Raw genomic sequence first — 116,406 nt, 5'->3', positions numbered from 1 at the left:
AACGTCCTCAAAAATATGGCAGGACGCAGTGCGAACGTGTTCAACGTAGCCACAACGCAGTAGACACGGCTTTTCGCGTGGTACGGTCCTCATGGACGTGAAGGACGTGGGTGAATTTTGACCATGTTCAAAACTTACGTGGCGATGACGTTGTCAAATCAGGACGTGGTAAGAACTTGGTAAGGTCGTAGTAATGACGTAGCTTAAACCTAGTAAGAACCTCATTGACGCAATACACGCGTAGTGCAGACGTGGACGAGTGTGCGACGTTCGCATCACGTTGTCTCTAGATTGTCACTACGTTCTTGCTACGTCCATCGGGTTCTCACTTCGACCCTTCCACGCTAGTGTTGCGACAAATATACGTCCCTACTACGTTTCAAAAGACCGCATTAGGTTCTTAGTATGTTCTACCGGTGCTTATAACGTATAAGGTATGTTTGCATTAGGCTCTAGCCACGACCATGCCACGTTCTGGCGGTCGAGTATAAAAACTGGATTCATTTCCCTTTAACTTCCATTTTTATATAGAATGGACAACCAAGAACTTCTCCAGCATGTTGCTGTATTGGCTGGTCAACAGGCTTATCTCGATGGACAGGTCGCACTATTGCTTGTGAGAAGGAGAAGGCAGAGAAGAAATAGAAGACAGCCCAGGTCTTGCTGGGTGCGGCCTTGGCTCGCAGCAGAAAGAAGGCTGCAATTCGGCCATTATGACCAACATATGGCAGAATTAAGAATGGACGATCAGCAGTCATTCTTTAATTTTCTTATAATGCCTCCTGACATGTGTGATGAGCTTCTCAACAGAGTTGGTCCAAGATGTCAGAAGCCAGACTTGCGATTACGTTACGACACTTGGCATCTTTCGACAAGTACCCGTCCTTGCAGTACGCCTTAAGAGTTGCTAGGAACACACTATCTTTGTTTATTATTGAAGTGTGCCGGGCAATTGTTGACGAATATAAGGACGAAGTCATATCACGCCCAACATCACAAGTCGAATGGCGCACTATCGCGGAAGAGTTTCAGAATGTGGAATGTGTCACTCGCCTGTGGAGCAATTGATGGCAAACATGTGGCTATCAGATGCCCACATAACACTGGATCATTATTTCACAATTACAAAGTCTTCTTTGAGTGGTTCTGCTGGCTTTGGTGGACGCCGATTATTAGATTGTGTGGACATATATTGGTGGAAACGGGTCCATGTCTGACGCTCAGATATACAACGAGTCCGAATTGAAGGAGTGTTTAGAAAATGGAACAATCGGATTCCCAGATCCAGACCCAATACCCAATGATGATCAGGACATGCCATATTTTATCTTGGGTGATGACGTTTTTGGACTACGGATCCACCTGATGAAACCATATTCCCACCGAGGACTTTCGAAGCAAGAGTTGATAACCAACTATTGAATTTCAAGAGGGAGACGTGTAGTAGAGAACGCGTTTTGTATACTGGCACAGAGATGGCAGATAGTATTGACCACAATGATGCAAGGACCTGACAAAGAGAGAACTGTACTCAAGGCTTGCATATGCCTTCATAATCTAATGAGAAAACGGTATCCTGTTACGCAGAATGCCCAAATTGACGCGGAGGATGATCAACATAATGTAGTACCAGGCCTATGGAGAGCCAATGCAAACATGCATGAAGTTGAAGCAATCAACGGACCTAACAGGGATACTGTAGCAGGATAGAAGCAACGGGTGTATCTGAAGTTGTACTTAAACAGTCCAGCAGGATCGATGACATGGCAAGAACATATGGTATCAAAACAATAGAGTTGGATAAGCGTTTTGGACGTACTAAGACTGATAACTAAATGTGTTCCTGGTTTAACTAATGATTGCGTTTGACATTATGTGATGTGCATAATTTACTTTGTATTGGTAATTCGATTATGGTTTGTTTAATTGGTTATGTACTGGGTCGTTCCATGAGAAAAGCTGTTATAGTGATACCTACGTAAAATGCCGCCTCGGATCAGCCTGTGCAATTCGCAAAGGCTAATCCGGAACACCACTTTCCTCTTTCATTTAATTTTCGTCGAGTGCTCGGGTTTTTTTCGTAGCTGCTTTGCAGCCCCCCTTCCTTCTCGGCATATTTTCTGATGTAAAATACTTTACTTTTACTCAGAAGAAAGTCGCAGATTGAATGATCAGATCGAGCCGAATCGCAGTATTTATATACAGACGCGGTGAGAACGTGATGGCGCAGTGCTATCTTGGCGGTCGTAGTAGCAACTTAGCACGAGCGCAGTTACAGCATAGCAAGAACGTGTTGGACGTGGTACCCGCCTGAATACACGCGCAGTAAGAACATAGTGGGAACGTGTTGGACGCAGTATAAAAGAACTTAGTGGGAAAGTGGTATGAGCGTAGCAATAACTTGAGAGATGCATTTTGTACAATTTTTACCCCGTCCTCGCTACGTCCTACGACATTTTCAGGACGTAGCGTGGTCTTCATGAACGTGGTCTAGGGTGATGGGGCCTTTAACGAACAAACATGCCTAAGCTTATTGAATTAGAGAAAACAAACAATAATCAAAAGAGAAAAATTATATGTTCATGCACATGGGCATGTGAAATCACGTCCGTACACATAGCATCATTAACTTAGGAAAGGAAACAACGAAATATAAAGTTTGGTATGATATACATGTGAAATTAAAGAGCATGGTGTAATTAAAGAGCATGTCAAGTTTTGAATTTATATGCTGAAACATAATGTTATAACCCATAAACGTTTTACTGTACCAGAACGTTTTTTTAAGATAAGTGGTACAGAAAATACACGTCGAATATCTTTGTAAAGATATTTCTTGTTATATTTGATCGAGAATGTAACTCGCCGCCCAGTTTCGCTGAAGGTTACGCATGCGCAATTAATTTCCTTCTATATTACATATAAAATAGTTGAAGATCGATATCAATTTTAACCATGACCAAGCGTTTCAGCACTATATCATCATACATCATTGGAAAGATAAATGCATAATCTTTTGAAAAAATGTCATCAAATTTTATGTGTTGTAACTCAAAATATTAACCTTAGAATAGGCACACCAGTTTTGACAGATGTGGAGGCGACCATTTTGGGCTCAAATAGTATGACCTACTTTCAAAGCCGGGAACCATCAACAGAAAAAGTAGAGCACAAAAATGGCTATTTTTCTTATTGCTTACAAATATACCTTCAAATTGATACCAAAACGTACCATTTGCAATGTATTTTACAAATCCTAGGCAGCATGCACTGAACAATGTGTGCTAAGTATCAAGTTGACTGCAACCATGCAAACAGGAGTTCCGGTTTGGGGTTATGTGACCTGGATGGATCAAGTTCCCCACGGGTACTACTTCCCCGTACCCCCATTTTTTTTCGTGCCCTACATTTTTCGTACCCAATTTTTTTCGTACCCAATTTTTGTTCTCGTACCCAAAATTTTGTTCGTACCCAATTTTTTTTTCCTTCCCAATTTTTTTTTAACCCAATCTTTTTTCGTACCCATTTTTTTTTGGCATAATTTTTGTACCAAAAATGTTCGTACAATTTTTTTCCTACCCAAAATTTTCGTACCCACATACACAATTGTGGTGATGTAGATAAACTTAATTAGATGCTTTTATATCAATCTTCTTCAAAAGCATCGTCACACCAGTACTGTCAGTACTTTGTTTTAAAAGTTCACCATATATTTACACTTATAATTTGATATCATGATACGCTGTTAACTTCATTTTACCCATATGACCGTGATAGGATCGTGAATTGTCTTTTAATTTGTATATGCAGGTTACATGTATCTTAAACACTTACATTCTATGTGTACATGTTGTTTCAAAATGCTTTAAATACTAAACAATCGTACTCATTTTATACTTATACATAAATGTATTTTTCACAGTTATTATAACCCTACAAAACATGCAGATGTGTCACACCTTAGTAGTAATATTACTGCATTCAGAAAACATTTCTTCAATATTTAAGACGCAAAACTACCTAAGATGCGATATTATGAACACTTCCGTACCCCCTTAACTATTTGTTGTATCGCGTCTGGGCTGTACTATATGCATACGAGATGTATTTAAATTGATATCTCAGCATCTGTTTTTGCACCATACAAACGATCGCAGTTAAAGTAGCAGATCGCAATCATATCAAGACTACGTATAATGCAATCATTTAAACGGCCTTTTCACGTTTTTGCAAATTGACATAATTGAAAAAAGTTTTTTCAGATTCACAAATTTTCGATTTAGTTAGGATATTTGTGAGGAAACAGTAAAACTGAACATTAACCATGCTCTAATATATCCATTATATGCATCTTTTGAAGATTTAAAAACATGACAATTATAAAGCATTGCAACGCGAAACGATAAAATAATTTGGAGAGTTCTGTTGTTGTTTAATGTTGTGAAACTACGAATATTGCTTATATAAAGTCTGTTTTACATACTTGGCAAGATGGCCGAGCGGTCTAATTGGTTTTTACTCCAGGACTCCAGGGTCACTGGTTCGAGCCCTGCTGAGGTTTACTTTTTTCCTTTTTTTAAATTTTATTCTTGATTTTTTACTGGAGCTTCTTAGATCCAATGTTTTCATTTATCAATTTAAAGCATTTAATGACAAATTCAAATTATGACAAAATCTGTGAAAAGGCCCCTTTAAGAATGACAAACTTCATTAACAGAGTACTAGAGTCAAGTACGCTGGTATATGTCAGCTTTAATGAGAGTACTACTCACTATAGAATCTATGTCCTTCATCAGGAGTATGATCAATGGAGTTTACACACGGGCTGGACCGAATGTAAACACCCCGTTCGGAACTTTCTTTTTGAAAATATCTGAAGTTATTGAAATACATTTGCCAAACATTTTAGTGCACAAAAGATTGTTTTTCTTATTTTGTGCCGATATCTTAAGATTTTAGAATAAATCATTGAATACGTCTTAAATCGGTGCCAGAATTTAACATTGCGTGTAGCATAAACGTAAATATGAATGCATTACACAACGATTTTTTGGCCAAGTTCACAGGCTTCTTAAATAAAGTAATTCTGATGTATTTCACATTACCATAAGCAGCATAAAAACTGTCTTTTATGCACTAGTTGAAATTCTTAAAAAAAAATGTTTTAAAAGTAATTTGAAGAAAAGCACCACATACCAGTGTGTTAACATCCATTAACGTTCAATTGTGAACCCCACAAAGTCACGTGATCGCGCACCCTGATATTGTACTCAAACCTTTTGCAACTATCATACTTATGTGCGGGATGCATGTATGCGATAATGCTGCAAAACCCATGTCGTCTCTTATGGAAATACCATTTTTATATTTTACTATATGTACAAGAGTTACAGTAAACATGTATTTGACAATTGATATTTGTTCAATACCATCACGAATTTGGATGTGAACTATGGTTGTGTGATAATACAAATATATGCGTATTTAAATTATGACAACAAATATAACACATATGTACGCATGTATATAATATATAAATATTAATATAACAGGTATTATCATTTCTAATAAAATTAAAATGTTGCTTTTTAAATTAAAAGTTACACAATATAAAGGCAATGATTAAATTTTATAATAATTGTATGTACATTATACATAATACATGTAGGTTAAATACTTAAAAACATCATACTTCTATTCATCCTGTAATCGTATTTAGATTACTAGTATGTGAATGTAACACGATTTCGCTGAACAAATGAAGCGTTATAAAATTAATGGAAACTCTCTTGGACCGCAAAAATAACTCACATATGTAAATACACATACTCCGACGTCATCTTCTGGACACAACTAAGACATAGATGCTTACCGGTCCATTGTTAATGACATAACTAGTGGACAACAAATTGTATAGCAGCATATGATATAACACGATGTAAAGACTGGATGTATATGATATTGAACACGTCGCTTGAACTAATGCATCATATACAATTGGCTTCAAGCGCCATAATATGAATGCATTTAATTCCCATAGCAGTTTTCCATACAAAAAGCATAATTGAGCAGGGATAAAACTTTCCGCTTTTATGATATTATTCGTTAACAGAGAGTCTCTTCTTATCAAAAATCCAGTTAAGGCGGAAAGTTTTGTCCCTGATTAGCAGACTGCACATGCTCATCTGGGACAACACTTTACTTAATACATTAAACCCTCTTTTGACAGAGCAAGGCTCATTTTAGAGTGAACGCATGGTTTTAAGATTGTTACCTAGCACTCTTGAAGGGTTCAGGTGGACCAGGGACCCATTTGTTTGTATAGGTCCCTGGGTGGACGCATGACAATCACCAGGGTCACCAATCATACAGGGCTGAGCCATAACTACACACTTTTAACCTCACATACAAAACTTCAAAGATTAAAGGTCATGTTAACGGTACATTTTCTTATTTCCCTAACAGGCATGCGTTTATTCACCGATGTAGAGGAGCAAACTTGGGCAGAACTGAACAAGTCCAGGTTCCGAGTGGGAGTTGAACAGGAGATCATTCGATCCGGACTTCCACGACCGACCACCCGACCACAGCTCCCAAAACTAACACACATTAACTGTATCTGCTCAAATTTGCAATGATTCTTGATCAAACGTGTGAGATTCTTGATCAAAAATGGGAGGATTGGCTAGCAAAACTTTGTAATCATGAATAACTAATGAAACATCTAATTGATTCTGTACCAAAAGACACGGTTACATAAGTGCGGTCGTTTTTCATTATCTGGTCAATCAAATGTTCCTTTCCATACTTCTTTCAAAGAGGATTGAAATGAAACGTATGACATAATTTAGCAGTTTTAGCAGATGGTGCTTAATGTACATGAAACTGAACTTTTGACAACATATGGTATATAGCAGTGATTACAGCATATAAACCGTGTTTCAAATAATCCATAATTGAGGTTTGGGATAAAGTCTTCTTTACATTAATGTTACAAGTGAACAGTTATGTGTGAAAACTTATGTGTGAATGCAGTGTGATAAGTGATTCTTGCGTAGATTGCAATTTGAGCACATTTTACTATAATTCCTACCAAGAAACCCTGCTCCTCATATTCACTGGTTACATATGATTTAAGTCAATAGTTACTACAACAACGGCCTGAAAAGCAACCCAAACTTAAACTCAAATGAATATTCGACACCACAAGGTTACATTCAGAAATCACAATAACCAAATCACAAGTATTGGGTGCGTGACCAAGTCACTAAAACACTATCAATATGTCATAAACAACATTTTTCATCAGCAGTTCAATTAAAAAATACAAACAAGACTATTTCCAAGCAATACAAGTCCCCTACCGGTGAAACTCTACCATTTTCAGCAATATTTCTAGTCTATTTGTTGCCATAGCAACCAGAATTCTTGACGTAGGAACAAAATGAAATGACGTGCATAATCTCCATATTGCCATCCGTCCATGTTTCAAGTTTCATGAAAAAATATGAAGAACGTTTAATGTTATCGCAGGATCCACCATTTTATGCAATATTTCTAGTCTATTTGTTGCCATAGCAACCAGAATTCTTGACGTAGGAACGAAATGAAATGACGTGCATAATCTCCATATTGCCATCTGTCCATGTTTCAAGTTTCATGAAAAAATATGAAGAACTTTTAAAGTTATCGCAGGATCCAGAAAAGTGTGACAGACTGACAGACTGACTGACAGACAGAGCGCAAACCATAAGTCCCCTCTGGTTTCACCAATAGGGGACAATAAGCGTAACAGCTGATTTACAAATTATAAATATTGCTTTAATGGAAAAAATTATTTTCATAAACCTTTACAAATTTAACCATGCAAACTCTTGTTTTTCATTGTTATTCAAACATTTGAAACACTTAATAATCAATTCTAACAAACGGTTATACTTGCTAATTCTAAAATAATAATTTTATACTTATATTTCCTGCAGCATAAAAACTTGTGATTTTACCTCTGCATTATATATTGATAGGCTAAGAAAACTAAAGAAAAATACTGCAATCCGTATTAATCAATACAAAGACTTTTGACAATTCTAATCCTTATAAAACAAAAGATTTCTACTAAACAAATGGATAATAAATCACAATTATTTGTTAAAGATCAAACAAATAAATGCCAATACATATATAAACGCTCAATAAATGAGTGCCTTTATTATGTCAATGGTAGCGGCATGCCCATGTCTTTGCACACCTCCCGTACACATGCCAGCAGGTGTTTCATGTCCGCCGGGAACAGATGACCGATGTTGCCGATACGGAAACAGTCTGCGTTCAACACCTTACCTGGATAGATCACCTGGTCTGCAAGAGAAATGCAGTAAACCATAGGTGAAAGCAACAACAATAAAAAAGCACGTCGCCACATAAACATGCGTAAATTCTAAGTTACAATAAGTATAAAGGTATCAACATTAAAAAGTATTGCAATGAATACAAAAAATGTTTTATTTTGTCATGAGTTTCTAATGACGTTTCTGTGATGTACATGTTATACACGGTATTCACTTGAACAAATTTCGCTGACAGGTAATTTACAGTGACTGACAAAAGATTCATTTTGCCAATCTGTATAAGCAGGGACCAATGCAAACAATTGTATAGGTCCCTGGTATAAGCCTGTAATGGCAACCATGCATCATTTGTTCATCGCCATGGAGCAGTTTTTTCGTCTCTCTCACAGACTTAATTGTGCTAAATGAGTTAATTTTTATAATAATTTTATGATAACTATCATCCACAAAGTCTACCAATAGAAACTACTAGCATTAAACTGTTTGTTGAAATTTTCACAATATGAAATGAAAATAAGGAGGGCATTTGGGGCTAATAAAAACACACACTAAAATAGGGCTTGTGGTAAAAATAAAGTGAAAGCAGGAAAAGGATGGCAAACTTGACAGCCTGCTGGGCTCCGTAAATAGCATTTTTGGATGGACAGAAACTATTTTTGAAATTGGTTGAGATATCATAAGGACCAAAACTTTGATCAAGCAAATGTTGATTGGGCAAACATGTTGCTGTAAAGTGTAAAGGGTTTGCAAGCTTTTTCTACAGCCATATTAGGCAAATAGCCCAAATCATAGCGCCTTAAGTTATCAACAAGATTTGATGAGTTGAAAATCTTAGTCTACATTTATGTTTAGAACTTCTTAGTCTACATTTATGTTTAGAACTTGTTCAAACATTATAAATATTGCGAGATAACTCATTATCTAGCAATCTTTAGTAGTTTACCTTTCTCGTTCAGCTTAGTGTAGAATGTGTTGAAGTTGAAGTTGGGATGTTGAGGGAAACGGAATGATGTGATGATGTATCCTTTGTGTTTGGGCTCCAGAAATTCTTTAAAACCCATCTCCTTCATTCCAGCTTTCAGCAGTTCGCAATTCTCAGAATACCTATAGTAATAATAGTGTTGGATAAACATGCAAATTGTTACTTCAAATATAAACTATGTGACCATATAAAGACACAATTAACAGAATATTGATAGAAATGAATGCATAGCTATATCAGATCTGACAATATAATTAACCTATCAACAACAAGAGGGTCAAGATGTAACTAGATAGCTTACCTGTGTCATGGAATATGGATAGTTTTGAACCATTGCAAATGATCTGAGCAATTTTGGACCACATGCTATTATTGATTTATGATATTTTATTTAATATATAACACTACCCACAGCCACAAAAAGGCTAATTTTGACCTTAAGAGCATGATTTGAATAAACTTAGTAGAGGACCACTATATGTTGAAGCATGCCAAGTATCACACCTCTTGCTCTTGTAGTTTCAGAGAAGATTTGTTAAGTAATTTAATAAGAAAATAAGTAACCCAAGTAAAAACACAGGAGCATCATTTGAACAATTTGTCCACATTTGTCAGCATTTAATATTGTGCTGTTGTTTTTTTAATGAAATTTTTTGTGGAACATACCTTTTTGGATTTCAGATTTTGTACAAAAGACGTTTAGAATTTGCGTCTGTAAGACCATAGTTGTGTATAAGGTGTGTTCAAGGTATATCCTGTGGAGCAGTCACGATCAGAAGTGGGCCATGTTGATCACATTCCAATAAACTAGTCCATTATGACAAATCAATATCATAAAAATTAATATAGGCCATGCTCTGTGAAAAGGGGGTGTAATGCATGTGCGTAAAGTGTCTTCTCAGTTTAGCTTGGGCAGTCAACACAGGCTAATCATGTCAGAAACTTTTCGCCTACACTGGATTTTTGCTTACAAGAACCTTCTTTTAACGAAAAATATAATAAAAGTTGAAAGTTTCGTCCCTGATTAGCCTGTGCAAACAGCACAGGCTAATCTGGGATGACAATCTTCCCACATGCAAGCCCTTCTCTCAGAGCACGGCCCATAAGATTATATTTATATCTATTAAAAGCACAGAAACTCTTTCAATCAAGTGTTGCGGAGCAGCAAGCCATAACCCATACCAGTTGCTACCTATATCTAGATGTTACCTAGCAGAGCGGCCTGCAACACCCCCTTCACTGTCCAGCTCTCTCAGGGCCTGGGAGAATGCCAGCATGGCATGGGTGGGTGGGGTAAACCGGAACTGGCTTGTCTTCTCTAGGTTCTCATACTGGTCAAACACATCCAGACTCAGACTCCTCGAGTTGCCTGGGGAGACAGAACATAAACTTAACCCTTTACCACTTAGATATGTATTATTTTTACACACGTGTAGTCCCTTAGAAAGTTACATTTTATTAAAGACATTCCATATTAGATTCAAGTTTTAGAGACTTCATTTTAAAACCCTTAGATACTGATGAGCAGCAAAACAGCTTAAAACCTGAACAGACTGCAAGTTACTCGCAGGCTGTTCTGGTTTTATGCTGTTTGCACAGCCATTTTCACTTTGCTTCTTATGGGAGAAAGGGTAAATTTTTCACACTTGGATTTAAAAGAAATTACATGCTAGTACAATCAGAAGCATTTGTTTAATAATTGAGGAAATACATTATGCATCTTCAGGTTTATTAAAAACCTGTCTGTGCACAACTTGATGGACTTCTACAATATAATCATCACTTTGAATTTGCATTTTAAACCTTTAAACATTTTGAAACGTATTTTGACGAATTTGTAGTCCCTTAGAAAGTTACGTTTAATTAAAGACCTTTCTTCCGAGATTAAACATTTAAAGGCTTCATTTCTACCCCTTTGATACTGATAAGCAGCAAACAGCATAAAACCTGAACAGACTGCCACTTACTTGCAGGCTGTTCTGGTTTTATGCTGTTTGCTCATTGCCATTTTCACTTTGCTTCTGAGTGGGAAAGAGTTAAGCAAACCTAAATGTATTCATACTACTGTTCACACATATTACACATTAAATGTACTTAGGTATTTATGAAAGTGTTTGCGAACCAAAGTTCATTGAGAACTGCACAGTGGTTTTGCGAGCTAAGATTAGACGTATAAAACATGTATAATATATATATATCTGTTAGCATTTATGATACTGATAAACCAACGCTAACAAGCATTTAGTAGAACCTTTGCACTTGTTGAGTTCACTGATCCTGGCAATCACGTATGCAAATCCTGGAACACCCTCGAGGCACTTGTTGGCTGAGCTGACCAGGAAGTCTACGTGACCTCGCATCAGGTCAAGAGGCACCGCACCAAAACTGCTCATGGCATCCACAAAGAATACACTGCCTGCAGGGACAAAGAGGGACAAGGTAAATAATCTCATTGAATCAAAATAATCCTTCTGAAGTCCAGATCTGAACACATAATTGTCACCAATAAGTCGCAAGTTCTGAAAACTGTATCTTTAAACCATGAAGATAGCTCTAATTAACAATTGCTGTCCAATTAAAAAATAATATTTATGTAGCCAATGTTTTGGTGAATTTTTTGCAAATCAGCCCATGAAATATAAGGACTTATTTATTCTGCTAAAATTTAGCCTATTTTGAAATTTGGTCTTCCATTGGCTATTAAGAAAGGTCAAGACCTAGTAAGAAAAAGGCCAAACAGATCTGTATCTAGATTCGCTACCTGGTAATTCATGTTTAACCAGTTGTCCAACTTCCACCACAGGGTTGAATACACCCGAGCTGGTCTCACAGTGCACCATGGCAACCATTGTGATAGACCGGTCTCCTTTCAGTGCTTTCTGCACAGCCACAGGGTCAACAAACTCGTTCTCAGGGAAGGAAAGAACGCGATACTTCACTCCCATTACATCACAGATCTTGCCCAGGCGTTTACCGTAGGCGCCATTCTCAATGCACAGAACCTACAAAGATTCATGTTTCAACATTACTCTGCATGCTTCAATATGTACTTTGACCTCAGCCTTGTAAAAGTAAGTGATTGCAAGCCCAGAAATAATACATGATATTACTAGAAATAATAACAATGACTTGCGCTCTGTGAAAAGGATTAACTGCATGTGGGTAAAGTGTCGTTCCAGATTAGCCTGTGCAGTCAAAATATCATAAAAGCGGAAAGTATTGCCCCTGATTAGCGTGAGTGGACTGCAGAGGCTAATCTGGGACGACACTACGCACATGCATTAAACCCCTTTTTCACAAAGCATGGCCCAAATACAAGTCTGAAATGTGGAATATGTGTAAGTACACTTATACACAAGGAATAAGTGCTACATAGAGTTGATTGTTTATCATTAACAAAATATCTGATGTTTTAATACATTCAATGAAAGCATGCTATGGATGAGTGAGATGTTACGTTAGCGCCTTTCCGTGGGCAGGCAGTCTGGAAGACGGACTCCACTCCATACGTGCCACTGCCTTGCATGGGCACAGCAGTAAACTCAGACTGGGGTACACCTGTTGGGGGAGCAGCAATGGTTACAACATGTCCATATGACCTTTACAATACAAGCTTGAATTGTATTTAAATGATTATAGTCAATGGTTCAAATTCAAATTGACCTTGGCAAAAATAAAGACCAGTCAGCTCTTTAACCCTTTCCCACTCGGAAGCAAAGTGAAAATGGCTATGTGCAAACAGCATAAAACCTGAACAGACTGCAAGTTACTGCTCACCAGTAAAAGGGTTAGAAATGAAGCCTTTAAACTTGAATTTAGTAAGAAAGGTCTTTAATTAAATTTAACTTTCTAAGGGACAACAAATGCATAAAAATAGGTATCAAAGAGGTAAAGGGTTAAAGAAAACATGTGATATCTGATTCTAGGGGAAAGCAGTTAAAACAGTACATGCTTATAATAATGGAGTTCAGTAAGCAAAGATCACAAAAGTCACAGTGATGACAGTAAATTTTAAAACAGTAAGAGCCTACCTGCAATCTTGCAGAGCTTGGTGCGGATGTACTTGACCAGACTGATAAACTCTACATCCCTGGAGCCCAGGTCACGCAGCATGGCCTGCTTCACACTCATGGATGTGCCCAGGGGACCGGGTGTAAACAACTTCTTGTCTGCGATAGCAGGCAACATACACATGTATATACACAACGTATTATCGACATTGGATACTGTTAAAACAATTTTATCTGTCGAAAAAATATTTTTGTGGATTTTTGTGGGTCAGGCTAAATTACCACAAATTCAAATGATCAAATAACATTTATGTCTCAAGTCTTTTATAACACATTATTTAAAAAATCAAAGAATTTAATATCCAACGAAAATTAAACATTATTAATATAAGTATACATAACAGTATCCCAATTTTTTATAATTGCATTTTAAACAGCTTTCTAAAATGTATATTATAAAGTACTTGGAAATTAAATTGTTGTATAAAAACACAATAAACCAATTATTGAGTTTATTGGAAGAGTTTGGCTTATTTTTGAGTAATTTTGGTAAGATTTTTGGGTAAAATTGTTACTTTTTCCAATTGAGAAACCGCCTTTTTTACTTTTTGCAAATGGGAAACCACCCTCCCAAAACTTATAATAGATTTTAAATGGTTTAACTTTTTAAATTGTGTCAGAAAAGTATGATCCCAAATATTTTATTTATATCAGTGTCATAATATATCCAAAACATCATTGTTAAAAATTCAGATTGTGTTTAACCACAAATCAAAGTCTTCTTAAGAGATGTTTTTATGTTTATTTATGCTACTTAAAATTTTAAATGTAACTATCTTTTTTCATATTAAGAGCTCCTGTGAGCTTGACCTTTGACATGTTGACCTAAACATTGAAAGGCTTCTTCCTGTCCTCTGAAGAAAACTGCCAACCAATTAGAAACATGGTAGATCTATGGGTGCTCAAGATAACTTTTGGAAACTGAATGGTATACTATAGGGACCAACCATTTGACAATTGGACCGACCTCAGGACCGGAGCAATACAATATACCCCAATACTTCTAGGAGGGGAGTGTAATTAATCCACTAGCATAATATTTACTGCAAAAATTACCTGCCATTGTTGAAGGGGTCACATGCAAAGGTCTGAGTCCTTGCACAGCTGTCAGATTGGTCAATGCTTGCGGGATAACACCTCTGTGGCGAAATATTAGTCGAAGCCTCATTGTACCTGCACATCAAGTTATATATGGGCTCTGTGAAAAGGGGGTTTAATGCATGTGCGTAAAGTGTTGACCCAGATTAGCCCATGCAGTCTGCACAGGCTAATAAGGGACAACACTTTCCGCTTTTATGGTATTTTTGTTTAAAAAAAGTCTTCTTAGCAAAAATCAAGATTAGGCAGAAAGTGTGGTCCCTGATTAGCTTGTGCGGACTGCAAAGGCTAATCCAGGATAACATTTTATGCACATGCATTAAACCCCCTTTTAACAGAGTGCAGCCCATATTTGTAATTGTATCCAATATTTATGGGAATTAATAGTTACTATACAGTATATAAGATAAAATGAACCACTACACGGTTCTCTTTTTAAGCAAAGAAGTGCAACATTGATAGGCAGCATGGAAATCATATATATTTAAATACATAAAATATCATGAAATATATATGAATAAATATACTGTAAACAATTTGGTTATAAGTTTTCAGACACTTAAATATTTTCCTTTTAATTGTGTCCAAAAATTATGATCCCAAAAATATTCAAACAGAATTGTGTCCGAAAATTTAACGAAAAACTGACAATATATTGATGCATTTGATTTTCCTTTATTCCTGTTCATAACATCAACTATGAATAAATAGCTTGTGCTTGTACATAACACACCGTTATGTATCAATTACCAAATGATATGTTTGTAATGAATTAAACAAAATAATTGTGTTCGACTTTGTTGTACATGAAGATTTTCCAAGGTTGTACTTTGAACACAGGGTATGATTAATACTGGTTGATGATTATCATCTGATAAACTGTAGTAAGAATTTTTAATTTGCACCCAAACAAATTGTGGAAATTTTAATTTCGTTAAATGTATTACAAAAGGGGCGCAGTAAACATTGTGCCATTTGTAACACTTAAACAGAACAAATAGTAGTCGATAATTGATTGTGAATTGAAACTAATGAATGAATTACTAATTTGTATATTCAATAATTTATCCATAACACATCTTTAATCTTAATCGAAAAAACTACACAAATAGTATTAATAAATAATGGATACTACATGTATCATGTTAGTGGATGATGAGTAGTGATGTATTCTTAATTGTGTGTGCCTCATAATCTTGCAGACAGTTCATCATTATAAGTGCCGCTGACATCAATAATATTATATTGGAGTACACATATTGAGCAGGACCCTGACAAGACTTCAATACGTATAATCAGAAAACAGTTCAAATTGGTTTCAACACAATACATGTATGTGACAGTACTTTCCTTTTCAAACAAAGAATTGAATAAGTTCCATTTTCTCAAAAATGACTTAGTCCACTTTTACTCTTTGATTATAAAGCTATTTAGATCTAGTGTTCAGTGTACGCCTGTTTTTTTCTTCATTCCTAAGCATTGAACGGTAGGATTTTGTGTAGCAAATGGTTTCATGTTTGAATTAGACTTATTGCGATACATAAATTGGGGGCAGTTGTGGGATTGGTTACGTAAACCTATTGCCATTACTAACCTGTCAGATCAGGCCTCTAAATGGCTGAAAGTAGTGAGGCAATTCTTGTCAAATAATCCGAGGCTTTAAGGTGAGAAAATGAGGCCCTCATAGAAAAATGTGACAAAATTGCTTAGGAGAACGAACTGGAGTTATTAGAGACTGACAAAATGTGGACACCATTACAACTTATTCAGTAGAAAATGTCACATCGAGGAAAAGGACTTCATAGAAGCCATCGAGTATTTAACAGTCAATTATCATGGCTAGATTATTAACAGCACTTTGAAACGTGCGCTGAAGTAAATCAATGCTACTTCAACGACAATGGATTGCATTTGGCAGTGTCGTTGCTTGGCCAAGCTCAAGGGGTATTAGAAACCTCTCACAAAATACAAAAATAAGTCACTGTTGCAAGCCTTAAAATAGCGCTTTCCGCATCCTTACCTGACAGAACTGTACAGAATGCAGACAGAAAGCATCAGAGATGGTGGGAAGCTGGGACAATACGTTTGAAGATTAACAAACCTAGCATACCTCTTTGCACCAGTAGATCTGAAAGAAATATTGGCAAAAGAGCAGTTTCTTGATGCTCTTCATAGTGCAGACATGAGACTGTGCATCAAAAAGGCCCAATCAGTAACCCTAAATGATGCTATCAGACAAGCTGTAAAGCTTGAAGACTTTAATCAAGCAGAAAGAGCAAAGTCTGGCAGCATGTGGCTGCAGTAGCTACAGCTGCCAATAAACCAATGAAGCAGATTAATAAGCTTCAAAAGATTGCTGATATGCTTGAACGAAGGCTTAGTCCATTCATAAATTCAGCAGAAACCTATTTATCTAGATACTGATCAGGTTCATGCTACATGGAGCTAAAGCATTATACCTGCAGCCCAAACTTTCACCTGAGAAAGCAGTGTCCTGATTATTGACCTAGGCCATTCGATGAAGAAAAGACCACTTTCGGAAAGCCGAGTGTCTCTGACGCAAATTTCGATATGCGGAAATGCCTTCATTAAAGCCTTCAAGGACTGCTGGAGCCACAGTGTTCGGTGGTCGTGTTTTTAAAATTGTCTCATGCAGAAAGTGGTTGTTCCTTGTCAAAGCAGATTGAAAAGTTGGAGATGGTGGTCGAAAGATTGGAATGAAGTTGATAAGTAAAAGCCCTGCATATAGGCAAACAACAGGTTGAATAAAAAAAGATCAGCCATGATATATGTGTAGTTCAAAGAATCCTTCAGCATGCACGAAGCCAAGACTGAGCAAGTGACCTCGCATGTAGGTGAGGTTGGGCGCATTCGTGTTCTCAGTAAAAGCCAGATGGTGAAAAATCTGGGTGCATCAGCACAATAGACAGGGATCTGGGGGAGAAGTAAGCTTGAAAGAACCTTGTCAGAAGGCAGTTAAATCAAGTATAGGGGAAATTGCAAGGGAAAATGAAGAGACCTCTGAGGTCACAGCTGGCATATGAAATTGCTGATGTTGGTAAGACTTCATTGAAGTATGAAGGCAGTGTAGCGAAAAAGACAGCAGTTATCATTTTCAAATAACAAGCTGATTTTCGAAGGATTTTTTGTATGGAAGGTTACTAAACTCATATGATATTATTCCACAGCGTTTTTACACATAAAACGTATAAAATCACTGAAACAAGAACCTTTGGACCTGCAGTATGGGTTTCACAGCCAGCACTTGTTAATAGTGTAGTTCCAATAATCAAACTGCAAGCTACTGACGCTCCTGGTTTGAGGTGAACGCATGAATTCATAAATGCTCAACGCATTCAAGAATAACTAGTAAATAGTGGTGCGTAGCCCATGACGCCTGGTATTGAATTTACGCCTGAAGTCGTAAAATTACTCAATTGTAACACTTCGTCCATCTCCGGATTCTCCGTAAAGAGTAGAGTTTTTTAATGGGCAATATTTGGTTCAAAAGAAGACCTGTAAAAATAACCTAAATTCTTTGAATTTTTTTCATAAGAATAATTGAGATGCACTGAATTACAGCACCTTAACTAATTTACTTCCAGGTTAAACTAATCTGCTTGGACAGGGACATTAAATTTCAACTCTTGTGTTGTCCAGCTTGGCCATAGGGTTGTTTAAGAAGCTTACAAAACATAATTAATTGCCCACACAATTTTAAAATGTGTGTGTTTGATATTTTTGCTTTATGAAAATGTAATGAATACTTAAAAAAAAAAAGTTGAAACACATGATATATGTTAGTTTTACAACATACGATGACCACAGACTTGTACTTTTGACCAGACAATTAGAATACTTGAGATGGTTGAATGGCCAGTCTTGGAAACTGGCCATGAAAAGTTAATGTGCATCTAGCTGTGTTGACAAAAAGTATTAACAATATTGGATAAATGCTTACCACAAACTTGCTCCAAGAAACTTGACTTGAAGATGATTGTGTTTTATGTCTTAAGCACTATATCTATGAAACACAAATCTGTATTGTTAGTTTCATAGAAATACTGCTGACGACAATTCGAACCATGGTAAGAAGTTAAAAAACAAAGTTATAGCTATTACAGGGTGCCGCTACTACAGAACTTAGATATCCAAATTTTCCTTGTTCTTCTCCAATTCCCAGGACAGAGCGTTCATATCTTTGGTCTTAAATCGAGGCAATCTATAGCCTAACTGCACTGCATACTTTATGTATCGCGTTCCTTAGTATTGGGCATGATTTGCACTTTGTTTTCCTTCAATTGACAACAGTCGATGGGCGCGGCCATTTTGCTTGAAAGAAGTCCGAAAACAAAATGGCGCCCACGTTAAACCAGAGGCTTCCTTATGCAATAAAAAGCCGATTGGATCCAGAGTGAAAATTACTTTGTAAAAACACATACAACTTAAATCTCAGGGCTATGCTGACATACCTTATATGTAATATACTGTTTTACTTCGCCGAAATTAAGTTAAATACCAACCGACAATCCGATTGTTATGCTCTTGTCGTTGAAACTAAAAGTACTGATGTGTACATTGGTAGTCTAAAGGGTAACCTACAATCGGAAGTTGTGAAGTTTGATTTGTACTGTTTACTCCTCGTTTACTTGTTTTAGTCTCTTGTCTATGTTCAAAATGGACAGAGACCTCGACTACCTTGATTTCGATGATGACAGTGACAATGACCATGCAGAAAGGTAATATAATGAGAACAATGCAGTATTTAAAGATTTGTATTAGTGTAACTGATTTCGGATAGATCATGACTTTCAGATGACAAAAGTTTAATTGATACCATCATTCAATGTTGACTTTAAAGACTGTGAAATGTTTCAATTTAATAAAAAAGCTCAATAAAAACTCTAGGATTTCAAAGAGTTGCTGCTAAAAACGCTTGGGTAGAACACTGAACCAGACTAGTGACATTTTTGTATTATATAATTGAGTATGGGACATGTCAGATAGGTTAATACTCTGCTGTGGTTTTTGACACTTATCACTACACAACTGTAGAATATTATGCACTTATTGCAATGCTGTCTTAAGCTTGTTGATTGTATAGAATATGATTTACCATTTACCTGGAAAACAGATCCGACAATCAACGCACAAACGATAAGTTACAGTGATCAGTGCCTTCCCCAGGAATTTGTTCAGGCGCCCCGGGGCCGACCGGGGGTGGGACGTTGATTTTTTAATTTAACGTGTCAATTCACGTTCTGTGGTGCGTTATAACTCAAAGAAAAACACCGTCAAAAGACGTCATTTGGTGCGCTATTACTCTTCAAAAAAATCCCCCAGTCATTTAAAAATATTTTTTTTTATATTGTTTAATTGTTATAAAACTTTTCCGCACAGATAGTAAAATCCCGACTCGAACGATTCCCCCAATACATCCGTTTCAACCCGACTCTATAACTGTATACTTACTATTTTTCAAGTTTCTATTTATTACCCGATAATCCCGTTTATTTCGTTTTTATCAATCTCTTTCTGGTAAATATTTACGATAAAAGCTTTCAGTTATTTCTTTAACACAAACCTTGCCATTTTTTAAGTGACTATTTATTGATTTGATGAAATATTGCCTCTGAATATGCGTCAATCCCCTGACCTGTTGTGTGCTTGTTAAAACGCTCAATACACGCCATTTGTATGCAATAGACACGACGTTGTATATGCTGCATAATTTTCGCGCTCTTTTTGATTGAGAAAAAGATTCGACACAAAATAAATTTGCACTGATAATTTGAAGCAAAAATATTTAACGTTGCGGTAACATTTACATTCGGAAGTGTGTTTCGGATTAAAAACGCGTTAACATGGACTTACGGTAATGGGTTTTGGATTACAAATTTAATTATTCCCATTTGAGATGTCAACAAATATTAACCGTTGCGTTATAAATTCAACGATAATTTGTTTACACACTTTACGAGTCGAATAAATGTTTTGACGGAATTATGCATGAAATTCACGTTGTCCACGAGGATCACGACCGGTTGCCATCATCAGTCTTCTAACTATCGATTATCGGACGAAACATTTACAAGTGTGCGTAATTAATTCAACGAAAATTTGTTAAAGCGCATTACGTGTCGAATAAATGTCAGAAAAACGAGATGAATCAGTTCTATAAATGGACATGTTGAAATATACATGTACTGGAATTAAATAAATTGTTATCACATAATTGTAACCGGGAGTCATTTGCACAACTTACTCGCTATAATAATTAATTGTTTACCACTTGCAATTAATTTCTTGTATTAATTATGAGTCATAGGAAACACTTGTTTACAGTAAAAAGGTGTGATGATGATGCCCGAAACCATCTTTAATGTTCTGTACTGTACTAATTACCTGTTTTTAACCAGGTTTTCCGAAGGAAAAAACTGGTTATTAGATTGGCGAATGCGGGCGGGCTGGCTGGCTGGCGGGCTGGCTGGCTGGCGGGCTGGCGGAACAAGCTTGTCCGGGCCATAACTATGTCGTTCATTGTCAGATTTTAAAATCATTTGGCACATTTGTTCACCATCATTGGACGGTGTGTCGCGCGAAATAATTACGTCGATATCTCCAAGGTCAAGGTCACACTTTGAGTTCAAAGGTCAAAAATGGCCATAAATGTCCCTTGAGATATAACCTTCATATTTGGTATGCATGTGTATATGGACAAGGCCTTTCCATACGCACAACAATTTTGACCCCTGTGACCTTGACCTTGAAGTAGGGGTCTGCGTTTAGGTTTCAAAATCTGCGTTTAGGTTTCGAAAAATGCTCATAACTTCTATGTCCCTTGAGATATAACCTTCATATTTGGTATGCATGTGTATATGGACAACGCCTTTCCATACGCACACAAATTTTGACCGTCCGTCCGTCCGTGTGTCCGTCCGAAAACTTTAACGTTGCTCATAACTTTTGCAATATTGAAGATAGCAACTTGATATTTGCCATGCATGTGTATCTTATGAAGCTGCACATTTTTAGTGGTGAAAGGTCAAGGTCATCCTTCATGGTCCAAGGTCAAAAAAAATAAATTCATGTGCATCTCATGGAGCTGCACATTTTGAGTGGTGAAAGGTCAAGGTCATCCTTCAAGGTCAAAGGTAATTTTTTTTTTTTTTTTTTTCACCATCAAATTACCAGTCTGCCAAAGGCTACAACAAACCTCTACTTACAAAGTTCTCATTTTTAACCAGGTTTTCCGAAGGAAAAAACTGGTTATTTGATTGGCGAATGCGGGCGGGCTGGCGGGCGGGCGGAACAAGCTTGTCCGGGCCATAACTATGTCGTGCATTGTCAGATTTTAACATCATTTGGCACATTTGTTCACCATCATTTGACGGTGTGTCGCGCGAAATAATTACGTCGATATCTCCAAGGTCAAGGTCACACTTTGAGTTCAAAGGTCAAAAATGGCCATAAATGAGCTTGTCCTGGCCATAACTATGTCATTCATTGTGAGATTTTAAAATCATTTGGCACATTTGTTCACCATCATGGGACGATGTGTCGCACGAAAGAATCACGTCAATATCTCCAATGTCAAGGTCGCCAGGACTAAAAATATATTTTTTTTAAAAACAAACTTACAAAGGGGTTAATTTTGTTTGTTCATTTCAAAAGTTCAGTTTGAGTTTTCTCCCTTTATCAGATTTTTTTTTCACAATGAAAACCTGGTTTTGTGACAATTTCGTCCCTTGTATATTACTCAAATGGTACAACTTCTTGCTAATGAAGCTGCGATAAACTCTTACTTTATGCCCGACGTCAATCAAAAATAATGGTCGATAGTTAACCCCGCCCTCATAAGCATTCCCGTAACCGATCGGACGATGAACTTCACAGTTTGACGACTGGAAAGTTACCAGATACATCCTTGTCAGCATTTAAATGACCGTGTAATGTGGCTAGAATAATCGATACGCGTGTCATGCTATTCTCTTATCAGTGGATTATCCATTACCCCATGTGGTGTTTATGGCGATTACTTGTGAAAGTAGGTACCGAGTGCTCTTTTAAAACAGGGAATATTGATACACTGAAGGGAAACCTTGATTTTTTTGGACAATCTCCACTTTCTTTTACGGAAGAATACACTGATCGGAAAATTTCAAGCGCCCCGGGGACTCTGATTTCGAAATTCAAGCGCCCCAGCTAGGGGCGCTTAAATGGCCTGGGGAAGACCCTGGTGATGATTGTTTTTTATTATTATCTCAACTCGATTCCTTCCCGGGCCAGACGTCCGGTAAGTGAGACTTAAAATATATCCTAAGGCTGCCCGATGCTACAAAATGACCAGTTGTCCGTGCGATCATTGGCCAGGCGCCATTCCGATGACTGTAAAAATAAGTGGTCTGCTGATAGGACGGTGATAGGTCTCTATTTGTCATGCTCAGATATAATTTTAAAAGTGTTGGCTGCTATGGCATGCTCAGATATCATATTTACAAGTGGGTTTTTTGTTGTTTAAATTGTAGTCCTGTAGGGGGGGGGGCTATTTTATTTTTTTCCGAAATGGGGACTTGAAAATTCCCAATTGAAGATTTAAAAAAAAGTTTTGTTTCACTAAGTCTCTACATTTAATTAATCTCAAATCAATCTATAAGTAAAACCTTAGTTAATATAATATTAATATCACTTTAATACTCAATTTACTGTATTAGTGAAAAAATGAACAATACTAATTTCCCAAATTTAGTCAAAATGCATGACGCAAATGTTTCCAATGCAGATACCGGATATCATTTATAAGTGTTGGCTGCCATGGCATGCTCAGATATCATTTTAACAAACTTGTCTTCTCTTAGGTGAACAATGCTTTTACTATTGAGTTTGGGCTTTTTACCCTTACTTTGGGTTAAACTACATAGACACTAATTTTGGCATATTCTTAAAGATATATAGTTCTAGTTTTTCGTTATTACCACAGTAGTACTTAAAATATTCTGATTCAACTGTTGGCATTTTTCAAACTATTTCAGTTCAGACGATGAGATTGACATCCTGCTGCATGGAACGCCTGAGCAAAAGAGGAAGTTGACGAGACCCCAAACAGGTCAGAGAAGGGTCAAAGGTCAGGAAGAAGAGGATGATCTTGATGAGTTTGAAAAAGAAATGAATGAGGAGCTTAATGGCAGGGTGAAAGAGATGGAAAGAAGGCGAGGATCATTCTCAGGTACGAACTAATGGCCCTACATATCAGAATATTAATAACAGAATGGATTACACTGCTGCAAATATAAGAAATATGTGGGATTATACCATTGATTTGTTAATGAACATGTTGATTAACTTGTACGGGTAAAAGAATTAATGCACCACATTACATGCTAAAAATGAATAATCTTTCAGAGGCTGTGGGTTGTTCAAGCAAAACAGTTATGGATCTTGATGCAGAGGAACCAGTGAAGTTTTATGATGATGTCTACTTTGACTCTGATGAAGAAGACATGGTTAGCCAAGGTTTGCATCAGTTTAAGTTTTAAGCAACTTAAAGGTTTTGTTGGATCTTTGATGTTCACATACTAAAAAATCATTTACGCTGGTTTTCATGAAATTTTGTGGTACTTCAAAAAATTACATTTCCTTTTAAAGTAAATTTCAAACTTTAGCATAAATTGATGGAATTTGCATCTATTGTTTTCCAATGTGTTAGCAATTATTGTCTTTGATTAATCACATTGTTTGCTTGAAAACGCTACTGCTAATTAAAATTATATAAGTACATTTGTAAATACATGTAATGTGTCATTGAATTAAGGAATTTAAATGTATGCAATAAAACCTATTAACTAGTAAATCTAGGTAAACACAAACAAACAAATGCAAATAAATATCTTTTTATTTCTCTCTAATAAAAGTGCAGAAACTATTACAAATAGGTGTTAATCTCATGTTGTCATCTTTCTATTGCATAATTATCTTCCATCTGCCATGAGTTAACTGTTTAGAATACATCATTGAAAAACACAGTACAGACACTAGGAATGAAAGGTGTTAAACATTTGCTATAATCCTTACTTTTTTAACTAAACAAAGTAAACAAAATCAATGAGGCTTAACTGCATTTCCAATGTTCACGAAAAGTCAAGTGTTAGTTTATTACACAATGTAACATACTCCCCTTAGGCTTTGTGTATAAACTTGATTTATTATACCCCCATTACCATTGGTTATGAAGGGGATATATAGGTGTCGGTCGGTCTGTCCTGAAAATTTCATCTGATCTTTACCAAACTTGGTCAGAAGTTGTATCTAGATGATGTCTAGATCAAGTTTGAATATGGGTCATGCCGGGTCAAAAACTAGGTCACGGGGTCACTTAGTGTGTTTTAAACTGAAAGTTTGTCCGGACCTTAACTATGTAATTTATTGTGAGATTTTAAAATGACTTGGTTCATTTGTTCACCATCATGGGACTGTGTCATGCGAAAGTATTGACATCACGCCTGGACGATGATCGCTCATCGTTATCAAACCTAGACAAGCGAACACAAAAATGGCTTCTTTGCCTATAGACTGCATATAGATTTACACGATATTCCTGATGGTTTGTATGGACTTTTTCACACCATATAACACTTGTAAAAGGGGTTTGTGTCATTTAGTTATTCTGCAAATGCAAAAAATATACGTTTATAGAGAACATCAGCTATTTATAACGGGTAAATCGGTACATTAAACACGCTCTCAAACACTTGTGCGCTTACTGAAATCGAACCTGTTACTACGTGTAATGGTGGTATTAGCAATTAATTAACACTTCTTCATCGGTATTTTCCCATGTTATTTACGAAAATATTAACGAAACATTTTCCCCCTGTGTATTTGACACGAAATAGCGATTTATAACTGGGATTTCGGTGAAGTTTTACGCGCTTTCTGACGCCGAGTGGGTACCTAAATCCCACATGTTAATACGTATACAAGTGATATTAATCATATTAAACATGGCTTATGGGACATTTATCAATCGCTATAATTTAAAGTGCAAAGCAACACAATCAGTTTGGTCATTGTCTGATATAAATTAGCGTTGTATGAAGGGGAATTCAGTCAGGCTACTTAATAAAGCTACCAGTATCAGACGCTTGCGCAGGTACCGACTTCCACCAAGTTACCGCATTTATTGGTTACATCAGTAATAATAACTCTTATACAATGGTATTTATCGATACGCTTTCATTAAAATAGTAACATAACATGGTTTTCACTTGTTTCTGACACACACACACAAACTCGATTTTTAACGGGGATTTCGTTAAGTTACACGAAGTGGGTACCAATATTCTCTATTATTTTACATGCACAAGTGACATAATTCATACTTAATAATGCTGAGTTATTACTTATATGACATTTCCAGTTTTTGAAATAAATTAATGTTCTATAAGGGGAATCTCGGTAATTCTAGTGTTTTATCCAGGCCGTTTTAGCGTGGCGCGGCGCCACGCCGCTTTTTTGAAGCGCCTCGCTGCCCCTTTCAAAGCAAATCAGCGCCACGCTGCCCTTTTCAAAGGCCACCGCCCTGTTTTCCGCCGTGCGCGACCTTATTGATAACATCTTAATTGCCTCTTAACCAAGCTTCTAAGCCGAATATTATCAGCGAAGATTCGCGCGGTTGTGAATACGTCATGCGTGAATAACCATGTGTCAATATCAATCGATAATTTCAGTGGCTTTGTAACACTAATCGGTCCGGATACAATCGTGCACAGTTACTTAGGAGACTTGATGAAAACCTCGATGTTATTCACGTGAAAATTGTGCATTTCATGCATAATTCAGTTATATCAAAACATTTATTTTTACGCGTAATTAAATTTAAAAAACACCAGTTGTATCTGTACAATATTGATTTGATTTCAATTTAATGCAAAACAGTTTTAAGTTAATAAAAATTAATTTACAGGGCTTGCACTAAGCGGCGTACGGCCGTATATTACGCCCGATAATTGTTTCCATACGCCGATTACAAAACCCCATGACGTCCACTGTACTTCCTGAAAATTGGCCATTCGCCGAAAATAGCAACCCGTGACATTATTAAAGCTGTCGATTAAAATAACGCTCCGCCTCCTATCCAATACAATTGGCGCAGGCTCATATTAAAGCTGTCGATTAAAATAACGCTCCGCCTCCTATCCAATACAATTGGCGCAGGCTCACAGTAGATGTGTGTTGATGAATTGTAGCAGACGACAATCTTAACACGTTTGTTGTAACAGTAGTAGGCCTGCACCGTTGGTTCAATTAAGAACATTACGACCCGTTTGTAACTTGTCAAAATATGTTAATTGGCAAACACAGATATGAATTTTACAAAAATATTGAACTTGTACCACTTATCATTCGTGTTTAGAATGTCGCAACGTACGCTTTCCGATTTTGGCATTCCACTTTCGACGAAACGTAAATTAGAAATTGATGCAAATTGCTTTGTAAGCAAAACAAGTTTATATCGGAGACCAATTAACGTATATTGAATTAATTGACAATGAACAAAAGACAGTACGGCGCCGTTCCTAGTTACACTTTTTGCGAAATAAAATGTACACAATACAACACGTGGTCATGAAAACAATGTCATTACGCAGAACTTTCTGACTATTCAACAAAGTGTTAGTGTTTGTGAATCTCCATTTAAGATGCATATAAAGGACTTGTTTGTGCAATGTGTGTAACGTTTTAAATATAAATAATTGTTTAAGAGGGTAACTCATTTAACAGTATTCTAAGACTACTTTGAAAAGCTATAGTTTGTATAAGATATATATCCTATGGTGTTTAATCTTGTTTTTTGTTACTACATGAAAATATAAAACACACAATAAAATATACATTCTGGATTTTGTTGGTTTAATTATTCAACAATAAATCTCAAAACTATACATACAATGTTTGTGTGTAACAAAGCTTGTTATTAAGTCACTATACAAATATATTTGTGCCCTTTTTATGGATGTCGCGCGCTAAAGTGCCCTTTTTTGAAATTTTGCACCACGCCCTTTTTCCTTCCTGTATAATACACTAGTAATTCTACACATTGAAGCTTCCACTCGCTCTTGTCAAGACCGCATTTCCGCGTTGGAAATGGTATAAATTTAATTCATCTAACTTATCTTTCTGGATACCAAATGTCAGAGTTACATAAACCCTATTAACACCGTTTTTGTAATATTTCATTTCCGTTTTTTATCCGAACAAAATTAACGAAACTCGTTGAAAAACTGAGAACTAGGCATTCGAGCCCCAAGTGTGGATTAAAAGCGTTTATTTGTGACACCACATGTCTGCACATGTGTAGATACCGTTAATAAGATAAGATATCACGTGCCACCTTCTAATAACATGTATGATGATAATTAAGTGCATTACTATCAGAGTAATAAAACACAGCATGAATTAGGCTTCATGCTGGGTTTTATTTCTCGTGAGTAATGCAGATGAACATTGCTGCTATTAATCACCTAGTAACTGATAAAACTATTTAAAAAAACATGAACTATTATGTGATGATCAGATAGATAACATAAACTATTTAAATCTGCAAGTACATTCAATAAAAATATATTGTAATTGTCTTTGACAGTGTTGACGTTCAGTTGTTCGCTGGGACGACTGCATGCATTTATCCATCTCTTACACTTCTCAAGATCTCTTTTCGGCTTTGGAAACAATATTAATTCAATGCCACCAACTCATCTTTCAGGATATCGATTGTCCGAGTTACATAATTCCCATTGACACCGTTTAACCATTTTTAATCTACATTTTTTAAAGAGGGAAACAAAAGAAACTCGTTGAAATAAAAGTGAACCTAGACAAAGCTTGTCTTGGAATATGGCGGACAGTTCGTTGCTTACTTGCGCGCCAGATTAATTATCGCTGATTGGTAGATCAATTCTTAGTAAGGATTTGTTTGACAGTTGGCGTCATGTCAATTACATTGATATCTCCAAGGTCAAGGTCACACTTTGAGTTCAAAGGTAAAAAATGGCCATAAATGAGCTTGTCTAGGCCATAACTATGTCGTCCATTGTGAGATTTTAAAATCATCTGGCACATTTGTTCACCATCATCGGACAGTGTGTAATGCAAAAGAATTACGTCGATATCTGCAAGGTGAAGGTCACACTTTGAGTTCAAAGGTCAAAAATGGCCATAAATGAGCTTGTCCAGGCCATAACTATGTCATTCATAGTGGGATTTTAAAATTAATTGGTACATTTGTTAACAATCACTAGACGATGTGTCATGTGAAAGAATTATGTTGATATCTCCAAGGTCAAGGTTACATGTTGAGTTCAAAGGTCAAAAATGGCCATAAATTATCTGGTGCGGGCCATAACTATGTCAATTCATTGTGAGATTTAAAAATTACTCGGTACATTTGTTCACAATCATTGTATGGTGTGCCATGCAAAAGAATTACATCGATATCCCCAAGGTCAAGGTCACACTTGGAGTTCAAAAGTCAAAAATGGCCATAAATGAGCTTGTCCGGGCCATAACTACATGTATGTCATTCATTGTGAGATTTTAAAATTGCTCTGTAAATTAATTTTGTTCACAGTCATTGGATGGCATGCGAAAGAATTCAATAGTTCAAAGGTAAAAATGGCCATAAATGATAATGGCATAATAATTCTTAAAAATGGCCATAAATTAGCTGGTCTTGTTCTGTGAAGACAGCATGCAAAATATTCTGTGTCAATGCAGCATGTGGGGATAGACGTCACGTCTGTGACAAAGCTTTAGTTTGGATTGGGAAACAAACACTTGTGCATGGTTTTTGTTGTCTTTTATGCTTTTGGTAGCATCAAATATTTAAAAAAAGAACTTAACATATGGAATACTTATTAGTTGCAATGTTAAATAAGTGATTTGGTCCACACATAAAAACAATGAAAATTGATGTCCCACAAAAATAATAAGTTTGCAGTAGACACCAATATTATATTTGAGAGAATGATAGCATATTTTGCTTAAAGTTAAAAAAAGTACACTGAAATATAAAAATATGTTTAACAGGGGACGCCGCTAAGAATAAAAGAAAGCAACCAAGCAATGATGATCTTCTGTACAACCCTGAAGAAGATGACGACAATGAGAAGTGGATGGAGACCCAGCGGCGCTCATACTTGCCCCACCCCCAACCTGGTCGCTCTCGCAAGCAGAAACCCCTGCCTAACAGTGATGCTATTTTGGATTGTCCTGCCTGCATGACAACATTGTGTTTGGACTGTCAGAGGTAACATGTACTTATAGAATGAGGAGGGTTTCCCTCAAGCATTATGGCATTTTGAAAAATATCTCGCAAATGTTTACATACCATTCAATTTAGTTTTAGTCCTGAAGGGAATTTTCTCATTTACTGAAATATGTTCAATTTTAATTTATATGGTCAATTTTTATGCCCCCGGTAGGGTGGCATATAGCAGTTGAACTGTCCGTCAGTATGTCAGTCTGTCCGTCCGTCCGAAATAAAACTTTAACGTTGGCAATAACTTTTGCAATTTTGAAGATAGCAAATTGATATTTGGCACGCATGTGTATCTAATGAAGCTGCACATTTTGAGTGGTGGAAGTTCAAGGTCAAGGTCATCCTTCAAGGTCAAAGGTCAAAAAAAAAAAAAAATTTATTTCAGAGCGGCGTTCTCATGAAGCTGCACATTTTGAGTGGTGGAAGTTCAAGGTCAAGGTCATCCTTTAAGGTCAAATTTTTATTTATTTCAAAGCGGCGTACTCATGAAGCTGCACATTTTGAGTGGTGGAAGTTCAAGGTCAAGGTCATCCTTCAAGGTCAAAGGTCAACAAAAAAATAATTTCAAAGCGGCCCAATAGTGGGCATTGTGTTTCTGACGAACACATCTCTTGTTATTTATCAAGTGCAAAAGCCTGATTACAGTTTTTGGCCTGCAACCCTCAAATTTTTTATTTGTGTTACAGACATGATGTTTACAACAATCAGTACAGAGCCATGTTTGTGTCCCACTGTAAGGTTGACACCAGTGAACTGCTCAAGTTTCCCAAAGGCAGTAAGTTGTCCAAGAAGCAGAAAAGAGTCCGCACTGGAGACAGTGCTGAGACAGCTGATGATGGCAACACTGGGGAAATGTTCAACCCTGTCAAATGTGAGGAATGTAATACAGTTGTTGCAGTGTATGATAGAGACGAAGTGTACCATTTCTTTAATGTGCTTGCCAGTTACTGAGATCTCTGCTGTTAATGGCCTTGGACTAGACAATGAGCATGAAATTATCTTCACTGTGCCAGCTGTCTACTGAGATACAATATTTTTTTCTGTGCCAGCTGTCTACTGAGATACCATATCTTCACTGTGCTAGCTGTCTACTGAGATACAATATCTTCACTGTGCCAGCTGTCTACTGAGATACAAAATCTTTACTGTACCAACTTTCTACTGAGAAACAATATTTTCACATTGCCAGCTGTCTACTGAGATACAATATCTTCACTGTGCCAGCTGTCTACTGAGATACAATATCTTCACTGTGCCAGCTTTCTACTGAGATACAATATTTTCATAGTGCCAGCTGTCTACTGAGATACAATATCTTCACTGTGCCAGCTGTCTACTGAGATACAATATTTTCACAGTGCCAGCTGTGTACCGAGATACAATATCTTCACTATGCCAGCTGTCTACTGAGATACCATATTTTCACAGTGCCAGCTGTCTACTGAGATACAATATCTTCACTGTGCCAGCTGTTTACTGAGATACAATATCTTTACTGTGCCAGCTGTCTACTGAGATACAACATATTCACTGTGCCAGCTGTCTACTGGGATACAATATCTTCACTGTGCCAGCTGTCTTCTGAGATACAATATCTTTACTGTGCCAGCTGTCTACTGAGATACAATTTCTTCACTGTGCCAGCTTTCTAGTGAGATACACTATCTTCACTATGCCAGCTGTCTACTGAGAGCACAACTAAAATGTGTTTGCATTTTATGTGCCAGCTATTTCATCAAGACCAGTTCTTATAAGAGTTGTAGCTCACTCTGCTGGCACCTGCATTATGGCCGTCTTTCATTCTGTATTACATGGCCAGCATGCTGGTTATTTAATCCACCATTTCTTGAGCGCAGTTACTAAATATTTTGTTCAATGTAGCCTATGTATGAGTATCCACAGTGATACTATGGTATATTGGACTATATCAGCCAATATTAATGTGAAAAATAATTTAAAGTTTTTTACTTTACGTCAATTATTATATACAATACCTGTTTGTGAACTAACGTCTATGTAGTAATACATTAAGTGATAGGACATAATATTATGTGTGATACAATAATAAAACATGCAGAACCTTGAAAATAATTTTGAAATTAATTAGTGTTTGTATGATAGTTGTTATCTGTAATGATAGTTGTTATCTGTAATGATTACGATATTTGTTATCTGTAAGGGTTGACATATAAAAACGGGATTGTACAGAATCTATGTTATTGTTTTTTTGGCTGTACACCTGCATTGAAACCACATTCTTACTGTCACTGTCTATCATTGTGAATCCATGCGGGCTTAGCTTCCAATATCACTGTGGATCCATGTGGGCTTAGCTTCCAATATCACTGTGAATCCATGTGGCCTTGGCTTCCGATATCACTGTGAATCCATGTGGCCTTGGCTTCAGATATCACTGTGAATCCATGTGGCCTTGGCTTCCAATATCACTGTGAATCCATGTGGCCTTGGCTTCCAATATCACTGTGAAACCATGTGGCCTTGGCTTCCGATATCACTGTGAATCCATGTGGCCTTGGCTTCTAACTATCAATGTTTATCACCGTGTATCAATGAGGCATTGGCTTCCAAATACAGCTTTTTTATGTCCTCCACCACTATAGTGGGGGACATATTGGTTTTGCCCTGTCCGTTGGTTTGTTTGTTTGTTTGCCCAAACTTTAACATTTTGCAATATTGAAGATAGCAACTTCATATTTGGCATTCATGCGTATCTCGTGGAGCTGCACATTTTGAGTGGTGAAAGGTCAAGGTCATCCTTCAAGGTCAAAGGTAAAAAAAATCAAAGCGGCGCAGAAGGGGACATAGTGTTTCTGACAAACACATTTCTTCTTGAGTCTCATTATACACCTGTTTTTAAAAAACAGAAGTATTCCTGGAGTACAGCAGAGGAATGTTTTTGTTTGCAGCATTACTATGTTAAGGACAAAGGTCAAATTAGTACTTAAAACTTTGTCTGTAGCATGACTTTTACCAGCATGAATAAATGTTTATATTGCTTGCCACAAGTGATCATCATAATAAATAAGGGTGTCAGGCTCAAGATCAGGGTCCCTAGGTCCAAGTTCAAGGTCACAATTCAAGTTAAAAGGTCACATTTTGGGAAATTTTTACTTGACATTTTGTCTGAAACATAACTTTGTCCTGCATGGTTGGATTTTCAAATAACTTGACAAAAGTGTATAGCATTATGAAACGGATGTTGATTCAATCATTATTTGTAAAATGTTAATTATTTTGCCAAAACATATAAACTTCTCATTTTTAATTTAATTTTTTTCACAAATTGGCAGTGTATCACAATGATTAAACATTGCCTCTCGTAACCCCTGACATTTGTGTAAAACCAAGAAGTCAAATATTTCCTTATTAGAGGAACTTTTTATGCTACTGGCCAAATTGCCGCCAAAAATAAAGCTAATTCCAGAAATATAGCGGTTCCATGTAAAATTTTTTTAGAGCATGTGAAAAAGTTTTTATATTTGGTTAAAGTCACAAAAATGTTTTTTTTAATCGGACAAAAATTAGTTATTATATTGTTACTAGTTACACAATAGTCCCATTATAAAGTACTTGGTATTTCAACTGCGCGTGGTCCCAAAACTGTACACTTTGTATATTTGATTATTAATGCAAATGAAACAGACATGTAATTAAAAGAATCGTTCTTGTGTCAAATGTGTAAGTTATCAGAAAAGTGGCATGGTGCTATTGTCTTCATGTCGAAGAAAATCAGTTGCATCCTTTAAGCTGTTAGCAGCGCCTTGAATTGTAAACACCAGAACTGAGAAATGGTGCTGGAGCCCTCGGATGAACTCTGCGTTTGTCGGATCTTTCCGTAGGTAATACAGAGCATCTTGAAGACCAGGGAAACTTGGACCACGAAATGACACAAACTGTGACCCGGAATGAACCAGATGTCTAGAAAGATCAAACACAAATTCACATCAGAATAGTGTGTCATGGATTAATGTTAACCAGGTACTCATTTAGATTTAATTAAAATATTCGTAAGAGAAAACATTTCAGGAAAATAAAACAGCCAAGAAAGGTCTAAGAGCTAGAAATTGCAACAACTGGGTGGAGAGACAGGGTTCAAAATGACAAAGATAACATGTGGACACGGAAACAACAAGGGTGAGTGAAAAGATCAACGAATACAAGGCTTATGTGTTAAGTTGAGGACAAAAAGGGAGTTTGAAAGGATTGAGAGAGTAAAGTTCTCCCTGTTTTGCTGAGAACGAACAGGGAGAGAAGGAGGGTCCAGAGTTGCAAGACTTACAGCTGAAGACGACCACAAAGTATTACTGGATCCAGAAAGACAAGTTTTACCTGTAGAGCTGAGGACGACCACTAAGTATTACAGGATCCAGAGCGACAAGATTAACCTGTAGAGCATAGGACGACCAGGGAATGAGACAGGTCAAGAGATAGTGTTTTTCCCAGGAGGGCAAAGGGGCATGGCGCATTACTTTCAAAAAGGGCATTTTAGCGCGCAGTTTTAGCAAAAAATGGCAAAAACGTTCCGTGAATACCTGAATGAGGGCGAAACATGAAATCGCATCAGAGGCAGTTGTGGAAAAACATAAAATATTAACAAGCACATTTAATGGTATATAGTTATTGATGCATTTAACTTACTTTGATTTATATTAATATATTTACCTTGCAATGCACATTTAAGTTCCATGCAGTTTCAATACACTGTACTACACGGCAAACATAATACTAGTAAAGCAATATATGCATATGAATCTAATTATACACAGATCCACTAACATATAAATGAAACCATGTTTGTCTTATCCCATTTCTAACGATAATCTTGTCAGATGTTTAATATTGCGAGTAAACTGATCGCTAACAATATGCAAGCACTCGTTTCCGTGAAATATCGTAATACACCCACTGCGTGGATTACAAATAAGTATGTTGTTGCTATCTAAAACATGTGCGCATAGCAACGTAAAATCGTCTAATACGTACGCCTAATACGCGATTTGCATTTTGTTTAATTAGTATACGTCTCAGTAATTAATTCAATAATTAATTATCTAAAAGAAGATATCGATAAATAATTAATTTGTGTTTTTTAATGTAATTATGGGTAAAAATATGTTTTGGTATAACTGAATTATGTATGAAATGCACAATTGCCACGAGAATAATATCGAGCTTTTCATTAAAAGTCTCCGAAGTAACAGTCCACGATTTTATCGTGGAGGAGTACACATTACCGACCAATAAGTGGTATAACATATCGATTGATACTGACATGGGGTTATTCACGCATAACTAATTCACAAACGCGCTGCCTCGGAGGCCATAATCTGATACTAGTCGGCTTAGAAATTTGGTCAAGGGGCAAGATGTTATCAATAAGGGCAAAATACAGCGGTTGCTCATGAAAGGGCAGGGCGGCGACCTTTGGAAAGGGCAGCGTGGCGCTAAATGGCTTTGAAAGGGGCAGCGTGGCGCTAAAAAAAAGGGGCATGGCGATTCGCCACGCTTAAACGGCCTGGAAAAAACACAAAGAGACACATGCCTTACATGTAGACCTGAGGACGACTAGGGAGTGTAATAGGGTCCATAGAGGCAGGGCTAACTTACCTATATGGCTAAAAACAATAAAGTAGTGTTACAGCTTAAGACGATCTGTGATTAATGCATGGTCCAGAACGACACTCCTTACTTGTATTTCTCAGGTCTACCAGGGTGTGTAACCGGATCCAGCGAGACAAGCATTACCTGTAGAGCTGAGGTTGACCAGGGAGTCTGACATGATCCAGAGAGACTAGGCATACATTTAGACCTAAGCCCAAGGCTTACATGTGCAGCTTAGGTCGGCCAAGAAGTGAGACAGGGTAATGATAAATGCTTACCTGAACAGCTGAGGACAACAAGGGAGTGTGATATGATCCAGAGAGACTTAGCTTAGCCGTTGAGCGGAAGACGAATAAGGAGTGAGACAGTGTCTTGAGTGAGAAGCCTTATGTGTTGAGCGCTGTAAAACCTCGGATTGAGGCGGGAACGTGAAACACAAGCCTTACCTGAAAAGCTCTCAGGTCTACCAGGGTGTGTAACCGGATCCAGCGAGACAAGCATTACCTGTAGAGCTGAGGTTGACCAGGGAGTCTGACATGATCCAGAGAGACTAGGCATACATTTAGACCTAAGGACGACTAGGGAATAGGAAATCATCAAGAGAAACAAGGCTTATTTGTAGAGCTGACGACGAACAGGAATTGTTACTGAATGCAAAACGACACGCCTTGCACAGGGTTTACCTTTAGAGTTGAGGACGACCAGGCAGTTTAAAAGGATCCAGAGAGACAAGCATTACCTGTAGACCTGGAGACGAATAAGGAGTGATTCGTGGTCTAGAAAGACAAACATTATTTGTATAGCGAAGGACGACCAGGAATTTAGGCAGGGTTGAGAAAAACAGGTATTACCTGTAGAGCTGACTACGCCGATTGAATGATATAGGGTCCAGAAATCCAATATATACCAGTATAGTTTGAGACGACCAGATGATAATACAGAATCCAGAGAGCCAAGGCTTACATGTGCAGCTAAGGTCGGCCAAGAAGTGAGACAGGGTAATGATAAATGCTTACCTGAACAGCTGAGGACAACAAGGGAGTGTGATATGATCCAGAGAGACTTAGCTTAGCCGTTGAGCGGAAGACGAATAAGGAGTGAAACAGTGTCTTGAGTGAGAAGCCTTATGTGTTGAGCGCTGTAAAACCTCGGATTGAGGCGGGAACGTGAAACACAAGCCTTACCTGAAAAGCTGAGGACGATCATTAAATATGACAGGATCCAGAAAGGTTGAGCTAAGTAAGACAAAAGATTGTGACAGGATCAACAGAGATAAAGCTTAGCTGTAGAGCTATTGTCGATCAGGGAGTTTGACTGTACCCGTATAGTTGTTGACAACAAGGAAGATAGACATGTTCAAGATGGACAAGTATTACGTGTAGAGCTGACGCTGACCATATAATGTTACAGGATCCAGAGAGATAAGACCATAGGACAAGGATGTGTGACAATGTACAGAGCGACAAGCCTTACCTGAGAGGCTGAGAACGAGCGAGACGTGGTACACGATTCAGAGAGATAAGACTGCCTTATATAGCTGTTGACGACAAATAGACAAGGTAGTGTGACAATATACAGTCAAGATGTGGAACAGAGTCCAGAGAGACAAATCTTACCTGTAAAGTTGAGGACGGCCAGGAAGTGCGGCTGGGTCCAGAAAGGTTCGCTCAACCTGCATCATCTGGTCATTGACCCGGCGAATCTCGAACGGACTGAAACAGACGCAATAATTCATATTAGATTGGTGATAACAACGCTGAGTGTGTTATTTGAGTTCTAAACACGTGTCTTCATTTAATTGTATTGGGACGAAAACTGTCAGCGTTTTATAAGTTTAACATGTGAAATTGAAATTTGATTTACGTGCTTTTTTTGTGTGGAATTAAATGTTACTCTGTGTTATGCTTCTTAACAGTTTTAAAGGATACTTGTTTATCAATTGGATGTTTATAGTATATGTAACATAATAATTTGGCCTTTGGTGTTGCATATTTCCAAAATTCCCATGGTATGATGCACAATGATTGAGAGCATACATTTAACACCATTCTTTGTAGTTTGGCTCACTTGTTACGGTTAATGTCTTGTAGAGACATATGAAAGCGCTCCGCTGCCTCCTCGAACATATCAATAACTCCATCCAGCTCACCTGGAATAGAATGTATTTTTAGCTCACCTGTCACGAAGTGACATGGTGAGCTTATGTGACCGTGTGATGTCCGGCGTCCGTATGTGTGTGCGTGCGTGTGTGCGTGCGTCCGTCAACAATTTGTTTGTGTACACAGTAGAGGTCACAGTTTTCATACAATCTTTATGAAATTTGGTCAGAATGTTCATCTTGATGAAATCTGGGTTGGGATTGATTTGGGTCATCTGGGTCAAAGACTAGGTCACTCGGTCAAAAACTAGGTCACATAATAGGTCAAATAATAGAAAAACCTTGTGTAGACAATAGAGGTCGCAGTTTTCATCCAATCTTTATGAAATTTGGTCAGAATGTTTATCTTGATAAAATCTGGGTTGGGTTTGTATTTGGGTCATCTGGGGTCAATAACTAGGTCACTAGGTCAAATAATAGAAAAACCTTGTGTAGACAGTAGAGGTCACAGTTTTCATCCAATCTTTATAATATTTGGTCAGAATGTTTATCTTGATGAAATCTGGGTTGGGATTGTATTTGGGTCATCTGGGGTCAAAAACTAGGTCACTATGTCAAAAACTAGGTCAAATAATAGAAAAACCTTGTGTAGACAGTAGAGGTCACATTTTTCATCCAATCTTTATGAAATTTGGTCAGAATGTTTATCTTGATGAAATCTGGGTTGGGATTGTATTTGGGTCATCTGGGGTCAAAAACTAGGTCACTAGGTCAAAAACTAGGTCAAATAATAGAAAAACCTTGTGAAGACAATAGAGGTTGCAGTTTTCCTCCAATCTTTATGAAATTTTGTCAGAATGTTTATCTTGATTAAATCTGGGTTGGGATTGTATTTGGGTTATCTGGGGTCAAAAACTAGGTCACTAGGTCTAATAATAGTAAAACCGTCAACAATCTGTTTGTGTAAACAGTAGAGGTCACAGTTTTCACCCAATCTTTATGAAATTTGGTCAGAATGTTTATCTTGATGAAATCTGGGTTGGGATTGTATTTGGGTCATCTGGGGTCAAAAACTAGGTCACTAGGTCAACAACTAGGTCACTAGGTCAAAAACTAGGTCACTAGGTCAAGTAATAAAAAACCTTGTATAGACAATAGAGGTCACAGTTTTCATCCAATCTTTATGAAATTTGGTCAGAATGTTTATCTTGATGAAATCTGGGTTGGGATTGCATTTGGGTCATCTGGGGTCAAAAACTAGGTCACTAGGTCAAATAATAGAAAAACCTTGTGTAGACAATAGAGGTCCCAGTTTTCATCCAATCTTTATAAAATTTGATCAGAATGTTTATCTTGATGGAATCTGGGTTGAGATTGTATTTGGGTCACCTGGGGTCAAAAACTAGGTCATTAGGTCAAATAATAGAAAACCTTGTGTAGACAATAGAGGTCACATTTTTCATCCAATCTTTATGAAATTTGGTCAGAATGTTTGTCTTGATGAAATCTGGGTTGGGACTGTATTTAGTTAGTCAGGTGAGCGATTCAGGGCCATCATGACCCTCTTGTTTATAATTTGTGCTTATTTTTACAACAGTTCACCAAAGGTCTATGTAGTTTTCACAAGTGTGTATACGTAAACTTGTAATACATTTATCCTTTAATCAGTATATCAGCTGCCCCCATTACTGTTGCCAGTGAATTTGAATTGATTACAATGGATACGTGCTGCATAAAAAAATGTAGTTTTTTTAAAGAAAATTCATTGATGCCAAATGTTGAAAAAAATAAACAATATGTTGTTTGTACAACGAAAAAGAAATTAAATCGTTTTAATCATATCAATACAAACTGTAAGCATTGAAATATGTACAGCAACCACGTTTTACCTACATAAATTTACAATCAGATCATGATGCTTTCGTTTAAGAATCATTTATATCTTAAGACCTACTCATATTGAGGCTGTGTCTCTCCATTTCCTCGGTAGCGTTTTTCCTAAAGGCTTCTGTGTAATCGCGAAGGAAGAGCACATAATCGCTCATATTGAACGGCAGCAGCTTGGAGTCCGCCAGGTCCCTCAGCAGCTCGCCTGATAGCTTCCCGATAGTGGCGTGCAACTGTAGTGACATGTAGATAATGGTGTTCAACTTTAGTGACCTGTAGATAGTGACGTGCAACTGTTGTGACATGTAGATAGTGGCATGGTACTGTAGTGACATGTAATTAGTGGCGTGGTGCTGTAGTGACATGCAGATAGTAGCATGCAACCGTAGTGACATGCAGATAGTGGCGTGCAACTGTTGTGACATGTAGATAGTGGCATGCAACTGTTGTGACATGTAGATAGTGGCGTGCAACTGTTGTGACATGTAGATAGTGGCGTGCAACTATAGTGACATGTAGATAATGGAATGCAACTGTAGTGACATGCAGAAAGTGGCGTGCAACTGTTGTGACATGTAGATAGTGGCATGCAACTGTTGTGACATGTACATAGTGGCGTGGTACTGTAGTGATATGTAGATAGTGGCGTGCAACTATAGTGACATGAAGATAATGGCATGCAACTGTAGTGACATGTAGATAGTGGCATTCAACTGTAGTGACATGTAGATAGTGGCGTGGTACTGTAGTGACATGTAGATAGTGACATGCAACTGTTGTGACATGTAGATAGTGGCATGGTACTGTAGTGACATGTAGATAGTGGCGTGCAACTGTAGTGACGTGTAGATAGTGGCGTGCAACTGTTGTGACATGTAGATAGTGGCGTGGTACTCTAGTGACATGTAGATAGTGGCATGCAACTGTAGTGACATGTAGATAGTGGCGTTGTACTGCAGTGACATGTAGATAATGGTGTACAACTGTAGTGACATGTAGATAGTGGCATGAAACTGTAGTGACATGTAGATAGTGGCATGCAACTGTAGTGACATGTAGATAGTGGCGTGCAACTGCTGTAGTGACATGTTGATACTGGCGTGCAAGTGTAGTGACATGTAGATAGTGGCGTGCAACTGTAGTGACATGTAGATAGTGGCGTGGTACTGTAGTGACATGTAGATAATTAAGTACAACTGTAGTGACATGTAAGTAGTGGCGTGTAACTGTATAGACATGTAGATAGTGGCGTGGTACTGTAGTGACATGTAGATAATCATGCTGAACTTAAGTGACATGTAGATAGTGGCGTGCTACTGTAGTGACATGTAGATAGTGGCGTTGTACTGTAGTGACATGTAGATAATGGTGTACAACTGTAGTGACATGTAGATAGTGGCATGAAACTTTAGTGACATGTAGATAGTGGCGTGCAACTGTAGTGACATGTAGATAGTGGCGTGCAACTGTAGTGACATGTAGATAGTGGCGTGCAACTGTAGTGACATGTAGATAGTGGCGAGCAACTGTAGTTACATGTAGATAGTGGCGTGCAACTTTAGTGACATGAAGATAGTGGCGTGTAACTGTAGTGACATGTAGATAGTTGCGTGCAACTGTAGTGACATGTAGATAGTGGCGTGCAACTGTAGTGACATGTAGATAGTGGCGTGCAACTGTAGTGACATGTAGATAATGGTGTACAACTGTAGTGACACGTAGATAGTGGCATGCAACTGTAGTGATGTGTAGATAGTTGTGTGCTATCGTAGTGGCCTGTAGACAGTGGCATGCATATAGTGGTGTGCAAGTGTAGTGACTTGAAGATAGTGCGGTACAACAGTAGTGATATGCAGATAGTGGTGTGCAGATGTAGTGACATGTAGATATTTGCTTTCAACTATATTTACATGTAGATAATAATGTGCAATTATAGTGACATGTAGATAATGGTTTGCAATTATAGTGTCATGTAGATAGTGGCGTGCAGCTGTAGTGACATGTAGATAGTGGCGTGCAACTGTTGTGACATGTTGATAGTGCCGTGGTACTGTAGTGACATGTAGATAGTTGCGTGGTACTGTAGTGACTCGTAGATAATGGCATGCAACTGTTGTGACATATAGATAGTGGCTTGCAACTGTTGTGACATGTAGATAGTGGCCTTGTACTGTAGTGACATGTAGATAGTGGCGTGGTACTGTAGTGACATGTAGATAGTGGCGTGCAACTGTTGTGACATGTAGATAGTGGCATGGTACTGTAGTGACATGTAGATAGTGGCATGCAACTGTAGTGACATGTAGATAGTGGCGTGCAACTGTTGTGACATGTAGTTAATGGTGTGGTACTGTAGTGACATGTAGATAGTGACGTGGTACTGTAGTGACATGTAGATAGTGGCGTGCAACTGTAGTGACATGTAGATAATTGCACGAAACTGTAGTGACATGGAGATAGTGGCGTGCAACTGTTGTGACATGTAGATAGTTTTGTGCAACTGTAATGACATTTTGATAGTGGCATGAAACTGTAGTGACATGCAGATAGTGGCTTGCAAATGTAGTGACATGTAGATAGTTTCGTGCAACTGAAGTGACATGTAGATAGTTGCATGCAACTGTAGTGACATGCAGATAGTGGCATTTAACTGTAGTGACATGTAGATAGTGGCATGCAACTGTAGTGACATGTAGATAGTGGCATGCAACTGTAGTGACATGTAGATAGTGGCATGGTACTCTAGTGACATGTAGATAGTGGCATGCAACTGTAGTGACATGGTGATAGTGGCATGCAACTGTAGTGACATGGTGATAGTGGCATGCAACTGTAGTGGCATGTAGATAGTGGCATGGTACTGTAGTGACATGTAGATAGTGGCATGCAACTGTAGTGACATGTAGATAGTGGCATGGTACTGTAGTGACATGTAGATAGTGGCATGGTACTGTAGTAACATGTAGATAGTGGCATGGCGTGCAACTGTAGTGACATTAAGATAGTGGCGTGCAACTGCAGTGACATTAAGATAGTGGTGTGCAACTGTTGTGACATGTAGATAGTGGCGTGCAACTGTTGTTACATGTAGATGGTGGCGTGGTACTGTAGTGACATGTAGATAGTGGCATGCAACTGTAGTGACATGTAGATAGTGGCATGCAACTGTAGTGACATGTAGCTAGTGGCATGGTACTGTAGTGACATGTAGATAGTGGCATGCAACTGTAGTGACATGTAGATAGTGGAGTGCAACTGTTGTGACATGTAGATAGTGGCGTGCAACTGTTGTGACATGTAGATAGGGGCGTGCAACTTAAGTGACATGTAGATAATGGCATGCAACTATAGTGACATGTAGATAGTGGCGTGGTACTGTAGGGACATGTAGATAGATGCATGGTACTGTAGTGACATGTAGATAGTGGCATGCAACTGTAGTGACATGTAGATAGTGGCGTGGTACTGTAGTGACATGTAGATAATGGTGTGCAACTGTAGTGACATGCCGATAGTTGCATGCAACTGTAGTGACATGTAGATAGTGGCATGGTACTGTAGTGACATGTAGATAGTGGCATGCAATTGTAGTGACATGCAGATAGTGGCGTGGTACTGTAGTGACATGTAGGTAGTGGCAGGCAACTGTAGTGACATGTAGATAGTGGCATGCAACTGTAGTGACATGTATATAATGGTGTTCAACTGTAGTGACATGTAAATAGTGGCGTGCAACTGTAGTGACATGTAGATGGTGGCGTGGTACTGTAGTGACATGTAGATAGTGGCGTGGTACTGTAGTGACATGTAGATAGTGGCATGGCACTGTAGTGACATGTAGATAGTGGCATGGTACTGAAGTGACATGTAGACAGAGGCGTAATACTGTAGTGACATGTAGATAGTGGCGTGCAACTGTAGTGACATGTAGATAGTGGCGTGCAATTGTAGTGACATGTAGATAGTGGCGTGGTACTGTAGTGACATGTAGATAGTGGCGTGCAACTGTTGTGACATGTATATAATGGTGTTCAACTGTAGTGACATGTAGATAGTGGCGTGCAACTGTAGTGACGTGTAGATTGTGGCATGGTACTGTAGTGACATGTAGATAGTGGCGTGGTACTGCAGTGACATGGAGATAGTGGTGTGCAACTATAGTGACATGTAGATATTGGCATACAACTGTAGTGACATGTAGATTATTGTGTGGTACTGTAGTGACATGTAGATAGTGGCATGGCGTGCAACTGTAGTGACATTAAGATAGTGGCGTGCAACTGTAGTGACATGTAGATAGTGGCGTGCAACTGTTGTGACATGTAGATAGTGGCGTGCAACTGTTGTAACATGTAGATGGTTGCATGGTACTGTAGTGACATGTAGATAGTGGCATGCAACTGTAGTGACATGTAGATAGTGGCATGCAACTGTAGTGACATGTAGATAGTGGCATGGTACTGTAAGGAAATGTAGATAGTTGCATGCAACTGTAGTGACATGTAGATAGTGGCATGGTACGATAGTGACATGTAGATAGTGGCATGGTACTGTAGTGACATGTAGATAGTGGCATGGTACGATAGTGACATGTAGATAGTGGCATGGTACTGTAGTGACATGTAGATAGTGGCGTGCAACTGTAGTGACATGTAGATAGTGGAGTGCAACTGTTGTGACATGTAGATAGTGGCGTGCAACTGTTGTGACATGTAGATAGGGGCGTGCAACTAAAGTGACATGTAGACAATGGCATGCAACTGTAGTGACATGCAGATAGTGGCATGCAACTATAGTGACATGTAGATAGTGGCGTGGTACTGTAGGGACATGTAGATAGATGCATGGTACTGTAGTGACATGTAGATAGTGGCATGCAACTGTAGTGACATGTAGATAGTGGCGTGGTACTGTAGTGACATGTAGATAATGGTGTGCAACTGTAGTGACATGCAGATAGTGGCATGCAACTGTAGTGTCATGTAGATAGTGGCATGGTACTGTAGTGACATGTAGATAGTGGCATGCAACTGAAGTGACATGCAGATAGTGGAGTGGTACTGTAGTGACATGTAGATAGTGGCATGCAACTGTAGTGACATGTAGATAGTGGCATGCAACTGTAGTGACATGTATATATAATGGTGTTCAACTGTAGTGACATGTAAATAGTGGCGTGCAACTGTAGTGACATGTAGATAGTGGCATGGTACTGTAGTGACATGTAGATAGTGGCGTGGTACTGTAGTGACATGTAGATAGTGGCATGGTACTGTAGTGACATGTAGATAGTGGCATGCTACTGAAGTGACATGTAGATAGAGGCGTGGTACTGTAGTGACATGTAGATAGTGGCGTGGTACTGTAGTGACATGTAGATAGTGGCGTGCAACTGTAGTGACATGTAGATAGTGGCGTGCAACTGTAGAAACATGTAGATAGTGGCGTGGTACTGTAGTGACATGTAGATAGTGGCGTGCAACTGTTGTGACATGTAGATAGTAACATGGTACTGTAGTGACATGTAGATAGTCTCATGCAACTGTAGTGACATGTAGATAGTGGCATGCAACTGTAGTGACATGTAGATAGTGGCATGGTACTGTAGTGACATGCAGATAGTGGCATGGTACTGTAGTGACATGTAGATAATGGTGTGCAACTGTAGTGACATGTAGATAGTTGCGTGGTACTGTAGTGACATGCAGATAGTGGCATGGTACTGTAGTGACATGCAGATAGTGGCGTGCAACTGTATATACATTCAGATTTATGTCATCTTGCCTATCAGAGATTGTTATCTTACACACACAACAAGAGATAGTCCCTTTTAAAACACAATCGCAAAAAAGTCGTCTAGCATACACAAGCACAGAAAGACATCTAGCATGCACTACCACTGATGGTCATTTTGCATATACAACCAGCGCAATTAATCTTACATTTGGACCATGCTCTGTGAAAAAAGGGGTTTAATTCATGTGCGTAAAGTGTCGTCCCAGATTAGCCTGTGCAGTCCGCACAGGCTAATCAGGGACGACACTTTCCGCTTTTATGATTTTTCTGTTTGAAGAAAGTGTATTCATAACAAAGATCAACTTTAGGCGGAATGTTTCGTCCCTGATTAGCCTTTGTGGACTGCACAGGCTAATCTGGGACGACACTTTACGCACATGCATTAAACCCCCTTTTCACAGAACGCGGCTCATATACAACCGGTGATAGAAATATTGCATAGACAACTTGAGATATCCATCTTACATACATACCGGCAATCATCTTGGATATACAACCGGAGATTATCATCATTTGTATCGCTAAGAGTTAATAAGCTTGCCTTTATAGAACCAGAGACAAACAAATTGCATACAAATCGAAGAAGGTCGCCTTATAAAAATTATCATGTGTTAATATCAGATATAAGAACGAAGTGAAAAACAAAAGAGATAATTTAACTTACCCCATATTCAAAACCACAGATAACCGTCGTTTATGCCAAACAGATATTACCGTTAACTAGTCAATGCTTGTTAACGCTAGTGTGAAGCAGAGACGTAGATAACACGCTATCTACGTCTCTGTGTGAAGAAACAAAATGTGTGCGTTAAGTGCGCCGGGATGTTGTCAAAGCAACCATGCATCATTCACCTTAAGCCCTGGGTCTATGAGATTCTCCACGGCGTGAAGAGTCTCGTAGCTGGTGTGATACAGCGGGTAGAATAGCACCCGGTCACCGACCTGCAAGAGAACAGAACATGGTTACCGCGATCTGCAAGAGAACAGCAAATTATCACCAATCTGCAAGAGAAAAGCACTTGTTCATCGGTCTGCAAGAGAACAGCAGCCGGTCACCGATCTGCAAGAGAACAGATCATGGTCACCGATCTGCAAGAGAACAGCACCCGGTCACCGATCTGCACGAGAACAGCACCCGGTCACCGATCTGCAAGAAAACAGCACCCGGTCACCGATCTGCAAGAGAACAGCACCAAGTCACCGACCTGCAAGAGAACAGCACCCGGCCACCGGTATGAAAGAGAGCAGAACCTGGTCTTCGATCTGCAAGCGAACAGAACATGGTCTTCGATCTGCAAAGGAACAGCACCCGGTCACCGATGTGCAAGAGAACAGCACCCGGTCACCGATCTGCAAGAGAACAAAACCCGGTCACCGATCTGCAAGAGAATATCACCCGGTTACCGATCTGCAAGAGAACAGCATCCGGTTACCGATCTGCAAGAGAACAACACCCGGTCACCGATCTGCAAGAGAACAACACCCGGTCACCGATCTGCAAGAGAATATCACCCGGTTACCGATCTGCAAGAGAACAGCACCCGGTCACCGATCTGCAAGAGAACAACACCCGGTCACCGATCTGCAAGAGAATATCACCCGGTTACCGATCTGCAAAAGAATATCACCCGGTTACCGATCTGCAAGAGAACAGAACATGGTCACCGATCTGCAAGAGAACAACACCCGGTCACCGATCTGCACGAGAATATCACCCGGTTACCGATCTGCGAGAGAACAGAACCTGGTCTTCGATCTGCAAGCGAACAGAACATGGTCACCGATCTGCAAGAGAACATCACCTGGTCACCGATATGCAAGCAAAGCAATACGTTTCTAGGGACCAGTTCACCGATTTTCGTATTTTAGAAAAAGTTCATTTAATATATTGACTGGCAACTAATAATATTTGGAATAGTCTAAAATAAAATGTGAATAAAAACAAGAAATAATGATAAATAATAAATATTGCCGGTCCATTGATTCGAACCCGGGACATCTTAAAGCGAAATCTAACTCGTTACAACTGTGATCTTCCGGATTTAATTGCGTTTTTAAACGCTGTTAAAAGAAGACGTGTTTCTCCCCAAATAATCAACGAAATGCGTTACGATTTATGATTTTTCAGAAACAACCCGTTATATTTTACTCGTGTCTTAGTCACGTGTCTTTTGCTTTCAGATTATGTATAAATTATCAATTTTAGGATATTACTTATAAGCAAAAAATGTCATTTTGCCAAACTGTGACCAAGTCCCTTTGATGATTATAATAATCGTATGTTACAAGAACAGAGTATATTAAGTCGAATGCAGCATTGTTTCCGTTCCCTCAGTACCAAGTATCGTCCCTGGAGAGCCCTTGCAAGAAGCTGCTCACAGCTTTCATTTTACATCATACGATGACACTTTTCAGACGATATCACCGTATTATAGCTGAATGTATCCGAATATTTAAGTTAATTTGGAAACATTTAAGATTTTTGGAACGCTAAGTAGAGCAAGGTAACACGCCTGCATGTGCCATATCTACACTCACATAGTCCTGGTCGTATCTGAAGTCCGCGCACGTGATACCCGCGCGCTGCATGAACGTCCCGTAGTCGCTGCCCTCGCCCGGGCTTCTTATACTGAAGAACAAACCTATTCATTGCCAATAGTAGGTAAGCAATATTATAATATACATAGCCAATCAGGTTATTTGTTGTCGTAAATAATGCTTACAACATTGTTGTAGCGATGGTTGTGTCATGCAAATAATTTTAGTTTACGCGGTATGAGGTATTGAAACGATTTTAAATGTGTCAGCTTGATCTGTTCCCGCATACAAGTTTGTTATTTTGTTCTACAGGTCGCCGTGGCATAAGGTGTCCGCCTAGCGACCGGAAGGTCATGGGATCGATCCCCACTCTGGGAGCGTTCTTTAGATCTCTCCCATAGACACCTAGTACTTGTTCTAGTCCCAAGAAATGAACTCGAGTGTTATAAATAAGCCTTAGGCTTTCAATGCAATCGAGCTAAAATAAATAGGTTTAAGTTAAAAAAATAATAATCTTAGCGCATTCTGCAGAAAGTCTACATATATTATCAAAGCGTACATCACTACGTTTCGAAAGCACATGCATACGTACTCAGGCATGTTTGTGTTGTTGCGGGTGACACTCTGGAGTGGTTTCCTTGCCAACCAGACGTCATACACGGAAGTGTTCTTCGTTTCAGTTACGTTTGGATCGGGCACCTGTTCAATGGACATTATTATTGTTTGTTTAAAATAGTATACTAAATTCGGGTCCTACAAAACTCCAAAATATTTCAAGTAAGAAAATGCATTCACGGTCGGTTTTAATAATTTGCGAAGAGCAGAAAAAATGCACGCACCCTTTGAGCCGCCCTGTACATAGCTGTGAACACTGGAGGACTTCCTAGACCACGTATCGAGTAGTTGCCTAAGGGTAAAATCATTGCCCTCATTTCAGTCTTGAGACACGCTACATACTTAGATAACTATCGAAAACTCGTGTGTTTTTGTAAGCAAAATATATGAGACCAATATATTGTGATGTTACAACTCTACTCCTAAATAACGCGTACCTGTCACAGCAATGTCCATGTTGATGTAGGCAATTGTGCGGAAGTCAAGTGTCTTGCTGTTCTCCTGCATACAGACATTGTAATTCAGACACAAATTTTTGGATTGCAATTTTTTTACATATATATTATTTATAAAGAATGAAGATCATTTTATATATGTCATTGTTTTTGGTAAATATATATTTGACTTCATTTACTTGCATATTGTTTTGACTATTCGTCATGTGTTCGAATGTGCACGTGTCAAATAGTTATACATGCACATGTACAATAGATGTCGATATTTCTGACTCTAAATCTGTCGATCACTTATCACGTGCTCATGGTGAACGCACCTCGATCCACTCTGTGGAGCCAATGAGGCCAAACTCCTCGGCGCCCCAGCTGCAGAAGATGATACTCCGTCTCGGGCGCCACGTGCCTGAACGTGCAAGGTAGAGTCACAACGTAAAATCATGGACGTAACATTTTATGTACACGTGTATGATTCTATGCTTTCTTTCAAACATATTTCTCCATTGCATATAACGTACACACATATTAAAAAAAGTAAATATATCGGATGTTTATTGGATTTATTAAAAATTGCCTGCGTGTTTTAGGCCCGTTATAGGTTCATCACTTCGTTTTAATGATTAAATACCATAACATATAATTGCTCCTGGTCCTAGTAGTTATTTTTTAAATTTAAATATTGTTTTCAATCCGCTGTTATTATATGTGATAAACATTTAATATAATTATTTGCAAAACCGTTGTATCGCTAAGAATTAAATTTTGTTTATTTAATACATCACTTTTCTTGCCAATTTCACAAGAAATTCGTGTCTACGGTAATTGGTCCTCAAATTGACAACTACGACGTATTTTATTGGCCTCTTGTCTTATCTCGTTGAATACTCGACTCTGCATCATAACATCCGGCAAGATAATGCAAATGACATAAGAAACAATAGCCATGATTCGGTAGCAGTTTTATTTCATTAAACTGCGTTTTAACCATATCAGAGAGATTTATTACGTGATTTCCGTCGGTAATTGGTCCTCGACGGTCGACCAATATGATCACAACCCAACCGCGCGTTGTTTTGCCTTAAATGCCGTACAACTTCTACCGACCCTTAGATGTTTTCAGAGGGACCATATATAAAACATAATTTTATTGTATGGATCACAACAACACGGTTTATCTTTGGGTCACGTACCCTCCTTGACCAGCTTCCCCAGCACACGTGAAAGCTCCATCATTGTTGCGGTGCCGCTCGAGGGGTCGATGGCGCCCAGCACCCAGGAGTCACGATGGTTGCCGAGCAGCACGTAGCGGTCTGCAAACACGCCAAACATCCGGTTGTTAAAAGCACAATAATCAATCACCAGACCATTTTCTTGTATATACCATCGGTTCATGTTGCCTTTATTTTGTACCTGAGTCAAATTTCTAATACAACAATTTTATTTTTGTAGTTATCCCTATTTCTTATTAAAAAAAATCTATTTGATTTCAAAATTAATACAAAAAAACTTATTGCCCACTAGAAGTGAATTTCTTTTCGATAAAATAACATAAAACGATCAATATTACTCTCAAAATATACAAGTTGATCAAAATGGCCATGGAACGTTTATCAGAGTTAAACTTAATTCTGATTGTAAGAATAAGTGTGACCAGTTTTGACCCCATGGATATGGTTTGACAATTCTGTGTTGTTGAAGGGACGGGGGAGGGGGGCTGGAGGGATTCTAAGGTTATTTTGCCATGCGGGTCAATATTGACCACATCACCCGCTGTGCGTCTCCTAAGCTTTGATCTAAGGGTCATGCATGTTTAGATAAAACGTTATAGATGACCACTTTACGACGATATTACATACCAAATATTACACCTCTATGCTTTGAGGTCGAAGAAACAAAAATACTGCAAAATAATTTGCTAAATAAGTTTGAATTCATCATTTGATCCCAAGCCGGAGCAGTTTTAATATAGTAGACCACTTAACAATGTAACATACAAAATGTTAAACCCTACGTCTTGTGGTTTCATGAAGTTGCGTTGCTGCAAGCCACGGAGTGACTCCTGCGTGCGCACAAATGATAGGTCGCCTGTTTTAACCATAGGGGCATGATTTGGGAAAAACACTCAGTACATAACTATAAATGACATTGATATCAAATACCTAACATTACACCGCTTAATTAAACCATATGTAGGCTGTGCGCTTTCTGGAATGACAAACAGTGTAATAGATGAATGATTTCTTTGAGCATACATGTATATGAGTCGTGTTCTGAGAAAACTGGGCATAATGCATGTGCGTAAAGTGTCGTCCCAGATTAGCCTGTTCAGTCCGCACAGGCTAATCAGGGACGACACTCTCCGCCTAAATTGGATTTTTGCTAAGAAGATACTTCATTTAAACGAAAAAATGTCATAAAAGCGGAAAGTGTCGTCCCTGATTAGCCTGTGCGGACTGCACAGGCTAATCTGAGACGACACTTTACGCACATGCATTATGCCCAGTTTTCTCAGAACATGACTCATATAAATATTACGATTGAAAACAACAACAATAAATATGAACAACTCAACCCGAAGCTTTGAACCGGTTTGAAACATAAGAATACTCTAATAGGTGCCATATTATATATTCAAATTAAAAAGTTACAATTATTTGTCTCTAATGAGTAAGTTGAATACACGTTCTTGTAATGATAAAAAAAGAAATGAGATAATTATTTCCCTTTTGAATATTTTGAAAACGCCTTTAAGAAAATGTTTTATATTTTTAGCATTAAAATATTACACCGTCTTTGTATTTTTTAGTTAGCATGACATACTAGTTAATTGGACTTTTAAGGTTCGAATTTCGGTGGAGTTTACAAATAATCAACTGAAATGTGAATCCCTGATTATGTGATTAACTAATTGCAATCATAGAAAACTGTGGATTATAAAACACGCTATTTCCTGCGCATGTGCATGAACTACAGCAAGCGGTGGGATGTGAATGCATGATGTGTGTGTCCGTATGTACCTGGTTCCGACTCGCCCCGTATCATTCCGAACGCGTTGTAGGAGCGCCGCCTCAGATTGGTCGTGTGCACGCTCAACTCCGCCCTCCTGTCCACCGGAAACAGCAAAACAGTTTCAGCGGTTTGATGTGAGTTAAATATAAAAAGACAAGCACTTGATCACTCAAGTGACTGGTGGGTTATACATTAATAGACAAACAGTGTCAGCCGTTTAATGTGGGTTATACACAAAGAAACAAACAGTGTCAGCTGTTTAATGTGGTTTATACACAAACAGACAAACACTGTCAGCCGTGTAATGTGTGTTATACACAAAGAAACAAACAGTGTCATCCTCTTGATCTGGGTTATACACACAGAGACAAACCGTGTCAGCCGTTAAACGTCGTTTATACACAAACAGACAAACAGTGTCAGCCGTTTAATGTGGGTCATTCGCAAACGGACAAACAGTGTCAGCTGTTTTATGTGGATAATACATAATCAGACAAACAAGTTCACTCAAGTAACTGGTAGGTTATGCATTGCAAAAAACAGTATCAGCCGTTTAATGTGGGTTATAATATACCAACAGGCAGTGTCAGTCGTTTTATGGTATAAATACATAATCAGGAAATCAATTTCATTAAAGTAAATGGTGGGTTTTACATGAACGGAAAAGCATTGTTAGGCGAGTCACTGGATATGTATGCCTGGTAGAACAATGCTTCAAATACCAACCCAAAGCAAAACGCTGAAGGCGCTGAAATTGTTCGCTATTGCATAATTAAAAACGCAACTCAGTTTTTAAAATTAATCGCAAGTTTGAAATGAACACAAGGCATTCAAATTAATAAAGAGTATGTCTTAACGCAATAGTGTGCACTTTTTAATAGATTATGAATGACCTGTGCTGAGCAAAAATACTACGTCATTAAGACGCAGCAGATAGTGGACTATGTTAATCATTCATAAACATTCTCTTCCGCGACACGTATAATACAAACAGTGTTTATTGATTTTTTTTCTATATACGCTCCGTTAAAAAATATTCCATTTAACACGATATTCACATTATGTTTCCATTTGTGAATGAATAAAGTTGAAGAACTCAAACCTCTTGCATAAATTATACAACTCTTTCTCGCGCGGATGCGGCAGATGTGGCAAATGCGGCAGAGGCGGCAGTTGTCAGGTCTATCGTAGTTAAGAGGGAGTGGCTTGAAACGCGTGGTACTAACCTTAGTTGTTCGCAAGCGAACAACTAAAAACTGATATTATAATGCGTGTTTATGAAGCACAGTTACCAGTTATTGTCTTCGAAGCCAGGTCCAATCATGTAGGTGGCATTCAGTCTCCCACGCCAGCTCGCAGGACTTGCGTTTCCGGACAGGTTCCTAATAATAACATTTAACAGTAGTAGTATCAAATTAACATACATTCATAAAAAAACATTCGTCTTATTGTAACATGTGTACGTCAGGAACTTATGAATGTTGTGTAACAAAGTTGTGTCATAGACGTGAAGATATGGTATAATCTTGCAGATTTACGCATAAATTGACGTGTATGCTTAAGTTCTAATCGTTGCGGCGATCTTGCGGACGAGAGAAAGCACCTCGCGCCCTTGTTTATACAAAGTCCTTCCAGTAAGCTCGCCTCGCGAATGAGAGAAAGGCTTTATTATTACCGAAGCAGTTTCTCGGCGAAACCCCAGCCGACCGGCATCGCGGGAATCTTGGGTAGATTGGCTTCTGGGTCTGTTTCATTGTACCGGTAGGCAGAGTCTGCAACAGTCAGGAGAAATGTGTAGTTGCAATAATCCAACTCCCAGCTATTGACCCTCCGGGTCCTGGGATATGAGCTGTACGTATGTACTCATAAAAGCTCAGAGCATTTAAGAAGAACTAGAGAAATGTGTAGAGACATTCAACCCTCTTCCAAACTTATGACGCAGGTAAACAAATGTAACAGTACATTTGACTTTCAGCATAGGCGACAGTAGTTCCTAAAATCATCATAATTATTAATAATGATCATAATTATGCCGGCAACGCTGAAAGTGATTTTTACGCGAGTGAAATTTTCGTGGTCCGTGCCAGTGATAATTACCCACCTATTGACGGGTATCCGGGTGTGAGGGGGTCGCCGGTGCCCATGAAGATGCTGCCACGAGAGGTCGCTGTTGGCGGAATCCAGATGGAGTCCGGATAGTAGTCGGTGGCCCAGGGTGCGATGTAGTCCCCGGGATCGGCGTACATGATCACCCCGACGGCGCCGTGCTCTTCCGCCAGCCGGACCTGCACAACAGACAGGAAGTAAAACTAGCATCAAGCATGCAAATCAATGCATTAGGTAAATATCTGCACCTAATTATTAGTGCTGCGATGTTTATCCGAGTATCCGAGAGAAACGATCACTTTTTTCAATGCACAAATTTTAATCAGTGTCTACGTCAGTCTGGTATATAATGAGAAAACTTGAGACATAACTTAACATGAAAAACATTCTTAATGTAAATTATGGTGCATTTCTTTAATCCTTTAGAAATACAGTCTAGGTTAACAATGTAGTTTAAATTGTAGTTTTTGCTTTTTGCTTAATCATATATTATGGATCAACAAGAAAAGTCGAATCAAGCGATTGGGATTCAAAAAGTTCCGAAACTATTTTTTGTATTCATTGTAGCTCTAATAATAACATACTTTTGTACAGAATATGTATTGAAAATGTAACTTTTAGTGTTAATTTGTTTGGTTATTGCTTTTCGATACGTTGTGGTCGTGTCTGTACGTTAAATGTTTGAATGAATGTTGCAGTGGCGTGTACAGTTACCTTCCCCGACCGTCCACCCATTCCATAGGGGGCCAGCACAATGCAGCCACTGACTTACCTTTCCCGCCCGTCCACCCATTCCATATCGGGCCAGCGCAATGCAGCCACTGACGTTGATGCCCTGCTCTGTCAGGTAGTCGAAGTCCTCCTGACGAGCGTAGTTCACGTACACCAGAGGACCCTAAGGGAATACAATTCGGGGCCAAGCGCTCGAATGGTCATTGTCTGCTTGGCTACTATTTAAATGTACCCCCGGTAATCTAAGTATGCTCAAATGTACCCGGGGTACGGAAAATATACTCAAGTAACCGGGAATTCTAACGCTAAATTGGTCGTTGTCGGCTATTTTTTTTTTCAAATTAATTATATTTCAATTTATGTCAATATTCTGTTAAATGGATTCTATATTATCGAAACTCCTACACAAAAAAGAAAATTGAGGCAGGTTTTGTTCAAAGAGAAATTTGTTTTGCATTCCGTAGCGCGTTGTACGACTTCGACTTTTGGCGGTTATAAAACTCGGGTCAGTCAAAAAAATTCGGGTACGTGTTTATATATTTTCCGTACTCGGGTACATTTAAGTATACTTAAGAGTACCCGGGGTACATTTAAGTAGTACCCGAACCGACAATGACCCCATCGAGCGCCAATAGTATGGGGGAAGGAATCAAATTGATCATTAAGAATGTGTAAAGGAAATATGAGTATCTCGAATATCTGAATGTATAGGAACATCCAATGTTTTTTATTACATTTATCAATTTAATGGGATCGAAAAAACAATTACAGGTAAACATGGTGAAACTGAAACTACGCTACAGTTAAGTACGAAAATTACGAAAACATAAACACAACAGGAAAGCATTGTGAATGGGATAGGGTGCGAGGCAATACTCGGCCAACATGCGATACGAGAAGTTGGCTAAATGGGACCGATCGCCAAAGAATGCACTGAAACCGGCTAAAGAAGAAATAATATAGGGCGGCATTGGTATTGATGGGATTTAATAACATGTATTTTAAAACAAGATAGGAACAAAACATTAGAGGTTGAACAATTTACAATGTGTAAAACCTTTTTAATATAATTCACTTGGCATGCGTCTTGCAACATACCCGAACAACGCCGTTTCCGGAATAGCCAAGGTATGGAAACGGAAACTCCCAAGGTCTTTCCTCTTCTGTCAAATTATATTCATTGTCCTCAGATTTGAAGATTTCCGTTTCGTTCTCATCTAAAACTCGTACGAGATTTGGTACCGTTTCGTTTGGATACGACAGGAGGATATCGTATGGCGTAGTGACTGCGACGTCCAAGCCGCTGTCGAGCCAGAACGTCCGCAGCATCTCCGCCTGCTCATAGTCGCTCTTCGTGCCAGCCACGTGCGGGGCGCGTACCAGCTCGCTGCAAGTACATGTGTACTAATGGCATATACTTGAAGTATATCTGTTGGAGGGCAGCTGTATTATCAGGGGTCGGAGTAATGTGAACTCTTTTATTGTTTTATGCGTTACTATTCTTCTTTATAGTTCGTCATTTGTAAATGCGAGCATTCAAACACTTGAGTTAATAGTACTGCTATATTCACACCGCGTGCTTGTCAGATATGTAATTTAAAATTACAGAAATATTAAACTTTACTTTCCAAGAATTAAACACTGTAATAAGTTGGGTTCACTTGGTATAACCTAGCAGTTAACATATTTGATTAATAATATCCAATTATTCGAGGTGCATTGGTATTATTGGACTTAATGATAAGACAGTTTAGTTTCACGTGCATTTTTCAGAAACGCAGGTTGTTTTGCGTTAAAAAAGTCGGTATAGATCTATCCCTATATTTGAAGATATGTGTTTCGCAAGTAAGTCTTTTTTTGAAATGGTTAGATCTCCTTAGAATATTTATTGAATTGTCAGGTATTTAATACATTTTTTAAAGTATACTTATATAAATTACCATAAGAATAAATTATAATCAAAAGCATAATAAATTATTACTTGTTATTCTAAACACTCAGTCGCACTTGTATCGCAACTCTTTTATAATTACAACGGCTAAAGATGTAAACTTAAACTTTAATGTGGTATTGTTTGAGATCATTTACTACAAAGATGTAAAGAAATTCACCCTCAACGCTCAAATACTACTGAACCACATGCAGGAATTAATGCATCTTGCTTCACGTGTAAATAGAAGTATGTGAATATTATTTTTTTATTTTGTTCGCATATGCTGTTTCTCTGACCGATCTTATAACAAAGTTGAGTTGCAATATTTGTTCGCATTTGATTTAAAAACATTGATGTGTAATAAAACATTAGTGGGCATGTCGATCGTTAAGAAATTTATTTAAACGCTTCTATCGCACTTGCAACACATGTGTAACACACACATCAGATTATATATACCAAAGGAACGTTTACTCTTCAAGCGAAATTATCATATCAACATATTTTTAAAGAATGAATGTCAATTTGTGTGACTAGTTGAACTACTTGAGACACGACATGAAACTCCGTGTAGCATACGGGAACTTGAACAGGAATGGAGAAACAACAGCATTCAACATACTAGTATAAGTGTCCGCAGAGCAATGGGTTGAACTATATAATATTTTGCTACCCGGTACAGATGCTATACTATATTGGTCATGGTATGTGAAAAGGGGGTTTAATGCATGTGTGTAAAGTGTCGTCCCAGATAAGCCTGTGTACAGGCTTATCTGAGACGACACTTTACGCAAATGCATAGCAAACACTGCTCATATGCAGTCAAACTTAAATTGGGAAAACACAAAACTGGTGACGTAGCTTTGTTACTTTCTTTTGTTTTATTTCTCATGAACTATTATGATAAGTTTTGATGAAATCTATGTGCGGAGAGTACAAGAATATTAATATATTGTTTTATATGAATTTTTACACCTTTCATTTTTGAAATTAAGAAAAAATATTGTTTTCAATAAACCTAAAAACGTATCAGCAGTTGATATCTATTTGATGTTTTATGCTATGGGTCAAATGTTAATCATACTAGTGAATGTTTTATATATATAAGTTGTAAAAACAATTTATATGTGGAACAAAAACATATAAAGACTGCCGCGTAAGTCCGTAAATTGTGCAAGGTAACACCATGTTGAGGAAAACACACTCATTATTTTATATTTACCGCAAGTATTCCCGGATGTTCGTTGCGTTGATTTCATTGAGGAGGACATCGGTGATATTAGGATTGGCTTCCCTTATAATGGCAGCTGACACATTGGCAAGAAACACGCCGTCAGTTTGTGCGTCCCCAGTGGACGCCGTTGTTGTTCCCGGGGAGCTCTGGGTGCCCGATGATGTGCTGCTCTGGGTGGTCATGGTACTGGATACGGGAGTGTTCAGGGAGGTCTGAGTACCGGACGTTCCTGGCGGCTGTGACGTTGTCACGTGCGCATGTGTACTCGTTGTCTCGACCCTCGTTGTCTGATGGACGCTCGTCGTCGATTGAGACTGGGTGTTTGTCATTATTGAAGACGCTGCTAATGAACTCTCTCCAACCGACGGCAATGTCGTTCCTCCAATCCCGTCGGGCGCGCGAGACGTGCTAGATATCTATCAATTAATGATCGTATTATTGTAAAGATGTTTGATACTAAATCTTAGCGTATACAAATACTCTTTCACCTATGTTTTGTCTTAATTTACAAACACATTCGTGTAAATAAGTGTAGCTTTTCAAAAAAAAATTCTCTCGACACTATTTATTTGTAAAACTTAATTGATTAACTAGTTACAAAACATGTTTTGGGATATTAATATTTACAAACGAGGCAATTAGGTAAACATCATATATCTATGCAGGTCATGAAAAGATTCCACTGAATTCATCTGATAAAAATAAGCGCGGAAGAAAATCATTAAAACCGTGAGTACATCTAAGTTATGTAAGTTGAAAATATCTTCAGATGTACACATGCAGTAAGTACAGGATATGTAAGTGTAGTTGTAGTTGAATGCGCAGGCAGTCTGGGCACTTACTGGGTCCGGCTCGGTATTCTTCTTGATGGCGTAATGACCAATCAGCATTCCGACAGCGAAGGCGACGCAGACGGAGAAGACGCTCAATCCTAGAGACTTCCGGTCATACGCAGACCTCTTCTTTCTTCCCTCATCCAGGAAGTCAAACCCTTCACTAACCATACTTATAGTATATTTATTGTATCGACGCACGGGATCCTATTGGACGATGAATATTGTTTTAAATTGTTATTTGTTCACAAAATATACTCTTGCGGTGTGCATATTGTTTGCATTCTTAAATTAAATGTTTTTGCCTTTTGAAGTTTGAACATAATAACCATAAAGAGGTGGTAGTCCGTTTATTCAATAACCTTTAACATACATATACAAAAATATTCACTGTTAAAATTGGAACTCTTTCGAGGGCAGACACATTTCTGGTATATACCATGGTTGTTCTATCGACCACGAGGGTACTTCAGGTACTCATGTATCGTCAAATACCCAAGGCGTTGAATATAAATGTTGGGTTAGAGGCGTAGATCTGTGCGCTTTTTCTGTTTTTGAAAAAGCTCACAATTTTCTACTTTAAAAGTTATTTTGTAGAGGAATTAACAAGTTCAGAAGTTCATGAAAAGAGACAATGCATGCCTTATCGCCGGCAGTACAGGATAGTGAATGGATTCCGTACGTATCTAGACGGAGTTCTATATCATACAACGTTTGTTAGTATAAAAATTGAATATCTTTGATGTATTATTTGTAAAATGTTTAAAAAAAAACGTTTAATTCATTTTCGCAGTCAAACATATAGTGTATGATTGTGTTATTACGAACCATGCAAACGGTTGTCTCTTGACATTTTTATGCTGTTTATCTTCTGCTGTTTTTTCTCCGTATAAAAATACTGTATTTCAGTAATATAACGGTGGCAACTTTTCCCTGGTTCAGCTGTTGATATCTTATCAGTGGACATAATTATTATGCCAGTATTTGACTGCAATCCTTCTTGAACAGAGGTAAGAGGTAAATGGCCATATATATTATTATGTCGTCAATCACCACACAATGTTTGTGGTTTGAATTGTAATCCAGCCCGCGATATTCGGATTTGTAGTCAGAGCCCCATAACTCCGCTACCTATAGATGTATGTAATGCATATTTACCTGAACGCACGATCGTGATTCACATATTATACATACTTAACACAAAACAAACTTTACAGCGGCCTAAATAATATCTGCATTATTTTGATTTTAAAACACGTGGCTTTCTACAGGTCGAGGACAGGCATTTTTTGCTGTATTGCTTATTTATTGGCCATTGTATGTTCGGCTTATCAGGACTTTCAAACATCACTTCTCTCTTTTCAGACGCCCATCAATGGCCCCGTGTTTATTTGCTTAAACAAATACATGCGTTGAGTCTAATACTGGATTGGGGGACTACAAAACTCTCGACCATATACCGATAACAGCTATGTTTATTGTATACAGTAATAAAACATGATTAAGTAAACAAGCATTCACATATTAAATACAATTTAAAATTCGTTTATGTTGCAAGTTTCTTCATTGACAAATACTAAAATGTGCAACATTAATGAACTTTTATTTATATGTGTAATATTTTCATGTTTTATTTATACAAATAATACACTATTGCAATGAAATACCGGTAATAATATTTATGATGATAAAACAAAACAAAACACGTTTGAACTACGACAGCGGTCATCATAGTCTGAATGTACAGATACACCCAGGCCTGTTACAGAGAGAAGGAACATTTGTACTACTGACACATTTATTAATACTTTTCGGCAATAAATATGCCACACCAGCCGAATTAACACTTAAGAATAATGCCTTGATCAAAGCTACTCGTCCCGATAAGCACGTATGTTATACGACTGAGGTACTGTTTTGGCGAGCACCAAACATATAAAGATACGTCTCTCCAATAGCCTTATGTAGTCAACATGGTGGTTGTTAGTAATTAAAATATTAAACATGAAAATAATTACGATTAGCACTTCGATAAACTTTGCTAGTGTTTGTGCATGTCCATTTCCTACATAGCGCGCACCTCCAGGAAGCCCATGTCATTGCGCCGAACTGAGCATGCTCTCCACCAGATCTGACCGCTTCTGGGAGAGCCGGTTGTGGTCTTGTTGTATCTTTCGGTCATCTGGGGCCTGCTCCCCCGCCTTCAGGAACTTCCGGTACTCCTTGTCGCCAAATACCAATTCGCTTCAAGGCAGTCAATGCACAAAATTTATATTTAATCACACCAATTTTTTTTCATGTAACAAAATTCGACAGAAACATACACGTGAATGCATTGTTAATACGTCGTTGCGTGTTGCAGAAGGTATACGAACGTGTTGTCGTATTTTATTAAAATGATCTTAAATAAGTTTACTCAATATTCCATAAGGTACATTTCTTTATTTGAAATATTTGTAATGCAGCATATGTTAAGTCTCTAATGTTGTAAAATAACTTTTTATGAATTGTTATACGGAAATCATGTCAGCATTTTCTTATACTCGAATAGGACGGCCATGCTGTTATTCAAAGTAAATGGTATTTAGCGATACGCCTACATGTATTTAAAGCATATAGGCCAACTATGTGTTTCCTGTCGATATTGATGTATGAGCTCACCTGTAGTCCACCATGCCGTCCCCGTTGAGGTCCAGGAGGCCTATCAGCTGGTTGATCTCACTGGGAGTGATCTTCACCTCCGCCAGCTACAATAACAAATGTAACAGGGTATTCACCAACCTCCGCGCAGAGATTTGACTGCAACCAGCATAGCTGGATCAAATCCCTGTCTTCTTAACCAACCACGTGATGATAGCCTAGCCACGTGGTACAATAATTGTACCGTTATTTTTACTTTTTTTAATTTAAGTAATGATTTGTTTATTATGGCCCTCAACTTATACAATATTTTCAAAATATATCAGAAAATGATACTACTTTTCATAATATAATACTTAAACCAAAAAATTAAAAAATAAAATCCTACCAAATCTGAAAGGATTAGCTTGAAATGGCAGAGATTGTATGTGACAACTCTGCGTGGAGATTGGTTATTCACGCACTGATATGCTAATGACTACTTAACCAATCAAGACTGTGAAAGAGGTTCAGTGTGGTGATACCTGGTATTGAATGAGTGAGTTATATTACTAACCGTGCATGCCTTTAAGGTTAGGTGTGTTCAGAATCATCTCTATGATTTAAATTATTTTATAACATTAGATCAGTTCTTTATTAAATCTTGTAAGAGGTGCAGGGCAGCTTTAACTTGCCTCATGACATACATTTTTTATAGATTGTCTCGATCTGGTATCTCGTGAGTCAATTTTCTATATTTTATTGTTTTTATTGCTTTCTTGTATATATATATGGTTGAGAAAAAATATTGAACACCAACGAATGAATCTTTCTAAAACACTGGATCCAAAAACGGATGCAAGAACAGAAAGCAGTACTAATAGATTGGAGAAATATGCTGTTCAAACAGTGCTAATTACATATTTTATACATATGCCCTAGCGCTTTCGACTTTTCGTCTTCATCAGGGGCTTGTCAACACAGATATGGTTGTACGTGCAATATTGGACATGACAGCGAAAAGTTCTAAAAATAGAAAATTCATAATTGATTGATCGTAACTCACCGATAAAAACGTGCACTCGCCTAGAGCCGTGTCCGTATTGTGTAAGGCTAATTGCATGTTCGTAGGGGTTTACAATAGTCTGGCTCCAGACTCATTTTAGCAATGAATCACGCAGAAAACATTTGACATCTGCCAAAACACAACCCTCTTAAATATGAGGAATGTGTTTTGAAGACTCCATTTATGTGTCATTTTTATTTATTCCATATGGAGCAAGGGTGTTCAGTCGCCTTATCCAATATGTCTCCCGCGACTTGCGTTGCTCGTCGGACCACTGTGTATTTGCTTCTATACAATTCAAAATGATATTGTCAAACGAGTGGCCCGATTCGCTGAAGTGTGCGGCAACGGGAGACCTATTGAATTTGCGAGTTTTCCAGTCGGACCTATGCAGATTCATGCGCATGTTCAATGCCATTTTTGTTTCGCCAACATATTGCTCGTTACATATACTGCACGTCATCAGGTATACGGCATTTGCAGTTTTGCAGTTGTGGTTACCTTTAATGGATGAAATGGCACCAGATGTGGCTTTGAATGTATTTGATGGGCGCATCATTTTGCATGTTTGGCACCGACTGGTGCCGCATGGTTTTGATTCTCCAAGAACAGCTTCTTCGGATTTTGGTGTTATTTTGGCACGTACAAGAATGTCCCTGATACTTTTTGGTCTTCTGTATGCCAAAATGGGCTGTTCAGGAAATATACGTTTAAGCTTGTTTGATTTTTCGATTGTGGTCCAGTGGCGGTCAATGATGTTTTTTTATTTTTGGTAGCCCTGGATGGTAAGTGACCACAAACGGTATGCGAGTGTTTGGCGTTTTGCTTTTGTATTGGAGTAGGTCCTCCCTATGTAAATTGCCGGCTTTAGTTTTGGATTGGGATACTGTCGTGTCATTGTACCCACGTCTGCATAATTGGTCGGATAGCTCCTTTGTTCGGATTTCAAAATCTGATTTTTGGGTACAAATCCGCCGTATTCGAAGGGCTAAGCTAAATGGTATATTCCTACAGCAGTGTGGTGGATGGCAGCTTGTAGGTAGAAGGTACTGGTGGCTATCTGTGGGTTTTGAATAAAGGTCGGTTATAAGACTGTTGCCCTCAATTCGTGAGACAGTATCTAAGAAAACGTGTTGTGTATTAGATATTTCGCTGGTGAACTTAATTGATTTATGGAAGTTGTTAGCAAGTTCAAGGAATATTTTGAGGTTGTCTTGTCCAGGAGACCACTGCATGTCTATATCGTCTATGAAACGTAACCAGCGATAAGGTGTCAATGGTACCGCCTACAGGAGCTGTCCTTCGAGATGTCCCATGAAAATGTTGGCATATTTTGAATTGTATAGAAGCAAATACACAGTGGTCCGACGAGCAACGCAAGTCGCGGGAGACATATTGGATAAGGCGACTGAACACCCTTGCTCCATATGGAATAAATAAAAATGATGACACATAAATGGAGTCTTCAAAACACATACCTCATATTTTAGAGGGTTGTGTTTTGGCAGATATCAAATGTTTTCTGCGTGATTCATTGCTAAAATGAGTCTGGAGCCAGACTATTGTAAACCCCTACGAACATGCAATTAGCCTTACATAATACGGACACGGCTCTAGGCGAGTGCACGTTTTTATCGGTGAGTTACGATCAATCAATTATGAATTATCTATTTTTAGAACTTTTCGCTGTCATGTCCAATATTGCACGTACAACCATATCTGTGTTGACAAGCCCCTGATGAAGACGAAAAGTCGAAAGCGCTAGGGCATATGTATAAAATATGTAATTAGCACTGTTTGAACAGCATATTTCTCCAATCTCTCTCTCTCTCTCTCTCTCTCTCTCTCTCTCTCTCTCTCTCTCTCTCTCTCTCTCTCTCTCTCTCTCTCTCTCTCTCTCTCTCTCTCTCTCTATATATATATATATATATATATATATATATATATATATATAGGTATACTTGTAACATCTGTGATAATAGTATTATGCATTAATTTCTATGAAATATTTAAAGCATTATTATAATTGTAATGGGTTAATTAAAACCTGTTTTTGTTCATGTTTCAGACCATCATTTATATCATTACAAAAACCTGGAATATAACCCACTTATGTAAGACTGACACAAAACCCGGACACACAAAATGTGTGACAGTAACCGAATTAGAGGCCCTATCTCGAAACTAGACCAATGACATTACTGTCCTCTTTGACACCTTTCTAGTTTACATATTTCGAGACCACTGGTTAATGTACACTATATAACTGACTTCCTATAGGTCCGTGGTAAAACAAGTACAATTTTTAATTCTAATAATAAACCCGTGCGTAAATATAAAAGTCCATGGTTTGACGGCGAATGCGAGGCTGCGCGCAAGAGTTATAGACGGACTAAGAAATAATTTTATACTAATCGTTCGCTGGACAACTGTACAGCTTTTTAACGTCAGAACTGAATATAACCGAATTAAAAGGCGTGCCAAGTATACCTTTCACAATCGACAACGGCAAAACTTTCGCACTTATGCAAAGTCCGATCCTCAGAAATTTTGGAATGAAATAAAAAAGATAAATAATCGTCGCAAGAGTAATGATTTATCTCCGGATATATTTTTGAGCATTTTAAGAATTTATTTTCTAACAGTGATATTTTTTCCAATTAAACTGTGGAACAGAATTTAACAAATTTATTAGAGAGTGATAATACTTCTGTTGATTTTTTAGATAATGACTTTACAATCGATGAAGTCGAGAAAGCAATAGGGGACCTAAAGAGGGGATAAAGATGAGGATTCGACCAACTTATTCCTGAATTTTTTTATCGAATGTAAGGAAATATTGTCTCTTTTACTATGTTCATTATTTAATTAAATTTATTCTACAAGCTCTTATCCATACTCATGGTCTTTGGGTGTCATAGTTCCGGTTCCTAAAAGGGGGGGATAAGAATGATGTAAACAACTACAGGGGGATAACCCTTACAAGTATATTTTCGAAATTTTTCTCAATCATGCTGGAAAGTAGATTACGTAAATGGCTGGACAATAATAATGTTCTCAATGATTGTCTATTCGGTTTCCGGAATGAAAAGAGTACAACAGACTGCATTTTTGTGTTGAATTATTTGATAAACCGGGTAGTGTATCAAGAAAAGCGCCAGTTGTAGTGTGCCTTTGTTGATTTTAAGAAGGCATTTGACCTAGTTTACAGATATGGCATTTTGTATAAACTTTTGCTGAACAACGTATCATCCAAATTTGTTAAAATGATCCAATCAATCTATAGCTGTGTTAAGACATGTGTCAAAACGAACAGAGTAGGAAATAAATCCCATGCATCACAAAATGCATATGGGGCAAATCACTTGCATAACAGCACAATCAACAAGTCGGCATATCATCTATCAGATTTATTTGATAGTTATACTGGTGTTAAACAGGGCAAACCTTTGTCTCCGCTATTATTTATACTTTTCGTAAATGATATTTACAATTATTTATATCATGATGCCATAGATTGTGTGTATTTTGATAACGTTACGTTATTCATGTTGTTATATGCTGACGACACAGCATTGTTCTCTTATTCTGCAGAAGGACTTCAGCGGCTATTAGATAAATTACAAAATTATTGCACGGTATGGGGCATTTCTGTGAATACCAGCAAAAATGTAGTCATGGTTTTTAATAGAGGTAACAGAATTATAAATATCGATATTAAATACAATGATCATAAGCTTGAAGTTGTAAACAAGTTAACGTACCTTGGTGTTACATTGTCTTCTAACTGTAATTTTTTTAAAGCTCAAGAAGATATGTCCAAACAAGCATCTAGAGCAATGTTCGCACTTAATAATCTTTTTTCTAAAATTTCAACATTGTTGATAAATTACGTCTTTTTGATACAATGATTTTGCCAATTTTGACTTACGGTACCGAGGTGTGGTGATTTTATCCCTGCCCCGACATTGAGAAAGTTCATCTTAAATTTCTTAAGCAGTTATTATCTTTGAGGCCACAAACTACCTCCGCGGCAGTTTATGGAGAACTTGGTCGCTTCCCTCTAGACACAATAAGAAAAATGCGTATAATACAGTTCTGGTATAGAATGAAACAGAATCCTGATTCACTACTAAGTAATCTTTTGCAAAATTTTGATAATGTTTACACGCATATAACTAACTGGAGTAATAATGTAAAAAGAATGCTTCAACATTTAGGACGAACGTATGTATCATAAGGATAATTTATCAATTATGGATGTAAACTGTATATTTCAGCGTATAAAAGACGTATCTTTACAAAAATGGCTAAGTGACATCGATAGTCTGCCTAAGCTTGACAGTTATCGCATTTTTAAATCAAATTTTGAATTTGAGAAATATTTAGACATTGTAGTAAATGAGAGAGATAGAATTTGTTTAACAAGACTACGGTGTTCGGCGCACCGACTCTTAATTGAAGAAGGCAGGTTTAGAAATATCCCTAGAAATGAAAGAATATGTTCTAGATGCAATATGGGAGTTATTGAAAACGAATATCATTTTCTGCTTATCTGTCCATTGTATAGAGATCTGAGAAAAGAATATTTTCCAAAATATTTCCTTCGGTGGCCTTTCACGTTAAAGTTCAAACAATTACTGTCCTCCTCTAATAGAAAGACGATCATAAACCTTGCTTAATTTACCAGATTAGCCTTCGATTTAAGAGCTAGTAGGGATTAGTTTCATCTAAAGAAATGTTCGACTTTCACATTTCAATCTTCAAATTCCAATTTTCATTTTAAACGTTGTCGGCTTTATTTTTTATTTTATTTTTTGACTATTGCCTGAACTGCCAGTTGGATAAGTTAGCATTGTGCTAATTTGTTGTTTATAATTATAATGTTGTCTTTTTTTGGTGTATTACTGCTTACAGTCTTTGTTTAAGTCATCGTATGTTGCAAGTATTAGATTCCTTAATAGCAATGTGTTGGAAATGTTCCATATATGTGTATATATATTTTGTATTTTCAAAAATGAAATGTCTTTTTCAGTGTCACTCACTTGTGCATAGCATGCGTATGTACATGTTTGCTCTTGTTAGAAATTATTTCCCCTGAAATCGTCTATGATTTCGTTTCGAATAGGCGATTTCAAGGAGGGGAACACAAATTACAACATTCAAAGCTCGTGCTTATAACGAGCTATAACTGATAGGAAATGTTACATATATGTGTGTATATATATATATATATATATATATATATATATATATATATATATATATATATATATATATATATATATATATATATTGTATTTTCATTACAAAAATGTTTATATCTCTAAAAATTGGTACATACATGTCTTTAAGTGTTTCTCACTTTTGCATAGCATGCGTATGTACATGTATGCTCATGTTAGTAATCATTTCCCCTGATATCGTCTTTGATTTCGTTTCGAATAGGCGATTGAAGGAGGGGAACACAACATTCAAAGCTCGTGTGTATAACGAGCTATAACTGTTTTGAAAGATTAATACAAGGTAATTTTTTCCACATAATCGCTAAAAGTAGGATGCATACATGTGAAAACAACAGACGTCAAAGTTGCTTTTGTTTCTTTTTTCCCACATTCTCTCTTTGTCTTTTGCTATATTTTTCTCCATATGTATTTTCAATGCAAACAAGTTAGTAGTGGTTCGTTAATTCAATTTTGTTGTTTTTTTGTTGTTGTTTCTTTGACGCATCGTTTAAAGTTAGAAAAGATTGTTTCCTGTATTTTCGTTTTAGTATTAATTCATAACCATGATATACCATACTTTTCATCTCAACAAATGTAGTATTTATGCCTTTTTTTTCTACACCGTCATTACATGTACATCTATGTTATCTTTTTGGCTATGTACACATGTATTTGCCAATAAAATTGACTTGACTTGACTTGAAATTTTCAGTTTAGTTGTAACCTATTTACTTTAGCTCGATTACATCGGAAGCTTAAGGCTTATTGAAACACTATCGAGTCCGTTTCATGGGCCTAGAACCAGTACTTGGTGTCTTTGTTGGTGATCTAAAGAACGCTCCCACAGTAGGGATTGAACCTGTGACCTCTCGGTCGCTAGGTGGACCCCATATTATTAAACCATGTCGACCAGTTTTCCAGTTCGACGAAGAACTTGAAAGACCGATCTTAAGAATACTTGTCCACCATTACGCATAACTACGAGAAATATTTATAAATGTTATCGACCTACCTGTAGGCCCCTTGTAAATTCCTCCTTGGTGATCGTGTTGCTACCGTCCTTGTCGAAGTCCTTGAACAGGTCGATGAGCCGGTAACCAGACGACCGGATGTGCTTCTTCAGCTTCTCGTACGGGTTGCGTCGGAACGTCTCCAATATTGTTCCATTCTCGGTCATCTCGTGGTCGTTCACGAGGCCTGTTCACGTTTACCAATATAATAGCAGTAAGTTACTATTTCGTTTGAATTCAGTAATGTTCTCTTGGTTTTTTTTCTAATGGTGCCACAAAGGGGATAATCACGTGACAAAAAAGATGGCGACGTCCATGCCGAGACAGCAATTTTTCGCCGTTTTATACCCTTTATTACTTGTATGAATTTTTAAAATGCCGCTCACTTTCCAGCCATATCGGCAAAATGATTAGCGTTTATATCGTAGTAAATATCCAGCTATAGCTCTATCTCGACTTTACTGCGAAATTTCTAAGCTGGTCACAAAATTACAGCTCCCGCTAAGAAAATTCACAGCGGGTTAAGTCGAGATACAGAGCGAATATTAATACGAAAATAACGCTCATCACTTTCTTGATGATATTCTGGAAAGTGACCGGCAACAAAAAAAAATGTAAACAATAAAGGGTATAAAACGGCGAAAAATACCTATCTCAGAATGGACGTCGCCATCTTGTTTGTCACATGATTACGCCCTTTGTGTCAGCGGGGCGATTTTCAATGACACACATCTACCTCTATGTGGATAATATCCATAGCAGTAGGTGTGTCATTGAAAATCCACATAGCAGTAGGTGTGTCATTGAAAATCCACATAGCAGTAGGTGTGTCATTGAAAATCCTATACCTATAATGCACGTGATAACTCGTTGAGGTAAAAAAACGCGTTGCATTTTCAGAGTTCAACGCGTTATCATTATTAATCACTATCGATACAACCTCAAGTTAGACGTAACCGAACGTTTAATTGCAATATATTTAATTTACTTTAAGTTTTATATTATGAAAAGGTTGCAACTCAGGAAATCAAGCAAAGTAAGCTAGACCGTAGTTTAATGATTGTTGATGGTTGACATCGGATAAAATTAAGCCATTTAAATCAAACAATTTCCGTATGACTGCGTAGCCAACCTGCGTGTAGCACTGTTAAGACTCGTTCCGCCTCCAACTTCTTCTGGATGTCACGGAAATCAGGTGTGACGAACACGTCCTGAAACACAGGAACAGATTTTAATTAAAATAAAGACGAAACTACACTTTTAATTTCTATTAGTATTTTTAAAACAAGCATTATTACCGATATAGAGATACGCTTGGTCATCAGTTAGCAAGTATTTAACGTGCATTTTATAGCATGTTTTTTTATATTATTCATGGGATATAAGAGATCTTATAACGGCAAAAATGTCACAAAGGCTACAGTTAGAAACAGACACAAATGATTCAGTGCATTAAAAAATAGAAGAATAATTTATGACATCCTGTTCAATCGTATGTTGAAAATGTAATTCAAAAATTAAATATGTATATGCACCATTGTTTGGATATGTAATGTTTGCTCATGTGGATTAAAAGGCACACTATTGCCGTTCAGTTGTGCATGTTGTATACCGACAGATCTAGGTGGGTCACTCAGTTCTGACATGCTCTATCGTATATACCAAATGGTCAAGTATAGTCATACAGCTTTTACATGCTTTATAGTAAATACCAATAGCTCAAGGAGGGTAATGTAGCTCTAACATGCTATATAGTATATACTGAGAGGTCAAGGAAGGTCATGCAGCTCTGACATGCTATAAAGTATATACTGAGAGGTCAATGAGGGTAATACAGCTCTGACATGCTTTATAGTACATACCGAGAGATCAAGAAGGGTCATGCAGCTCTGACATGCTATATAGTACATACGGAGAGGTCAATGCGGGTCATGCAGCTCTGACATGCTTTATAATATACCGAGAGGTCAAGGAGGGTCATGTAGCTCTGACATGCTATAAAGTATATACCGGGAGGTCAAGGAGGTTCATGCAGCTCTGACATGCTATATAGTACACACCGAGAGGTCAAGGAGGGTCATGCAGCTCTGACATGATATATATAGTTTATACCGAGAGGTCAAGGAGGTTCATGCAGCTCTGACATGCTATATAGTACACACCGAGAGGTCAAGGAGGGTCATGCAGCTCTGACATGATATATATAGTATATACCGAGAGGTCAAGGAGGTTCATGCAGCTCTGACATGCTATATAGTACACACTTATTATATCAACTTATAAAGGAAATTTACGGTTTCTTTACAATTACGATGCAAATTGTACACATACAATTTAAATTCATTCCTTTCTTAAATTTCTCCGTGATACGACGCGCATAGATGATAGATAAGTAAATTGTCAGTTAAAGTTAACCATTATGGCATCCAAGCGTTAGTTCGTTTGTTAGTTTATGTTTGGAATGTGAAATAATACATGTAAATATAAAACACAATTGTGATTTCAATCCTTTTTTACATTACACATGCTTTAGAATTCACACATTTAAACAATAGAGCACATACATTATACGGTACCTGTTAAAAGCCTACTAGCATATTTTGCAAAGTTTCAATCGACCCTGCGAATAAAGACCACCTGTGAACAAAGACCACAACGACCAAATCCCTCGAGTGGTCGTTATTGGCAGGTTGGACTGTATATACGGAGAGGTCAATAAGGGTCATGCAGCTCTGACATGCTATATAGTATATACCGAGAGGTCAATGAGGGTCATATAGCGCTGACATGCTATAAAGTATATACCGAGAGTTCAAGGAGGTTCATGCAGCTCTGACATGCTATATAGTATATACCGAGAGGTCAATGAGGGTCATGCAGCTCTGACATGCTATAGTGTATATACCGAGAGGTCAAAGAGGTTAATGCAGCTCTGACATGCTATAGTGTATATACCGAGAGGCCAAGGCGGATCATGCAGTTCTGAAACACTATATAGTATATACCGAGATGTCAAGGAGGATCATGCAGCTCTGACATGTTGTATAGTTAATACCGAGCGGTAAAGAAGGTTCATACAGCTCTGACATGCTATATTGTATATACCGAGAGGTCAATGAGGGTCATGCAGCTCTGACATGCTTTAAAGTATATACCGAGAGGTCAATGAGGGTCATGCAGCTCTGACATGCTATATAGTACACACCGAGAGGTAAATGAAGGTCATGCAGCTCTGATATGCTTTATAGTATATACCGAGAGGTCAATGAGGGTCATGCAGCTCTGACATGCTTTAAAGTATATACCTAGATGTCAATGAGGGTAATGCAGCTCTGACATGCTTTAAAGTATATACGGAGAGATCAAGGAGGGTCGTAAAGCTCTGACATACTTTATAGTATATACCGAGAGGTCAATGAGGGTCATGCAGTTCAGAAATGCTATATAGTCTATACGGAGAGGTCAAGGAGGGTCATGCAGCTCTGACATGCTATAAAGTATATACCGAGAGGTCAATGAGGGTCATACAGCTCTGACATGCTAAATTGTATATACCGAAAGGTCAAGGAGGGTTATACAGCTCTGACATGCTTTATAGTACATACCGAGAGATCAAGAAGGGTCATGCAGCTCTGACATGCTATATAGTACATACCGAGAGGTCAATGCGGGTCATGCAGCTCTGACATGCTATATAATATATACCGAGAGGTCAAGGAGGGTCATGTAGCTCTGACATGCTATAAAGTATATACCGGGAGGTCAAGGAGGTTCATGCGGCTCTGACATGCTATATAGTACACACCGAGAGGTCAAGGAGGGTCATGCAGCTCTGACATGATATATATAGTATATACCGAGAGGTCAAGGAGGTTCATGCAGCTCTGACATGCTATATAGTACACACCGAGAGGTCAAGGAGGGTTATGCAGCTCTGACATGATATATATAGTATATACCGAGAGGTCAATGAGGTTCATGCAGGTCTGACATGCTATATAGTATATACGGAGAGGTCAATAAGGGTCATGCAGCTCTGACATGCTATATAGTATATACCGAGAGGTTATTGAGGGTCATATAGCGCTGACATGCTATAAAGTATATACCGAGAGTTCGAGGAGGTTCATGCAGCTCTGACATGCTATATAGTATATACCGAGAGGTCAATGAGGATCATGCAGCTCTGACATGCTATAGTGTATATACCGAGAGGTCAAAGAGGTTAATGCAGCTCTGACATGCTATAGTGTATATACCGAGAGGCCAAGGCGGATCATGCAGTTCTGAAACACTATATAGTATAGTATATACCGAGAGGTCAATGAGGATCATGCAGCTCTGACATGCTATAGTGTATATACCGAGAGCTCAAGGAGGATCATGCAGCTCTGACATGTTGTATAGTTAATACCGAGCGGTAAAGAAGGTTCATACAGCTATGACATGCTATATTGTATATACCGAGAGGTCAATGAGGGTCATACAGCTCTGACATGCTATATTGTACACACCGAGAGGTCAATGAGGGTAATGCAGCTCTGGCATGCTTTAAAGTATATATCGAGAGGTCAATGAGGGTCATGCAGCTCTGACATGCTATATAGTACACACCGAGAGGTCAAGGAGGGTCATGCAGCTCTGATGTGCTATAAAGTATACTAGTATACTGAGAGGTCAATCACGGTCATGCAGCTCTGACATGCTCTATAGTATATTCTAAGAGGTCAAGGAGGGTCATGCAGCTCTGACATGCTATTAAGTATATACTGAGAGGTCAATGCGGGTCATGTAGCTCCGACATGCTATATAGTATAAACCGAGAGGTCGAGGAGGGTCGCCAAGATCTTACATGCTATATAGTAAATACCGAGAGGTGAAGGCGGGTAATGCAGGTCTGATATTCAATATAGTAGACCGGTATACCGGGAGGTCAAGGTGGGTCTTCCAGCTCTGATATGCTATTTAGTATATACCGAAAGGTCAAGGAGGGTTATAAAGCTCGGACATGATTTATAGTACATACCGAGAGGTCAAGAAGGGTCATGCAGCTCTGACATGCTATATAGTACATACCGAGAGGTCAATGCGGATCATGCAGCTCTGACGTGCTATATAGTATATACCGAAAGGTCAAGGAGGGTAATGTAGCTCTGACATGCTATAAAGTATATACCGAGAGGTCAAGGTGGTTCATGCAGCTCTGACATGCTATATAGTACACACCGAGAGGTCAAGGAGGGTCATGTATCTCTGACATGCTATATAGTATATACCGAGAGGTCAATGAGCTTCATGCAGCTCTGACATGCTATATAGTATATACTGAGAGTTCAATGAGGGTCATGCAGCTCTGACATGCTATATAGTATATACCGAGAGGTCAATGAGGGTCAAATAGCGCTGACATGCTATATAGTATATACCGAGAGGTCAATGAGGGTCATATAGCGCTGACATGCTATAAAGTATATACCGAGAGTTCAAGGAGGTTCATGCAGCTCTGACATGCTATATAGTATATACCGAGAGGTCAATGAGGGTCATGCAGCTCTGACATGCTATAGTGTATATACCGAGAGGTCAAAGAGGTTAATGCAGCTCTGACATGCTATAGTGTATATACCGAGAGGCCAAGGCGGATCATGCAGTTCTGAAACACTATATAGTATAGTATATACCGAGAGGTCAATGAGGATCATGCAGCTCTGACATGCTATAGTGTATATACCGAGAGCTCAAGGAGGATCATGCAGCTCTGACATGTTGTATAGTTAATACCGAGCGGTAAAGAAGGTTCATACAGCTATGACATGCTATATTGTATATACCGAGAGGTCAATGAGGGTCATACAGCTCTGACATGCTATATTGTACACACCGAGAGGTCAATGAGGGTAATGCAGCTCTGGCATGCTTTAAAGTATATATCGAGAGGTCAATGAGGGTCATGCAGCTCTGACATGCTATATAGTACACACCGAGAGGTCAAGGAGGGTCATGCAGCTCTGATGTGCTATATGGATATACCGAGAGGTCAATGAGGGTCATGCAGCTCTGACATGCTTTAAAGTATATACCTAGAGGTCAATGAGGGTCATGCAGCTCTGACATGCTTTAAAGTATATACGGAGCGGTCAAGGAGGGTCGTAAAGCTCTGACATACTATATAGTATATACCGAGAGGTCAATGAGGGTCATACAGCTCTGACATGCTAAATAGTATTTACCGAGAGGTCAAGGAGGGTCATGCAGCTCTGACATGCTTTATTGTCTATACGGAGAGGTCAATGAGGGTCATTCAGCTCTGACATGCTATATAGTATATACTGAGAGGTCAAGGAGGGTCATGCATCTATGACATGCTATAAAGTATACTAGTATACTGAGAGGTCAATCACGGTCATGCAGCTCTGACATGCTCTATAGTATATTCTAAGAGGTCAAGGAGGGTCATGCAGCTCTGACATGCTATTAAGTATATACTGAGAGGTCAATGCGGGTCATGTAGCTCCGACATGCTATATAGTATAAACCGAGAGGTCGAGGAGGGTCGCCAAGATCTTACATGCTATATAGTAAATACCGAGAGGTGAAGGCGGGTAATGCAGGTCTGATATTCAATATAGTAGACCGGTATACCGGGAGGTCAAGGTGGGTCTTCCAGCTCTGATATGCTATTTAGTATATACCGAAAGGTCAAGGAGGGTTATAAAGCTCGGACATGATTTATAGTACATACCGAGAGGTCAAGAAGGGTCATGCAGCTCTGACATGCTATATAGTACATACCGAGAGGTCAATGCGGATCATGCAGCTCTGACGTGCTATATAGTATATACCGAAAGGTCAAGGAGGGTAATGTAGCTCTGACATGCTATAAAGTATATACCGAGAGGTCAAGGTGGTTCATGCAGCTCTGACATGCTATATAGTACACACCGAGAGGTCAAGGAGGGTCATGTATCTCTGACATGCTATATAGTATATACCGAGAGGTCAATGAGCTTCATGCAGCTCTGACATGCTATATAGTATATACTGAGAGTTCAATGAGGGTCATGCAGCTCTGACATGCTATATAGTATATACCGAGAGGTCAATGAGGGTCAAATAGCGCTGACATGCTATATAGTATATACCGAGAGGTCAATGAGGGTCATATAGCGCTGACATGCTATAAAGTATATACCGAGAGTTCAAGGAGGTTCATGCAGCTCTGACATGCTATATAGTATATACCGAGAGGTCAATGAGGGTCATGCAGCTCTGACATGCTATAGTGTATATACCGAGAGGTCAAAGAGGTTAATGCAGCTCTGACATGCTATAGTGTATATACCGAGAGGCCAAGGCGGATCATGCAGTTCTGAAACACTATATAGTATATACCGAGATGTCAAGGAGGATCATGCAGCTCTGACATGTTGTATAGTTAATACCGAGCGGTAAAGAAGGTTCATACAGCTCTGACATGCTATATTGTATATACCGAGAGGTCAATGAGGGTCATGCAGCTCTGACATGCTTTAAAGTATATACCGAGAGGTCAATGAGGGTCATGCAGCTCTGACATGCTATATAGTACACACCGAGAGGTAAATGAAGGTCATGCAGCTCTGATATGCTTTATAGTATATACCGAGAGGTCAATGAGGGTCATGCAGCTCTGACATGCTTTAAAGTATATACCTAGATGTCAATGAGGGTAATGCAGCTCTGACATGCTTTAAAGTATATACGGAGAGATCAAGGAGGGTCGTAAAGCTCTGACATACTTTATAGTATATACCGAGAGGTCAATGAGGGTCATGCAGTTCAGAAATGCTATATAGTCTATACGGAGAGGTCAAGGAGGGTCATGCAGCTCTGACATGCTATAAAGTATATACCGAGAGGTCAATGAGGGTCATACAGCTCTGACATGCTAAATTGTATATACCGAAAGGTCAAGGAGGGTTATACAGCTCTGACATGCTTTATAGTACATACCGAGAGATCAAGAAGGGTCATGCAGCTCTGACATGCTATATAGTACATACCGAGAGGTCAATGCGGGTCATGCAGCTCTGACATGCTATATAATATATACCGAGAGGTCAAGGAGGGTCATGTAGCTCTGACATGCTATAAAGTATATACCGGGAGGTCAAGGAGGTTCATGCGGCTCTGACATGCTATATAGTACACACCGAGAGGTCAAGGAGGGTCATGCAGCTCTGACATGATATATATAGTATATACCGAGAGGTCAAGGAGGTTCATGCAGCTCTGACATGCTATATAGTACACACCGAGAGGTCAAGGAGGGTTATGCAGCTCTGACATGATATATATAGTATATACCGAGAGGTCAAGGAGGTTCATGCAGGTCTGACATGCTATATAGTATATACGGAGAGGTCAATAAGGGTCATGCAGCTCTGACATGCTATATAGTATATACCGAGAGGTTATTGAGGGTCATATAGCGCTGACATGCTATAAAGTATATACCGAGAGTTCGAGGAGGTTCATGCAGCTCTGACATGCTATATAGTATATACCGAGAGGTCAATGAGGATCATGCAGCTCTGACATGCTATAGTGTATATACCGAGAGGTCAAAGAGGTTAATGCAGCTCTGACATGCTATAGTGTATATACCGAGAGGCCAAGGCGGATCATGCAGTTCTGAAACACTATATAGTATAGTATATACCGAGAGGTCAATGAGGATCATGCAGCTCTGACATGCTATAGTGTATATACCGAGAGCTCAAGGAGGATCATGCAGCTCTGACATGTTGTATAGTTAATACCGAGCGGTAAAGAAGGTTCATACAGCTATGACATGCTATATTGTATATACCGAGAGGTCAATGAGGGTCATACAGCTCTGACATGCTATATTGTACACACCGAGAGGTCAATGAGGGTAATGCAGCTCTGGCATGCTTTAAAGTATATATCGAGAGGTCAATGAGGGTCATGCAGCTCTGACATGCTATATAGTACACACCGAGAGGTCAAGGAGGGTCATGCAGCTCTGATGTGCTATATGGATATACCGAGAGGTCAATGAGGGTCATGCAGCTCTGACATGCTTTAAAGTATATACCTAGAGGTCAATGAGGGTCATGCAGCTCTGACATGCTTTAAAGTATATACGGAGCGGTCAAGGAGGGTCGTAAAGCTCTGACATACTATATAGTATATACCGAGAGGTCAATGAGGGTCATACAGCTCTGACATGCTAAATAGTATTTACCGAGAGGTCAAGGAGGGTCATGCAGCTCTGACATGCTTTATTGTCTATACGGAGAGGTCAATGAGGGTCATTCAGCTCTGACATGCTATATAGTATATACTGAGAGGTCAAGGAGGGTCATGCATCTATGACATGCTATAAAGTATACTAGTATACTGAGAGGTCAATCACGGTCATGCAGCTCTGACATGCTCTATAGTATATTCTAAGAGGTCAAGGAGGGTCATGCAGCTCTGACATGCTATTAAGTATATACTGAGAGGTCAATGCGGGTCATGTAGCTCCGACATGCTATATAGTATAAACCGAGAGGTCGAGGAGGGTCGCCAAGATCTTACATGCTATATAGTAAATACCGAGAGGTGAAGGCGGGTAATGCAGGTCTGATATTCAATATAGTAGACCGGTATACCGGGAGGTCAAGGTGGGTCTTCCAGCTCTGATATGCTATTTAGTATATACCGAAAGGTCAAGGAGGGTTATAAAGCTCGGACATGATTTATAGTACATACCGAGAGGTCAAGAAGGGTCATGCAGCTCTGACATGCTATATAGTACATACCGAGAGGTCAATGCGGATCATGCAGCTCTGACGTGCTATATAGTATATACCGAAAGGTCAAGGAGGGTAATGTAGCTCTGACATGCTATAAAGTATATACCGAGAGGTCAAGGTGGTTCATGCAGCTCTGACATGCTATATAGTACACACCGAGAGGTCAAGGAGGGTCATGTATCTCTGACATGCTATATAGTATATACCGAGAGGTCAATGAGCTTCATGCAGCTCTGACATGCTATATAGTATATACTGAGAGTTCAATGAGGGTCATGCAGCTCTGACATGCTATATAGTATATACCGAGAGGTCAATGAGGGTCAAATAGCGCTGACATGCTATATAGTATATACCGAGAGGTCAAGGAGGTTCATGCAGCTCTGACATGCTATATAGTATATACCGAGAGGTCATTGAGGGTCATGCAGCTCTGACATTCTATAGTGTATAAACCGAGAGGTAAAAGAGGTGAATGCAGCTCTGACATGCTATAGTGTACTAGTATATCCCGAGAAGTCAAGGTGGGTCATGCAGTTCTGAAACACTATATAGTATATACCGAGAAGTCAAGGAGGGTCATGCAGCTCTGACATGCTATATAGTACACACCGAGAGGTAAAGAAGATTCATGCAGCTCTGACATGCTATATTGTATATACCGAGAGGTCAATGAGGGTCATGCAGTGCTCACTCTGGCCTTCAGAAAATAATAGCCATATTTTTATTCCTTAAAAAAATAATAGCCAAAACATATGCGGACCTTTCCGCAAAACGGTACTGAAGGCAAAAAGAAAGAAAAAACCATGAATCTCATTTTATCTATGTTTTATTAAATGTATATCTATTGATTTAAGTTATAATATATATATATATATATACTCAAAAACAAGCATAATATCAGTGTGTCATTTTCTTATAAAATATTATCATGGCTTTACAATAAAGAATACAATCAATGTTTTGGGTGTGACTTAACAAACCAGATCTCAGCTACAGTTACATACACATAAGAATTAAGGGCAGAGGCCCCAACCCACCCAGAGCACTAATTATACAATTTTTTATAGTTTTTCCAATTGCAATTTTTGGTGAATACTCGAAATATTATAAACCACACCTTCCTTATCACCGCATGTGTATTCGTCATTATATTTTTGCTGTTATGAACTTCGAAAATAAATCATAATGGACGAAAAAAATACAGTATCCGAAAACGGTAATCCGAAAAAATGTACGCGTTTTGCACATGAAATATGCATAATATAAAATATTAATATGCATAATCTAAAATGTGCATATCGTTCGACTACTTTATCTCTTAATACGGCGTTTGCCATCGGCCGCAATATTGTAGGCAGAGGCCAATATCAATTGTAAATGATTTATTCCAAAAATAACACTTTCGCAATGCCGATAATGTTTACATCAATTAACGTCACAGCGCGTGAGTTAAAATACACCACCTTAGTGTAATTCCAAACACGTGTTTCGTTAAAATTAGCTGACCATGGCATATGCCGGGTCCCTTTGAATTGGGAAAACCAGGTTACCTGGTTAAAAATTGGAATCAGTATGTTAAAGCAGACGACAAACAGCGGTAATTACGGGGATAATTAGTTGATGGCGATTAAATAATTATTTCATCAAGCAATGTTCAATGTAATCTAATTGCAGAAAAAACGGCGTGCAAAACAAAACCAGCCAACAATATTAGCGGCGATTTTCAATAATGACGATTAAATAATAATTGGCGAAAAATTAACAAAGATCTAACAGTTACCGATAATTGGTAAAGCACAGGGAGATTAAAGACGTTTTTTCCGAAATATATCACTGCTGTCGGACACTGATTGAGAAAAATGCTCCAGGCCACAATTTAGCAGAAGTTATTGACGCGTGTATGACAATACACAGGGTCGAGTGTGTACACAGGTAATCTCGTTATCGATTTTTCCTGCTTGATGGCCCGATTTGCAGGCGTTTCGCAAACGCCGGACAACATTTAGTGGCAATTTTTTTTTTATGTAGGCGGATAAAATAATAACCATTTTTTCTAGACAATTTTAAGAAATAATAGCCAGTTGGATAAAATAATCGCCATTGGCGATAATGTCTGGCATCAGCGTGAGCACTGGTCATGCAGCTCTGACACGCTATATAGTACACACCGATAGGTCAAGGAGGGTCATGCAGCTCTGACATGCTATATACTTAATACCGAGAGGTCAATGAGGGTCATGCAGCTCTGACATACTTTAAAGTATATACCGAGAGGTCAATAAGGGTCATGCAGCTCTGACATGCTTTAAAGTATATACTGAGAGGTCAAGGAGGGTTGTCAGGCTCTGATATGCTTTATAGTATATACCGAGAGATCAATGAGGGTCATGCAGCTCTGACATACTATATAGTCTATACGGAGAGGTCAAGGAGGATCATGCAGCTCTGACATGCTATAAAGTATATACCGAGAGGTCAATGAGGGTCATACAGCTTTGTCATGCTATATAGTACATACCGAGAGGTCAAGGAGGATCTTGCAACTCTGAAAGCTATATTGTCTATACGGAGAGGTCAAGGAGGGTCATGCAGCTCTGACATGCTATATAGTCTATACGGAGAGGTCAAGGAGGGTCATGCAGCTCTGACATGCTATTTAGTACATACGGAGAGGTCAATGATGGTCATGCAGCTCTGACATGCTATATAGTATATACCGAGAGGTCAAAGAGGGTCATACAGCTCTGACATGCTATATTGTATATACCGAGAGGTCAAGGAGGTTCATGCAGCTCTGACATACTATATAGTACAAACCGAGAGGTAAAGGAGGTGCATGCAGCTCTGACATACTATATAGTACAAACCGAGAGGTAAAGGAGGTTCATGCAGCTCTGACATGCTATATAGTATATACCGAGAGGTTAATGAGGGTCATGCAGATCTGACATGCTATACAGTTCATACCGAGAGGTCAAGGCGGGTCATGCAGCTCTGGTCGTTCTTGGAGATAGCGATGATAAGTGCCAAACAGCCGTCCTCCCCCACGGGGTTGTAGCCGATCTGAAGGCAAATAGTTCATGCATACGGCCGAATGTTGGGAGGGATAGCCGGTAATAAAACACATAGTTTAAAACAAGTCCAACCACTGAAACGGCTTTATCTTTTATTTAGTGCGTATTAATAAAGCACGCGTGAAGATATGTTTACTGTGCAATTTATTTATACAACACAAAACATGTTTTATAACGGGTATATCTGTATCGCCAGTTGCTGCGGGTGTTGTCTCTTGTACGGTTTCCGTATTTGTCTCCTATATTATTGCCCCACGACAGACATTATTATAATTAACACAGTCCCTATATCACCACCACAGTCATTTTATCTCGGTCGGACTAAGTATGATTTTATTGCTTTACGAGTTACTAAATACTTTGTGCGTTACAGACACTAGCGGTAAGTTGAAAAGACTTCATTACACACGGTCATGTAATATTATGCTTATAATAAAACATCTCTGCGAATGGTGTCAGATGCAAACAAAGTCCGCATGCACGGCGTATGCAATCTACCTAGGCCCCACCTTGAGCACTTTGAGCACGTCGTTGGTCTGCAGGCCGAGCGCTATGTGGCCGGCCCCGGTGCCGTTGATGCGGTTGTAGCTGACGTCGAGCTCCGTGAGGCCGCGATTATGTTTGAGCGCTCGGCCCAGTGCCTCCGACCCCGCCTCGCTGAATCCGTTCATGGACACCAGTAGGCTCTTTAGGCCATAGTTTTCCTGTAACAAACATCACATAATTTGAGGAAATTACCAGTATACCTTAACACAAATAAAAGCAAGTATTTTTGTTTTCATTAAATGATATGGTATAAACAATCCTTCATATATGTAAAGCCTCCATTTATATTCCGAGTAACAATACATTTTGTCCAAAATGGAAATTATTATATGACATTAATGCATTTACATATTAAGTAGCATAGATTTATGAACATATATGATATCTGCACACCAACCAACCTGTACTCCTTCCGCCAGCGCCACTGCGCCGTTGGTGCGGAAGTGGTTCCAGCCGAGATCCAGTGTCTCGAGCGTTTCGTTGTGACTGAGCGCCTCCTTAAAGAAATGTGCGGCTTGCTCCTCGAAGTGGTTGTTGCTGAGGTAGAGGTGCTTCAGACAGGTGTTTCTGTGCAGCATCGCGCAGATCTTCTCCGCGCCTGCGTCCTGCAGGTTGTTACCTTTGGCAGCAATACAGGCACAGTTTATACTGTCAGTTTTATTGTCAGATTTGTCAAACAAGTTGGTGGACAGCTCGTTAAAGCTGTGTGAGTGTGGGTGCCTGCGTCCGTCCGTGTGTGCGTGTGTTCTTCCGATCTTATGATGACTATTTCGTAATATTGTATAGGTCAATTTTAATTGCGGTGAATAATAATTAAACATGCACAATCGCTTTAGTGCCTTTCTACTTTATGTACTTTTTAAATATGTTATTGTTATGATGTGTTGATGTGATGTAGTGTGATGAAAGTTTCATCCCTTTCTTATTTATCCGGTATGTTTAAATTGGCCTGTGTGTTATTCCGTTCAAATTCGTAAATAATCGTATCCGACTCTTAATTTCCAATATAAACATCTTGCGTGATTGAAACGGATATAAAAGTGAAACGACCCATTCATATATACGAGGCTCGCTCTGTGAAAGAAGGTTTAAAACATGTGCGTACATTGTTGTCGCAGATTAGCCGGTGATGACCGCAAAGGCTATTTAGGGACGACACTTTCCACTTTTATTGTATTTTTCGTTAAAAAGAAAACTCTATCTAACGAAAACCCAGTTAAGGCTGAAAGTGTCGACCCATATTAGCCTGTGCGCACTGCACAGGCTTATGTGGGATGACACTTTACGCACATGCATTAAACCCCATTTTACAGAACGACGCTCATAATCCTGTTTAGAAGGATCAAAACTCATTCACTACAAGGTATTATCGTAATAATGTTTAACCAATTGGTAATAATTTGCGTAATCATGATGTTACATGAACGATTGAACATAAACATGAAAGCGCGCGGACACCGCCCACCTGACATGTTGAGACTCTTGAGGATCTCGTTCTTCATGAGACTCTCACATATTGCATCCCCCCCGTCTCGGCCTAGCCGGTTCTCCGCTATATTCTGGTAAAACGATGCAAGGACGTCAGTGCATGCCACCAGCGATCAACAGTAATAACATTAACAAGGAACAGTGTGTTTGACGATGGTGTTCCGGTAGGTACGTAAACAATGTGTAATAGTACATGTACTTCTCTTAATACAATTTGTTTGAAAATACATGTAATATTTTTTTACCAAATTAAAAAAAAACAAAATCATAATTTGCTTATTATGCTATAGCAGTGTAACCAACGTATCGTTTATACACATGTAGTTGTGCTGTCGGCACTTACTATGTCGGTGATGTACATGTTTTCCCTGATCATGTTGGCCATGTAGCCAGCCCCCTCCTTTTCGATCCAGTTGCCTTCAAGGTCAAGGTTTTCTATGTCGTGGTTCTCCTGTTGACCCCACAAGACGCGTATGAGATTTAAAATAAACTTGAAATTACAAGTCATAAATTACAACTTATACCAGATAGATTATTATTATTATTATTATTATTATTATTATTATTATTATTATTATTATACCAGATTTATATAGCGCAATTTTCATGCAAAATGGTACATTCAAAGGCGCTTTACATCAGAACAGTTGACGAATCGCGGATACGAATACATTTTGCAACACTGTTTCAAAAGAAATCGATCAAAACTATTAAATGTATATAGCTATAAGACAATTAATTAAACAATACAATCTAAAACGTATACTATAAGTACTACGTATGAACAGTAACCATAGATTAAAAAAGATGTTCTAATCAATGTTCACATCAATTAACTATTGTGTGAATTCCGTAAGTGAACGAATCTTACAATTTTTATTAGTGGTTATGAAAATAATAAATGCGTTATGAATGAATTTGTGTCTATCAATTCTCCATAGCGAGATTGCACACTATCGATACCTTCAATGGTGTACAGAGGGCCTTTACCCCGAGCGGACCGAGGCCGTGGTACCGCATCCGGAAGGTGGTCGCCTTGATGTGGCGCAGGAAGTACGAGACGGGGATGGTGCCGGTCTCGTTGCACGTGTGGATGTACTTCTGTTCCTGGGACGAGTCGTCCCGCAACGTGTTTTCCTCCTCCGCGATCCACTCTGTACATGAAACGCACAAGTTACACCAGGGGTAGACTGCGAACATATGAGTCGTGTTCTGAGAAAACTAGGCATAATGCATGTGCGTAAAGTGTCGTCCCAGATAAGCCTTCAGGCTAATCAGGGACGACACTTTCCGCTTGTATGACATTTTTCGTTTAAATGAAGTCTCTTCTTAGCAAAAATCCAATTTAGGCGGAAAGTGTAGTCCCTGATTAGCCTGTGCGGACTGCACAGGCTAATCTGGGACGACACTTTACGCAAATGCATTAAGCCCTGTTTTCTCAGAATAAGACTCATATTAACTTTACACTTATTAACTTTCTGTACATTGTCGTTAGTCTACTTTCATTCAATTATACCTACTAACCAGGTAGGGAACTATGCATAAAATGGTACGCAATTCAGCTGATGATTAAGGAAAATGCTAATTTTGGAGCGTGTGTTATATATGTTCAGCATTCTTAAGTTGTGAATTGCGCAAACGAAGCGAGCGTGTTTTAATTGAATAAACGTGAAAACAGCAAAGTGCCAGGATTGCAAAACACTAGGTAGTAGAGACTACAGACCCTCGTAATCCATGTCAAGGTCGGTCTCATAGTCAGTGGCGCTGGACATGCGGCCGTTGCTGTAGCTGATCAGGTCGATATCCACGTCGTCATCTTCATAGTCCGCCTGCGTGATAAGCAGACGACTCTGCAAGATGTTCTTCAATGCAACTTTATCGAGGTTGGACTTCTGGCTCGACGCGGCAGAGGACATCCGCTAAAGAATAATACATGTGTGCATAGATAGGTTAATCTAAAGCTATGGAAGCGTCGGTTTATTTGATCGTTTGGTTGTCTCACGGCCCCCTATTTAATATACGCAACATGTTAGCAAACGGATTAACAAAGAAGCCAGAGACTGTAAGGAATGGAATAAGACGCACATCATTGATAGATTTTTATTGGAGATTCGATTGGTGAATATTAAATTGCGCAAAGAAGAAAAGATGTAGCTCTATTAAGAGGCATGTAACCGGTCATTCAAACATTCATTTGTTCAAAAGTTAATGAGTTGGCATTAATTTCACCCTTTAGCACCATTAGCACAACAGACACCATATGAGAATCAAACCCGGAACCAGAAACAAGGCATGCACCATATGAGTGAGAATCAAAGTCGGAACCAGGAGCACGGCAGATACCATTTTAGTGAGAAACAAACCCGGGACCAGTAGCACGGAAGATACCATTTGAGTGAGAATCAAACCCGGGACCAGCAGCACGGCAGACACCATTTGAGTGAGAATCAAAAGCGAAACCAGTAGCACGGCAGACAGCATTAAAGTGAGACTCCAACCCGGAACCAGTAGCACGGCAGACACAATTTGAGTGAGGATCGAATCCGGGACCAGAATCACGGAAAACACAATGTGATCGAGGATCGAACCTCAGACCTCTTGCACAAAGGAAACCAATATTGAGTGATGATCAGACCTGGGTCCGATGTCACTTCGGACACCATTTCTACATCCCAAGTTATCTTGATACCAGTGCTTAGCTCTGATTTGAACTCACCTCTACTTCTTTCAGACTGTGAAGGGTGCCAATGACGGTGCATGCCAGAATACATACCTGGAATTTGGCGCTTCCTTTTAGGTTTGGTGTCCGTCGTGAGGGTGTAGAGGTAATGACCGGGGTGATGGTACGCGATGAGCAGGAACTTCCGATGGGCTCAATGTCGAGGAGGCGCTTGTCGCTGTCAGTGTCGACAAGCATATCGAGGTAGTCGGAGTTAGAGATAGACATGGCGTCCAGCAAGGGAACCCGCGTGTGTGTGTCAGTAGTGTGCTACAGGCCGCTCTTAACGATATAAACAATGTGATTAAACGATGTTTCGAGTATTAAATATTGCTTTTTTTAACTGATACAATTATCTATTTTATTCCGGTTTGCGCCATATATATATATATGTATATATATAAACATACATTTGTATATATCAATATAAACATTTGGTTAATTTTAATTATAATATTGTTAGATATGTGGATGTCTTATATTGTATTTTACGAAATGTTTACTAAATAAAATAAATGCGTATAGTTTGTGTTTTCATCGATACACTTAGTACGTGTAATAGTGATACTTTCTATGTATTCAATGCCCATGACCATGGGAACGAAAGCCTAAATACTACATATGCAGTGTTTAATTTGGCCGTGCTCTGTGAAAAAGGGGGTTAATGCATGTGCGTAAAGTGTCGTCCCATATCAGCAGGTGCAGTCCGAACAGGCTAATCAGGGACAACACTTTCCGCTTGTATGATATTTTTTAGTTTGAATGAAAGTATTTTCTTAGCAAAAATCTAGTTTAGTCGGAAAATGTCGTCCCTGATTAGCCTGTGCAGGTGCAGTCCGAACAGGCTAATCTGGTACGACACTTTACGCATATGCAGTAAACCCCCTTTTCACAGAGCGCTGCTCAATTAAATTAAATGAAGCTGATACCTTATCCACTATATGAATTCCGACCGTTTCGAAAACTACGGTTATAATTTCACTGTTTCCAAGGCATGTAATAAGTATGTACACCGCGTGATTTGTTCTTTAAACGAATGTTTCTATAATAATAAATAGCACTTAAAACTAAGTAAAAAGCAAAACAAAATCGATTGCAATAACAATTATTCAAATAAAAGCCAATACAGGTAAACGATATTTGCCTAGGGTTCAAACCGCAATAAAAGCATTATTGAAAGAATGTGTTGTTCGCGGATAACTGATTATTTTGGAATATTAAAATTGATTATGCTCAATAGATTTTTGTATTGGTACGCATGCCAGTTCGAAGTTCAAATCTATATCATATGCTCGATATCACCTCCACCACATAAATTGCAACTTGTGTCAAATTTGCCGAAAACAATGTCACGTGAATCAATGATACCACATTAAGTCCAAATGTCATAAACAGTAAACACATACTTTACATTGGGTATTATAAACCCTTGTATACCTAGTGAACTCTCCCATCCTTCTAAATTGGATCAATTTATTTCCAAAATTAGGGATGTCTAGTATATGTATTTATATATTTAGAATATTTCTTACAGAAATTCCTTTCAGCAAACAGCGCAGACCCTGATGAGACGCCGTATCTGTGTCTACGTTGTTTGCCAAATCCTTTTTTCTACACGCTAGACATAAATGGGCTAAGGAAACAGAAAGATTGTTTTTTACAGTGGCACACAAGCCTTAACTCCAAAGGTATAAACTTACCATCGTACACATTAACAACATAACGCAGCCCAATTAAAGTATTTTTGGCATGGATATATATGGGCCGTGCTCTGTGAAAATAGGATAAAATTCATATGCTTTAAGTGTCGTTCCTGATGAGCCTGTGAGGCCTGTGGGGCTAATCATGGACGAAACTTTCGGCCTAAACTGGATAAGATACTTTCTTAACAAGAAACATATCATAAAAGCGGAAAGTGTCGTCCCAGATTAGCATGTGTGGACTGCACAGGCTTATCTGGAGGAACGACACTATACGCACATGCATTCAACCCCTTTTCATAGAGCAAGACCCATATGTATTAATCAATACAGTTGTTCTGTTTAAATATCACATATCATTTAGTAAAAGAATATACCTTGTTGTGTCATGAATAAATCTCATTTATACTTCAGTACTAGTCAATATTTAACTTATTTTGTTTCGACAATAATGTCACAGTTATATCTACACTATGTACGATCATCTTAAGTGACACAATTATTCTCAGAGCACAGATTTTTCACAAGTTTTTCTTTGAGAACATTATTAAGGTAAATTTTAAATGGTCTACAACAAACGTTATAGTAAGATTTCTATTCGCTCATGCACGGTGAGTTGAGATATGTTACGCCGAGTATTTAATTACTTAAGCGCTCAACTCGATGAAAGCAAAGTTAAATCGAATGTGCAAGACCATGACAGTTTTAGAATAATAAATACCGCTGAGATATGGAGTATTCTTTCACTTAGATTTACGTATGAAGGAACACTAGGTGCACCTAATTTCTGCATGAGAACATTAACCCATTTATGCCTACCGTCTAGAAAAAAGGCCTTGGCAAACAGCGTAGACCCAGATGAGACGCCGCATAATGTGGCGTCTCATCAGGGTCTGCGCTGGTTGCGTTAAGGAATTTCTGTAAATATTCTAAATATAGAAATAAATATACTAGAAATCCCTAATTTTGGAAAAAAAATTGATCCAATTAAGATGGATGGGAGAGTCCACAAGGAAAAAATGGGTTAACAGTGTTAGCACAATATTAGTACTCTTACAACGAGAATTAAAATATTATACAAGTGTTCGGGCTTTATTGCGTATAATCAGATATTAGCTAGACATTTTCAACGATGTGCAATTTTGGAACTGATTAAAATTTCAACAGAAAACATTTTACATTTATAGACATAATTCGCTATAAAGTCCATCTTACATCTTTGAGTAAATGCAAACATTGACATGGAAATGGTGCACTTGTTTATATGCTCGTTTTCGTCTTTACAACAACGCTGCACGTTTGTAACATTTTCTTTTCAGTTGAAAGTTTATTTGTCGTAAGATGTAGTAACAATCCGGTTGTGATAGAAATACTCACAGTACCATGCAAAGACATATCGTCCGTTATTTCCAAGTCAGCACACAGCACAACACTCGACAGACCAACCAGCCTCTAGACGGAAGGGATCGGATACTCACAGCGAAACAAACAGTAACACTCACTCGATCAGCTCTCAGCTAATTTTCAACTGATATTTGTACACATTTTTAGAGGATTAGTTGGATATAATCATTAATCCTACTTAATCAATGACCTGAACTCGGTAAACGGCCAGCCGAGACGTTATAATGCTATAACAAGAACAATAGCCGTGCGACTGACTTAAACCGGATTATGAAGAGGCTCTTAACGCTGGGTCTGTGATCAGCTGACATACTTCCGGAGAATGTTTATACGCTTTAATGACGATAGTTCTTCGTTTAAAATTAAATCAAAAGGATTTGCATATATACCATATAAAAGTTTCATATTCTCTTAGATATTAGTTATACGACTTATTTGTACCGTTAGTTTTCATTAAATAATTTCTCGAATAGCGTCGTGTGTTGCCATGTCGTCATACTAATAGAGTTTATAAAAATAATCGCGTTCACGTAACTGCCGACATAGCACTTGAGGTCTTGTAAAATTGTAAACCAACAAGATGTGTTTGTGAAACACAATGTCCCCCTATATGACGTTTGACCTTGAAGGATGACCTTGACCTTGTGAAGGATGACCCTGACCTTTCACCACTCAAAATGTGCAGCTCCATGAGATACACATGCATTCAAAATATCAAGTTGCTATCTTCAATATTGCAAAAGTATTTATAAAATAAGCGATTTGGGCCACATATATTTGACCTCTGACCTTGAAGGATGACCTTGACCTTTCACCACTCAAAATGTGCAGCTCCATGAGATACACATGCATGCAAAATATCAAGTTGCTATCTTCAATATTGCAAAAGTATTTATAAAATAAGCGATTTGGGCCACATATATTTGACCTCTGACCTTGAAGGATGACCTTGACCTTTCACCACTCAAAATGTGCAGCTCCATGAGATACACATGCATGCCAAATATCAAGTTGCTATCTTCAATATTGCAAAAGTATTCATAAAATGAGTGATTTTGGCCACATATATTTGACCTCTGACCTTGAAGGATGACCTTGACCTTTCACCACTAAAAATGTGCAGCTTCATGAGATACACATGCATGCCAAATATGAAGTTGCTATCTTCAATAAAGCAAAAGTTATTGCAAAATGTTAAAGTTGGCGCAAACAAACCAACAGACCAACAGACAGGGCAAAAACATTATGTCCCCCACTACTATAGTGGGGGACATAAAAACTGAAACAATGACAAAGACCGCGTAACTGGTGTAGCGCTTGCTTGCGGTATAATTCGTTAATAATGCGGTTCTAAAATTAGCAATTTAACTGCATGCAAAATATACTGACTCCTCGGTCTTGAATACATAGGGACGTCGTTTTTCAAGTACGGATCAATACCAGAAACATCAAAGTCATATTAACGGACAAACTCCTTTTGTTAAGCCTTTACGGGCATTGCACATTGCAACAGTCTAGAAGTGTAAAAGTCTCTCCTTCTAGCGACCCTCCACTCGTTCTTTGAGAATTGTGTTCTGTTGACTCGTTCTTTTACTTAAAGGGGCCTTTTCACAGATTTTGGCATATTTTGAAGTTTGTCATTTAATGCTTTATATTGATAAATGTAAACATTGGATCTTAAAAGCTCCAGTAAAAAATCAAGAATAAAATTAAAAAAAGGAAAAAAAGTAGCCAGTACCAGGGCTCGAACCAGTGACCCCCGGAGTCCTGGAATTAGTCTGACGTAAAAACGCACAAGCACTCTCGACTATTCCGCCGGTTGTACACAATTTAAGTATTTTATACATTACATAAGCAATCTTCGTAGTTTCGTAAATTTAAACGACAACAACAGAACTCTCCAAATTATTCAATCGTTTCGCGTTGCAACGCTTTATAATTTTGTAGGTTTTCAAATCGTCAAAAGATACATATAATGGCTATATTGGACTATGGTAAATGTTCAGTAATACTGCTTCCTCACAAATATCATAACTAAAACGAAAATTTGCGAATCTGAAACAACTTTTTTCAATTTTGTCAATTTACCAAACCGTGCAAAGATCCTTTTAAACAAATTAAGCTGGTACACTGCTGATTTCCTTTTCACTGCATATGCACTTCTGTTATCCTTAAGGTAGCGCACCTCTAATGGGCACATATCCAAATATAATCTAATTAATTATTTTCTTAATCAGCATCATTTCACTGAACTACATGCAAATTTGTAGGTAGGCTTTCCATGCTTTTTAAAAAAATATACCGATTTTTTCAAAACCACCCCCACGCTCGGCTTTTGTCCAGTTTATTTTCACCCCTGGCGTATATAAAAGTTCCATAATTCATTCAAATTTCCAAATATGGGCATGCAGTTGGTGTGTACAGATGCTGTAAAGGTGTTTAAAGTTTAAACAAGATGAAATAAGTATTCTTTTACAGACATTTATTTTTTACAAATTTTTATCTATGGAAGAGCGCCATGAAATGTAAGTGATTTCAGCCAAGTAAAAATTGGGTCGGTTAAAAACAAAGTGTCATAAAATTCAAAATAGTATCATTTAAGTCATATTTTAAACTTAGTTTTTATAGAAACACTATATACAGCAAAAATACCAAGAACTAGACAGATTTACCGTTTACTTTTTGAAATAAAAATAAAAATGCAACATGCATGGTTCGTATTTTCAACAGTAAATCACCCAATTTTGCCATAACGTTGTTTTAATTTTAATAATTGAAGAATGTACATAAAAATTGCAACATATTTAACAATAAATATAGCTTATATGCCATATTAAATCAAATTACGTTAGAAAATAAATAAAACGCGTCGCAAAAAAGTATACGTCGTCGGCAGGATGCGAACCTGCGCGGGAATATCCCAAAAGATTTCTAGTCTATCGCCTTAACCACTAGGCTACGGCACCTAATAGTAGGCTCTTCAACCTTCGAAGAAATCGCGGGAAATCATTAGAGGTGCGCTACCTTAAGTCGAGAAAGAGGATTGCGTTAATGCCAATTATGTTTAAGCGAAAAAACAAACGGATACCATATTTCGACTCGTAATAGCATTCTTGCAATTAAATTTAAGTCCCTTCAAAATTTACTTCTCTAGTATACAGATACAACTTTTATGACAGCAGATATTATTCAAACATAATATCTAATTTACGTCGCTGCGTATACATTTATTATGTGAGCAAAAGCTTGAATGTAAAACAGAAGCAGATTGGAGTGTTGCAATGACACCAATTCGTCTGAATTTGATGTACTATAAGATTCAATGCGGGTTAATACAATACAGTTCAATGCTCGATAAGAATGCTGCACTCTTGAGAAGCCATAGGCTCTGATGTTCCATCACATTCAATGAACAGCGGACATATCTTGAATAACTTCTGTCAAGACTAAGACTTCTGAAACAACCTTCGGGGGCGGTTAAGGGTCATTTTCAATATTTAAAAAAATCGTTTGTCTATCACGCGAACCAGTGACGTCATGCAAATATAACAACATCAACTGGGTGTTCACTGCCATATAGACATGGGTTTTATAGCTTTACGTGTATCCGGAGTAAAATTATAGAAATGGTGCCTCTGGTTATCCAGGTAATTTATATTTATGTTAACAAAATTTAAAAATACTGTGTATTTAATCAAATGCATACAGAGTCAATGTTGGAATATGCTTTTGCACTCCTGAGTGGCTAGATATTCTTTGTTATACCTTTTGATTGATACCATTTGATTCAATGCTGGAGTATACTGTTGGACTTTTCATCAGATTAAGATGTTTTGATGCACCATTTCGTTTAATGCTACATGAAAGATGGTTGAAGACGGCGATTCGAACATTCAATAAAATACGTCTTGACTGTTAGACAGTTTCATCCCAATATGGGTGTTATTCGTGTTAAGCACGGCGGCTGTAACCACGTGAAAGGGTGCATTGTCCTGACATATTTGCTATTCAGACGGAAGCTGCGTGTGATGCAACACCAATGCGGGGAATCACGTGATCAGAATTGAGAAAACATGGCCGCCGATGCCTCGATAAGATGGAAAATTTGAGTGTTTAAACAGGTACATCTTCCTTATTACTTACTTGTTTTAATCGGATGACGCCTATCATAGGGCCAGCCGGACGCGGTTTCATCGAGTATCAACCGTTTCCCTCTGGCTGGTCTGAGTGTGGAGATTACTCATGGAATATTTTGCGATTTCCTGAACCGTCAATTGCTGTTGTACACGGACTAACAATAATATAACTGTTTTCACACTAATTAGCACTGTTTAAGTACCAGTTGTTCATGCGGACGCATTGAAACTTGCAAAAAAATGCATACATCGATTGCTAATGGCGTTATTTTCAAGGTAAAGTTGAGTTTCGATTGGTTTTGACGATTGCTGTTGAGCACGCACATGGCTGTTATACACGGACAACTTCTAGAACAACTGTTGTTGAGCACGCACATGTCAAGGAATACCGTTTTCTCCGCCGAATAAGTCTACAACAATATCGCATTGGCATGTTCTGATACATGTAGCGATACATATCTTATGCAAACGCACTGAAAATGTTAATTCGTATACGAAATTGGCAATCTGGATCATCAAAATTTTATTTTCAAAAGGAATTTTATTGCTAGCCTCTTTCGGTGTAGCTGCCTTTTGTAATGGCTTGCGAGTATTTGAAAATGTTGCTTTTCCTACAGACAGTTTTATTTATATTTGTTTTTGGATTGCTGTTTTTGCTTGAAGAAATAGCTTCATGATATTGTCATTTAAGTGAATGTTCCATTGTTTTCAGAAAAAAATTCATGCGAAAGGGACAAGTACATATAAACTTTTTAAAGACAGGATAACATTTTACCCTCTTACTATACAGTGTGTGACCAGAACATAAAGGATGGATATGATTTGGAATTGGGCATGAATTTAAACAACTTGAAAGTGTATTTTATTTCCTACAGATAGTGTACTGTGTTTTACGCTTAAAGAGATCAATTCATCAAGTATTTTTGTAAAAAGTATATTTTTTTCGAGTGAATACACTTTACACATTTGATGATGTAGATTAGTAGCTTTTTTTTTCGTTCCAGGTTAGTATTTTCAAGAATATTTTTATTGAAATGATAGTCTTGCATTTGTCTCTTTTCAGTACTCGTTTTACATGAGCCGGATAGAGGACAGACTGTACATATAACCTCGAAGCGGACATAAAACCTTATAGCTACAGACACCAACTCAGACACATTTCAATTCACAAGGTAACTAGTTAACAACAACAATCATCAATAAGCTTTGATTCTATAACTTCATTACAGTAGCAATATAAAGTTTAGGCTTGCGTGACCGCAGGTAAGTATTTCTGTAGTACTTTGCTAAAAAAGCTATTAAATTATGAATTAGTACTGAAAATAAGCCATATTAGACATAGAATAACGTATAATACGTATCAAATATGTTTTGGACACGACATTTATAGTCAAAATAGCAAGATGGTTTAATATGGACTTGGAAGCTGCCATCGTTTGGAAAATCAAGAGTGGGGTACAATTATTTAATCTACGAAACAAATGGTTAAAAAGTTATGTTTGAAATAACCGTTGTTAAACAAGGCTGTCATACAACCTGAAGCCATTATCTGATCGAGCTGTTATTGTGGTAACAATCAGAAAATTGTATTGGTTTGACTGTTCATTCATTCGTCAAGATTTGGCAATATAACACTTAAGCCCCCCCCCCCCGCCAGAGGTGTGAATACACACTGAATGAACACAATGGGCTCATTCCGTGTGCATATCCACCCCTCTGGCGGGGGCTAAAGCGGTATTTTGCCCAAGATTTTATTATGTTTAGACTAAACTTCGAATGTTTAGACTAAACTTCGATTATTGACGATTTTAACAGTGTAAGAATCAGTTTCCAATATTATATCTCTACTGTACAGCATGTATAAAACAAATAAAAACTTCACAATATCTCTTCTGTTAACAAAGTTGACTCAATGAAACAAATAATATGATCTTAACATAATAGATCTATAACAGTGTTCTATAATGTATGTTCATCAGAGATCAGGCAAGATGTGAATCAGCAGATACAGATGAACACCCACGTTGCAACAGTAACAAGAAAGAGCCTCAGACTAAGTATGTATATATGTATGTATTTAACTATTCGTGGACTTTGCTTCATTTATATAAGCTTAAAATTCAACTTTAAACTATATAATGACAATATCATATTCTTTAAATTGAAATTATTTGCTTACAATTAAACGGACATACTGAACCAATAGAATCAGATCATTGTTTAACAATAACCATAATAAATTAGCTGATGGCTATCAATAATCAAAATCATTCAGAACAATGCTTACCATTTTTGTAAGTAGTTCATAGAGTAAACCAAGAAAAGCAAAAATATTTAAACATATACAGGTCACTGAGCGAGATGCAGATGGTGTATTATGCCAAACAGAACAGCTTGACAGACAAACACGAAAAGTTCTACGAAAGAATCACAGTACAGACTGATATTCTCATTAAAAAATCCAAAAATTAGTGAGTACAAATGAGGTTATTACCTAAACATTGTTTCAAAAATATTATATAGGCATTGAAATAATATATTTTGTTCACTTTTTATGGTTGTTCCAATGCTGTTAAACCCACATAAACAAACAAGGAACCAAACTATCAGTGTATGACTCCGAGATATACAAGCACAAATATAATGAAAAAAATTAATCTGTTAATTTCCTAAGTAAAGTAAGATGCGACAATGGTATCTCTAACTCTTCTCCCATCCGATACAGCCTTAAACAAATCTCCCTTGGCAACCTCTTCTTAAGGTCCCGGATCCACTGCTGGTTCCCCCACATCAACCGCAGATTATGAAGAACAGCACAGGCAATGATGATGCGGCTGACCTTGGCAGGCTTCATTCTAATCTTTTATAAACAGAAATTGGAGGAATAACATTGAAAAATAATGTTACATCGAAAGTCATTGTTAAAAATGTTGTCAAATTTTTCCCCAATGCTTGATGCAGAGTAAATAGTAACAAATACTTTTTTCCCGAGTGTAACAATTTACTAATATCTTATGTATTTCTTATGAGCTCTAACAGATACACAAAAACATATATAAAAATGTTTTAATTGTTTTAGCTGGCATTCAGTAATGTATCAGTACTTTACAGTAATACGAGAAAGTTGTGTATAATGCTGTTACATTGACTTGTTCACTATGTCAAAGTCAGTTACATTTATTCATATTTAGAATATTCAGCATATTTTTCCGTCTATTAGTAAGTTGAATTTAAGAACTGAAGTGTGTCTATGGCATGCAAACATAATGTTAAGTTATTTGTAACTTTTTTTTCCAACTCTTAGCCTAGAAATATATGATGATGTCAATTTCGATTAACAATCATTGTTGATTAAATACATTTTATTTTATAATGTTCAATAAATTTTTTCATTAATAATATAAACAATTTCCTTACATACCTCACCATGAAGGACACGAAAGGTTCGCTTCCAAACCCCGAAGGCCCTTTCAATACTGGTTGGTGCCTATGTGAGCAGTATTGTACTTTTCCTGAGCTTCTGACTATGTGAAAACAGTTATAAATATGTTGATAGTTTTAATACTGAACTATTTTATTGGAAAAGTGTTAGTACTAAGAGAATCAAGGAAAATCTATTTAATTGGCGTCGCCCTGGAGGGCGGCGACTAGTATGTAATGTTTTTTTTCGCTTATGGGAGTATGGAAGGGAATTTCCGCCAGTGCATGCATGATGTTAAATGACATTCTTATCTTAACAACTGTCATGTGCATTCTGTAACATGGTAGTTGCATTTCGCCTAGTTACACTAGCTGTACAAGCACTTCATATACTTGTGTCATATTGATAAGTTTATATTTACTTCATTTATATCTTTTCTGCGTGTGTGTTATTGACAACTGCAGTTAACCTTTTGGACTTTGTATGAATGCTTATTCTAACGGCGTTCTTTGTTTTACTATGTGCATTTGGCTATGTTGCTACTGAATTTAACAAGCTGTTAATATCTTTGTGGATCTATATTTCTTCTTAAGTCGATTGCTAGTGCGTCTCTGATTTAGGATTAGTTTTCGGTTTTGCATACACCGCCATTATAAATAGTTCACGTTGCAAAAAGGAGAACCAGTATTCAAAAACATAATTCCGGCGCAAATTGCAGCGTAAATTACTATTGCCGGGAGATCACTCTAAACATCAAAATCAGAATCTCCGGTATCAATCTTGATATATCGACTATCTCTGGAATCCTCCGTAAAAAATGCCTCATTTAAATACAATGAATATTCATTATGTCGAAATACCGTCTTCCAAGGTCACAATATACCAAAAGATTTCCTTATCAAATTCAATGTAAAACCAACAACTTCAACGAAAAATAAAGTCAAACTTTTGCGCGTAGACACCCTCATAACCATACCTTTTCTTAAAGAGCATTCCGAGCCGAATTGATTTAAACAATAAAAAAGATAGGTCATACAGTATGTAAGAAAGAACTCGACGCAAATCAACGGTCACTGTTTTAAGGCCATCTTTTTACCGGCTTAACTCCAGTTGATGATGGTTTCCCGCCATCTGTCAAAGTCTCATGTAGTCTCCAACCGAAAAGCAAAACACTGAATTCGTAGTATACAACAATGTTTTCTCTACCACATGCACACATAGATATCTACAAATAAAGTCATGGCAAGTGCCCATAGAGAGAATTGTGTCTTCAAATAAATGACGTTCCATTTTTCAGAGGGTATAGCATTGAACACCACAAGTATTTAGTATACTGTAACCTTCCAATAGCCTCATTTACTAAAACGCGGTGAGTGGGTAAAAACGTCTGCATCATGCCGAATGCGGCGACACGAACTACCATTAGCCATTTAATGTTGATGTTTTTACTTTCATGACGCATATCGACTGTTTTGTTGAGAATCTCGAACATGTTTTAAGAAAATGATAAGGAAACATTAGGCATTTTTCGTCGAAAAAAATAAGACGATGCCTCACCCTCTAATATCATGTTTTTGACTGCGGAATGAGGACCCAAATAAAGGGTTGATGGCGATTTCTTTGTGTAATAAAGACACTTAATTGTTTCGTGTCGTCGATCTTTAGTAATATTTGTTCCGGATAAGTTTTGTTCTCGTTCACTAACTACCTCTAATTGTGTATTCATGTTACATGTCTGCTATTTACACTTTAACTACCTACCCCCTAACTCACATATACCGATGTACTAATTTAGTAGTTTTAAAGACCTATTCGCTAATAAATAAATAACACCGGAACCACGAGGCTCGACATGACTCTGTGATACAAATGACTTGAGACGTTGATTGTGTTGTATTACTTTGTTACTACGTTAGCCCCGTCACACCGGACTGGCGTCCTTACGGCGACCTAAGATTGTGTTTCTGGAAATGTCTGATTGTCGTAGTAAGGACGCCAATTACTTTTTCGGTAAAAATGCTGTTTTTCGCCTTCCCATCACACCAGCGTCCTGGTTTATGGCGTTCTGCCCATATCTCTCCCATCACATGCATCATTCGTATTTGTTTATGAGCTTCAGTCTGGGAAAACGTGGCTTAATGCTTGTGCGTAGAGTATCGTCCTAGATTAGCATGTGCAGTCCGCACTGGCTAATTAGGGACAACCTTTTCCGCCTAGACTATATTTTCGATTAGAAAAAAAACTAAATGAAATTCGATAGGTACTTTAAACGATACTTAATACACGCATTAATTACATTTGTAATGCACAATAATATCATATTTATTATTTAAGTAATAAACATAAATTCCAATAATTACTTAAAAATTGAAAAGGCAACTTGTCATTCATATGACCCAGTGTATTAAAACTATTACCGAAAGTGGTTACAGCAGGCGTTACAAGTATAGTCAATAATAAGCCTATACATGAGTGTCAAGCTGAATGAGTTATATGGCCAATAAAGAGATACTAAGTACACATTTAAATATCAACTATAACTGGTTTACCTTTGGTTCAACTCTATTTTGTTAGTTTAATATTGTATTGGCAGGTTTAACGCCTGGAAATTTATGTGCGAAAATATTATTTTAGGAAGCGGTTTCAAAATTATGCTACTTGACCGCATTTAAAATACTTACGGTTTTCTAGGAAAGATTTTCGAAACGGAAAAAAAACGAAACTCGTTTTTTGATTGTATCTATACTTTTTATATTAAACGCTAGCAAAATCTATCGACACGTCCCATTTCTAACAAGCGTTAAAGTGAGCCTTACTCTGGAAAAACTGGGCCGAATTCACGTTCTTAAAGTGTCATCAGAGGCTATGCTTTGAAGTGCGCGTAGGATAATCCGGCACAACACATTCCGCCTTTAGGAAAGTGTCATCAGAGACTATGCTCTGAAGTGCGCATAGGATAATCCGGCACAACACATCCCGCTTTTATGAAAGTGTCATCAGAGACTATGCTCTGAAGGAAGTGCGCATAGGATAATCCGGCACAACACATTCCGCCTTTATGATAGTGTCATCAGAGACTATGCTCTGAAGTGCGCATAGGATAATCCGGCACAACACATTCAACCTTTATGAAAGTGTCATCAGAGACTATGCTCTGAAGTGCGCATAGGATAATCCGGCACAACACATTCCGCCTTTATTAAAGTGTCATCAGAGACTATGCTCTGAAGTGCGCATAGAGTAATCCGGCACAACACATTCCGCCTTTATGAAAGTGTCATCAGAGACTATGCTCTGAAGTGCGCATAGAGTAATCCGGCACAACACATTCCGCCTTTATGAATGTGTCATCAGAGACTTTGCTCTGAAGTGCGCAACGGATAATCCGGCACAACACATTCCGCCTTTATGAAAGTGTCATCAGAGACTATGCTCTGAAGTGCGCAACGGATAATCCGGCGCAACACATTCCGCCTTTATGAAAGTGTCATCAGAGACTATGCTCTGAAGTGCGCATAGGATAATCCGGCGCAACACATTCCGCCTTTATGAAAGTGTCATCAGAGACTATGCTCTGAAGTGAGCATAGGATAATCCGGCACAACACATTCCGCCTTTATGAAAGTGTCATCAGAGACTATGCTCTGAAGTACGCATAGGCTAATTCGGCACAACACATTCCGCCTTTATGAAAGTGTCATCAGAGACTATGCTCTGAAGTGCGCATAGGCAAATCCGGCACAACACATTCCGCCTTTATGAAAGTGTCATCAGAGACTATGCTCTGAAGTGCGCATAGGATAATCCGGCACAACACATTCCGCCTTTATGAAAGTGTCATCAGAGACTATGCTCTGAAGTGCGCAAAGGCTAATCCGGCACAACACATTCCGCCTTTATGAAAGTGTCATCAGAGACTATGCTCTGAAGTGCGCATAGGCTAATCCGGCACAACACATTCCGCCTTTATGAAAGTGTCATCAGAGACTATGCTCTGAAGTGTGCATAGGATAATCCGGCACAACACTTTCCGTCTATATGGTATTTTTCCTTTAAAGTAAGTATTTTCTAAGCAAAATCCCGTAATGATTCGGCCCCTATAAGCCTGTGCGGAATGCGCCGGCTAGTCTGGGTTGACACTCTAGGACTGCACAAGCTAGTCCGGCGCAACATTTTCCGCTTTTATGGCACTGTTCCTTTTATGGAAGCGAACATCCAGTTTAGGCGTAAAGTTTCGTCCCTGATTAACCTGTGTTGCCTGAGTCGGCTAATCTTGAATAATACTCTAGGCATATGCGCTTTTGGAAAACGGGGTTTAATAAATGTGCGTCAGGCGTCGTCCCATATCAGTCTGTGCAGTCCGCATATTCATATGTCCATCCGTACCTTCGGTCGTTCCTTCGTTTGTCCGTGCGCCCGTTCGTCCCTTATTTAGTCCGTCCGTTCGTCCGTCCGTCAATTCGTTTGTCCGTCCGTCAATTCGTTCGTCTTGAACACTATTTAAACTTGCTTTTGGTTGTTCGTTCTGCAGTCGGACGTTTCTGCCGATCGGGTTTCTTGACTGAATTGTGACGTGGAGTTCATAATGCCTTCGTTTATACGTGCGTCCGTTCGTTGTCTCTTCTTTCGTCCGTCCGTTCGTTCGTCCCTTCTTCCGTTCGTCCGTCTGTTCATTCGTTCCTCCGTCTACAGTTTACGCTAGCGGCTGACAGTTTAATACGAATCCGGGTCGTTTCGCCCCTAAATCCCGTTTGCCCCCGAGTCGTTTCGCCCTAAGTCCCGTTCGCCCTGGGTCGTTTCGCCATAATTTTTCTTCTTCTTCTTTTATAATAATGGTTATGTTCAATACTGATACATTATGGCCATGCGTGGAGGTTAAAAAGAAATAGATTGATAGGTTTCCCGAGTTACTCAATCCACTTAGGAAAATCCTATCAACAGTGATAAAAAAGGTGTAAAACCTAACACCTTAAGCCCTTAAGACCTAAATATATACATATACATCTGTGCATGTGGTCAGAATATTAGTCGAGTTAAAAACAGGATAAAAGCAGAATCATGTGATCTAAGGAAGGAACACTGATGTAGACAGCACTGATTTAAATCCAGGGATCGTATGAGCGCTGACTACATAAGATGGAAGTGTGTTCCATTGTACAACTGTTCTTGGAAAGAAAGAAAATTTGTGGTAATCAGCTGTACTTGGTGGTATCTGGTATGCCATGTGATGGTGATGGCGTGAGTGTCTAATGTATGGAGTGAGATAGTGAAGAGGATTGACATTAACATGATTATATACTATTTTATAGAACAAAATGAGTCTCGCGTGTTGTCTTCTTGATTGCAAGGTATTCCAATTCAAATCCTTAATTATATTTGTGACCGTGCCCGGTGTCTTGCTGTAATTATTTGTTACAAATCTGGCAGCTTGACGCTGAACATTTTCAATTGTATCAATATCTTTCTGGTGGTAAGGGTCCCACACACTAGAGCAATATTCCAAGGATGGTCTAACAATGCTGTTATATGCCGCTGCCTTAGTTTCCATTTTAGAAGAATGAATGTTTCGTTTTAAGAAACCTAAGCTCTGGCTTGCTTTACTACTAATTTTATTTATGTGAGGTGACCAGTTTAAAGTTGAGCTTACTTCAACGCCAAGATAGGTGGCTTGGTTTACAACAGACAGAGGTTGATTGTGAAGAGTGTAGGCTGTTTTTAATGGTTTACGGTTTCTCGTAACATGCATGATATACCATTTTTCTATGTTAAAAGACATCTTCCATTTCAGCTCCCACAATGATAGACTATCTAGATCTCTCTGAAACTAAATAGTGTCAGCCAAAGATTTTATTGATCTGTACAAGCCACAGTCATCCGCAAATAGACGGACGTTTGACTTCACAGACGAAGGTAGATCATTAATGTAGAGCAGAAACAGAAGAGGCCCAAGAACTGATCCCTGGGGTACGCCAGAAATTACAGGGGCCATGGTGGAAGTTGCCCCATCTACAACAACCTGTTGACTACGGTTACCAAGAAAAGCTTTAATCCAAGAGTGTGTAGTGCCCGTGATGCCATAATGCCCTAGTTTCAGCAACAATCTACCGTGGTGTACAACATCGAAGGCTTTGCTAAAATCCATGATGGCAACATCCATCTGGTCTCTCTGCATGGTAGAAGCTAAGTCATGGATAAAACCCACAAGTTGGGTTTCGCAAGACCGCCGGGCTCGAAAACCATGTTGGTTGTCCACCAGGATATTAAAGTTGTCAAGATGGTCTAAGATGTTACTAACAACGATATGCTCCAGCAATTTACAGGCAATACATGTTAATGAGACTGATCTATAATTACTAGCTTGGTACTTTTCACCTTTTTAAAAAATAGGAGCTACAAAAGCCATGGGCCAGTCAGAAGGGACAGAACCAGAAAAAAGTGATTTGTTAAAAAGAATTGTAAAAACAAGTGCAATTTCATTTGCACATTCCCGTAAGATTCTGGGTTTGATTTGGTCTGGCCCTGCGGCCTTGTAAGGATTCAGTTTGAGTAGGAGTTTCTTAACACCATTTACCGTAATATTAATTGATGGCATGTTTTTATACGGGCTATTACCAAGATCTGGATATGAGCTGTTTGTGACATTAGTAAAAACAGAAGAAAATTGTTTATTTAAGACTTCAGCTTTTTCCTTGGGGTTAGATTTTAAGACCCCATCATCCCTCAAGGGTGCTACACCACATGAGTCATTTTTAAAGCTTTTTATTAACCCCCAAAAACGTTTAGTTGTCCCATGTTTATGTTCTGTTTCATCGCATATTATGTTGTTCATGTAGTCCCAGTAAGAGTTACGAATTTTCTTTTGTATTAATGATCTGATCTTCTTAATTTTTGGAAGTAAAGTGTAATTTTTAGTCTTTTTCATTACGCTATGAGTCCGGTCACGTTTTTTCATTAGCTTTTTAATGTCAGAATTCAGCAATGGTAGATGCTGCTTGCCTGAAACAGTTTTAGTTGGTGTGTGTTTTTCAACAAGTGTGTTAAGACAGACTTTGAATTTGTCCCAAAGCTGCTGGACATTCATATCATTTATATTGTTTACATCTATAAAATTTATTAAACCAGTTTTGATTTCCGACAAGTTAGCCTTGTCAAACAGAAGTATTTTCCGTTTCTCTTTCCGATTTATTCTAGCAGAGGATAAAATATCAACAAAAGGGATGCAGTGATCACTTAAACCTGGAATGACCTTAACTGTTTCGGCTAAAGAAGGATTAGACAAGAAAAACAGGTCAAGACATTTCTTAGTGGTATCAGATAGTCTTGTTGGTTCAACAACTATTTGGTCTAATGAATGAGCATCTGCAAAGTTTAAAATTTTGTTACATTCTTCTGGGTGTGAAGCATTGACTTCTTGGGTCGTTTCGCCCTAATTTGTATACGTATAGCGATATTAAAGGATTTATCTTTGGCTCGTCAGAAGCTGAATGGAATATTGTTTAATACAGTATTATATTATCTTAATTACTGTTTATTGTGTCTTTTGCTTCAGGTGCTACAATGATAGAGACGCTTTGAAATAAAACAAAGTACAAAGTTATTTATATTGCATATATTTTGATAGCTCTAAAGTGATAATCTTATTACATATAAAATTTTATGAAAACAGCGTATTTTATAACAACGACAACATGCAGACAGAAAGCGCCGACACGAAATATAAATAAATTAGATAAGCATCTCGTACCTGTATCACATGTCCGATGTTGTCGTCTGTCACATAAATCACATGTGATGACCTGTTGGCGAGGTGTGACTATCCGATCACACGAAATACACAATTCGTCTGTAATAAGAACGTGTCGAAATATAAATTCACGAATGACGCTGCCAAAGCCAAGTTGCTTTCTATATACACTTTCTGCCAATATCTTGAGATCAAAAGATGCAAACTAGCTTAAAGTTTATAAAAACTATATAACGCCTTTATAATATCTTCTTTTAATGTTTCTGTGCTAGTAATTCGCAAATCATCTGATCACACGTCTTCCGATCTATGTTTGTTTGATAATTGTAGTTGGTCCCGAAATTATTTGAATACATAGTTTGTAACACAATGTATCATAATTGTTCCGTTAATTGATTGCAATTAACATCAAACGCATAATTGCGCAACCATCAAATTGGTAATAATAAAATAATCTTGATTGCCCAAAAATAAACAAATACTAAATTACCATTGCAATTAATAATCAAATTTGCAATAAAAATCTGAATAATTAAATAATCATTTAAAACAAACATAAGACATTCTGTCTAAAACCTAACTCAATAAATACATCTTATAAATACCTTATTGATTTTATACACTAAAAACCTGCAAAAACGTAAGTCAGCAATAGATCTTTTAAATACCTTATTGATTTTTTAAGACCATAGGTTACCCCTACCCTAAAGATATATAATTCTCACCCTCCTTTCAATAATATTACAGAAGAATTAAATAAGGGCGCAACAACCCACTTGTAAGGGCGAAACGACCAAGGGCGAAATGACTCAGGGTGACCTAGGGCGAACGGGATTAAGGGCGAAACGACCTGGCTCCATTTAATACAGGTTATTGTACCAAAGTTTTGTTTTCGGCTACTTTTTTGGCTACAGTTTCCGCTAGCAGCTGAATTTTTTTCAAATTAATGGAAATAGTTCACCGTGTTCTGTTTCTGGCTACTTTTTGTCTATATTAGCCGCTTGCGGCTCTGGTAGCCAGTACCGTCTATAGGTTTTGGATATTCAGCCGCAACCTAGCCGCCACTGGCTGACTTACGCCACCTCCAACAAACCCATTTCGGCTGCCTAGCGGCTAGTTAGCCGCTACCTTTTCATTTCTGTATGGGTGTCTTTAATGTATCTTATTTATATGTGACAACGTGCTTATTTTTTTTTGTGTTTTAAATGTATCTTATGATTTTACTTGTATTATTTAGCATAGAACGCGTATATAAAATAATATATGGTAATAAAACGGATTAAAAGGTTAATCAGTTCGTATTATTGTATTCAACGGGTTTTTAAGGCAGTAGCCAGTGCCTGTGTATTGAGCTGATAAGATTGGGATCACCACAGCAGGTTGCTAATACACAGTGTAGACTTCACCTGTTTTGTGTAGATTTGGAAATATCATTGTGTAAGTGGTGTGTAACCTATATTTATTAAAGTAATTTTGTGAGAAAAATTACATAATATTGTCTCGAGTAAAGATGAAGCATAAAACAAAACAATAGTTCCCATCACACAAACATGACGCAAAATAATATTGTTTACAAAGATTTATGTAGATTTGGGAAGATTTGGGTAGATTTGATTTGGGTAGATTTGGGAAGATTAAGGTAATTCGTGTCGCCCGGAAAACACTACCTCCGGAGAATACTCGCTCAACACGACGTTTGGAACGTAAATGAAATCAAGTTTATAATCAGGGATCACGCCAATTTACTTCAAACGGGCATTGCTCGAAAGCCAAATGAAAGCCTAGCGCTCGAAATGGAGAATAAAATAGTATGCAATTTACGTAATAAACAATAATACTTGACCTTTTAGAATAGATAGTTGACCACGCGTTTAAAATGGCGCGATGGAGAAATTTGTCAGGGTATATATGTAACAACACCGTGCATAAAATTAACATTTTTACGAACACTACCGATAACTACCGAAAATTAATAGAAAACTCTGGTTCCCCGTCTCTTATATGAATTCAGTATTACTAATGCGTTCGTCTTAATGCAGTCGGCATTGGGCTTACTTCATGTGAGCTGCTGCCTTGTGCTTGGTCATTCCGCTTAGTAAAACTTACAATAAATATGCATTTTCACGCATAACTTAGTATTAAAATGATGATAGTACAGCAACAAGAAGATAGGCACATGAACTTTTTAACAGAAATGATTCATTTGTCATTTACTCGCAAGAATACACGATTTGCATACATCGAGTAAACATTAAAACGAAGTATGCAAATAATGTAACAGTAACTGATACAAAAAAGCATAAACACGCAAGGAAGACGCAGTTATTTTAAAACAAATAAAATAAAGCAAACTTCAATTGTCATTTAGCAACATGCATGTAATCGCAGGTATTACCAATTGTAATATATCAACATGGTGTTGTCATGAAGTAAACTACAATTGTCTTTAAGCACAATGAAATTGTAATTTAGCAGCATGCATGCACTGGCGGATATTCCCTTCCATATGGGAGGAGAAGTTATTTTACGGATCAATGTATATATTTTTGTTATCTTGCATAGTGGTGACTTTTTGTGTAAATTAGTGTAAATAAGTACTGCATTTGTGCCTATTACAACATTTATTGCCAATAATGCAAAGCTAATTGTTTTAATTAATAACTGATCCACAACTGATCACAGGGGAAAGATCACAGGGACTGGGAAAATACGCGAAACTTTCTGGTTTTGTATAAAAGCAAATGATGTTTTGTATAAAAACAAAACATAATCAAAATATATTTATTTTGTGGTTTTTCTAATTTGCTTATTTAGTGGAGAATCAATGTAGTACGATATTTGACGACCTATCGCGCAAGCAAGTTTATTGGAAGGCGTAATGGTACGAAAACGTACAATGTGTTAGTTTATTAATAGACATATAATAACGATCGCTATACACAACTTTACCAAATAGCAGTACATAAGTGAATGTCAGCCGGAATAGCTCAGTTGGGAGAGCGTTAGACTTAAGTTGTTTACGCAACAGTCATCAAATGCCCCCGGTTCAATCCTGGGTTCCGGCACGAACGGAACAGTTCGGCGGCTGACAATTTTTTCAGTCAGGTTAATAAATATAATAAAGCTTTGTTTTATGTAGACATTTTAAAATCCATTTTACTACAATTGGACATTTTTATTAAAATTAATAGATGCAACGTGGTGACAACGTTAATTAAAATTTATTACATCACTTAAATATCTTATAAAAAATACACGTGTTTTTATATTAACAAATAAATGCAAACAACACATCTATTATCCATGTATTTTTATGGTTGTCCATCATAGGCCTATCCCTACCACATATAGAGCGCGAAGTGCGACACGTATTATTGATTGTAACAATGAGTTGCGATAAAGGAAGCAGCCGCTTATCAAGGAGGAGCTGTGTCCCAGCAACCCGTTTCCCTAGAGTCAAGCATTCCTCGGAGTTTTTTTTAAGAACCACATATAGAGCGCAAAGCGCGACACGTATTACTATCCAGGTGGTATGGGTCCTTAAGCATTATCCGACCATTACGTCCATAGTTATCTTCCTTAGAAGTTGAGAAGTTTTGAAATCCTTGTGCGAAGTCCAAAATTTTCATCCGATTGTTCCCAAACTGTCACATGTTTTTTATTATCAATGAGGACCCAACCCAAACTCTATATGAGCAATATCGGACCATAAATCCAGAATTATGTCTCTTTGAATTTAAAAATAAAAGTGAAAAACTGCTTGGTTAGGTGATTATGTCAACATTTTTCATCAGATTCTTTCCAAACTTACAGTGTCTTCATATCAATGAGCATTTTTACCTCATTTAAAATGAGAAACATCGGGACAATAAGTCCAGATTTTTTTTTTCTATTAAATTTGACAAAATAAACAATTTCCACTTGTTTAAAAGAGTTCACAACTTTCGTCTGAATCTTTCCAAACTTGTTAAGTGTTTTTATATCAGTATTACTCGCACCCTATTGAAAATGATGAATATCGGAGCAATAAATCTATTATGATCTTTTACTGAATTTCAAAGTATTGTGAAGTGCAGCTTCTTTATACAATTTACAGTTTTCATTCCATTTTTTTCAAACTTTTACAGTATTTTCATATAAATGAGTACTCAACCCCTATCGTAAATGAGCAACGTAAGAATAAGTTCAGAATCATCTCCCATTGAATTTTAGAAAAATATGAAATTACGCTTACAAGATGAAGCAGATTTTTTAAAACCTACATAGTTCTGTTCCATTAATGAAAACTGCACACGGATACCAGTAAAAAAAGGAAACCAATGTAAATAAAATGAACTATGAAATATTTGGAGGTTACAACACAAAATCATAGATAATGGTTATACCAGTATCTTTTTCTATTTTGTTTAAAATAATCGACCAATATATTAATATTTACAGTAGAAAAAAAATCGTTCCATGTAACTTCATTGAGTGCCTTTTACACTGAAATTCCCGACGCCCTTTGATGCTTTGCATCAATACTTATCTTGTTATTATATGCGTTGATTATATGCTTAGCATACATGAAAGTTGTTTTGTGTGTTTCGTTTTGTTTTGCAGTTTATGAAAAAAACTTGTCGTTATAATATTTCCATTAAAAGAAACATGGCAATTTTCAACCAAAATGTGTGTTTTGCTGGACGCATAAGATATGTATCGCCACATGTACCAGAACATGCCAATGCGACGTTGTTTTAGACGTATTCGGCGGAGAAAACGGTATTCCCTGACATGTGCGTGCTCAACAACAGTTGTTCTAGAAGTTGTCCGTGTATAACAGCCATGTGTGTGCTCAACAGCAATCGTCAAAACCAATCGAAACTCAAGTTTACCTTGAAAATAACGCCATTAACAATCGATGTATCCATTTTTTGCCAGTTTCAATGCGTCCGCATGAACAACTGGTACTTAAACAGTGCTAATTAGTGTGAAAACAGTTATATTATTGTTAGTCCGTGTACAACAGCAATTGACGGTTCAGGAAATCGCAAAATATTCCATGAGTAATCTCCACACTCAGACCAACCAGAGGGAAACGGTTGATACTCGATGAAACCGGCGTCCGGCTGGCCCTATGATAGGCGTCATCCAATTAAAAACAAGTAAGTAATAATGAAGATGTACCTGTTAAAACACTCAAATTTTCCATCTTATCGAAGCATCGGCGGCCATGTTTTCTCAATTCTGACCACGTGATTCCCCGCATTGAACACCCTTGGTTCAAGGGGGAGGGGGCATGCATACACAGGTGCTTACCGGGCTTAAGAGAGGTTATTATGAACTTACTTCCAAGATGGCGTCGTTTTCGTGTTTTTCGTGAAAGAGTAGCTACAGTATACACTTATTTCATGGATGCGCGGTGAATATTCAAAACTGTTTCCCAAGGTATCAGGGATGACTTTGGTACTATCGGCCTCGGGCAACCGTTCCAAATGTCAGCCCTGATACCGAGGGACAACAGTTTTGACTGTTCACCAAGCATCCATGAAATAAGTGTTTTATTACCTGATCAAATTTCCAACATAGAAATAACAGCAAACTAAATTTTTATTAACACACAACAGTTATCGATAAAATAAATAATTTTGACTGTTTAACTGTAAAATGACGTCATTTTTTCGACGAAATGACGTCATTATTCCAGCGGGCAACAGTTCAAACTGTTGACCGGTCAACAGTTCGATATTCACCGGTAACAGTTTAAAACATCGCAAATTTCTTTTTCGACGAGGAAATAGCAAAAAATAATTAATTATCATTTATATAAGACATCAGGTAATAATAAATACTGTGTATGATAAGAGAATATATTTGTACATCCAATATCTCGAACGTCAAGTAAGTAGACAAAAGATTTGTGGACGGTTTTCCTTCGATAACTTTTTTTATCCCGACGTCTACGATATTGAAACGAAAAACCGAGGGAAGCGCAAACACTGTAGAGCCGAAAGGGGCGAAATCATTAAAAAAGATTATAAATAAAAAGTTGCTTACCGGGTGAAAATATCCCCTACTCCTTCACGAAAAACACGAAAACGACGCCATCTTGGAAGTTAGTATATTACATGACGACCCTTTGAGTTCGAATATATATTGAAGAATGTACAACTGCAGCAATTCGTTCGATCCATTGATTTTAAATGCTCTCGGATGTGTTTTATAAACATGTTTTATTGATAAATAAACATACCGGTAATACGAAAACATCGTCTGAAGATGGGGTATTTGAATAGTTGAATGAATCGATCCAACGTTTAGTTTAGATTTACTAGACTGCGTAATATATTCATAATGGGGCATGTGTTTGATACATGCTGTCCGACAGACTTAGTAACATAAACTATTATTACCTGCCCATGGCCTTGTTGTGTCATAGTACACCATTTGAAACACTTAAACGCCATGATTGAAATAATTTACATCTTATACTTAAGTATATAGGCATTAAATCACCTTGCCTAATTTTGCCACCATATGTAAAAGATTAACAAATTATTCTTTCAGAGACTATTAAGGTCATACTATTGTGATGTTATTACTTATACAAATCGTACTAATCTTGCTATCATTCACTGATCCATTGAATGTGACTGATGACAAACTTTTTATTATTTAAACGCAACATCTACTAAATTGGATTTAGATTGCTTGAAACAATGCATGCGCATGCTGGAGCAGAAAATAATATACAGGTCCAACATATGTGGGACGTTTCGGAATTATTGAAGGGTCACAAAGAAGGGTGAAAAAAGGGTAATGACCACTAAGGTACGCCCGCACATGATTTTATTTTAGGTAAAGATTGAGCAATGGGTTTTTAAGCATTTTTTTATTTGACAGCTGGCTTTGTTGTGTGCCCTTGACATTTGACTTAAGAGCCAGGTTGGTGCTTGTGCTCCACTTTGTCTCAGTATGCTTCAAACATCGGCAATTATACGTGAACATCCTATTTAAGCTTAAAAACAAATCTTTGCACTCTGATCTTGGATTGTGAACTGCGCCTGGGTCAGCGCGCGACCTTCATTTTCGTCATGTTTTAAAATCAAGTAAGGCTGGACAAAGTCTTTCCCAAAGCTTGGAAGTGAAAATATCCAAACCTAAGTTCGAAACATTTTTTTAGTGTAGGTACGCAATATATAAAATAAAATGAAAAACTTTATTAAAACTAAATAGAAGAAAAGCAGCGGTATATTATGTTTAAAGAGCAATTTAATATACATGTGATACTATGCAATTAAAATCTTTAAAATACTTTATCAAAACAACTATTATCAAAGGGAAAAACATTTGGACTTAACGTTTTGAAAAGTTAAGGAAAGTATAAAATATGCCTTAATAGTTTATCTGCAGCATGAGTGAACAGTCACTTTGAATGATAAATATTATGTGTACGTAATTATGGTTAGCGAATGTTCATCATCTGTTGTCGCATTGAAACATTTGGATATCAAGTGATATCCCTTAATAAAATATCAAATAAAAAAAAATGGAGTTTAAAACTGTATTCCCCATGTCACTTTTTATTACATGGTATGCATAGTGATTCATAAATAATGCAGTTCGTATATTTGACAATAAAATAGAGTGTCACTGTGTCGCTATTGCTATTGTCTGCCAGATCAGTCCAGAATATGGAATATTCACAGCCTACAGTCGGTCTCTAAAATACTAGACCCTAAAGAAGAACATTTCAGGCTACTTAACAAAAACAGTTTACAGTTTCTGTTTGTATTTTTTGCTATAATTCAACTTTCGGTACATACAATATACAAAAGTGTATTCAGAAAAGAAAGTAATAGCACGCGATCACATTTGGCAATAAAACTGTACATAACAAAAAAGGAATGATGGCCTTAAAACGCTCACTTGAGGTAACCAACCGACACCAACTGTTGAAGACTTGACCTGACAGAAGCCGAGAACAATATGATACACCTAAATGAATAAAACATGTGCCCATATAGGATGCATGTCCTCACATTCCATTTTTGCTAAAAACTCTTCTCATGTCTAACACAAGCTGTTCTGGCAAAATTTTACTTTTTACCTCATGGTAATAATTCATTTATGTTGAAAACGTAACTGCCCGGACAAGCTGTTTTCTAGCCAAACTTGACCTTTGACCTCTAAGTATGACCCTGAGCTGTGAGATGGGGAGACAGGCTCTACACACGAAATGCCGCGTCCTCATGGATGGCATTAGTGGGAAGCCTTCTAGTGGGAAGGTATCTTTAATAGCTAACTAAATGACAAAGTTGCAGTCCGAATTATGATGTTGTTATTACATCCTTGAAGTGTTATCTTGATCTTTCCGGGTGATGAGTTTAACACGCGATAGAGCGTAGCATAATAAATGGCATTTGTGATTTAAAAGTACATCGACAGAAAATTTCAAGCAGATTTATTGCAACATTTGACTTTTGATCTCTACATGTTACCTTTGCCTTTGAGGTAGGGCGACCGTTGCTACACGCTTCACCTCGTCTTATGTTGTTTCACTTTTGTCCTTAAGTACGAGCAACAGATAAGGATCGTTTTATCGTTTTAAAACGATTATAAATGGAAAAACGAATTTCAATCGAATCATGGGCGTTTGAGTTTTATTATTTTCCTCTGCCCCGCGTTATTATCGCTGACATTAGGCGGAAGCATATTTATAAACACCGGTCCGCTCTTTTTTTCCGACCCAATGTACCATTTATAAATCGGCCAACTCCAACCTTGTCCAAGAGAAGGTAATAATGTGATAGTCAAGACGTCCATGCCGAGACAGGTATTTTTCTCCATTTTATACCCTTTGTTACTTTTCTTTACTTTTTAAATGACGCTCATTTTCCATCCATATCATTAATTAAGTGATGAGCGTTTATTTCGTATAAAAATTCGCTTTATATCTCGACTTGACTCGCTGCGAATTTTCTTAGTAGAGCTGTAATTAGGTCATCCCGCTCAAGAAATTTCGTAGCGAGTGAAGTCGAGATATAGAGCGAATATATATACGAAATAAACCGTTATCACTTTCTTGCTGATATGGCTGGAAAGTGTACGGCATTTTAAAAACTAATACCAGTAATAAAGGGTATAAAACGGCCAAAAATACCCGCTTCGGCCTGGACGTCGCCATCTTGACTATCACGTGATTACCTCTTCTGACCTTGGCCCGATGTCCAAGTTATATAAAATGTGAAAAAATTTCGGCTTCTAAACGCGCACAGGCTATGAATCTTTCAATAAAGGCGTACGCGACTAGTATTTTGCAATTCGTTACGCGACTCTTACCGTCGGGAAAAGACGTTGTGAAGAGTTTAATCTCATATTTAATAGCGCAGGTGATGACAACTTCTGAAATATTCGGCGCAAAACACCGCGGCGAGTGAAAGGCAGGAGTGTTGATACTTGATGAAACAAAACGACTCATCATCTCCATTTTTCAATAGACAATACATAGCTACAAACAACCATTAACGATGTGAATTTATTATGACTTAAATTTTATCCCCACGCTTTTTGAAAAGCGTGGGGATATTGTGGTAATCTCCGCCGTCTGTCTGTCCGTCCGTCCTGGCCACTATCTCCTCCTACACTATTAGCACTAGAACTTTGAAACTTACGCACATGGTAGCTATGAGCATTTGAGCGACCCTGCACTATTTGGAAATTTTATCTGACCCCTGGGTCAAAAGTTATGGGGGTTGGGGTGGGGCCGGGTCAGAGATTTTTACTCATTTTTTTATGGTATTTTACTATAATTTCTTCATTTCTTCACCGATTGTCTTCAAATTGTTACTGAACCTCTCTTATGACAATACGGTCAATCTAAACTATGCATGGCCCCATTACCAACCCTGGGGCGCCCCGCCCACATAGGCCACGCCCACCAAAAATTGCATTTTACTATGATTTCTTCATTTCTACACCGTTTCACTTCAAATTGATACTGAACTTCTCTTATGACAATATGGTCAATCTCAGCAATGCATGGCCCCATTACCAACCCTGGGGCGCCCCACCCACATAGGCCACGCCCATCTAAAATTTCCTTTTACTATAATTTCTTCATTTCTACACCGATTCACTTCAAGTTGATACTGAACCTCTCTTATGACAATACAGTCAATCTCAACTATGCATTGCCCCATTACCAACACTGGGGCGCCCCGCCCACATAGGCCACGCCCACCCAAAATTGCCTTTTACTATAATGTCTTCTTTTCTTCACCCATTTACCTCAAATTGATACTGAACCTTTCTTATGACAATACGGTCTATCTCAACTATGTATGGTCCCATTACCAACCCTAGGGCGCCCCGCCCACATAGGCCACGCCCACCCAAAATTGCCTTTTACTATAAGTTCTTCATTTCTACACCGATTTACTACTAATTGATACTGAACTTCTCTTATGACAATACGGTCAATCTCAACTATGCATGGCCCCATTACCGACCCTGGGGCGCCCCTGGGTCAAACATGCGGCGTTGGGATACGCGTCGGCCTCTGACGCGCCATTTCTAGTATATATTGAAATAAGAATGGCTGAAAATTATCAATATAATTGCCGAATATAAAGAGGTCGTATAGTCCAGAAATATAGGTTAGTTATGATCAAATTTTCAAAAACTAATTAATTGACATAGTTTTGAGGGATGAAAACTTTTGCTGCAAAAACATTAAAACTAATTGGCATGAAATCTTATTTGTTGCTAATATTTCATTATTTAAAAATCCATCCATATATGCCAAAGCCAATGATGAGACAGGAATTTGCAAGCTGTTTTATAACCAAAGCCGACCTTTAACCACTAAGTGTGACTTTGACCTTTGAGGTAGGGAGACCGGTGCTACATGCGACAAGTCGTCTTACAATGGTGGACGCTAGTGCAAATTTATTTCAAAATCCATAAAATTGAAGTCGAAGGGCATTTTATACATAGATGGTGACGTCACTACGTTGTTGTCACCTCTATTGACCAATTCATTGTTATTGTTTTGATTCCGAATTTTCGCGCATGCGCGATGCGCTGGTAGGCAAAAGCACTGGGTACAGCTTCGATATTTACATTATGTCATATAGATAACGGCACGTGTTTAGTCAATATATCGAAAACATTAACAACAACATCATAACACCTAAATACTATTAAAGATATTGCATTTTTAATGTCAATATTGGTTAATTAATACATGTATTCTTATCTTTAAAAAAAATATATACTCGTTAGTCATTAGCATCAAGGTAAAGGTGGTCTGAAGACTAAACACCGACAATTTCACAAAACAAAGCTATGCATTAGCCGTTTTATTTCTTGCAGAAGGACTTCAAAAATTACAAAAAATAATAATGCATCCCATTATATAATTATACTTATCAATTATATGAGTATGAAAGTGTGATAAACAAATATGAGTGAAAGAAAAGGGGTGCATTAAAATCTGACATACCGGTACAACAAAGCCCTATTAAAAGCGAAGTGCATGACAGTATTTAAATGTTATGATCATTTTCGTTTAAATTTGATGATTTGTTTTTTAGGTGAATAACACTATAGATGAATCGTAACATACAACTGAAAAACACAACTTCACATGATGCAAAGTAACCTGTGAATTCATGTATATTGAAATTTCTTTACTAGTGTATATGAGTGATTAATATCTTACATTTTATAATAAATATCTATATTGTTTTTTATTTTTCGTAAATATTATTTACCCCGATAGTCATACGTAATT

At 38.0% G+C, this 116,406-nt stretch overlaps 4 protein-coding genes, 1 long non-coding RNA gene and 1 other non-coding gene across 12 annotated transcripts; 2 read left to right on the top strand and 4 right to left on the bottom strand.

Annotated features, from left to right (window-relative positions):
• Nucleotides 1-5,340: 5,340 nt before the first annotated feature.
• On the bottom strand, nucleotides 5,341-19,157 carry LOC127873854 (2-aminoethylphosphonate--pyruvate transaminase-like). 7 transcript variants are annotated; one of them, XM_052417905.1, is made up of 10 exons: nucleotides 18,971-19,102; nucleotides 16,519-16,626; nucleotides 14,457-14,573; nucleotides 13,362-13,499; nucleotides 12,788-12,888; nucleotides 12,092-12,332; nucleotides 11,582-11,746; nucleotides 10,540-10,699; nucleotides 9,292-9,452; nucleotides 5,341-8,358 (listed from the first exon to the last, which is right to left on the bottom strand). In XM_052417905.1, exons 3-10 carry the CDS (start codon nucleotides 14,566-14,568, stop codon nucleotides 8,210-8,212), a joined length of 1,227 nt encoding a protein of 408 aa, XP_052273865.1. In that variant the 5' UTR covers nucleotides 14,569-14,573; nucleotides 16,519-16,626; nucleotides 18,971-19,102; the 3' UTR covers nucleotides 5,341-8,209. The 7 variants fall into 7 exon arrangements, with proteins under 7 accessions (XP_052273865.1, XP_052273866.1, XP_052273867.1 ...); XM_052417906.1 differs by having other exon boundaries at nucleotides 19,022-19,100; XM_052417907.1 differs by lacking the exon at nucleotides 16,519-16,626 and adding an exon at nucleotides 16,093-16,116 and having other exon boundaries at nucleotides 18,971-19,076.
• Nucleotides 19,089-32,024, top strand: LOC127873855 (E2F-associated phosphoprotein-like). Its single transcript, XM_052417910.1, has 5 exons — nucleotides 19,089-19,237; nucleotides 23,531-23,724; nucleotides 23,901-24,011; nucleotides 29,583-29,802; nucleotides 30,501-32,024. The coding sequence occupies exons 1-5, from the start codon at nucleotides 19,167-19,169 to the stop codon at nucleotides 30,763-30,765; spliced, it is 861 nt and encodes a 286-aa protein (XP_052273870.1). The 5' UTR covers nucleotides 19,089-19,166; the 3' UTR covers nucleotides 30,766-32,024.
• On the bottom strand, nucleotides 21,098-21,549 carry LOC127873856 (uncharacterized). Its single transcript, XR_008046420.1, has 2 exons — nucleotides 21,352-21,549; nucleotides 21,098-21,186 (listed from the first exon to the last, which is right to left on the bottom strand). It is a non-coding gene; the product is annotated as an uncharacterized LOC127873856 (long non-coding RNA).
• On the bottom strand, nucleotides 31,242-59,124 carry LOC127873853 (N-acetylated-alpha-linked acidic dipeptidase 2-like). Its single transcript, XM_052417901.1, has 19 exons — nucleotides 58,679-59,124; nucleotides 57,825-58,252; nucleotides 55,768-56,056; nucleotides 54,710-54,832; nucleotides 53,933-54,116; nucleotides 53,507-53,603; nucleotides 53,124-53,213; nucleotides 51,840-51,925; nucleotides 50,013-50,132; nucleotides 49,143-49,228; nucleotides 48,808-48,871; nucleotides 48,595-48,662; nucleotides 48,348-48,454; nucleotides 47,756-47,846; nucleotides 46,070-46,159; nucleotides 39,489-39,654; nucleotides 37,504-37,585; nucleotides 37,053-37,148; nucleotides 31,242-33,753 (listed from the first exon to the last, which is right to left on the bottom strand). The coding sequence occupies exons 1-19, from the start codon at nucleotides 58,838-58,840 to the stop codon at nucleotides 33,522-33,524; spliced, it is 2,661 nt and encodes an 886-aa protein (XP_052273861.1). The 5' UTR covers nucleotides 58,841-59,124; the 3' UTR covers nucleotides 31,242-33,521.
• Nucleotides 59,125-60,126: 1,002 nt separating this feature from the next.
• LOC127874594 (leucine-rich repeat-containing protein 74B-like) lies at nucleotides 60,127-89,449 on the bottom strand. The gene is made up of 13 exons (XM_052418983.1): nucleotides 89,303-89,449; nucleotides 86,280-86,507; nucleotides 85,230-85,425; nucleotides 84,470-84,660; nucleotides 83,850-83,957; nucleotides 83,484-83,577; nucleotides 82,420-82,637; nucleotides 81,982-82,176; nucleotides 81,366-81,461; nucleotides 69,722-69,800; nucleotides 68,592-68,776; nucleotides 61,331-61,416; nucleotides 60,127-60,913 (listed from the first exon to the last, which is right to left on the bottom strand). The coding sequence occupies exons 2-13, from the start codon at nucleotides 86,451-86,453 to the stop codon at nucleotides 60,766-60,768; spliced, it is 1,770 nt and encodes a 589-aa protein (XP_052274943.1). The 5' UTR covers nucleotides 86,454-86,507; nucleotides 89,303-89,449; the 3' UTR covers nucleotides 60,127-60,765.
• An 18,157-nt stretch (nucleotides 89,450-107,606) lies between these two features.
• Trnal-uaa (transfer RNA leucine (anticodon UAA)) lies at nucleotides 107,607-107,695 on the top strand. Its single transcript is given in 2 exon segments — nucleotides 107,607-107,643; nucleotides 107,661-107,695. It is a non-coding gene; the product is annotated as a tRNA-Leu (tRNA).
• The last annotated feature ends 8,711 nt before the right edge of the window (nucleotides 107,696-116,406 follow it).

This window comes from Dreissena polymorpha, chromosome 3, assembly GCF_020536995.1.
Source record: "Dreissena polymorpha isolate Duluth1 chromosome 3, UMN_Dpol_1.0, whole genome shotgun sequence".
NCBI lineage: Eukaryota > Metazoa > Mollusca > Bivalvia > Myida > Dreissenidae > Dreissena > Dreissena polymorpha.
Note: the sequence above shows the minus strand (reverse complement) of the source record. Positions and strands in the feature narration are given on the sequence as shown.

Bases quoted from the DNA above. Each gene is read 5' to 3' on its own strand.
- LOC127873854 (XM_052417904.1), bottom strand. From the start codon at position 14,568: ATGAGGCTTCGACTAATATTTCGCCACAGAGGTGTTATCCCGCAAGCA. The intron at 12,333-12,787 runs GTAACATCTCAC...GAATCTTTGTAG, and splicing joins GCCCACGGAAAGGCGCTAAC to GTTCTGTGCATTGAGAATGG. The intron at 8,359-9,291 runs GTAAACTACTAA...TTTCTCTTGCAG, and splicing joins CACTAAGCTGAACGAGAAAG to ACCAGGTGATCTATCCAGGT.
- LOC127873855 (XM_052417910.1), top strand. From the start codon at position 19,167: ATGTTCAAAATGGACAGAGACCTCGACTACCTTGATTTCGATGATGAC. The intron at 19,238-23,530 runs GTAATATAATGA...AAACTATTTCAG, and splicing joins GACAATGACCATGCAGAAAG to TTCAGACGATGAGATTGACA. The intron at 23,725-23,900 runs GTACGAACTAAT...ATAATCTTTCAG, and splicing joins AAGGCGAGGATCATTCTCAG to AGGCTGTGGGTTGTTCAAGC.
- LOC127873853 (XM_052417901.1), bottom strand. From the start codon at position 58,840: ATGGTTAGTGAAGGGTTTGACTTCCTGGATGAGGGAAGAAAGAAGAGG. The intron at 51,926-53,123 runs GTAACTGTGCTT...TCCGGTGGACAG, and splicing joins GGCTTCGAAGACAATAACTG to GAGGGCGGAGTTGAGCGTGC. The intron at 46,160-47,755 runs GTGAGTGTAGAT...GTTCTCTTGCAG, and splicing joins TCAGATACGACCAGGACTAT to GTCGGTGACCGGGTGCTATT.
- LOC127874594 (XM_052418983.1), bottom strand. From the start codon at position 86,453: ATGTCTATCTCTAACTCCGACTACCTCGATATGCTTGTCGACACTGAC. The intron at 84,661-85,229 runs GTCTGTAGTCTC...TTTCATGTACAG, and splicing joins CCTTGACATGGATTACGAGG to AGTGGATCGCGGAGGAGGAA. The intron at 82,177-82,419 runs GTTGGTTGGTGT...TGTTTGTTACAG, and splicing joins CGCTGGCGGAAGGAGTACAG to GAAAACTATGGCCTAAAGAG.